The 144,179-nt window shown below is 36.3% G+C and overlaps 1 long non-coding RNA gene across 9 annotated transcripts; it reads left to right on the forward strand.

The window, feature by feature from the left end:
* The first annotated feature begins 9,595 nt into the window (after window positions 1-9,595).
* Window positions 9,596-74,429, forward strand: LOC134536753 (uncharacterized). Of its 9 annotated transcripts, none has more exons than XR_010075863.1 (9): window positions 9,596-9,616; window positions 9,740-9,792; window positions 45,398-45,535; window positions 47,992-48,170; window positions 49,186-49,452; window positions 61,504-61,628; window positions 62,187-62,299; window positions 63,913-64,003; window positions 72,563-73,031. It is a non-coding gene; the product is annotated as an uncharacterized LOC134536753 (long non-coding RNA). The 9 variants fall into 9 exon arrangements; XR_010075866.1 differs by lacking the exons at window positions 9,596-9,616; window positions 9,740-9,792 and adding exons at window positions 42,312-42,712; window positions 74,243-74,429 and having other exon boundaries at window positions 72,563-73,302; XR_010075864.1 differs by lacking the exon at window positions 62,187-62,299.
* Window positions 74,430-144,179: the final 69,750 nt, after the last annotated feature.

Genomic DNA, 144,179 nt, shown 5'->3' on the forward strand with positions numbered 1-144,179 from the left:
TATCTGATGGACTTGAAGATTTAAGCTTTTGATAACGTATCAATAATTATAAAAATAATAAAACCGTTCTAGGAAAAAAATCTTTACACCGTTTCACATAATAAAAACAATTGGAAGTGGCTTTTAACATTAACTTACTACAATAAATGCTAATACCTCCATGAATTAAACATTATATTGTACATACAGATCATGATAATAAGTAAGTAGGTACTACTAACTTTGATCATTACATAACGTAACTTTACGAGGTCTCACTTCGGTGTAAACTGCTGGCACTGGTGAGAAGGGTTCTTTTGTAGCTCTCAGGCTTACAGAATGTCCAGAAAAGATTGTCCCAGTTAAACATATCAATATTTTCAACTGTAAACGTTGTAGAGTGTTTGTTCAAGGACACAACTAAAGAGTAATCAAACCGCTTTAGATAGGTGCATGCGCGAGTACTGATTTGTTGTTTTCTCGCGTGCAGCGTCACCTACGCAAAATGGTGACTCCTGAGCGTAAAGCGTTTTGTGATCTGCAATTTGCTATGAATGAAACGGTAATCTCCGTTCAAATTGCGCGTTTCGTTATAAGTCCAGACCGGTTACAGTTTACAGTTTCTAAATGCTTCAAAGCCAGATGATTGTTGAATTGATCGTAATGGTCGAGACGACAGACCTCTTTTCGCTAGCCTGCACGTTCACCTGACATAACGCCATGTGATTTGTTTTTTTTGGGGGCTTTATAAAAGATTGTGTCTACGTTCCGCTGCAACCTAATGATTTCCCAGAGTTGATACACAGAATTGAAGAGGTTATCGCTTCCATTACTCTGGACTTGTTAACCAAAGTGTGGGAATAATATTGGACTTCAGGTTGGATATGTGCCGTATAACTAAAGGAGTATGTACTGAACATTTGTGAGGGAAAAACAATGTTAGTTTACCTTCAAATGGATGTATGGTTTGTTGTTAATTGTCTAAATTTAACTGTTATAATACACCATTGAAACTGGGACACTCGAGTCAGATTAGTTTTGCGCCTGCCGCCCGTGCGGTGTAGGCTGTCCCGCGACACGGGCTTGTGTTGCGGGTCGGGCACGTAGCGGCAGGACAAGGGGCCAGGGAGGTGGGCTGGCGTAGGTCGTCAGTCGGCTGTGGATCGCCCGTTGAAGACGGAAAGGGGGGGGGGGGGGGGCGGTCGCAGGACTCGCCTATCGTCCTGCTGCACCAGTGCGCGGGCCGTGAACTGCAGCCAGGGACAGCTGTATTCCACAGGGATGTATCACTGCTTTCTAGCATTCAAGACACTGTTCACATTTATATTATCTTTGAAAGATTTGTGCAATGGGAGTGCATGACATTTGTTTCGTCTTTTCGATTTGCTGTGTTTTTGTCTCGTTTCAACTGTTGGCTGAATTTTTGGGTTCGGTATTTTTGTGCTGTCATCATTTGTGGGGGTTTTTTCGTTCTGTTAGTCCATTTTTCTTTGTTTTTCTTTGTTTGTTAACCATATTCCTGTTGTAGAGTATCGTGTGGTGTTTATATCCTGATATCAGCAATTTTTTGCTTAATTTGTGTTTTTTGTCATTTGTGTTTTTTTGTAGTTTTCTTCTACAGACATACATGTGCTTAGCAATGGCGTATGTCCAAAAGCTTACATCAAAACTGTTCACATTTGCAACGCCTCACTCTTCTTTGTCTACCATTAGGCATGGTGATATCGCAAAAATAGATTCAAACCACAATTGTTTTCATTTTGCTGTAACTTTTTTTTCATTTTTTAAAGGATTTTTTTTTAATTTGCGTTGGTATTTTCAGACCAGTCACCGGCTCTCCATCGCATCAGCTATGTCTTTACTTGGCCAAGTAACGTGTTTCATTTGTCATTCAGCGCCAGTGACGAAAACAATATTTAGGTTACGACGAAAGCGTTTTAAAAACTAGCAAACATTATAATTATTATAGTGATATCACTATCCATAGCAATTATCAGAGCAGTTATATTTTGCAAGAAAGTTTGACTGGACTACATGTTTATAACTTTTTTAACGATATTTTATTCGTTAGCTATAATCAGCTACAGTTTCATTAGTAGGGAAACTTAAAAAAAAAAACTATGTTCAAATTTGTAACATTGATTTATTTGTGACTGCAACCGGATAAAAAAGCATATGCAATACTTTATAGGGCCAATAACAATGCATTTACTGTACTAATAAAAGTCTATGATTGGCCGTGTTAAACACTATTCTAACATACATTAGGAGCAAGAAGAGGATACAATATTGGCGAAATATTTTGACAGTAAATTTTTTTTTTCCTCGTAGCACGACTGATTCGTAAGATGGCAATACTTTTAAGAATTCTCACAGTAAATTTACGAAAGGCACTCATCGAGGAAGTTTAATACATTTATCGATTGCTAAGAAGATTTAACCAGTTCAAGGTTTACTTACTCTAATAAAAGTTCACAAAAAAATCTTAAAGTAAACCAACAAATATTTGTAAATAATACCCACATGAAACACAATCTTCTAACTTCCAAGTTCGAGGTTTCTTTGTTCACCAAGGAATACCGAAATGTAAAGTTGGAATCAGGTATTTTTTCTAGGAAACTCTAATTATATGAGATTATACAATTTTTCATTTATTTTAGGTGAATTCTCTGTTGAAAGTTCCAAAAAAAAACCTTATTTCTAAACAAACGTTTCGCAACCTGTAATTGACAAAATGTGATAGTTTCATATAATCGCTGGACCATACTAAGTATGATTTTTCTTTCATTATTATTCAAGTTTTTTACCGGTTTTTTTTTCTCAAAAAGGCGTGATAACTCCATATTGAACCATTTTTACTGTTTTAAATTTTTGTTACAAAAATAATAATACGGGAACAACTATAAATACACTCCATTTGTGAACATAAGTTTCTTTAAGATTTAGATTCTCTTTAATTAAACCTATGTGACTTACTTTTTTCAGGAAAACTATGCATACGAACATATAGGGCAACTTAATATGATTTTATCTTAACAGTTATTTCTTGGTGTTATAGGTTATGAATGAACTTTTCGTTTCATTAATAGATATCCATCGAAATCATCTTAACGTCCAGTGCATGGCCCTAGGAGTTGCTGCAGTACTGGGATGTACAAAGTATCGGGGGGGGGGAAGGTTACAGAAGTTCGTTACGTTGATGGACGAGGAACAGCTAGGGTTCCTTGAGAAGGGGGAGGGGTCTCGTCCCCAGTTGCATGTCCCAGTGCAGTTTATCACAGCATCGTGTGGCACGAAGAGGTGGGGGGGGGGGGTACTCCGTGGGTAAGGGGGGGGGGGAAGCCATCACCACGGAGTAGCAGGGCGCGTTTCCTCGGCAGCTAATGGCCGAACGCCGAGAGAAAGGTCCGCCCACTGCTGCCTCGAGGGATGTTTATGACGTAATGAATATAAATGTACGTAATTGACTATTAAGGTAAGGAACGGCTTTTAAAAAAAAATCAATATTTATTAGGTACATTTTACAGAAAAATTGCGTCAACCACAGTACACTTTCAAGCAGTTTTGGTATTCTTGATATCGTTGAACATAAATATTTCGGTTTGGCGAGGGGAAATACTTAAGTATGGAAACATTTGAATTAAGCTTTTTTAAGGTACTTTTAATAGGCCCGCCTAACCATCAGTGTAATTTGTTAATGTGGCAGAATGATAAGTGCTACGCTCGCTTCTTGCTCTGTATCTGCTCTAAGCTCAAGGCTCTAAACTGGCGCGGAGTATTCTCGTCCGCGCATAGGACAACTATGAAATTTGGGCAGTAACCATAACATTATATGGCGGATAAATGAAAATAAAGGCGTAATGAAAGGCACTTGGGTGCTTTCAATAATCTGTACCAGGCGTTTCATGTCTAAAAATTATTCTGAAAACCCGCGAGTAGTATGTTTTGGTATGCCCTGCGCCAAGCTTCAGGCTGTGGTGCTGTGGTGCCTGTCTGCCATCTTGGAATATGACGTCACGGCGGCCATCTTGGTGACGAAATTGAGGTGAAGTGTTCAGTCTTCTTATTGTTAAATAATTTAATATTGCCCCCTTTTTTGCTATCTCACTCTTAGTTTTCTCAGTCGAAGACTTGTTTATTTTAAATTGGTTCCTTTATTTTAAAAAAAAAATACATAACTTCTTTTATTAACTGGCGGTGCCTTTTGAGGTTCACCATCTTTAAACTTTGTATATTAACCAGTTTAGTGTGTTACTTACTTTCTGATATGTACCATACTTTTCTCGGTGTCAACGTGGATTTAAGGAAGTTAAGGCGCGTCTGGTGATTTGTTCCTGGGCCGCGGAGCGGCGCTGGCGTCGCGCACGAAGGCGTGGAGGACCCGAGCACCGCGGCAGTCTGCCGAGAAGGACGACGAAGAATGAGGGCCAACTGCAGGGGGTGATCTACCATGCAGCTGAGCCACCCTCGCTGCGGCCGTGCTAGGCGTCCATCAGCCTGCCCTGCCCCTGACCGCCTCAGCCGGGAGAACCACCGAGGGCAACTGCAGGGGGTGATCTACCATGCAGCTGAGCCACCCTCGCTGCGGCCGTGCTAGGCGTCCATCAGCCTGCCCTGCCCCTGACCGCCTCAGCCGGGAGAACTACCGAGGGCAACTGCAGGGGGTGATCTACCATGCAGCTGAGCCACCCTCGCTGCGGCCGTGCTAGGCGTCCATCAGCCTGCCCTGCCCCTGACCGCCTCAGCCGGGAGAACTACCGAGGGCAACTGCAGGGGGTGATCTACCATGCAGCTGAGCCACCCTCGCTGCGGCCGTGCTAGGCGTCCATCAGCCTGCCCTGCCCCTGACCGCCTCAGCCGGGAGAACTACCGAGGGCAACTGCAGGGGGTGATCTACCATGCAGCTGAGCCACCCTCGCTGCGGCCGTGCTAGGCGTCCATCAGCCTGCCCTGCCCCTGACCGCCTCAGCCGGGAGAACCACCGAGGGCAACTGCAGGGGGTGATCTACCATGCAGCTGAGCCACCCTCGCTGCGGCCGTGCTAGGCGTCCATCAGCCTGCCCTGCCCCTGACCGCCTCAGCCGGGAGAACTACCGAGGGCAACTGCAGGGGGTGATCTACCATGCAGCTGAGCCACCCTCGCTGCGGCCGTGCTAGGCGTCCATCAGCCTGCCCTGCCCCTGACCGCCTCAGCCGGGAGAACCTACGTCCTCAGCCTGTGGCCGAGGAAGGCGTTGGCGTTTCTCCCCTTTTGCAAGTAACCCGGCGTGTTTAGTTTTCCCACTAAAACGTGACTTCGTTTTCTTTAGTGTCTCTCTTTTATGAAGTTATAATGTTTTAGGTGTGTTATGAAAACATGATGCGAGTGAATTAATAAGATGCGCGCGTACCATGCGACGAAATATTCACAGAATGAAGAAAAGGCTAAATGCAGAAAAATATTAAATATGTGCTTTCAAACTTTAAACTTCAGTGATTGGTTTTGAATACTGGTCCATATGATTTAAAACATGTAATTATTGTAAATATTAATTATATAAATAATGTTCATAAACTTTTTCAAATATAATATGGGTAAGTTTATGTTTCACATATGTATAATTTATTTGCATTATAAATTATCACATTATTATTTCATAAATATTAATTAGTAATTAATATCCATCTAGATTATTTTATTAAGAAATATTATATTTTATACGCATGTTTATATTAATACCTAGCCGACCAGTTGTCCACAGACTGCTATTCGTTATTCACAGTCACACCAGTACGGTCGCTACTCTCGTTGGGACCCCGTATCTGCCACCCGCGGGACGCGGTCGGCACTGCTACGTCGCTCTCGGGTTAACTGTGGGGGCTTTATTCTGGCATTCGGCGGTGAATGGCAGCCCGGATAAAGATCAGCACGCAGCAGGAAGCAGTTTTATCAGCTAAGACACCGCAGGGGGTCTTGATAGGCCCTGTATGCAAAGTGTAGCTAACTGCAGGCTGGAACTTGCGGAACTGCGGAATGCTGCGCGCGCAAAGAAACTGAACAGCATCGGAAACTCTGAAGGAAGACAGCTAGAGCCTTCGGCCAGGGCCACTGTATGGCTGGTGGGGTAGTCCCGAGCGACGAGAAATTCAACCATCTCGGGGATTTTGGGGACTCGAGACAGTCGCGATGCTCTCCCACCCTGGCATGAAAGGTATATAGTTGTTGACTCCGAAAAAGAAAGATGTCACTGTAGCATCACTGGCCTGCCTGGAACCTCGTGCACCCGGTCGAGTCAGTTTATGGGCTCATCTGCAAAACATCGAGAGCACTTGTGCTCTCGGCTATCGGAGCCAGGCACTTGTGCCGGCGAATCAGTGGGTTTACCCACTTGCAGGGTTTACCTTGCCACTTTCCACCACTGTATATATTGCCCGAATCGAGATTATCTCATAGGCCTAGCAGCAGGTTTGGCAATAGAGTAGCACATTAGTTTTGTTACAGGCAGCTGACAGGTAGCTGGGCGGGTTTACCACAGTATTCGTCTGTCCCTAGGGGCACATGCACCCTGTTTTTAAACCCAGAACTGTGCAACAAAATTTAAATGCTCAAATTTTTAACCTCGCATGGTTGAATCTTCCTACCCCGCCAAACTCTTCTTATCTGAACCTTTTCACCCGTGTCCTGTACTAACCTGCTCTCTTTAATACATATAATTGATTCCTGCAATGACCCGGCCCAGGACTTTCCCTATGTCAATACAGATTTTACCTGGGCCACATTTGCTAGCTTTAAGCTAGGATGTAGGCCATGGCAACAATCGCTGCCATGGTTGGCCAATAAACCTTAGTAAGCACAATTTTCACGTGGAATTTTCCCAAATGGTTTAAATCCAGCATGTTTAAGGTGTTAAAGCTTTTAGCCTGAAATACGCCAAGGTCCTCACCTGACCTGGACACTCCCGCACACTTTTAGATTTTCTTTAGATAGGAAATAAAACTACAAGTAAAGATGAATAAATATTGACATAGTTGCTAAATGCATGTGCGTGAAGGCTAAGCTCTCTGCCCTCTATTCCATTCTGAACTCGTAGAACTCCGTGACCTGCAAAACAGTCTCTTACATTATCAACAACATAAGATCTGCCCTATAATGTCTAATGTTGGGCGTAACTGGTCCCAAGCTGCTATGACACAAATGCAGCATCTGCAAATAATCCAAAACAAATGTCTGAGGATTGCATCTGATGCGCCCAGGTACTGTTCCACTGTCAATCTGCATGCAAAACCATATTTCGAAATGCTCTCGGAGTATATTGTAGATGAGTCTAGCGGCAGCAATGCTACCTTCCTGCAACTGGCTGCAAATGCCGCACCGTTCACGCTCGTTCCGGGGCCGGCTGCCGCACCGCTCAGGCTCGTTCCGGGGCCGGCGGCATGATCCCGCAACGGGAAGCCTGAAGCGAAGCCTTTTCACTGACGAGAGAGCAAAACGTCCGATCGTGCATTTTCGTTTTTTTTTTACGTGACAACGTCTAATAAATCGATGAACGCCGGTTGCACGCACGAAAAAGTTCATATATATCATCTGAAACTTCTAATTATCAAATATGGCCTCGTGGCTGAACGCTCAGCGGCACTATCATCTTATTGTTAGGTTAATGGTTCGAATCCCAGCAGGTGCGAATTTTTTTTTGTACTTGTAAAAATAAATACGAGCACGTAACATTTCAAAAGTAATAAATATATTTGAATAATGAATGCAAATAAAAGTAAATTTTTTAATTAAATTGTAATTTTCAGGTAAGGGCATGATAACTAGAGACCGGAAAAATTCGCGAATTCATTTCGCGATAGGCTAAAATACAAATAGTTATACTTCGGTGCTGCCTATGCTATTGGCTCACAACTCACCTGGATGAGTCTGGGCCAATGAGAAACGCCCGACCAAAGCTTTATCGAATCACAAGCTGCTACGTTTGGACGCCTCACATACGTTGGGACGCCTCACAAGACAGCAGCCAATGAGTGGGTGACATTTGACCTAGTGTATGTAGAACTATGGAGTTCATCCTGCAGGTCATTGAACCCGCGAATTTTTTCGGTCCCTAATGATAACTAATGGTCAATTAGGTTAGGTTAGCTACATTATAAATACTTTAAAACTTTGTGGACGGTTGATTTGGTTGGGATAGTTACATTAAAGATACTTGGAAATCATATGTAAATGGTTTCCTAGCGCTGGATAGCTACATATTAAAAAATGATTTGCTAAGCAACCATAAAATGATTTTACAGTATTTTTAATGTAGCTGTACTTATTTAATATAACCAACCATCCACTAAACAGTCTATGTGGCATTTTTATACTGGAGTGAAAAAACGCGCGCATAAAAATAAAAAACATCCAGGGGGTAGGCGCTCCCGATCGGCCAACTTCGGAGAGGATCGGCATTTGCAGCCAGTTGCAGGAAGGTAGCATTGCTGCCGCTAGATTCTTGTTATATTGTAAGTTTAGCTGACAAATTCTACACAAAATGTGCAACGCATAGAAATACCAAATCATCTCGCCTAAGCAGTTACGATCCGGATGAAGAACAAAAGGCCAAACATATCATATACCTATAGTATGTGTTAGACTGGTTGCCAATTCCAACTAATCTGGTTACCGAGTCACATCGGAGTATAAGAAAATGAACATGCAGACAAACTTGCTAAAATTGTTACAGTTTCTGGTGAATCTTTTGGAAATTTAACTCAGGCCAATATTATTAATAATCTTCAGATGTAAATTTTAAAGCAGTGAACAAAGGATTGGGATGCTTCCAAGACAGGTCAGTCATACAGATTGATTCAACCACAACTACACACTGAAGTATGGTATCGTAAGATGGCCGAAAAATAGGATTTATTACAACCATGATTCGCTTCCGCCTCAATTACGGCCATTTCAAGCAACATTTGCGTAAAATAAACCTTTCTGATACTCCATCTTGTGACTGTGGCTGTGACAGGCAGGATATAAATCACATAATTCTTTCAATGCCATCTCCTGCAAGCTCGAGATATATCATGTACCGCAAGCAGTGGCGTAGCCAGGATTTGCGTATGGGGGGTGTTAAGAAGCATGCCCCCCCGTATTAAGCGGGGGGTCCGGGGTTTCTCCCCCGGGAAAATTTGGATTTTAAGGTGTAAAATAGTGATATTTTAGCAGTTTTCAGTATTTAAATTTAAATATTGTAATGGCAAAAATTTTATTAATTTTAATATGAAATTTGTTTCAGTGATGAACAAGAAATTAATTAAAAATTTGTCGCTAACAGGCAGGGGGGGGGGGGGTTGAACCCCTAAACCCCCCCCCCCCCCTCTTGGTTTCACCACTGACCGCAAGTGGTATACATCCTTCCTATAACATGGAAAGTGTACTGTTATCTTTGAACATCCCGGCTTACGAAGCTATGTATGAATTTCTAAGTTTCAATAATATCGTATTGTAATTTTTCTTTTCTCTTATGGCCATGTTATATCTATTTTGCGTTTAATCTGCTCGTCCGCTATGGAATACGAAGTACTAGACTTGCTTATGGCTGTACAGAAAAATGTAGGCCAGAATTCGTTGTAACTTTGAAGAAGTAAATGCAAACAAACAAAGATTTGCCAGGTATTTGTTAATTTGTGTATTTTAGTGTTTCAGGATTATATGTGTAATTATACTCGTTATTGATAAGTTTGATTGGTATAGTTATTTAAGATACATGCTTAAATGTACTTGCTTTCATTTCAGGATTTCATGAATTTCCAGGCAAGGAAAATTCTCAAGCGACATGGTTCAGCTCGGTAAAGTTCTATATTGTATATACCAACACCAACACCGGAAACAAGATGGCGCAGGGTGATGGGCAGAGAAAAATACTACCGCAACCAAAAACATCACAGCAAAATGATAAAAAAAAATAAAAAAACAATGGCAAATCATTTAATAAACACGTAGTATTATTACTAAAACACGCAACCATTTTTTATTAAAATAATTAAGAGATAATGGTCAACCTAAATAAAAAATCTTGCAAATGAAATCTTATAAATATATTAATTCATGGGAATAAAATTACCTAAGGATTATCCGAACATAACACATGATTCCAATGTTAGCTAAAGGTATCCTTTACAATTTGTACCATCCACAATTTTAAGCTGGGCCGTGAGATCTTCTGTATATACTTTTACCAACAAAAAAGTGCGCCGAATGACTGAACTAACCTGCGCGAAATGTGCTCGAATTAAAGATTTTTTTCCTTAATTCTCAATCTAAAAAAAAAAAGTTTCAAATAAGCATATGAAAGTGAAGGTTCTACCCAGCAATAAACCAGAAAATATTTAAGTTTGAAAAATAAGTACTTAAAAAACTCTAGCTAAACATGGACCATTGCATTCCAAATATTTATTATAAATTTTAATTCATAGGGATCAAACTAAGGATTGTCCGAACATAACACATGATTCCAATGTTAGCTAAAGGTATCCTTTACAATTTGTACCATCCACAATTTTAAGCTGGGCCGTGAGATCTTCTGTATATACTTTTACAAACAAAAAAGTGCGCCGAATGTAGAAGTAGCCTGCACGAAATGTGCACGAATTAAATATTTTTTTCCTTCATTTTCAATCTAAAAAAAAAAATTTCAAATAAGCATACGAAAGTGAAGGTTCTACTCAGCAATAAACCAGAAAATATTTATGTTTGAAAAATAAGTTCTTAAAAAAACACTAGCTAAACATGGACCACGACAGCCAAATATTTATGATAAATTTTAATTCATAGGGATCAAACTAAGGATTGTCCGAACATAACACATGATTCCAATGTTAGCTAAATGTATCCTTTACAATTTGTACCATCCACAATTTTAAGCTGGGCCGTGAGATATTCTGTATATACTTTTACCAACAAAAAAGTGCGCCGAATGACTGAAGTAGCCTGCGCGAAATGTGTTCCAAAACAATATTTTTTTTTCTTCATTCTCAACCGAGAAAGAAATGTTTTACAATACGTTTACCAATTTGAAAGTTCTACTCAACAATAAACAAGATAATATTTTAGTTTTAAAAATAACTACTTAAAAAAAAAACAGTTTTTGAACATGGACCACTGCAGCGAGATTTTTATTATAAATTTTAATTCATAGGGATCAAACTAAGGATTGTCCGAACATAACACATGATTCCAATGTTAGCTAAAGGTATCCTTTACAATTTGTACTATCCACAATTTTAAGCTGGGCCGTGAGATCTTCTGTATATACTTTTACCAACAAAAAAGTGCGCCGAATGACTGAAGTAGACTGCGCGAAATGTGCTCGAATTAAAGATTTTTTTCCTTCATTCTCAATCTAAAAAAAAAAAAATATTTCAATTAAGCATACGAAAGTGAAGGTTCTACTCAGCAATAAACCAGAAAATATTTAAGTTCGAAAAATAAGTACTTAAAAAAACTCTAGCTAAACATCGACCATTGCATTCCAAATTTTTATGATAAATTTTAATTCATAGGGATCAAACTAAGGATTGTCCGAACATAACACAATATTCCAATGTAAGCTAAAGGTATCCTTTACAATTTGTACCATCCACAATTTTAAGCTGGGCCGTGAGATCTTCTGTATATACTTTTACCAACAAAAAAGTGCGCCGAATGACTGAAGTAGCCTGCGCGAAATGTGTTCCAAAAAAATATTTTTTTTTTCTTCATTCTCAACCGAGAAAGAAATGTTTTACAATACGTTTACTAATTTGAAAGTTCTACTCAACAATAAACAAGATAATATTTTAGTTTTAAGAATAACTACTTTAAAAAAAACACTTTTTGAACATGGACCACTGCAGCGAGATTTTTATTATAAATTTTAATTCATAGGGATCAAACTAAGGATTGTCCGAACATAACACATAATTCCAATGTTAGCTAAAGGTATCCTTTATAATTTGTACCATCCACAATTTTAAGCTGGGCCGTGAGATCTTCTGTATATACTTTTACCAACAAAAAAGTGTGCCGAATGTAGAAGTAGCCTGCGCGAAAAATGCTCGAATTAAATATTTTTTTCCTTCATTTTCAATCTAAAAAAAAAATTTCAAATAAGCATACGAAAGTGAAGGTTCTACTCAGCAATAAACCAGAAAATATTTATGTTTGAAAAATAAGTTCTTAAAAAAACACTAGCTAAACATGGACCACGACAGCCAAATATTTATGATAAATTTTAATTCATAGGGATCAATCTAAGGATTGTCCGAACATAACACATGATTCCAATGTTAGCTAAATGTATCCTTTACAATTTGTACCATCCACAATTTTAAGCTGGGCCGTGAGATATTCTGTATATACTTTTACCAACAAAAAAGTGCGCCGAATGTAGAAGTAGCCTGCGCGAAAAATGCTCGAATTAAATATTTTTTTCCTTCATTTTCAATCTAAAAAAAAATTTCAAATAAGCATACGAAAGTGAAGGTTCTACTCAGCAATAAACCAGAAAATATTTATGTTTGAAAAATAAGTTCTTAAAAAAACACTAGCTAAACATGGACCACGACAGCCAAATATTTATGATAAATTTTAATTCATAGGGATCAAACTAAGGATTGTCCGAACATAACACATGATTCCAATGTTAGCTAAATGTATCCTTTACAATTTGTACCATCCACAATTTTAAGCTGGGCCGTGAGATATTCTGTATATACTTTTACCAACAAAAAAGTGCGCCGAATGATTGAAGTAGCCTGCGCGAAATGTGTTCCAAAAAAATATTTTTTTTTCTTTATTCTCAACCGAGAAAGAAATGTTTTACAATACGTTTACCAATTTGAAAGTTCTACTCAACAATAAACAAGATAATATTTTTTTTTGTTTTAAGAATAACTACTTAAAAAAAACACTTTTTGAACATGGACCACTGCAGCGAGATTTTTATTATAAATTTTAATTCATAGGGATCAAACTAAGGATTGTCCGAACATAACACATGATTCCAATGTTAGCTAAAGGTATCCTTTACAATTTGTACCATCCACAATTTTAAGCTGGGCCGTGAGATCTTCTGTATATACTTTTACCAACAAAAAATTGCGCCGAATGACTGAAGTAGCCTGCGCGAAATGTGTTCGAAAAAAAAATTTTTTTTCTTCATTTTCAACCGATAAAGAAATGTTTTACAATACGTTTACCAATTTGAAAGTTCTACTCAACAATAAACAAGATAATATTTTAGTTTTAAGAATAACTACTTAAAAAAAAAAAAAACACTTTTTGAACATGGACCACTGCAGCGAGATTTTTATTATAAATTTTAATTCATAGGGATCAAACTAAGGATTGTCCGAACATAACACATAATTCCAATGTTAGCTAAAGGTATCCTTTACAATTTTTACCATCCACAATTTTAAGCTGGGCCGTGAGATCTTCTGTATATACTTTTACCAACAAAAAAGTGCGCCGAATGTAGAAGTAGCCTGCGCGAAATGTGCTCGAATTAAATATTTTTTTCCTTCATTTTCAATCTAAAAAAAAAATTTCAAATAAGCATATGAAAGTGAAGGTTCTACTCAGCAATAAACCAGAAAATATTTATGTTTGAAAAATAAGTTCTTAAATAAACACTAGCTAAACATGGACCACGACAGCCAAATATTTATGATAAATTTTAATTCATAGGGATCAAACTAAGGATTGTCCGAACATAACACATGATTCCAATGTTAGCTAAAGGTATTCTTTACAATTTATACCATCCACAAATATTAGCTAGGCCGTGAGATCTTTTGTATATACTTTTACCAACAAAAAAGTGCGCCAAATGACTGAAGTAGCCTGCGCGAAATGGGCTTGAATAAAATAAATTTTTTCTTCATTCTCAATCGAGAAAGAAATGTTTTACAATAAGTATACAATATTGAAGGTTCTACTCAGCAATTAACCAGAAACTATTTAAGTTTGAAAAATAAGTACTTAAAAAAACGCTAACTAAACATGGACCACTGCAGCCAGATTTGTATTATACATTTTAATTCACAGGGATCAAACTAAGGATTGGCCACACATAACTTCTTATTCCAGCATTAGCCCAATGTTTTCTTTACAATTTGTACCATCCACATTTTTAATCTGGGCCGTGAGATATTCTGAATAAATAACTACAGCTGTTCTTTAGTATATTTCGTCACATTATAAGCAACGACATTTGTAAGACACAAAGTGTAATATTGAAAATCATTATAGTGTTGGACTTATATGTAACTATTTTTAGGAAACAACCGAAGTCATTAATGCAAGTTAATGATTCTAAATAAATAATTGCTTTCATAATAAGTCTCTTTTTAAGCGAGTGGTTTTGAGAGTAAACTATTGTGCACAACCACTGAAAATAAACTGTAAAATAAACAGTGAATTTAACCTATTATTGTGCTATTAAATATTTTTTTTATAACTTACGTCTTCTTTCAGACCTGTAAGATGTGAACTACGGTCACATCATTACCATGGACAGTTACTTGCCGTCGGAGTGATTCACTCAGTTTCTAGTGTGAGGCTAAGTTACATTGCACGAGCGTCGGTGGGTCTGGCTACGTGAGGCTTGTCATGTGACACCTAACGGCCGTGTTATAGCGACTGAGAAGACTGAGCGAGTATTGGAGATTGGAACCAGGTCTGCCAACTATCCACCTGCCTAGTGAGTCCCTACTCGCCTGAGGACCAAGGCGAGTACCACAACTTAAAGCGTCGTTTGCTGATCAGCAGTGGGTACCCTACACCCGGAGTCCAGGGAGAGGTTTGGAATTGGTACCGGGTCACCAGCGAGTAGCAGAGCCGCGAGCGAGTCGCAGTCCAGGCCGCTGGTTGTGGCTGATCCTGGGGTTGCGCCCAGGACCCAGATGAGGAGAGAGGACCAGGCACAAGCTCAGGCATTCCTGGACGAGATGAACAATCGCCTGGAGATGCGGCCATATCGCTGAGCCGCGAACCGAGAGGCAGTAGTACTGAGACGTGCAAAATACCCATTGCCCGCCCGAGTACCTATATTGGCGTCGACTGACTGGTCTCTTCGTGAACTAGCGAACTTAAAAAGGACTGAGGCTGCCTGTATTATTAGGACTGTTAGTGTTCAGAGGGCAGCCTGTCGTAATAATATATTAGTTATAAATGTAATTTTCATGTGGTTTATGTATTTTAATACTAGCTACACATTAGGTTTAATTAATAGCTCATCAAGGATGATTGCTCTTTAAGACCTGTTGTGTTTATCTTATGGCCAAGTTATGAGAGAGATTTGTCGTGGACTGGGAGCAGTGTATGGTTTTTGCCTACTCGTGCCTGAACTGAGTTTATTTTGTTACCAGAGTAGTGGCCAACGAGTCACCAGCAAACACGAGAGAAAGGGAATGCAGGCCATGTTGGAAATTATGTTTAAATTGTTTGTATTGTCATGGTTGAAATAATAACTAGCTCGAGTCCATTCTGTTGTGAGTGGCCGAAGCGCTGGCACTTGCTGCACTGCGTGTGGCACCGGACGCCTGTAGTCGTCCACTCTTATGAGCCGCCTGCGAGCTCGCGTAGGGTGCGGATGCGCTCAGGATCGCAGGCCTGAGGCGCCCTCGCTCTTCTGCCTGGTCCCGCGGTTTGCCAGAAACCACAATTTATAGACAGACAGTCGTAGGGCTGTGAATTCCTCCTGGAGGAAGTCGGTCGGGGTTTGTGCAGCACGAATCCCTCTGAAGGGGGCCCGAGTGTTGGGCGCCTTGACCGCGCGGTGATACTCGGCGATGGAGCCGTGACGGCCGCGGTTTTGGCACGTGTGCTTCTTTGAGCGCATGAAATCCCCGTGGGTACTGGTGCCCCTCGTCACTAGGGAGGGAGGGGGGCTGTCGGTCGTAGAGACCTCCCGACCATGGTAACCGGCTGCTTGCTCGTGCTCAGCCCTGAAGGGGCCTGGCAGTCCGTCATTGTAGTCGCGTCACTCATTGTTCGTGCGACGGTCGCCTATTCACTCAGGGCCACCACTGACCTTCCCCCGGGGCTAGTTAACTGCTAGTTAGACTAGGCTACAGGAAAGCTATATCCCTGGAAACAAAAGTTTGTGAAAACTTTGCCCAAAGATGAATTTTTGCACAGTGGTAGAGTCAACTATGCTAAATATATACCGAATGTTTACCGCTGTAGTCATTTAGAGTATCACCGAAAACGTGCAGTTACGTCCTAGATGACAGCGACTCACAACAGTCCATTAAAATGTTTCTTATTTACGCAGTTTTTAACATAGCCTCTCCATAAATGCATCAAAATAATCTAGAAGCACTATTTCACACATTTATATTAAAACATGTGCCAAATATTAGTATAAAAGGTATGATAGAAATCGATAAAGTAATAAAAAAAGTGTTTTTTTCTTTATCTCAGTCAATGACATAAAAATATGAATCACATTAAAATAAAGGGTCCGATGTAATAATTACCTTGAAAAATGTTCGTGCATATTTCGTAAGCTAAAATGTGACATATATCTGAAGAGGCTTGAGTAATTGATTAAATCGCTAGAACGATCCGAGTGTAGCAGTGTTGAGTACCTACGTATTGCGACAGTGCTACAGCTGCAAAGGCTGGGGTGACTTTCGCTCCCATGAAATCGAGGTTTTGTAACCTATGAAATATTCACCCCAAACTGAGATTTGGTACCGTTGTAATATCATCTTTTTCTAGTTACATGTTAAATTAACCTCCGCAAACCTTGTGCTTTACACCAAAAACGTAAAGTGAAACTTTGAATAATAGCTTCTTGAGTGCTCCACAATATTGCATTCCGTAAACGTTATTACTGTAGTGAACCAAACAAAATTTATCTAAATATATTATTCAACGTGATATAATTGAAAAATGTTTCATATTATGAAATATAATTATCAAATGAATGAAAATACAGATAACATAAACCTGAATGGACCGACTTAAAAGACGTTAGAAAAGATTGTTGCATGATTCTTAAGCATTAAAATGGTATATTGCTCTGACTCAATTGATCTGACCAGTGAAAGGTTCCGAGCGACGTAGTGTGTATTGTACTGCGGGAACCTAAAGTTGCTCGGGTTGGGGCAAATTTCGGTCTTAGGAAACTAAGGTTTTTAATGTAAGAAAAAATATATATATATAAAAGCTGTCTTTTTCAACAGTGGTAGAATCAACATTTTTTTGTAACATATCAAAAGTTTTCTGCTGCAAACCTTGTGCATCACACAGAAAACGTGCAGTTATGTCGTGCTTAGATGTTGCGAAGGCCCTGCGTCGCATTAAAAGTGATGCGGTTTGTAATGACAAAATATCCATTAAAATGCTGGATATAATGTCACCATTTGTTGTATCTGTTATGGAGCACATTTTTAATGCAACACTTACTACAGGTCAATATCCGACTATATGTAAGTACTCGTTTATAAAACCAATTCCAAAAATTAAATCTCCAGAAGAATCCAAAGACTTCCACCCTATAAGCATCCTACCTGCTGTTTCCAAAGCTCTTGAACACCTGGTGCATCAGCAAACTGCACATACCTATGAAAAGGAAATCTTTTAGATACTTTCCAGTCAGGTTTCAGACCTGGTCACAGTACCACTACTGCCCTAATTAATGCTATGGATAATATACGTCGTGTTATTGATAAGCGGGTACTAACGATTTTAACGCTGCTTGACCTCAGTAAAGCTTTTGATTCGGAAGACCATGCCCTATTACTAAGTAAAATTTCAGTTCTCTACAACTTCTCTCATAGAGTTTGGCTTGGTTCGAATCCCATCTTAACGTTCGTTGCCGATGTGTCGTCCTTGATAGTGAATTGTCCTGCTGGCTCCTTGTAAAAGCGGGAGTTCCTCAGGGTTCGATTCTTGGTCCACTTTTATTTGCAATTTTTATTAATGACTTACCTAAATGCCTCATTACTTGCCAATATCACATGTACACAGATGATGTTTAGATGTTCAGATTTATCTTCATACCAAAGCAACTGATATTAATCAGTCGATTAGTTTTGTATATTATGATATTGCTTCTATTTTTGAGATGGGTAAGTGCCAATAAACTCATGTTGAATATTGACAAAACACAGGCCATAATAATCGACTCTGCTCTCATGATATCCAAAGTAACTTCTTTAAACGTAATAACTTGACGCTTGGAGGAATACATATTCAGTTCTCTAAGGTTGTGAGAAACCTGGGAGTTATGATAAATTCAACTTTAACCTGGAAGGATCAGGTAATGCAAATTAGCAAGAAAATCGAGATCTCCGTGCATTGCTTATGATGCTTATAAATTTTTTCTCCCCCCCCCCCCCTCCCAGCATTAAAACCATCCTTATTCAATTCTTAATTATGTCGCACTTTGATTACTGCGATGTTTTGTTTCCTGATTTGACTGATAAATTAGCAAAACGACTTCAGAATCTCCAGAACTCCTGTGTAAGATTAATTTTTGACGTGAAAACGTCTAATAAATCGATGAACGCCGGTTGCACGCACGAAAAAGTGTCCCGTAACGCACATTGTCCCACTACTATGTGTCCCGTTACGCTCATTGTACGCTTGCGCCGCATCTCTCTTCCACTCGATTGAAACAACCATCGATTTGACTTTTCAATCATGTTTTCGTCGTTTGAATTATTATTATTATGTAATTTAACGATCGTCCACCGATTTTCAGCACAATTGGTACGGTTATTTAAAAGTAATATTGAATTTTCAAATACGTTTTTGTACGAATAATGGTGTTTTACAGTTACACATAATAATTCAAATCACACCCGGGATCTTTTGCACAAGGTTTAAAAAATATTGTAACACATTATAAATAAGTTTGGTGTATTTGGGATGCGTATTTGTTATAAAATCGTATTATAAAAAAGAAATTAAATTATTCCCCTACGGTGCTGTCATCTACGGTGACGGACGCGAACAGAACGAATCGCGCTATCTATCCTCTTTTGTACGAACAATGGTGTTTTACAGTTAAACATAATAATTCAAACTAAACCCGGGATATTTTGCACAATGTTTTAAAAAATATTGTGATACATTATAAATACGTTTGGTGTATTTGGGATGCGTATTTGTTATAAAATCGTATTATAAAAACGAAATAATATTATTCCCCTACGGTGCTGTCATCTACGGTGACGGACGCGAACCGAACTAATCGTGCTATCTGCCCGCTTCCGCGGTAACCAGGCACTCGTTAATACATATTTTCCTTTGTTTATCGCGAGGAGCGTTATTATTAATGAATTATAAATAAAATTTCATGCCCGGGGCCACAATTGCATATCATTTTGAGCAATGGAAGACATAAAAACGTAAAATATTCTCGACGAATTTTAATTTCGGCCCCAGCGCTCCACGAGTGTCTGGGTTGGAGATTAAAGCCGAAATTCTTTCTTAAATTTACTAATACTTATTTTATTAACTGCTAGGGCATTTTTATTAAATTCTACCTTTAATTTCACGACGAACAAACTTCGTCGTTAAATGTGTAATTGCGAAAAAGCGTAAAACATTCTAGACGATCTTGAAGTTAAATAGCAAACATGTATAAAAGTTATAGTTAAAATAATCTATTCGGTAAAGTAATAAACATATTTGAATTAATGAGTGCAAATAAAAGTAAATTTATCAATTAAATTGTAGATTTCATTTCACTCCTTCTTTGTATCCATACCAAAAAGTGATAATTCAATAAAAATTATTCAATTTTATTCATAAAAGTATGCAATAATTTCATCAATGTTTTTTTATGACGTTGTCACGTTAAACTATCGTCCGTAAACCGACTTTACTAACAACCAATTTTTTTAACCTAAAATCACGAGACCATATAACTCAGTACTATAAGAAGTTGAAATAGTTTAGACTCACACAGGGGCGTGATATGCACATGCTGATTCTTGCTTAAAATACACTGCGGCTGGGATACCCTCAATATCTGTCGGCCAATTTAAATTATCTCCACAGCTACCATAACCGTGAGACACGATCCCGTACATTCAACCAAATGTTTATCAGGATCTTAAATTTTTGTCGTTCAATTCTCTAAAGTTTGTTTTCGATCTGTATCAAGCCTTCATTATAAACATCAAAATCTTGACCTTGTTGTTGGGCTATGTGTCTGATATCTTGACACAAATCGTCTTTAAAAGTGTCCCATAAGTTGAGAGGTTCCGAGGGGAAACAAAATAAAAATATCACCACAAACAATTCTCTCAGCTTTAACGGACATTGAGAAATCGAAGCTTCTCTCAAAGTTATTTCCCATTGGTTATCATTTTCTAGCAAACATCTATCTTGGCAAGCGGCTTTGTAAGTTTCTTTTACAATTCCATCAACTGTTTTTAAGTCCTTAAACGATGTTGGGCTGAGATAAAAACATTCTGACTGTGAAGGATGAATGCTGTACACTCTTCCCAATGCCGCATCTTTTTTTTATGCCGGGGTGTCCAACTACGTCTTGGCCACGTTTCCTTCTAGAAAATTTATTGTTAGCCCATGTATAGTAATGAGGGACTTCGTGATAGAGTAGTGTTTTAGCAAATCCGTCATTACTGCACAGGTCAAAAAACGCAGAGAGTGTCGTTTTTGGTGGATTTTACACTATATTTTGCATGTTTTCAATGCGGCAGTCCTTTTTTTTTTTTTTTTGCCACTCTACAGTAAGCATATAACATTTGACCGACCCAAAAATCGCGTCTTTTGTGATTATTTTTATGAGGTTTTTTTTTTTTTTTTTTTCATTTTTAAGTGAAACACTTGAGCGATGATGTCATGCCGTTCGAAAGATCGCTGACCGGAAAAAAGTTCATAATTGCGCACATATATGTCATAGCATCTTGCGTCTTTTCGTGGAGATACCTCGGAGACCCAGTAAATGATGACGGTAAGATGACATGCTGACCTATATTGGCGGCATTTACGCTTGCGTCTTGGTTCAAAGCATCCCTCAAATGAATATGGTCATCTGCTCTAAGCTTTTGTTGGTTTCGGCAAATAAAATTTAACCTTTCTGAAATCATCTTCGCCATCATATCCACACAATACTGATTAAACAAATCTTTGTAATAATGCAGTGTGCTAAAACAGTTGGTCCTAATCATTAAACGATAGGCATAATATTGAATACATGACACCGTCTTATTTTGTAAGGCATTCTGCTGAGGAATAGTCACATAATATATGTCGTCTCCTGATTCAAATATTAGTGGATATTGTAACGGATCGTAAGCGCGGTCCAATTCCGACACTCGTTTCAGTTGTCCGTCTCTACCATGCAGTACAATATCCCTGGGTCCTTTATCTTCGTCGACCAATAGAACGGCCACTTCATTTATGGAAGGAGCGTTATATCTGCCCTGGTATTCTGCCAGAGGTGTGCGATCAGAGTGAATGATTAATTTTAAACTTTCAGGGTTGTTAAATTCGATACTATGTTTATAACTTCGTATGTACATGTTGTGGCTATTTAATACGGTCTGCAGTTCGTTAATCAAATCTATTTTTAGCATAGGGGCCATGTTTTATCGCAATGATAGTTGGTCAGCTTCTGAAATAAAATATATTTGCAGAAATTGAGGGCTTTGTCCTGCTGGTGGTAAGAGGCTACCTATAAGATGATAGACTTGCCCTTCTACCTTAAAGGTGGGCATAAAATTTCCCTCTCTAATTTCTTTCGCCCCAAACGAAGTCATCTGAAAAAGGCTATTGTATCTACGTGCATTATTTAAAAAAATGCGCGGAATATGTGTGATTATTAGTCAAAAGGCTTTTTATTGGTTCTGGTGGCTCTTTAATATTAGAAAGAATAACTTTCCCAGACGCGCAGCATATACCGCTCGCTTAATCATTCCATTTTTTAGCAAAACATTTAGGACAAACCTTATTCATTGCTCCGATTTGGATGCTGTTCTGAGAGCATAATCAATATGTGGATCGTAACTGAATGCTGATATATTAGTATGAGCTAAAATTATATTACGCATTCTAGTTGTTAACGATTGTTGTCTTTCTCACTGTGCAATAAGTCGCTGCGAGTGTTCGGCACTCGATTGTCGTTCGTATAGTTGGAACGATCTGGCATTTTGTGCTGTAAGACGAAGCGAACGTTCGGTGCTAGATTCCCTCGCGCGTGCTTGTGACATTCTGTCACTATTTTGAGCAAGGCGTTGCGAACTTTCGGCGCTAGATTCCCTTGTACGTGCTTGTGACATTCTGTCACTATTTTGAACAAGGCGTAGCGAACGTTTGGCGCTAGATTCTGTGGCCCGCGATTGCGAAGCATACGCTCTCTGATTTGCGAGACGATCTGAATTTTCAGAAGATGATTCTCCAATACGTCTTATTTTTGCTAATCTCGTTTGGGAGCAACTTTTAGATAGTTAAGACTTTTTTTTCCTAGGCATTACGTTGAATTTTTTTAATCAGATAAAATAAGAATATAACTTTTGATAAATACTTACTATTGAAAAAGTGAGAGAATACTATATAAAATAAACAATAAAGCGTGAATAAACTATTTATAATTAGTTCTGAGAAAAACTTTTTAACTTGGAAAAAAATTTGCAATTAAAATAGTTAAAAAGTGTTGAATGTCGGTTACGTCCGCTGCGTAGCGAGCCGACCGCGCGACTGAGCCGCGCGGCTACCTATTTCATAGATGTGCCCGCCCCTCTCCCGCACCCCTGCGGTGCCTGGCTAGCCGCGCCTTTTCTGTATCTGTGACTTTTTAAATTCGTAATATATTTTGAATGGAATACACGATTTGAATAATTCAAAAAGTAATCTACAGGTATTGAAACAATTTTGAATACAAAATAATTTATTTGGATAAGGAATAATAAATAGGTATCAATAACATGCACAGTGCGACAGCGTTTATTTTTTCTATTTCTATGATTTATTAATTTCGCAACATCTATTGATTGGAATAGCCGATTTTAACAATTAAAAAAGTAATTTACAGGAATTGAAACAGTCTTGAAAACAATATGATTTATTTGGATAAGGAATTTAACAGAAGTATGAATAACATGGTCTAATTTTGGTCGGCATTTATATCAACTTTTAAAATGTAATAAGTGGTTATTGTGTCATAACTATAATAGTTGGACATATAGTATCGCAAAGTTTTTTTGTGGTTATTGATATGTTCTTTAATATTGTATAGGACATACTTTTGTTCTATCATCAATAGTTTCCGCAGCGCATGCGATATAAGATGTTTTATGGCATTTTTTTTACACATTGGATTACGTTACTAAAGTTTTAGTAAAGATTCCTTCCTTATCTTTTCTAGCAATAAATATAGCCTATGTTACTCAGGGTGATTGTAGCTTTCTAATAGTGAAAAAATTTTAGAAATCGGCACAGTAGTTTTTGAGTTTATTCATTACAAACCTACACACACAAAAAAATACAAATCTTTCCTGTTTATAATATTAGTGTAGATATGTAATGATGATGTAGAGAAATGTAAATGTTTAGGCGTATTCCCTTAACTTTGCCATCAACAAAGTCGATAAATAAAATAAATAAATAGCAGCTCCTTGCAGTGCTCCACAAACATGAATCCTACAAACTTGTTTTTGTTGTATCATTTAAGTTAACAAATAAAAAAATTTCACAACACATTTTCTACATGTGATAGTATAGAAGTAATATATATATATATATATATATATATACTATGAAAAATAAGCAAGATGAAACAACACAAATTTCGAAATAATGTTTTTACCGAATTTCTGGAATAAAATAAAAATTATATAAACTACAGAAACTTAAAAGACCATAGGTAAAAGTCTTTTAAATTTAGTTTCTGCATATTGATTAATCTTTTTAATTGTATATATTTAGGAGTCTACAGTAATCGATTTGATAGCTAGAGCATTCGGAGTGTCGCAATGTGTACTGCTCTGGGATCCATGGCAAGTCGTTTGGGTAGGAGCATTTTAATCACAGGTAACAAAGATATAAATAATCAGGTCAAATTCGCTAGTAAAAAGCTTTAATTAACTAATGTAAGTACATAGATGCAAAAGTTTAGTTTATTTTATAATATTACCTCAGAATAAAAATATTTACTTATAAGAAATACAAACCTTAATTGGCGCTCTGAAAACTATTGTATTTGTTTCTAATAGAACAAGTAGCCTGGATAAAATATAAATAGAATACTTTTTAAAGTGATAGAATAAGTCAAGAAATATAATATACTTATTTGTTGATTAGTATTGGTATTAATAATAATTTAGGTAGCTAATTTTTCTAAATCAGTTTTTTTGTCTTCACAGTGGTTATTTTTTTCTTAAAAATTTACATGCTAAAAACATGATCTCATATGATATCCTGCCTCATCTGCACTGTGACGTCATATGTCCGGTCCCTAGAGTTATGACTTTAAAGCTCATTAGTGATTCCACTTTCCCATTCCAAATTACAAGTAAAATCTCAAATCGTTATTTATGAGAAGGAAAGCCTACCCAATTTGTTTTAGGTAGTTATAAACATAGTTTTTAAACTTTGTATTTTTGGGTTTTCCTGTTGACAAGTTCCAAAAAATAATTTTATTGTAATTTTATGGAGCCATTTCACAGGGGAAAAGCGATAAAATTATTTTCTTATTTGCGTTAATTTAACTCAAATGTGTTAAATCAAATAAACGTAACATATCTGCAGCAATCCCTAAACAAAATCTTCGGAACTTTGAAACTTGGCCATCAAGGTCGCGTGCAACGCTCGTCGCGCCGGCTTGCTGCGACCGGAGCACCGCCGCAGGACGGCACACACGCCGACACTTAGGCTATTCTAGCGATTCAACTAATTGCGCTAGACTCTTTATAGTTAAATCGCCTTAAAGCTTAATGAATAAGCAAGAACTTTTATACAGATGATTTTGACGTTGTTCCCTTGTTCTGTATGTAAATCATAATTTTATTTAAATGACTGGTTTAAAAAATCATTAACGTTCTCTATTTTGTTTTATCTTTAGTATTCAACATAGAAGTATTTGTTCACGTGGGTGTTTCGAATAGCGTTTCTAGATTATTGTGATGCCTATATGGAGAGTACGTTAAAAACTGTGTAAATGGAAAGCATGTTGATGGACTGCTGTAAGTCGCTGTCATCTAGGAATTAACTGCACGTTTTTGGTGATACACACTAGGTCTACAGCGGTCAACTTTCGGTATGTTATTAAGCACAAGCTGAAGTACCCGGCGTTACCCGGGCTAAAGCACCCTTGAGAGTTGAATTTATGAAAACTTCATTCTCACATGATTGTGTAATATAAGGATCATAATTTCCGAGTTTCAAGTCTGTGGGATATATACTTGATAAACATAAATTTTAAATCTATTAACACAACCGTAATATGATATAGTAATTTATGAAACTTTCAACACTCACACATTTTCTCGTGGGAGACGTGATACATAGGTTTCCAACGTGGGAATGGCTACCTTGCCCCCAGAGCGACACACTGCGATGCTACCAAATACCTACGGGTAATTTTTTTTATCCCACGAACCTTTTTATAGCTCAAACATTTTTTTATTTCTCTCTGGACCCAATTATGAAGTCCACGCAGACGAAGTCGCGGGCAGAAGCTGGTATCTTAATAATTTTAAAATTATTATTATTTTTTAGTTTGTTTTGTTGTTAAAGCGTGTTTTTTTAGTTTTTTTTAATTATAATTTAGTTCTGTAACTAAAGATATAAAATAAAAAACTGGAAAGGATACCTAACAAAAATATTTAAACAAAACAAACTTTTCCTTAAAGGTTAAAAAAAGAATGAAAATAATTATGAAGAAATATGAAAAGTGAAAAAGTAGAATAAGAAGTAAAATATCTAATCTTAAAAATAATAAAAGACAAACTATCGCTTATCATCAGGATAAAACAAAAAAAAAACTAATTTTACCGGTTAAACATACACTATCCGTAGAATAAGGTACCTTTATATTGTCCTTTATCGATATAAAAATAAAAAAATTATAGATGTCGATAGGATGCTGTTTTTAGAGTATCTTTTTCAAATTTTTTTATCTAATTAAAATATTACAATCTAACGCTTCTAATTTTTAGTTATACTAAAAAATTTGAACATAAATTATATTTTAAATAACTGAAACACGCTTTAACAGCAAACCAAACTGAAAACTCGTAACTATTTTTAAATGATTAAGATATTGTAAATAAGTGTGAGGTACTTTTTACTTTAATTTACACTAACTCTATTTTTACAAGTAGTTACCAATGAAATATGCACAACAATTTATATCAAGCACAATTTATATAATATCGCTAAGCGGACGAGTCTCGTCAAGAAGTAGCCTATAGGAAGTTGCCAGATCTATGGCGGCCATAGAGAAATGACACAAACCCACCGATAAATCAACCAGACGGCTAGTTTTGTTTTCTGTTATAGTGTTTATATATATATATATATATATATATATAATATACGCATTTATAATATTAGTTAGAGCAAATTATAAAACGGTAAATAAAAAAACTAACAGGGCCATATACTGTTGTGTTGGTGTACTAAGATGTGATGGTCTTGCAACTGAATGTAAACAATCGAAAACGTCTCTAAGCGTTATTAAAAATCAACTTATATTTAAAAAAATTAAGAGAACCGATTTTGATGTAATGAAGTTTATGTTTTGCCCCAGATTACCCTCAAGTTAACTTTGAAAACCACATTGATGATAAAATACAAAATGGGTAATGACAATTGTAAAGTACAAAATGGGTAGTTACAATTGAACCACACCTGTCGACGACAAACGGTCAATAAATAGCTTTAAGTATTCTTACTCTCTACCTAGTTCCTTATAAAGCGATAATTCAAAACAGTGCCATCTACTGGTGTATTGGTGTACTACGATGCAGAGCTTTAATTTTTCTTACTCTCTACTCAGTTCCTTGCAATAGAAAAACGTAATGGCTTCACGGCTATTGCTCGGCGGACATAGAGGAATGACACTAACAGTTTGTATATCTATGACACACATGACATAAAATTAAGATATATTTTTTTCACCCACTTCAAAATTATTTTTTGAGACAAAAGATAGCCTGTGTCCTTCCTTGCCAAATTTCATTACGATCCGTTAAGCCGTTTAGCCTGGAAAAGGTAACAAACAAACAAACAGGCAGAGTTACTTTTGCATTTATATTATTAGTAAGGATAGTTGACTCTACCACTCTACGAAAATTCAGCTTTGGAAAATTTTTCGACAGGTTCGTGTCTCGTCTGGTCTTCGTTTCCTGGACTACTAGCTCACCGGGTGTTGCCGAGCTCGTCTGACGTCACTAATGTACCGTTATTTGCGCGTGGCACACGTCATGGAAGTAACGAACATAAATAGACGGTCTAAAAGACTACCGCTGTGTCCAAGGGGCAAGGCCATTCAAAAACAAGTCTTCCACCCTGCGCGCCGGGTAAGCTGTCCCCTATAGTACCACAACAGTCCCTTCTGGGTAGGTTTTTTTTTTTTTTTCCCCATCCTCAGACTGCCCTTCAAGAGAGATAGAGAGCCAACACCTGCACGGGAAACAAAGGTTTCAACTTGTGAAAAATTTGTCAATGCTGAATTTTTGCACAGTTATAGAGTCAACTGTGCTAAATAACCAATTTACTTCTGCAGATCTTGTACGTATCACCAAAAACATGCAGTTAGGTCCTACATGACAGCGACTTACAGCAGTCCATCAAAATGCTTTCCATAAATGCATTTTTTAACGTACGTAGATTCTCCATAAATGCATCGCAGTAATCTAGAAACGGTATTACACACATTATTATTATTCAAAAATGCCCATAAAAATTGGAGACGAAGGTCTGATAATGTAGCCGGTAGGTGGATAGTGTAACTCTTCAACTTTTATTTTATTTCTTGGAACATGATTTTAATATTTGGCATTCCGCGTGTTTAAATGCATAAAAAATCAATGCATTTGTTATTCCAATTTTTGTGAGTAACACCAAGCTACATACGAGTTAATTACATATTAGGTTAGAAGAAAATTAGTAAAATCATTCTTAAATGCGCAGAGAATAAATAGATTTTTTAAAAGGTTTGTAAATAAGATTTTAACCTCCGACACAAATATAGGAGTGTTAGAAGTTTGAAGCATGTCTGAGTTGGCATAAGGCATGATTTGAGGACTTGCGCGTGATTTCTCACCGGGCTTCCGAGGACCAGATGTGGATCCGAGGACCTGACCCAGGTCCTCGGATTGAAAAAAACCTTATTTTCTCGTATATCCTGTCCTTTAATGCCTTCCTGCAAATTTTCAACGAAATCTGGCCGAGTCCTCGGTTACACCGTAGAGCGACAAATTCATAGTTCAGCGTTTTACCGGTAGGAAGTACTGTAGTCGAAATTATTAATACACCGAGTGTCCGTTTATACGATAGTAGACACAATTCGAGGACCTGGTTACACACTTCTCTGAACACACAGTTTGCCTACAGCCGCTGTAACCGAGGACGTAAATATTTCTGCATACCTTCAGCTTCTAAAACACTTTAGTATTAATCCTGCAAACCTACGACCTTGAATTTTTTAACTGTAAGCGAGGACTTGTTTGTTTAATGTGTTACCATGATATTAATACATCCATATGAACTGCGGAAATGGAATGTCCGATTATTTTTGTCTTATAGGAATATAATAACGAGTATTAAAGCCCACAGAACATATTTGCTGTGCGTTAAATAAGCTCTTCTTTGTGATTTTTTTTCCTTCAAATTGTTTCTAATTACTTATATTTTGGTGTGAAAATTTCCAATTTTTCGACTGTTCCTGAGATTAAATTCGTAAAATCGATGTTACGTAAAATGCGGGGTTCGCTAATCGGGGTTCTAGTGCAATTAGAACTGCGCAAACCTGCGAAACCTTTGCCGCACGCCACAAGCTGTTACAAGTGTATTTTTTGACCAATAATCTGCTTGTATTTGTGTTCCAGATAGTGTGAGAGAATGCTTATGTGAACTGGACAATTTGCATGATGCATCAGTCAGAAAATGTGTTGAAACAAACAACTCTGACCCAGTATTTTTCAAAAAAAGTAAACGTTACTTTTTTTTATAGTGTTTTTTTATTATTGTGCTTATTTAATTAAATTCAGTTTACATAGTTTAGTTTACTATTCTTTTTATATATACATTTATATATTTCCGGCTGTGTGTATGTGAATAAACTCCTCCTAAATGGCTGGACAGATTTCGATGAAATTTTTTGCGTGTGTTTAAGTGGGTCTCTGGATGTTTTGGATTCACAATTGGACCCGGTAGGTAACGCTGTGATCGAGTTCCAGAAAGAAAACTCTTTATTTTCGGATTTTTTATACTTATTTTTTTTATTTTTTGCATATGAGAACCAAAATTTCACATCTCCACCACCACCCAATATTTCTTAACTACAAAATATGATAATATAAAGAATAATTGATCGTAAAAACTTCTGTAAAGTATTATACATAGTTTTATTTCTGTCACTTGCGTCGTAGCTTGGCGTTGTTTAGACATTTCAATTTCTGTTATCTTTGTTTCCATGTTCCATGTATCACAATTGTGTGCATATTGAGTGTATTATTCATGGACAAAACACATTAAAATTACATTTTAAATCATACATGAAGTGTACTTTAAAGCGGAACCTTAAACATTTGCACAATGTATGTTTTTAAGTGAATATCTTACATGATATTCCAAGAATTTAAATTTTATACAATTGTGCATTTAATGACAATCAATCAAACATGCAACCTTTTATTTTCAGTGCTTAATTGTGTCGATGATTCTATAAAATTTACGGAGTGTTAAACAGCGCATTGAAAATAAACATTTGAGTTAGCTCAACAAATTATAACATCCAAAAAAATTCAAATATAAGAACCTTATATTTATATGTTGTGTGTTTATTAAGCAACTGATCTGAGCCACTTCACCGCCTTGCGTTCGAATATGTGCCGGAAATAGGCTATTCGTCACATGCCCTAATTGTCATCGACAATATAGAAAAATAATGCCAACACTGTAATGCATTTAAATACAAAGGTGAATCGGCCAGTCGTTGCTGCGCATCACCATTCGCCACCAGAACCATCGATAACTTTATTGGCTGGAGCCACATCTCAATGAAAATTGTTTTCGCGTAAAATTCGTTAATTCAATTCTTGCTTCCAAATGACATCATTTAGAGCAACATAAATCGTTCAGAATGAGGATGGTCGTAATTTTGAATCGACATTTAAGATTAAGGACTAAGTGTATCAAAAAATTGGTTATTTGTTCTCAATGCCTGATGGCCATCCAAAGGTTTCGCAAATCTACTTCAGGGCGATGAGGAGGAACAAATAAACACACGCTGTCAATACAACCACATCGAGCAGATGGACGAGCGAGAAATAGTGGCGAATTTGGAAATGTTGCGTGTTCAAGGGTTGGCAACCATCAGGTTTGTTCGTTCCTCAGAGATATACTAAAAATATTGTTCATCAAATCGCATTAAGATACAAAAAACTTTATTCCTGTTAATATTATGACTTTAACACAAATTTAAATTTTTTTGGTCATTAACAAAAAAAATAAATGCCATAAAATTTATTTGAGTTTTTCTATCTTGCTATTATTTAAGACAGATTTAAGTTTGTTCTCAACTAGGGGCGTAGCCAGGGGGGTGGGGTTAAGGGGTTATAACCCCCCCCCCCTTAGCCCCAATTATTTTTTTCTTAACTGAAAGCAGGTTAGCTAAAAGCCTGGGTGTCTTACTGCTATCACCGGCCACTGCACTGGAGGGGAAGAGTAAGCGAGCCCTACCGATTCTCCTTCCCTTCCCATACCCCTGTCACGAGCAGAAGCTATAAGGTTGTGACGCCGTGACGGGTCCCAAGTGTTCAAATATCTTACACCTACTGTATTTAACCAGCGTGGTAATTATAAGCAGGTGTTGACTGGGCTTCTAAAAGTGTAAGGATCGCTGTGTGTGTATAGAATTGAGACGACGACATGGTGTCATGTAACTCTTCAAGCTAAAGCTAATTGTTTCCAGGAATAGATCAGTTCTGCCGAAACCCAATCCTTTTGACGTGACGTCTAATAAATCGATGAACGCCGGCTGCACGCACGAAAGTGTCCCGTTACACTGTGTCCCGTTACGCTCATTGTACGCTTGCGCCGCATCTATCTCTCTTCCACTCGATTGGAACAACCATCGATTTGACTTTTTCGAGGCACATTTAACTTGAAACACTCTCATTCGTTTCTTACTTTTCCTATCATCGTCCTATCATTAACAGAATAACACAGATTGGAAGAAGTTAAATAGCAAATATGTATAAAAATAGTTAAAATAATCTCTTCGTTAAAGTAATAAACATATTTGAATTAATGAGTGCAAATAAAAGTACATTTATCAATTAAATTGTAGATTTAATTTCACTCCTTCTTTGTATCCATACAAAATAGTGATAATTCAATAAAAATGATTCAATTTTATTCATAAAAGTATGCAATCATTTCATCAATGTTTTGTTATGACGTTGTCACGTTAATTTATCGTCCGTAAACCGACATTACAGACAACCAATTTTTTTATTCACTTTTTTTTTGTACTGTTGAGCTTCGAGCATGATTTATGATTTTAAGTAGACGTAAACAAGACACTGGGATTGATAAAAAATATCTTTAATTAATTTCTTACTTCATCACTAAAAAAATTTTTTATAAAAAAATTAATAATATTTTTACTATTTCAATATTTTATGTTAAGTACCGAAAACTGCTAAAATAGCACTATTTTACACCTTAAAATCCACATTTTTTCCGGGGGTGGGTGGACCCCCGGACTCCCTCGTTTTAATAGGGGGGGGGGGGGACCATGCTTCTCAACCCCCCCCCCCCCAAACACAAATCCTGGCTACGCCACTGTACTCAACACATTTATGTTTATAGTATACACGTAATTGATAGGTCAAGTTGCAATATCTGTACGCGTGGTGGTGTCAGGTATTACATTTGTGTTTACATTTTTTTCCACTAAAATACTACAAAACGATTTGTTTGTGTGTGTGTGCGCGTGTTTGTGTGTGTGTGTATATATATATATATATATACACACACACTACTATTGCTTTGAGGCGCAGGTTGGTTACGGGAACAGAAGGATGGTTCAGGAAGAAGAGTTGGACAGAGTAGAAAAGCTCTTCTAAGCAAAGGTGAGGAGCTTGGACTCTTTGGTCCGCATTTATTTTGGATGGCACTGATTTTTAGGGGGCGGTTTGCGCCGTTTCCCGCCATGCTGCCAGCCAGCACACATACTTAAACTAGAAATATCAGTAAGAATTGTAAATGTGTAGGAGATTATTCTTGGGCGCTTCGCCAGTTAGGGTCTCGGGACCCCAAAAAGGGAAAAAAATCAGACTATAATTAGAGCCCCGCTGGGCCAAAGCACGACAGTATTTTTAGATGGCTGCGTCGGTGTTGGGCATTGTATGAGTCACTTAAAACTACGATTATACTTAATTAAACTTAATAGTATGAACTGCCAGCATACAACTGCAAGGACTGTGTTTTTGCGCTCCGCGTGCACGCGTGCGACTAGGCGGCTGGTGGGCAAGGAACGATTTCGGTCGCTTGTGTTTTTGTCACTCTACCATTCGGGTAATAAAACATGCGGGGAAGGTCGCAACAGTGTTGTTGGAAGGTTTGTCAGCAGGGGGCGGGGAAAGGACAAGCAAACCCGCTACTTCCGGGCAGCTGTCAAGGCAACTGACGGGCGGGTTAGATTTATTGCTCTAGGAGCAAAGAGGCTCTTGCCATAAAATCACTGTAAATTAAGAACGGCCAGTTAACAATTTTGAGCACCATAAACTTACTTCCCAAATCTTTCTCCCATTTACAAAAGAACAGCTTTTCTGCTGCTTTTGTCCTTGTAGCAGCCTGACGTGACGCCATGTCAAAAGCAGGCCAGTTTGTAAAGAAATGTTTAAACGAAAAGGTTTATTTTTACCAATAGGCCATATCTGAAAAATTGCCGATCATTATGATAACCGATAACGGGCCATCATTAGTTAGTATTTGGTGGAAATTCTATCAGAGAGGTCCTTACCAAAGTAAAGTCTTTGATGGCGATGTATTTTATTTTGTTTGTCGACTTTGTTGGTGGCGAATTTTCGGCGATGCGTCTTTTCTTACACATTAAACAACACTTAACCACATAGATGGCTACCAATAATAGCTCGTATCCATTAGGGTTCGAATCTTGTCAAACTGTTATTTTCTTTATTAATTAATGATTTATATTAATTCCAATACTACAATCAAGCTGATGTACATGTATATTTTAATACTTAATCAATTCATATTGATTACTCAATTAGTAATGTTAAAGTCTTGCTTCCATTTCTAAACGAACAAATGAAAAAAAAACTTATGCTGTAAACAGAGAAACCCTAGGCTATATGAATTGGTTCCGCTTATATGATAAACAAAGGCTATCGCTTGAATGAGTTAAAATTAATTTCTCTACAGCGTTGAGAAAAACATTAAGTTCTGATAAAAACAGTCTTCACCTGGAAGGAGCAGATATTGCAAATTAGCATAATTACATTTCTCCCTTTATGGAAATGCAGCCCGGATCACCTTATTGTGTGTCGACAATATAAATTACCTACACAGTTATCATAGTAATTTCACACGAGCCACGAGTAACTCTATGCTAGCAATCCCCGTGTATTCTTCCAAACATATTGCAGCGACGAGAATCAGGCTCTGGTCCAGACTTCAATGCATTCGGAAAACTTAGCTATTCGCCTTAAATATATATTGTATGTATTTGTTCCCGGAAATCATATCACAAGTGCCGTCCGAACATGAAACGAAGTATGCAAAAAATGTATTATTATTTTGTGGGCTGCTTACAACGTGAATCTGTGTATGAATGTGCGTGTGATAACTAACTCTTATTAGCTTATTTAGGCAACGAGTGATTTCATACCCTTTGTTACATTTCAGTAGGTGTATGCATAACTATGATTTATTTTTTGATACATGTAAATTTGCTTCTTTAGTTAGATTTGTACATTGTCATCCATTCCATTTAAGACCGTATCCAAATTCAAGTGGGCAGTGGTGTAATTGTGTCCTCGCGTACAAAATTTGCCCATATGGAGTACTTGAATGATAAGGAAGGGATTAATTTTAAGCCTCTACACTACTAGCCAGCTACAAAGGAAATAAATTTCTATATTTTCAAAACTTAATTTTTTATGTTAGCACATATATGTGTAAAGATGGTAAAGTGGTACACTCAATTGCAAACACATGAATGTATAAGAAAATTCTAAGTTTCTACAATCATTTCAAAAATTACATTTTAGGCCATGCATAAAATAGTTTTCACTCAATAATATATATGATAAATTAATCATTAAGAACTTTATGCTTGTTGAAAAAAGAAGCTGCTAGTGATTAAACGTATATTATATTGCCTTAAATCTACAGTCAGATATCGTCGTCTAGGAGCGTATGACTGCGACACATGAAATATCAATATAAATTGAGACCGTGTCAGTCATTCGGCGTACATTATTGTTGGTAAAAGTATATATAGAAGATCTCACGGCCTAGCTAAAAATTAATGATGGTACAAATTGTAAAGATAGCCTTGGGATAGCGATAGAATAAAGAGTTATGTGTGGAAAATACTTCGTTTGATCCATACAAATTAAAATTTAAAATAAAAATTTCGCTGCAGAGGTCCTTGTTAAGATAGTGTTTATTTTTTGTACTTATATTTGAAAACCAAATATTTTCTGGTTAAATGCTGAGTATAACCTTCACTTTTGTATGCTTATTGAAAAACAATTTTTTTCTCGATTGAGAATGAAGAAAAAATTATTCAATTGAAGCACTTTTCGCATCAGCTACTTCAGTCATTTGGCGCACTTTTTTGTTGGTAAAAGTATATACAGAAGATCTCACGACCCAGCTTAAAATTGTGGATGGTACAAAATGGAAAGAAAGCCTTGCGCTAACGCTGTAATAATAAGTAATGTGTGGACAATCCTTAGTTTGATCCCTATGAAATAAAATATATAATAAAAATCTGACTGCTGTGGTTGATGTTTACTTAGTTTTTTTATAAAGTACTTATTTTTCAAACTTAAATAATCTCTAGTTTTTTGCTGTGTAGAACATTCACTTTTGTATGCTTAATGAAAATAAACTGTTTACTTGATTGACAATAAAGAAAAAAAAAATTAAATTCAAGCATATTTTGTGCAGGCTACTTCAGTCATTCGGCGCACTTTTTTGTTGGTAAAAGTATATACAGAAGATCTCACGGCCCAGCTTAAAATTGTGGATGGAACAAATTGTAAAGGATACCATTAACTAACATTGGAATCATGTGTTATGTTCGGACAATCCTTAGTTTGATCCCTATGAATTAAAATTTATAATAAAAATCTCGCTGCAATGGTCCATGTTCAATAAGTGTTTTTTTAAGTACTTATTTTTAAAACTAAAATTTTATCTTGTTTATTGTTGAGTAGAACTTTCAAATTTGTATACGTATTGTAAAACATTTCTTTCTCGGTTGAGAATGAAGAAAATAATTATTTTATTCAAACACAATTCGCGCAGGCTACTTCAGTCATTCGGCACACTTTTTTGTTGGTAAAAGTATATACAGAAGATCTCACGGCCCAGCTTAAAATTGTGGATGGTACAAATTGTAAAGGATACCTTTAGATTTCATTGGAATAATGTGTTATGTTCGGAAAATCCTTAGTTTGATCCCTATGAATTAAAATTATTAATAAAAATCTCGCTGCAATGGTCCATGTTCAATAAGTGTTTTTTTTAAGTACTTATTTTTAAAACTAAAATATTATCTTGTGTATTGTTGAGTAGAACTTTCAAATTTGTATACGTATTGTAAAACATTGCTTTCTCGGTTGAGAATGAAGTAAAAAAATTATTTTATTCAAACACTATTCGCGCAGGCTACTTCAGTCATTCGGCACACTTTTTTGTTGGTAAAATTATATACAGAATATCTCACGGCCCAGCTTAAAATTGTGGATGGTACAAATTGTAAAGGATACATTTAGCTAACATTGGAATATTGTGTTATGTTCGGACAATCCTTAGTTTGATCCCTATGAATTAAAATTTATCATAAAAATTTGGAATGCAATGGTCGAGGTTTAGCTAGAGTTTTTTTAAGTACTTAATTTACAAACTTAAATATTTTCTGGTTTGTTGCTGAGTAGAACCTTCACTTTCGTATGCTTATTAAAAATATATTTTTTTAGATTGAGAATGAATGGAAAAAATATTTAATCCGAGCACATTTCGCGCAGTCTACTTCAGTCATTCGGCGCACTTTTTTGTTGGTAAAAGTATATACAGAAGATCTCACGGCCCAGCTTAAAATTGTGTTTGGTACAAATTGTAAATAATAGCTTTAGCTAACATTGGAATCATGTGTTATGTTCGGACAATCCTTAGTTTCATCCCTATGAATTAAAATTTATCATAAATATTTGGCTGTCGTGGTCCATGTTCAGCTAGTGTTTTTTTAAGAACTTATTTTTCAAAAAATAATATTTTCCGGTTTATTGCTGAGTAGAACTTTCAATTTCGTATATTTATTGTAAAACATTTCTTTCTCTATTGAGAATGAAGAAAAAAATTATTTTATTCAAACCCATTTCGCGCAGGTTACTTCAGTTTTTCGGCACACTTTTTTGTTGGTAAAAGTATATACAGAAGATCTCACGGCCCAGCTTAAAATTGTGGATGGTAAAAATTGTAAAGAATACCTTTAGCTAACATTGGAATTATGTGTTATGTTCGGACAATCCTTAGTTTCATCCCTATGAATTAAAATTTATCATAAATATTTGGCTGTCGTGGTCCATGTTCAGCTAGTGTTTTTTTAAGAACTTATTTTTCAAACATAAATATTTTCTGGTTTATTGCTGAGTAGAACCTATACTTTCGTATGCTTATTTGAAATATTTTTTTTTATATTGAGAATGAAGGAAAAAAATATTTAATTCGAGCACATTTCGCGCAGGCTACTTCTGTCATTCGGCGCACTTTTTTGTTGGTAAAAGTATATACAGAAGATCTCACGGCCCAGCTTAAAATTGTGGATGGTACAAATTGTAAAGGATACCTTTAGCTAACATTTGAATCATGTGTTATGTTCGGACAATCCTTAGTTTGATCCCTATGAATTAAAATTTATAATAAAAATCTCGCTGCAGTGGTCCATGTTCAAAAAGTGTTTTTTTTAAGTACTTATTTTTAAAACTGAAATATTATCTTGTTTATTGTTGAGTAGAACTTTCAAATTGGTAAACGTATTGTAAAACATTTCTTTCTCGGTTGAGAATGAAGAAAAAAAAATATTTTTTTGGAACACATTTCGCGCAGGCTACTTGTCATTCGGCACACTTTTTTGTTGGTAAAAGTATATACAGAATATCTCACGGCCCAGCTTAAAATTGTGGATGGTAAAAATTGTAAAGGATACCTTTAGCTAACATTGGAATCATGTGTTATGTTCGGACAATCCTTAGTTTGATCCCTATGAATTAAAATTTTAATAAAAAACTCGCTGCAATGGTCCATGTTCAATAAGTGTTTTTTTAAGTACTTATTTTTAAAACTAAAATATTATCTTGTTAATTGTTGAGTAGAACTTTTAAATTTTTATACGTATTGTAAAACATTTCTTTCTCGGTTGAGAATGAAGAAAAAAATTATTTTATTCAAACACAATTCGCGCAGGCTACTTCAGTCATTCGGCACACTTTTTTGTTGGTAAAAGTATATACAGAATATCTCACGGCCCAGCTTAAAATTGTGGATGGTACAAATTGTAAAGGATACATTTAGCTAACATTGGAATAATGTGTTATGTTCGGACAATCCTTAGTTTGATCCCTATGAATTAAAATTTATCATAAAAATTTGGAATGCAATGGTCGTTGTTTAGCTAGAGTTTTTTTAAGTACTTATTTTTCAAACTTAAATATTTTCTGGTTTATTGCTGAGTAGAACCTTCACTTTCGTATGCTTAATTGAAATATTTTTTTTTTTAGATTGAGAATGAAGGAAAAAAATCTTTAATTCGAGCACATTTCGCGCAGTCTACTTCAGTCATTCGGCGCACTTTTTTGTTGGTAAAAGTATATACAGAAGATCTCACGGCCCAGCTTAAAATTGTGGATGCTACAAATTGTAAAGGATACCTTTAGCTTTCATTGGAATAATGTGTTATGTTCGGACAATCCTTAGTTTGATCCCTATGAATTAAAATTTTAATAAAAAAACTCGCTGCAATGGTCCATGTTCAATAAGTGTTTTTTTTAAGTACTTATTTTTAAAACTAAAATATTATCTTGTTTATTGTTGAGTAGAACTTTTAAATTTTTATACGTATTGTAAAACATTTCTTTCTCGGTTGAGAATGAAGAAAAAAATTATTTTATTCAAACACAATTCGCGCAGGCTACTTCAGTCATTCGGCACACTTTTTTGTTGGTAAAAGTATATACAGAATATCTCACGGCCCAGCTTAAAATTGTGGATGGTACAAATTGTAAAGGATACATTTAGCTAACATTGGAATAATGTGTTATGTTCGGATAATCCTTAGTTTGATCCCTATGAATTAAAATTTATCAAAAAAATTTGGAATGCAATGGTCGATGTTTAGCTAGAGTTTTTTTAAGTACTTATTTTTCAAACAGAAATATTTTCTGGTTTATTGCTGAGTAGAACCTTCACTTTCGTATGCTTAATTGAAATATTTTTTTTTTTAGATTGAGAATGAAGGAAAAAAATCTTTAATTCGAGCACATTTCGCGCAGTCTACTTCAGTCATTCGGCGCACTTTTTTGTTGGTAAAAGTATATACAGAAGATCTCACGGCCCAGCTTAAAATTGTGGATGGTACAAATTGTAAAGGATACCTTTAGCTAACATTTGAATCATGTGTTATGTTCGGACAATCCTTAGTTTGATCCCTATGAATTAAAATTTATAATAAAAATCTCGCTGCAGTGGTCCATGTTCAAAAAGTGTTTTTTTTAAGTACTTATTTTTAAAACTGAAATATTATCTTGTTTATTGTTGAGTAGAACTTTCAAATTGGTAAACGTATTGTAAAACATTTCTTTCTCGGTTGAGAATGAAGAAAAAAAAATATTTTTTTGGAACACATTTCGCGCAGGCTACTTGTCATTCGGCACACTTTTTTGTTGGTAAAAGTATATACAGAATATCTCACGGCCCAGCTTAAAATTGTGGATGGTAAAAATTGTAAAGGATACCTTTAGCTAACATTGGAATCATGTGTTATGTTCGGACAATCCTTAGTTTGATCCCTATGAATTAAAATTTTAATAAAAAACTCGCTGCAATGGTCCATGTTCAATAAGTGTTTTTTTAAGTACTTATTTTTAAAACTAAAATATTATCTTGTTAATTGTTGAGTAGAACTTTTAAATTTTTATACGTATTGTAAAACATTTCTTTCTCGGTTGAGAATGAAGAAAAAAATTATTTTATTCAAACACAATTCGCGCAGGCTACTTCAGTCATTCGGCACACTTTTTTGTTGGTAAAAGTATATACAGAATATCTCACGGCCCAGCTTAAAATTGTGGATGGTACAAATTGTAAAGGATACATTTAGCTAACATTGGAATAATGTGTTATGTTCGGACAATCCTTAGTTTGATCCCTATGAATTAAAATTTATCATAAAAATTTGGAATGCAATGGTCGTTGTTTAGCTAGAGTTTTTTTAAGTACTTATTTTTCAAACTTAAATATTTTCTGGTTTATTGCTGAGTAGAACCTTCACTTTCGTATGCTTAATTGAAATATTTTTTTTTTTAGATTGAGAATGAAGGAAAAAAATCTTTAATTCGAGCACATTTCGCGCAGTCTACTTCAGTCATTCGGCGCACTTTTTTGTTGGTAAAAGTATATACAGAAGATCTCACGGCCCAGCTTAAAATTGTGGATGCTACAAATTGTAAAGGATACCTTTAGCTTTCATTGGAATAATGTGTTATGTTCGGACAATCCTTAGTTTGATCCCTATGAATTAAAATTTTAATAAAAAAACTCGCTGCAATGGTCCATGTTCAATAAGTGTTTTTTTTAAGTACTTATTTTTAAAACTAAAATATTATCTTGTTTATTGTTGAGTAGAACTTTTAAATTTTTATACGTATTGTAAAACATTTCTTTCTCGGTTGAGAATGAAGAAAAAAATTATTTTATTCAAACACAATTCGCGCAGGCTACTTCAGTCATTCGGCACACTTTTTTGTTGGTAAAAGTATATACAGAATATCTCACGGCCCAGCTTAAAATTGTGGATGGTACAAATTGTAAAGGATACATTTAGCTAACATTGGAATAATGTGTTATGTTCGGATAATCCTTAGTTTGATCCCTATGAATTAAAATTTATCATAAAAATTTGGAATGCAATGGTCGATGTTTAGCTAGAGTTTTTTTAAGTACTTATTTTTCAAACAGAAATATTTTCTGGTTTATTGCTGAGTAGAACCTTCACTTTCGTATGCTTAATTGAAATATTTTTTTTTTTAGATTGAGAATGAAGGAAAAAAATCTTTAATTCGAGCACATTTCGCGCAGTCTACTTCAGTCATTCGGCGCACTTTTTTGTTGGTAAAAGTATATACAGAAGATCTCACGGCCCAGCTTAAAATTGTGGATGGTACAAATTGTAAAGGATACCTTTAGCTTTCATTGGAATAATGTGTTATGTTCGTACAATCCTTAGTTTGATCCCTATGAATTAAAATTTTAATAAAAAACTCGCTGCAATGGTCCATGTTCAATAAGTGTTTTTTTTAAGTACTTATTTTTAAAACTAAAATATTATCTTGTTTATTGTTGTGTAGAACTTTTAAATTTTTATACGTATTGTAAAACATTTCTTTCTCGGTTGAGAATGAAGAAAAAAATTATTTTATTCAAACACAATTCGCGCAGACTACTTCAGTCATTCGGCACACTTTTTTGTTGGTAAAAGTATATACAGAATATCTCACGGCCCAGCTTAAAACTGTGGATGGTACAAATTGTAAAGGATACATTTAGCTAACATTGGAATAATGTATTATGTTCGGACAATCCTTAGTTTGATCCCTATGAATTAAAATTTATCATAAAAATTTGGAATGCAATGGTCGATGTTTAGCTATAGTTTTTTTAAGTACTTATTTTTCAAACTTAAATATTTTCTGGTTTATTGCTGAGTAGAACCTTCACTTTCGTATGCTTAATTGAAATATTTTTTTTTTAGATTGAGAATGAAGGAAAAAAATCTTTAATTCGAGCACATTTCGCGCAGTCTACTTCAGTCATTCGGCGCACTTTTTTGTTGGTAAAAGTATATACAGAAGATCTCACGGCCCAGCTTAAAATTGTGGATGGTACAAATTGTAAAGGATACCTTTAGCTTTCATTGGAATAATGTGTTATGTTCGGACAATCCTTAGTTTGATCCCTAGGAATTAAAATTTTTAATAAAAATCTCGCTGCAATGGTCCATGTTCAATAAGTGTTTTTTTTAAGTACTTATTTTTAAAACTTAAATTTTTCTTGTTTATTGCTGAGTAGAACTTCACTTTTAAATGCTTATTGTAAAACATTTTTTTTCTTGATTGAGAATGAAGATAAAATTATTCAATTCAAGCATTTTTTGCGTCAGCTACTTCAGTCATTCGGCGCACTTTTTTGTTGGTTAAAGTATATACATAAGATCTTACGGCCTAGCTAAAAAATTATGGATTGTACTTATTGTAAATAAAACAATTAGTTAACGCTGGAATTATTTTTTAATTTCGGAAAATCCTCTTTTTTATTCCTATGAAATAATAAATACTTATTGTTTTTGTGAGGTTAATATTTAGTATATTTTTCAAGTTCGTTTATTTAAAACAAAATTATTTTCCGGTTAAACAATTTTTTGAACTTTTTTTTTTACATATTTAAGTTATTTTTATTCATTTCTGATTTTTTTAATTAAAAAAAGTGTGTCTATTATCTTGGGTTGATGTTTTTAAGTAGAGGTTTTTAGTGTAAAACCATCATGGAATCCTACAGTATGTATTTTGTTGGTGTTGGTCATATACATATGGAACTTGACCAAGGTCATGGTTCTATGAGGCTAATGTCAGGGGTAAGTGTGAAATTAGAAACAGTCTACCTTCAGGCGGCACAGCTCAATAGGAGGTTCATGCTGCCTCTTAATATCTTAGATGGCCCTTGTACTCATGCCTAATGGTATTTACATAGAGAGGAAAATTGTAATTGGCAAAGTAGGTGCCTCTCTTAAAGGACCAACTGTATGATAAAACGATGCACCGAATTATATACACTGCTGCATGGTAATTTTTGAATACTGTAGTTTCAAGATTCAGTATAGCTGCATGTTTACAGCATAATTCTTGAAATTGGAGCATAGCTGTCATATAGGCCCTAACATCGGAGCTATGGTGGTTAAGTTTTCAGCGTAATTGTGCAGAGTAGTGGCTTCTGGGAGAAAAAGGCAGATAATAATTAAGGTTGTGTCCGAATCCACCTTAGGTAAGTACCTAATGCTAACACACTTAAAGTTGATCATTATTTTGAAAATGTTTTGTAGGTTATGTTTGATGTAACATTTAAGAAATTTAAAATCTCTTAAAAAATATGTGTTTATTTGTTTTTTATTGGTATCAGTAAATTGAAAGTATTCAAACATGTTTTTAAGGAAGTTACAGCAATAGATTAATACACATACCAAAGGTAGAATCATGAAGTAAATTAATGTATATTTGTGTGTCAGCAATGAAGTTGTAAACATTACTAACTTTTAGTTAATATTTGTTTTTCTTTTAAAATTTATTTGTTAAAAAATTACAATGAAGATAACTTGATTGGCTGGCTAACACCATGAGAAATGGTCAAACATTGATTTATTGTTACACTTGCGTTTGGGCTTCCGCCTGGTGTCAATGAGTCCCCTCCCCCATACTCTCCCAATTTCTCTCAAGCCCTTTTCTCTTCTCACATCCAGTAACTTTCCTTCAATGCCATTTCACTCCCACCCTGTTCTCACCAGGAATACTTGCCTCACTCTTTCTGTACTTCTCCACTCACTCTGAATCTTCCACCCATGATCCCTCCTCCCTCTATACACCCCTTTGTTCAACCTGTCCCAGCATTACCCAGCCCTCCTTGCCCCTTGTCACCCTAAGAAAACTTCACCTATCTCTCTACTTATCTCCTTCTGTGTAGTGTGTCCCACCCCAGCTCCATCATTGCAGATGGCCTATGCATCTCACCCATCACCCTTTCCCCCTCCTCCACATACCCATCACCCATCTAGCCGCTCTACGTTACACCCTTTCCAGTTCCTTAATTTTATCCCTAGGTATGAGTCCCAAATTGCCACTGCATATTCAAGCATAAGCCTCGCCAACATTGAATAGATACGCCTTCTCTTTTACCCTCCATCCTGTCCCATTCAGCGTCCTAACAATCAGCTCCAGCCCTCTCCTCCCCTTCTTTACCACCCGCTGCACTGCTTTCCCCAACCAGGGTCACTGTAGGGTTACTTCCAGGTACTTCTATTCCCCTACCTCCTGACTGTCTTGCCCCTTCCAACTATATATTTGCCTTACAATCTTTCTTCTCCTTGTGAATCTGATCTCCTTCGTTTTGTTGTTATTCATCCCTGTTCCATTTGCCCTCGACCTAACATTGAACCCATCCGGATTTGTCAAGGGAAAGTGAAGTACGCAAGCTCGCAAGTACACAACTGCATACTTGAATTTAGGGCACTGCCTTAAAGGAAAGTTTTGTTAGGTTAGATCAGCTACATTAGTTTGTAGCGTACTTAATATATATTAATAATGTAGCAGACCTGACCTAATCTAACCAAATTATTATTTGCCTTTTTTTAACCCAGAAGCTGCTACTCTGCAGTAATACCAAGTTGGAACTGGGTAGATAATCCTGTGAGGCGGTGGGTTTCTCTGGGTAATCAAGTTTCCCCATGTCAGTCTTTACTCCCTCCATTCTTATCCCATTAGCCTCTGATAATCTCTAACAACTCCGATGTTGTTGAAACCCCTGAAATTTTTTTTCTATATGTCATAAAGAGTTCAGTCCATAGGCGTGCGCACGGTAGGTGCCACAGGTGCCTTGGCACCACCATTACGGTTAACGTTATTTTGTTTTTTTACAAGCAGAAGTAATACATACTTACAAAAATCCGAATTATTTCCAAAAAAAAAATTTTTTTTCCAATCGTGTCGAGTTACAGATATGTGCTCAAAACACTATCAGTATATCAATTATCAATCGAACCAACTATACACACGGAAACAAGCCAGTTGCAATTACTTGTGTTGTACACGCAGGCCGCGGCTACGAAACTTCTGAAATGTAAATACTTCTCATAGTTCTCCTCGAATTACATAGAATGCGCGTTCGGTGTCCACTGTTCATTCCGCTCGGCAGGCGCACGGAATAGTAGCCGCCGTCCGCCAGGGTTTATTTAAAAAAAAGAAAAAAAAAGAGAGTTTAGTTAGTTTAAAGGATAGGCTTACTCGATGACTTATATGCAGTCGCCGACAAAACATTTTTGTTGTATTCCAAAAGTTAAAATTTTTGCCCACTCTTATTTGTGTATTTTTATTATTTTAATATTTTACATATTTTAGGTATGTTACAAAAACTCCCTTCATTTGTTGATTTTAAAACTTTGTTTTTTCTAGCATTTATTTGGCATCTTCAGAAAACATATAAGTATGGTTTTTCAAAGCCACCAGCATGAATTCCGTGCAAACAATTTCTGCAATTTACTTTATGGCTCAACAAAGCTTAAAACTGTAAATAGTTTAGTAGTTTTCCTGGTGATTATAACGTTCAAAGCCATAATTTGCCATAAAAAATGTTAACATTTTTACATCTGTGTATTTAATGTTTTTGTTCGGAAACACCTTAAATAGCACCATTTTGCGCTTTCAAATCCAAATTTTTACGGGGGAGGACCCCCGGACCCCCCGCTTTAGGCTCGGGGTCCGTGAATGACAGGGCTGTTGTGTAATCTGGCACCACCACTACTGAAGTCCTGCGCACGCCTATGGTTCAGTCACCATTATGATTTGAGCGTGTAAAAATTATAAAAAGAAATGTTTTTTCCTAAAATTAGTGCAGCTTGTGTTTAGCTGCCTGTGCTCTTCAATATATGTATAGAACCAAAGAACAGTACATTTGTTTTAGGCCCATCTTTTACTTTGGAGCCTCAAACCTGTGGAGTTTGTTGTCATGGATGTAGACAAACATTCAGAAACAGTACCAGCCAAACAAAGTGGGAAACAATTATTATGGGTATACTTCCTGTGAAGTCTTTGAAGAAAAGTAAGTTTTACTTATTTTAATTATATTTGCTGGCTGATGCATGCTGTGTATTTGATATCTGATGTACAAATGTTCACAGTTATTTGTCTGTTGGGATCTTTATCTCAAATTTAAAAAAAAAAAAATTTTTTTCATTCCTTGGCATTACGGTGGGTTTTTAGATATACATAGCCTACATATTTTTACAATATTTTAGTTAACCAACCATTCCACAATGGCAAAAATAAATTAAGTATTTTCTATTGCTAATAGCAATAGGACTTAAATTTATTTAATTCTTACATAGTAATCCACAAAACACACTTGTTCAGGTGGCGAAGGAATTGGACATAGGCATTTTTACTTCAAACGCTTTTATCGCAAATTGTGAGACAATTTTTCAGAAATAAGGCAGTGTGTCTGAAAAGACAAGAAAAATAGTTGCTGGATGCACATCGGAGTTGAAGGAAAAATTGTTGGCTTGTGTTTAAACAAATTCAAGCTTACCCATCAGTGGTTTTAATATGAAATTGGTTTACATAGCTTGATGAGTCAATCAATAAAAAATTCAAAAACTGATTTGATTGTTGTTATGATATTTCCTGCTTATACTAATGTTTTTTTTTGCCCCCATGAGAAATGTTATAACAGGGTATAACGGTTCATTATATAAAAAAATTTAAAAAAAGATAAGCACCAATTGTAGTTTTTGTTTTATTTTTCAAAATAGAATGCACAGATGAATCCAATCACTTTCAAAACTTTTCTCACTCATTCAACTCGCAGCTCGGGCGATGAGAATTAACAAAAAATAACGTAGGTTAAGTCCTTCAGTAACATCTTACTGTAAGTACACAAAATCAGTGCGGTCTCAAACGTGGCCGCACCCAGCGAAAATGAATTTCGCCGTGAGCCAGACACCGACGTAGGTAGCCGCAATTTCTAATTAAAAATGTCCAAAAAGTTCCAAAAACAAATGATTAAATTACTATCTTCGGCATGGCTCTAGCTACTGACGTTAACAGAACGCGCCGTCCTGGTGCAGCGATCGACAGACGACCGGTGAAATCATGGCACTCGTTCTTCCACGCAGGGAGGGCAGTCACATGCCCTCACTGACGAATCACATACCCTCTTTCTTCACACCAACAATTACAAGCCAATCAGAACACAGAACATATACACTGAAAACCATTACCACACATAGAAACAGGGGATTCACTTTCTCCTTCTCTCTCCAACACTGTGGAAGAGTAGTTCTCCTCCAGTTCCCACGCAGTGACGAGATATCGTTTCTGTCTCTCTCTTGGTGGGGAATCACCGTTTCTATCTCACTCACACTCATAGGTCTCATATACCTGCCTCTTTCTAATACATCCCACACCAAGTCCATTGTTCTAGAACATTAGGTAACAACAATCATAATACAAATTACTTGACAAAATTAAACTTATTTAGAAAAACCTGAAAAAGTAGGCCAAAACAGGCAAAAATCCAGTACGACTTATTTGTGAACAATTACATAAAAAATAGTAATGATTGAAAATGTCTTTTAAATTACAAAGTAAATTCTTAAAACACACAGCAAGTGCAAATATTAACCCTAAAATACATAAAAACGGTAAAAATGTTCTTAGCAAGACTTTTTAAGAAATGTTTACATGCATGAAAACAGTTTAAAAGAAAAATATTTACCTAGGAGGGCAGGGGTCTTGCAACATTACAAGGGTTCTACTGTAATAAAGTTCAACTTTTGTCAGGGAAACTTCTTAGGGGGGAGTGGTACCATCAATTTAGTTTAGAGGAAGGTCACATGTATTCCTATACTACAGTGTTGTCATCATCTTCATCATAATTATCTCAACCATCATCTTTCTCAGTCCTCATGATCAATCATCATCAATCAACTGCTTCTAGCCTGTAGCCGGGTCAGCAAATTAAAATGCCTCCATCTTCCTCTGTCACTCCACCATCCCACATCTTTCACTCTATTCAGTCTTATATTCGCTCCTGCACTCCTTTCTTTATCTATTTGCTTTTCCCACCTCCGTGGTCTTTTTTGGGGCCTTCTTCCTATGTACTTCAACTCCATCATTTTCATAGGCAGTCTGTCTTTTCCCATTCTCTTCCATATCATTCCTGATCCTGTTTCGCCTCATAACTGCCAACATACTCCTTAAAAACTGCATACGTATTGCTCTTATCTTTCCAGCATCTCTCTTGTCTACAATACAAGTCTCTGATCTGTAAGTGACTGGATACATAGTAGGTTTTGCACAACACAAGTTTGCAATTTAATAGTCTTATTTTCCTCTTCCATACCAAATCTCTCACACTCCTGTACATTGCCTATTTTTCTTGTTCTCGCTGTACAATTTCCTCCTTAATTGTGCCCCCTCCCTGCAATACTCTTTCTAGATACTATAATTTATAACCTTTTTGGCAAATTTTTAATTCTTTTCCGATTGTGGTTGCAGAATGGCACGAAAAACCAGAAGCTGGAGGGTCATTTGAAGGTGAAGTTGTACCTGACAAAAAAAATACCCAACACTCTTGATGGTTCCCTCATTGCGGAAGCTTTGGGAAGACCAGGGGAAGAAACGGCGGCTCCGTTTCTGAAATGGACACCTCCGCATGGCCAAATTCTTTAAGAGTGGTAAGTATTAACTACACTAATTTACGTAATTTATTGTGTGATAGGTGGCTTGTGTTAGTTTAAATTAGGATTAGGCTTATAGTCTTCCCTGAAAATTATTTATATCCACGCACATCAAAATTGGTTCAGTAGTTTTTGCGTCAACCTTGGACAAAACAAGCAGACAAACTACAGTGTGGAGGAAATATTGAAATGGTATAATGGAAGTAGTATGTATAAATAAATTTAATAAAATGTTATATTTCCTCAAACCCTTGTAAAATGGGAAATTGTGCATGTGTTGTTATGTTTGGCTAAGAGGCTGGCGGAAAGTATATTTATTATGTATGCTCAATAATTTGTAGTTATTTAGTAGCCAATGAAAGTGTTTATTACAAAATATACATTTATAAAATGTTGTAATATATTCAAAATTAAGTTTGATGCATATTTAGCAACAAGCATAATTATTAAATTATGTGTTAAGGTTAATAAACAGCTGTTTAAATGTAATTAAACTTTTGTATTTCAAGTGTAATTTTTTATTTATGAAGATGATTCAAATCAGTGTCAGAGATGCTGATTGGTCAGTTAATCATGTAATTCAATACTGCTTTGCTTGTATTTTGTTAGTGAAATTCGTCAATAGCCACATTCATAGTGGAAATGTTCAACTGGAATGAGGAGTCTAGTTATAGACATGACAGGAATAAGAGTTTTGATTTTGAGTTCCAGATATATTTTATACATCAAGGTGTGAATACTTAACGAAATAGTCTACTTCGTTAATTAAAGACTACTACAAAACATTGATATATGGTTTTTGAAATATGGCTACGAAGAAATAATATTTTTTTTTTAAATTTCAATTTTTGATGATTGTCTGAAGCATCAAAGTCATCAAGAACGATTCTTCTCATTGTTGATAAAATAGGTATATAATTGAAGAATAAAATTCTTCAGCGTATACTCCATCCAGATTACGCAGAAGAAGTAATTCATATAAAATGATTCTTAAGTGGTATGTCTGTTGCAGAATAAGTGAAGACCAATTGATACTGAACTAATCCGAAAGGTATTTCAAGAAGAGGCCCAAAGCCAACTTCTCAGGAAGTTCACAAACACGAGATCCCAGCTGATTCCGGAAGATCCAGGAGCAGGAGACTACATGCAAGCGATGCTGGTGATCGAAGCGACAATGCAAGTGGAGGTTCCAGATTCCTAGACGAGCCAGCATAGAGCAGTTACAGTTGCAGTTGAACAAGGATCAAGGAGCTGTATTGGTGCACAAGCCAATGTAATGGTATAACTATTCATCGTATGAACTTGGCATTTTGTACAAGGTGAAATTATGATTGCCCTGCGAAACTTGCAGTTAGCAATCATACAGTATTGAATCATCAATTTTTGTTTTAAAATGGTTTTGCAATATCGATACATAAGAATCAATCGGTGGTGAACTCTTAACTTCGCACACTAATACGAGATTAAAGTTATTTGCTTGTTTTAAATATAATTATTACTTGTTGTTTAAACTAGGGTTCCAGCTCACCACACACTGAATTTTAGCTTGGTTATAATTCAATTAGATTTTACCATCTACTGTTATTTAAATGCAGATAATAATATTGAATTTGAATTCAAAATATTACTTTCAGAGAAATCTAGATTACTATTAATGCTTTACTATTTATTGACCTATTTGGTGGCAGAGCTGAATCAAACACCCACTGATCGCAGAGCTGAATCAAACACCCACTAATTGACTCTAAACCAAGCATTGTCTATACACAATGATGTGTGAAATGTTTTGACAATTGCATATGTGTAAAAAAAATTTATGTACAATGTTTAGACAGTGCTGAGGACAATTTAGATTGAGAAGTAAAGAATTGTCATCATAGTATCGGAGGTAGTTAATTCATTTTTCAGTCTGTGAAAGTTATTGGCGCCCATATAAGTACCGAATAATTACATGTTTTCAGATACACCAACCCTTCACTTAGTGCGTCTTCAGATTGCGTGAATTCATTTAGCGCGCTGGTATTTTACGGCCCAGTCTCGAATAGCACATCTGTAAATTACAGTTAGTACGAAATCGCCATAGGCTATAAAATGTCGGGCATGACACCACAAAGTCTGTTTCAACTATGTAAATAACAGATGTACCATGGCATACAATTAGCCATACGAGGGAGGAAGAAATGTGTGGCAGGTCTGATTATGCTATTAGCTGTTATACAAACATCAGCTATGGCAAGTTCAATTGCGGCTATGAAGGGAAAGGACCAAATGTTTTTTGTCCACATGTATGCTGCCGTGCCGTAGGTGACACACGTTGTGGCTCTGCTTCCAAGTTTGTAACAATATTTAGGATCTAAATAAACTTTAATTTATCAAATACTAATAATAAAACAAATGTAAACATATCCAATGCTTACAACAGTTTTATAATAGTTTAGATGTCAAAATATACTAAGTGGCATATTTATTTTCTTTGTACACTGAAAAAGTGTGCATTATCCACAGTACCACCCTTGACAAATTTGGCGTCTCGCTCATCCTTCTCATGGCTTAGCGAAGTAATGGTGGCCAAAATGTTATGAAATGCTTTTTAAAATTACTAGTTTTCAATTTTGAATCTGTACTATAACATAAATCATAAAAATCTATATATATATTTTTTTTTTTTTTTACAAATCTCTCAGTGAAAAAAAGTCCTGTGTCCATTGAGGATTTATAAAAAAAAACACATTTCAGGTTCTCTATACCGAATGTACTGTATAGATGTACTAAACTGTTCCTAAATGTAACACATCATGGAGGGGTCTGAAAAAAGTATATCATTGTTCTATCAATTTCTACTTCCTTGTATGTTCTCCAAAACTTGGATGTTTAAAAAATTCCTTTTTTGATTTTAGTTATCAGTCTGTATTTTACTATTATTACCTCTATGAATAAATTTTGTAATATATTATTTAGGCTTTGTTTTTAATTTGTTTTTGTCTTGCTTAGCAGTGTAATTATTATTTGATCCCTATGTTATATTAACTGTATAGGTATTTTGTGTTTATTTTTGTATCTTTTATGTTTCTTGTGTATTTGTTGTATATGCTTGGAATTGTCGTGTGTGTTTCGGTTGTTGCAAGTGTATGGATCACTCCATAGGCGTACCCAGGAATTTTTTTTGGGGGGTGTTCTTCCAGATTTTAAAGAAAAACTGCATAAACACCAAAAATTAATTATTTCTTGAGTAAATAAATAGAATAGTCTCAAATTTCATTTTTTAACCTGGGCTATTGTTGATATGTAATTTGTACGTAATTTTTCTTTCAATTAACTTAAGTAAGTTCACATTACAATATTAAAATACCTACAAAACCCCCCAAAAAGATATATAAATATAAAAAATATATAAATAATTAGTTAACTTAACGAATTTACGTACGCACTTTACAAACTTATTCCTAATAAGTTGACGGCATGACAATATAATAATTGCTGTATAATTTGATTGTAAGGGTGTTAGCAACTAAGGCCGGAATTACAATAGCCCGTCCATCCGTCATCCGCCTGTCAATTACGTGACCTGCACCCAATAAGATGGACTGAAAAATGTCATCCACTCGTCCGTCTAAAGCTTGGTAACTTTATACTTTTGACGGGTGAACGGATGTGGCTATAACCTCCTAATGTCTTCTAGGTGTTTGCATATAAAATATTATATTAAAATGTATTAAAGTTTTTTAATTGTTTAGCTGATTCCAAAATCATTTCTTAGCTCACGTTTAGACACATTTCGAAAGCTCATTTTTGAAACAAAAATGGTCTAAGTCACGGAAGTATTATAATTACGTATGGTAACTCTGGAAATGTGAAAATACATACGTTAGGTACCGAAAAAAAAACACTCTGAGTTTAATGAGTTTTAAGTAGCCTACTTACTTTACATAATCGTTTAAGTAATATAATTACATATGATAATTTTTTCCCCCAAATTGTTAAGTTTTCTCAACAGTTGTCAGCATTGACATGGAGAAATATTATGACGGACGAGCGGAGTGTTGTAAATCGCCAGCCGACCTCCGTAGCGTAGTCGGATGCACACCGGCTTATGGTGGGAGAGGTTCTGGGTTCGAGTCCCGGGTAAGGCATGGGAGTAAAATTAAGACTTATTCCAAAATATACACTTGCGATAAAAGATGATGAAAAAGAATAATGAAATTGATATTTCTGGCTAAACGGATACAGCTCAAGGCCAAAATTCAAGCAGTGAAGTGAAGTGAAGTGAAGTTGTATATCGCTTGGCAGCTGACGGACGAACGGATGACGGACGGATGCGACGGGCTGTTGTAATTCAGGCTTTACAATTCAAGTGTAGCAAAACAGAATTAAATCTTTATATATAAAAATCTCGTGTCACGATGTTTGACTGAGCTAATTTCCGAAACTACTGCCTTGATTTTAATGAAATTTCGCACAAATATTTGTAACTTTGTCCAACTTTATATATAGGCTACATTTTATTTTGATTAATGACAGCGTTTTACGAAAATCAGCTCCCAAGGGTGGTTAAGCACTGGCAACAGTGGGTACTCCAGCTCCATGACAACGGGATTTTGCAATGTTTATGCCTTCTGCGTCTTCATGGCAACGGGCATCGCTTAGATCGATTTTTTTTTTCAATTCGAGGCATATTTCTGTATAGATTTAATTATTATTTTATGTAAAATTATTTGAATTAAAAAATATATTTGTGCGAAATACCACTGACTGACTCATTACGATTGACTTGAAATCTTTCAACCGATTGAAACTTAGCATAGTTAGCTACTCATTTTGTGATGTATGTAGACGCTCACTAAGATATGATTTTCCGAAAATCAGCTTCCAAAGGGAGTTTTGGGGGTGTAAAATATCCAAATTTCAGTTTTTGGTAGAAAATCACCATGGTAACGGCTGTTGCTTTGTTGATGCTTCATTCGTCTCTATGGCAACAACTAATTCACTGTTAGTGCAGTCCTCATCACCGATGAAATTTTACGGGTACTTTAAATATCAAAAATTGCCCTTTTTTAATTTTATATAGACGAACTTGACAGTAATGTTCCTCATGTTATGCAGGATGACATTTTCCGAAAATCAACTCCCAATGGTGGTTAAGCCCGGGGAACAGTGGGACAGCGGGATTTTGCATTGTTTATTCCTTCTGCGTCTCCATGGCAACGAGCATTGCTTTGATTTTTTTTCCATTCGAGGTGCGGCAGTGGCGTACCCACAAGGAGGGATGAGTTGAGGCCATTATGCTACTGACTCAAACACAACTTCACACCACGTTGCACTCAACGAGGTCCCTTTCATCTGAGGCGAGATATTTACATTTCAGCTTTTCAATGTTTGTAACAGTCGTTTAAAATTACGCACCTTGCGATAATCAAACTTTTTTCTTCGTGTTATACGTACAGATGTACATTATTTAAATGAAAGTACCTGACTTGACAAAACGACCAAAAAACGTCCCCCGCCCCCACGTTTTATTATTTATTTATTTATTTATTTATTTATTAAAATTTGTGACATGCACACCAACAGCCGAAGCTTTAGAGGTGTGCACAGAACAAGTAATACAAACACGACACATACAAGCGAATAAATACAACATAAACAGGATAATAAAAGACGACACATACAAGCGAATAAATACAACCTACACAGGAAAATAAAGGACGACACAATAACAAACAAAACAAAACAAAACAGCAACTGAGATAATTTTAACTAATTGATCTAAAATTGGAAGAATAAACAGGATTATAAAATTACTCAGAATATTAGGGTAATCATAAAAATTAAAATTTGAAGTTTTTAATAAAATTTTCATATTTATTGAAATTTGAGATAAGTCTGTAAATTAAATCATTATTATTGTGTAAGGAACATAATAGGGATTGAAGGCGGCTTTTGAACTGCGGGACTCGAATACCAGAGTTATCAAGTAAGTATAAGCAATTAATTTTTGAACTATAGCACTTAAACACAAACAGGGCATCCAGATGGATGCGACGATTTGAAAGAGATTCTAATTTGGGTAATTGATGGTGTCTAGAACTAATTATTTTGAAAAATTTATTTTGTATGGATTCAATTTTGTCACTGTCGGTGGTGTTAATACTGTTCCAGATAACTGAGCAATATTCGAGTTTACTTCTAACTAAGGACAAATAAAGAGTAAGAATGGATTCAATATTAGATGCATAGTAAGTTATATAATTTATTAAATATAAGGTTCTACGGGAAAAGGATACTAAAGAATTAACATGTTGATGAAAGAATAGTTTGGAATCAAGAATAACACCAAGATCTTTTATACTAAGAGATTTGGAAATTTTTGAGTTGTCAAGAAAATAATCATATTTAACTGGATGAATTTTCCTTGTGAAAGAAATAATTTTTGTTTTATCTTTGTTAAGTGAAACTAAATTCATTTTGCACCAATTATCAATTTCAGTAATATCAGATTGAAGAAGCAGACAGTCATTTAAGGAGGAAATTTCTCTGGATATTTTAAGATCATCAGCAAACAGAAAACCAGTAGTATGATGAAGAACTTTAAAAATATCATTGATATAAATATTGAATAATAAGGGAGATAAAGTACCCCCTTGAGGCACACCAGAAGTAGCATGATATAAAGTAGAAGTTTTTTTATTAAGTGAAACAAAGAAACATCTATCTTTAAGGTAACTAGTAAACCAGGTTATATAATTATTACAGAGACCGAAGTTAGAAAGTTTAGCTAGTAAAATGGAGTGATTGACAGTATCAAAGGCTTTAGCCAGATCAAAATAACATGCATCAACCTGCCCCCTTGTTGTAACTTTATTGTATATAGGATTAATAAATGAGAGAAGATTAGTAGAAGTTGTCATACTATTTCTAAAGCCATGCTGATTAGGAGCTAATCTGTTGTTTATTGGAAAGTTAATATGTTTAAATATTATTTTTTCAAAGATTTTAGTAAAGCCATTTAATAATGATATAGGCCTATAATTAAATACACTGAGTTTACTACCCTTTTTATGTATGGGAATAACCTTAGCTATTTTCCATTTAGTGGGAAATACTTGTGATTTTAGACTTGTATTAAATAGATGCAACAATAGAGGCATTAGAATAAAAGAGCAGCCTTTAATAATGAAATTTGGTATACCGTCAGGACCAGTAGACATAGTTGGTTTTAATGATTTAATTCCCCATAAGACCTGGCTTTCTGATAAGAATGATACAGGAATTGAATCGTGAATAATATCGGGATCAATGATACGAGGGTGGTTGGTGGATGGTACATATACACTAGCAAAGTACTTAGCAAAGACATTAGAAAGAATACCAGGATCATTACAGATATCACCATTGACATTAAGAGAATGGGATTCACTATAACCATTTTTCATAACATTGACATATCTCCAGAATTTTTTAGGGTTATTCTTAACCTTATTATTGATACTACGATTCCAATTAGTTTTATCACGCTTAATAAGATTTTTAACTATTGCTCTATATTTAGAGAAAAGAAGGTAATACTGAGTATTATTGTTTCTTTTATAGAGTTTATGAAAGTGTTTTTTAGATTTTAAGGCATGAATTAATTCACCAGAGAACCAATAAGGATGTTTAGAGGCCTTACGTGTGGATAATGGAATGTGAGTATTGATTTTATCACAGATACAAGATGTAAGTTGATCTACAAGAGCATCTACATCAGTGGTGTTATAATATTCATCCCAATTGTGGGTTTTTAGAGAGTTATAAAGGCTTAAGTAATCACCAGCTTTGTAGTTTCTGAAAATAGAATCTGGAGTAAAATTGTGTGAGGTCGCCTCAATAAGTAGTTTAATAAGTAGGGTAGGATGATAGATATCCTCTTTGACCAGAGATTCAACAGCTTTTTCAACCACACAATGGGATAGATTAGAAATACAAAGATCTAGAAGATTATTGGAAGATTGTATTAGGTTGTGCTGAAATAAATCCAAATTAGATATGAAATCAAGCAGGCACTGAGCCTTGGATCTGACATGTGCACGGGCAATATTGAAATAGTGATTTCCTTTCCAATCTATCCCAGGTACATTGAAGTCACCTAAGATAATCATATTATCATGAGAATTAACGAGTTTTTGTTCAAGAGCTTCAAAATACAATGTGAATAGATTAGGTGATGTAGTTGGAGGAAGATAAATATTACCCAATGTTAAGTACTTATTAAAGGCAATTTTAATATTAATCCATACGGCTTCTACTCCACGATAGTCATATAATTGAATTAGCTGAACAGAAGGGAATTTATGTTTATTCACTGCGATCAACACTCCGCCACCACGTTCCATTGATGAGAGTAGCGGATCCCTATCAGTTCTAAAAATAGAATAATTATCGGTGAAATAATGAGCATTGATACATCTTTCGTTGAACCAAGTTTCTGTTAGACAGATTATGTCATACTGAGTATTAATAAGATTATCAAAGAATTCAACTGATTTTGTTCTAAGTCCTCTAACATTCTGATATGCAATTTCCCATTCATTAAGATTGGGCATTCACTGGGAAGTGAGTAGGAAGCACTCCTCCAGGCCCTGGCATAGAAGTTGCTGGCATAAAAGGTGACGATGTACTGCAGGAACTTGGAGGTAATTGGGTAGAATTACCGAGAGCTTCAGGAGATGAATTAGTACTAACAATTTGGTCTTGATGCAGTTTTCCAAAGAAAGGACTGATTAAACAGCCACTGGGCCAAAAAACAATATTATTAATTCTACTAAAATCTTCTTCCAGAACAGATACATGGAAGGAGGCGTAATAATTATGCTTTGTCCGGAGCTTGGCCACTTTGACTTGCTTGAGATTTAGTTCGTTGGAAATATAATCTACGACTTCTTGTTCCGTGACAGACGGCTCAAAACGCGTGACAAAGAGAGCTTTTGTTTTTTTGTAAATAGGTTTAGCAATTGTTTTTAATGTGGAAACATTCCTGATGCCAATTTGCAAGGGATTTTTCTTACGATCCGTGTTAGATAATTTTCTATCGGAGTTTTCATTATTCGTGGACTTGCGTGAATGTTGTACTACGGTGAAGCCGTCTTCGTCGACGAGCTGTTTACCGTTTTTCCTGATGACGTCGTTGGAGACACGCTGAGTTGTAAGTGGGTCACTGGTGCGCGCACTGTTGCCAGATACACCGGATGACTCGACACAAGCAGGTTTCTTGTTTGAGGAGACTTTTTTAACTACTTGACTGTATGAATTAACAGAATCAGTCTTAGAAGATAAGATCTGTTTAATCTGTTGCAGTTCATTTTTTATCTCTGCAGTTTCACTACGAGAGTCGATAAGAAGGGTTTTTAACACCATATTCTCGCTTTTTAACTCGTCAAATTTCATACTGAGGGATTTCACGGCCGAGATTAAGTCTTCCATGGTGGGATCCAGAAGTTTTACCGTCCAAGCTTCACTAGAAGATTTTTGCTTCGATGAACTTTCACTTGCTTTTTCAGAAATTCCCGGCGAATTAGAAATCACTTTTTTAGTAGGCGATCTGAACATTTTATTAACCGTGTCTGGAACTAATTCAATGATCGAATCATTATTATCGGGTAATGAAAACCCATGAAAGTCGGAAAGATTAAGCAGCGATGAATCAATTATGAGTCGAACTTAACGATAGTGAAGAAATAATAGCACATTAAAGCCGGGGAGCGCGCGCGCACGTCCGTCGGCTATGAACGCTCAGCCGTTTTATAGAGTTTTGTATTAAATTAGGTCGCAATCACCACTGTTACTCAATACCCAATTCTACTAAGCAAATGTAAAACATAATCAAAGCAGAGTTGAACTGATTATTCCATAGACCAATCACCGCGATTTGAGAGTTTAGACTGACCTATCATGAACCAACCACTGCAATTCAAATTTGTTTACATTTACTTACCAATTGGGCTGCTTGGTGACGTTTATTCTCTCGTTGCTCTGTGTTTAGAAATTGAGCTCGAATGACATGAGTGTTCATAATTTTCTTGCCTATTTCGGGGGGGGGGGGGTTTGAACCCCCAAAACACCCCCCCTGGGTACGCCTATGGATCACTCACCTTACGTGTGTTGGCCAATTATTGTGGGTGTACCTACCTGCTGTAGATTCTTCCTTCAGGTTGTGTTTGCCAGCATTTGAAGCCAGCGGAGGGGAGTGTTCTGTTTACTTGCAGCTACCATTTTAGTCATTTTTGTCTTTTTGTAATTTTTTGTTGTTTTCTATCTTTGTCACCTTGACGACCTTTTAGTCTTGGTCTTTGTCTTGTAAAAATAAAGATGTGTCGTGCCCACCGCAAAAGCCCTAGGCTGTTGGTGAGCATGTGACAAATTTAAAATAAATAAATAAATAAAAATAATTCAAAAGTAAATAGAAATATTTTAAAATAACATAATTTCTGATTGAAAACCATTTTAGATGTTGAAAAATTATCGGAGGAAATATCTTGGGGAGTGGTCGTAGAAATTTTATTTCTCAAAATGAAACCCAATGTCCAATACATTGTAAAGACCAGTGGCATGGTATTCATTACTGCCTTGGGGTTTTTTTTTTTTTAATGAAATAGACGAGGTAATTATTGTTCACTTCCACTCATGATTGCAGAAATGGCTAAAAACAAACAAAGGAAAACCAGCAAAGGAAGATATGATCTTCTTAATGAATAGGACAACATTGCTCCTGGTCGCTGTACTCCCATTTTCGGAGGTTGTGGACCATCTCAACCATGGAAGGGAAGGCACTGTGGTGGAACAATCACCTACACAATGTGAGGAAGTACTGCAAGAGCTGTATGTAATACCTGCTATAACACAGGCCAACAATAAAAAAAAATGTCTTTTGTCGCCTAGGATTTTGGAATTTATTTAAGCTACATATGGGGTGCTGTATCTAAATGTGAAATTGTTTTATTTCAATCAGCTCTACTTTTCGTGATAAGTGTGACAAAATAAGTAAAACTGCCTGCTTGACTCGAGCCACTTCGTCACTGGGGTACCCTGGGATGGGAATCCCATCCTTCATTTAAACGCTTAACTAAATTTGAATTTTAGCCGTGCAGGATAGATTGAAGTTGATAAAAAATGAGTGCCAGTAGAAGAAGTTGTGTAAATCATCTTGATGTGTTTTCCTACATATGCGGAGAATACACGTTAAAAGATAACAGAAAGACTGTTAGTGACCTTGTAAGGAGAGCTTATCATGGATACTTTGGTTTTAAGCTCTGTGATCAGGAGCAATCCTGGGCACGCATCAGGTTTGTCAAACTTGTACAGAATATTTATGCCAATGGACTAGCGGGAAAAGTAAAAGTTTGAAGTTCAGCGTACCGATGGTTTGGAGAGCACCCAAAAACCACATTGATGACTGTTATTTTGGTGTAGTAAATATTACTGGAATTAATTGAAACAACCGTAGCAAGTGAACGTATTCTGATTCAGTCTCTGCAGGATGCCTGATCCCTCACTCAGAGGAAGTACAGAGTAAGATAAAAATTAAAGCAGGAATATTTAATGACCCAGAAATAAGAAAATTCATTAAGGACCAAGCCTTCATAAATTCCATGAATGAGGCCAAACGAAAATCCTGGACTTAATTTGTTACTGTTGTCGGAAATTTTCTGGGCCAATGAAAAGCAGAAAATCTTGAACTGGTAAAAGATATGCTTAAAAACTTAAAATCCCTTGGATGCAACATGAGTATTAGAGTGCACTATTTACACAGTCGCCTGCACCATTTTCCTGAAACTTTAGGAGACAGCAGTGAGGAGCAAGATGAAAGATTTCGTCAAGATATTAAAATTATGGAGGACTGCTATCAAGAAAGATGGGATACACACATGATGGGAGATTATTGCTGGAGTTTAAAAAGGGACTGTTCCAAGACATATTCAAGAAGTTCACAAAAGAGAATCTTCCGGAGTGTTGAGTGACTAGTTGGTTCCATCAATGACTTGGTACTATATCTTAATATATATAAATCTCGTGTCACAATGTTTGTCCTCAATGGACTCCTAAACCACTTAACCGATTTCGATGAAAATTGGCATTTATGTGTAATTTTTTCCAACTTGAGAGATAGGATAGTTTTTATTTCGATTAATGGTCTTAATCTGATAATTTTAGAGTTTTCTAATGTGATGTATGTATGAGTTGGCAGAAAATCACCACGGCAACGGCTGTAGCATTGTTGATGCTTCATTCGTCTCCATGGCAACGACTATTTCATTGTTAGTGTAGTCCTCATCACTCATTAAATACAGACCACCAATTTTTAGATATATACAGGTAAATAACTATACACTGGTAGAACAAAGTCGGTCGGGATTTGAAAGTGATATAAATTATTCAAATTAAGAAGACAATTACTAACTACATCTGATTTCTAAAAAGGTCCAGTGAACTCTTTACCAAGTCAACCGATTTCGATGAAAATTGGCATTTACGTGTAATTGTTTCCAACTTGAGAGATAGGGTAGTTTTTATTTCGATTAATAGTCTTAATAATTTATAATTAATAATAAACTGATTATCAATGTTGATTGGTGTTTAAGCCCGGGAAACAGTGGGTACTTCGTCTCCATGACAACGTTGCGTGCTTGAGAGTCGGGAAACCATCGGTGCTATTCGTTTTTTCTTCGGTACATTACAAAGCATTGTATTAAGTTTTTGTCAAAATTAATTAATTTTCATTTTATTTCATTTATTATAACTGTAAATAGGAGATTTGGTCTCATTTTCCCCCCCATAAATACAACTGTGCGAAACCGGGTCGGGCAGCTAGTTTGTATATATAATATTAGTATATACTAATAATGTTTGCATAATATAATAATATATGTATAATATAATATTTGTGTAATTTAATAATAAGAATTTCATGTTTAATTTTTAGATTTGATTCATGGATTTAACCTAGAATATCGTAAAACAAACATTTCACTAAAATGTTTTATCTTAGAAATTTGACCTCCTAGGCAAAACAAAAAAATAATGCCATATTTGAATTCAGGGCACCAAATTCACATGCAATCAGTTCCAAATACCCCGGCACCAAAACTGTTGTTGGCCTGTGAAATTTGGTGGTGTTTACCAGGTGATAATTGAGTCATGCAGACAATGACTGGCAGTTTTCCTGAATAACTCCTTAGAATATTTCTTAAATTGTGCATCTTAAAGGATTTCAGGCATTATTGTTGACCTTCTGAATAGTTGTGAGGATTCTTACAGAGTCCCAGGTGCAGTGTGTACGCACGCACGCATGCTGTTGCAGGCTCCACAACACCGGCGCCCACCTCAGCTGTCTTCTCGTGCCGTCGTAACCATTGCAGGCACCATTGCAAGTATCACAACGCAGCAGCCCACTATCTGCAGTTCCTCCCCACAATTATTCATCAGGTCAGTGTCCAGTGTGTGTGTTACATGAAATGTTGACATGCATAACGGCCTCAGAAAATTATTTTATCAATAATGACTGTTTTTTATGCTATGTGTTTTGTGCATGGCTTGAGTATTTATGGTATATTAGAAGGCTGGTTACCACTAAATTTTACATTACTGTAAAATATTTGTTGGAGAAAGAATATAGGAAATAAGGTACATATTTATTAGAGGAGTTTGAGTTTTCCCTCAATCACTTTCCCACAATTGACGCTTTTCCTTTTAGCCCCTTGAAAAGTGTAATAATGGGTTTTGCTCTAATATATTTGTCCCCTAAAAGCTATTAATCCCAAAATACATTAAAAAATGTCTTTGTCAATTCATTGGTGATAGCCCAGACCTCATCGTGATTGGACTTCTATCCTTTTACATTAGAACCCCTTTGTTACAAACTCTCATAGTTCTGGAAATAGGCTTGTAACAAACATTTGCGGTTTATGGACCCATCCCTGACCCTGATGTGCAGTTTTGCTGTGCTTGGGTGAAATGGACAATCAATTTTTATTTTTTACCCAGGTGAAGAAGATAATTGCCCTAGCTGTCAAGACAAGATAAACATCCCCAGCGGCATCCATTGGACAGTGGATAGTCGCTGGGTGTATCTACTTTGACAAACATGCAGCATGACGGTATAAATTGGTCATTTGTAACGTTTATAGTTTATAGTGTTACCACTCACCACCTCCGGCTAGCTCAAAATTAGGTGATGAGTGGAACATACAGGTTAGTAGCAGATCACGAAAAAATTCTTACTCAATGTTCGATTTATTACCTGTTTTTTTATTCATGTAAAAATCAAAATATATTCAGAACAGATAAAAAAAAATTAAACTGTTTATTCAAAAAGGAGAAAAACACGGAGCCATCGCCCGGCCATGGCCTGCTTGGCCCGGCAATCAAACAATGACCGCCTGGCCCGGTGCTCGGACAATGACTGATTTTACAGCCTTCCTTCCCTTTGTGCGGGCAGTGTCCTGGGCTCGCTGACGTAATTCTCAGCAAATCACGACGCATGCTAACAAAAACTTCCACAAAATGCTTACATACTTCTGTTCCCACGACGCAGCGATTTTTTTCTCTTTCTCACACTCCCGTGACCGTGACTCACACGCCTAGCGTGTGAGACAAAGCCTCGGTTTTGGAAATAACTAAGGAGAATCACGTCAGCATGCCTTCCCACACAAAGAAGCCAGCAAAAAAATACTAGAAAAATAAACCTATGAATTTTAAAAATAAAAACAACTAACTCGGAGAATTACGTTCACAATAACTTCTGAAAAGAAAAAAATTAACATCTAAGCTGAAATATGACAAAAAATTTATACCAAATGATTATTACTGGATTGCATGAGGAAGGCTGTAATTTGGGTTGTTACAAAAGCTGCATGTTTTCTAGCAGATCCACACAAGTTTCCTATGCCACATTTTAAATGAAACTAACCACTGAGTGGGCACAGCATTGTGAAGTGTTTTTAGAGAGGTAAAGGCTGATTAGTTTGCTTACAGTTCTATATGTTTTAACTCTCTTCCCAGTAAAATTGAATAAGTCAATAATGCGGTTGTTAAGAGACTTGACGAACCATGATACATTGCCGTTTTTCTGCTATAGTTTTCTTTCATTGTTTTCTTTTTTTTACCTTACTAAATATAGTATAAAATAAAATCCCTGAACAACACTACCCCCTAAAAAAATCCAGAGAATGCAGAAAAAATTTTCCTAACCGACAGGAAAAAGTATTTTGTGATACTGAACAATTCCAAATTTTGGGATCCCACACAGCCTTACTTAAATACTCATTTTCCGCAAATCATAAATTTTTAGTTTTATTATAGACAAAACACTCATCGATAACAACTGTTCGCTAAATAAAACCTAAAATGTAACCAAATCTTATTCCTAATGAGTAGATTGCCCACAGTGGACCAAAAAATTCTGAAAGGTAACAATATGAACTTTATTATCTTTGAAAGATTTGTGCAATGGGAGTGCATGACTTGATGTAAGTTTTTGGACGTACACCATTGCTAAGAACTTTTTCTGTGAACTTTTCTTGATTTTTATCTATTTGTGTCAAACATTTTCACTTACGTGTTAACGTTAAGCAATTATTCCTAAGATGTTGTAGGTGGTGGCCTTGGTAGATGTAAACCAAAATTGGTCATTATCAACATTACATTATGTTGCTGAGATTACAGTGCTTATTGTAACCAAAGTTTTATCTTAAGCTCATTGTGTTTATAGGTTGCTTGGACCCTACCCAACTTGTTAAGAAACTCTGCAAGTCTTAGGCACCTGGATCTGTAGACATTCCTGAGGAAGCAGACATCTACACGTAATGTTCTCTCAAGTGTCTTCTAATTGCAGACACTAGTCCTGTGTGAATTTTCAAATACGAATAGTTTATTATTTGTATTAATTTTGACCAACCACACCAACACTTCAAATAATAACGAGTATTTGTTTGATTACGAATATTTGACATAGCACACATTGTGAGTGAGTTTAACTCATGTCTGCCATATAAATACCCTTTTTTTAATGGCTTAACGGGACTTCATAGCCAAAATCGTGTGAAAATAGGGTTTAAATATGTACATATGAACTAATTTAAATATTATTTGGGAACACAGCATTAAAAAAAAATATATTTTTTTGGGAAGTGGAGTGGATTTCATGTTATTTTGCAATAATGTGTCGAGTAGCAGGTTCTGTAAAATAAAGCGAATAGGAACACTGAAATGAAATGTTGGTTGGTTAGGTAGAATTAGTTAAGCTGCATGATTTAAAACAAAATGGTATGTATAATTGAAGAGTGGAAATGTCAAATGTTGTAAGTGCCATCTTAATAATTTTACAGGAGAAGCAAAAAATCTTCTGAGTCTGTTAATACTTAACATAGTACTGCCACAATATAAAGGAAGATTCTTCAGCATTACAAGTAGTAAGTTGTATAGTGCGCCATTACCAGAAAAGCAATGACATAGAGCAAAAAAAGCAATAAAATAAGAACGTTATATGTGCCAAATGAAGTGATCATCGGGTTTAAGTGCCATTATGATTGCCGTATATATTCAGGGTTGAATTCGATTATTAGTGTTAACACATATTTAAACGCAAAACTTCATTTGGAGAAACCAAACATTACTGGTCACCATTAGAAAAACATTTTACAGGCAGTAGAACAAACTACAATGGGATAATACACGAATGCTGTGTTGTCAGAGAAGGGTAGGCTGTAAAACATCACTTTATGGAACATAGGCTAATGTTACATGTAACCAGTGTAACAGAATACGTATTACATTTTTACACAGGTGTACCAACTAACTGTCTATAATAGTCCCTGTGTTCTTCAGGAAGAAATGGTATCATTGTTAACAGGTCTTTTTTTTTCTCAGCTGACACACTGGGTAGATCTTTCACAGTAAGCACAGCATTCTGTAAATCAACCACGGTTTTTCCTCGCTTTAAAACAGGGAAAGCTTGCCACTCTTCCAATTCAAAGTAAGTGTTTTTGATAGCTAGGCCTACCTGTATTTGAGTTGGATGGGTTTGAGCACCCTTAATCATTGTGGACTTAGAAATGTTACATTTACTCAATATCAGCAATGAGTTTGCAACATTCTTCAAATCAAAGAAGTCACATGAATCAATTGCAACTACATGAAAAGGATTTACAGCTTTCGCTGTCAACAACCTTATGTAAATCGTGGGTAACGAAGGCGTTGCTTACCTTCCTTCGTTTATAATAGCGAAGTCTCTATCACAACTCAAATAACTAAGACCACTTACCAAGAATTTGTGTACAATTTCTTCAAACCACCCTAGACTCACTAGGAACATCATTAAAAATACAATCGTGCTGTTTTTATTCTGGCCAGCGCAGTTGTCTGACCATATTATAAGTTTTTTACGTTTTAGATGTCCCAAGTTGAAAATTTTCTGTAAGCATGACGCAACCTCGAAGCTACCGCGTGAAGCAATGTTTTCGTCCCACATACACATGAAAGCATTATTGTGGTCACTAACATGAACCCCTAAATTGTAACAACTCAACTGCCTGCAGTAATACATATTGCTGTAAGTTAATGTCGGTACCGACAATACTTGCTGCATGTCAATGGACATTACTGTGCTATCGCAGGTGGGCAGTTAGGCATTAGCTGAGCCAATGGCCATCAATTCCATAGCACGTTTGTATTTTTTGTGATGTACCTACCTGCTGTAAAATTTTAGCTTTTGGCGAGCATTCATTACTAGCCTGAATCTGTAAATGTAACATGTCACACTGTTTGCATGTGTGCGAGGTTTATGAAACGACACGTGTGCAAACGATGTTTTAAACACTGACATGTAAAGTTTGTAAGATACGTGGCTGTCTGGATATAAAGATTTGTAGCATGCATAAAGACGTGATACATTCAAATCTGGGCTCAAATACTCTTTACATGACTTAGCGTGACCTTAGTGACTTTGGTCATGTGGGAAACTGTTTATGTGATCTTTAATGTTTTGTCTGTCTCAGTCACTCAATGTGTTATGACGGGGATTGTTACCGCGGTTGTCTATGTAGATGGATACCCCTTCTTTTTTTCTGGCTTGAAGTGTTTGTAAAAATCTGTGTCTAACCCCAAAAATGTCTTTGAATGTAGTTTTACAAACCTGTCTTGTGGTACCATTTGTGTCCGATATTAAATAGCACAACGTGCACTAATGACGACTGTTTGCTGGATCGTCATATTTACCATGTCTCCGTCTACCTATTTCAGTTACCTGCATTAGTCCTAACAAGTATGTTCCTTGTTCGTTTTCACTTGGTAATCCATGATAATCATTAAACAGTTTTAGCTTCCACTGCCAAGGTATATTACTGCATTGATAACTGCATTTACAGGTTGCCTAAAACAATATTACATTCACAATTAGAATGTTTCACGCAACATCATATGCTGTGTTACACATAACATTGCAACTTAACTGAAATGTAGTAGCCTTAGTGATGCATTAAAATTAAGCGCCAAATCATTATTCGTTCATCATTCTGAATGATTACTAACGATGGTTTCTTAGGAATTACAGTTTTTGTTTTCCTCCTCGCATAAGATTGTCCCGATATTCACCTTTTGTTTTGATCATCTCTCCAAGTGCATTTCTTCTTTCCCGTACTGCTATTACTTACTTCCATTACAAATTATTCAATTTGCATTCTTTCATGCACATATAGACACAACAAAATATGATAGATGTTTGTAACTGCGCATAACAACAGGACGGTAATGATACACTAACAATCCATGCTGCATGGCACTTAGAACACCGAACGGCAGCACCGCTTGGCACATAGGCCGGCACTATCTGTTGTAGAGTGTTTGAACTACTTCCAGGGTGTATTGGCACTTGTAACATTGCTGAGGATACGAAACTAAGCAAATAGAACAATACTGTGAGATAAAACTATTTTTTCAGAAATCGGCACTTAGAACGTTTAACATTTCCACTCTTCAATTATTGTAGCCGAATTAACCCAACCTACCTTTCACTTAAGTATTAGTTGTCTAATTATGCAGAAGATACTACACTTTTATTTTTTCATTTTCCTATGTATTTGTTACATGATGTAAAAAAAATTTTTAGTGGAATTTAATTTTAATTCTTTCTTTTAAAATTTGATATTCGTATTCAAGAATAATTTGTAATTCATATTGTTATTTGATTCTAAATTTAAAAAAAAATTATATTCACAGGAGCCTAACTGACACATTTCCTACACAAGGAATAAACAAAGACATCAAGACAGACATAATGTTAATGATTTTAATTTAATGCAGGCCTGCCGTTATTACGGATTTTATCCGTTTTCACGTATATTTGAAGCTTAAAACGGACTAACAGATAAACGGCGACATTCAGGGATATTTACGACGCTTCACTGATATTTTCATATTTGAATTTCGTTTGTGTAAATATTTACATTCAACTACCTTTTTGAAGTAGAGCTGTAGCAAACCGTATGTATTCGTTACTGAGTAACGGGTGCGCCGTCTATATACGAGTAACGAAACGTTACACACGGCTGCATTTCGTTACTCGCATGTTTCGTATGTTTCACGCATGCGCGCGCATATTCGATGAATTTACGTTACAAAGAACGATGTCTGTTTATTAAGTAAAGTATAATTTGGAAATTCGTCATCCAAGTTTTTTTTACTGTTTATTAAAGGTATTGTGTGTGTAGACAAAGTTTGAGATTGGAACAGAAACAACGTAAGAAAGTCTTTTTTACAAATTAGAAATATGTATGTTTTGTTTTTTATTATCGCGAATTTTCACGTTTTTTTTATTATCTTAAAAGAGATAATATAATAAGGCCGCTCTAATGAGATTTAATCGTTTCTTGGTTAACAAAAACTGTTAATTATCAAATATTGTTAATTGTATATATTCTATTTATTATTATTTACTCGACGTCATACTGTACGCGTATGCAATACGACTCGATTCGTTGCATGTTATGCGGTATCAGAAGTAACGAGTAACGATACGATAGTAACAAGTACTGATTGTTATAGTAACGAATACATACGGGTACTCTTTTTTTCGTTACTTTTACACCTCTAATTTGAAGTTGTCAAACCATACAAGGCACAAGCTTTCAACAGTAAAGCAAACACTCACATTAGGTGTAGCGCCATGGAACTTCCAATCGTTTAACCACAAACCAAAAACATATATTCCCACATATCGTTTCATAAAGTACAATATCTATGGTTTCGGGGGAAATGTTTTTTGTTTGTTGAGTTAAACGCTAAGAAGTGTCATGGCGTCAGTAAACACTGGTATTTTTTGCCGTTACAATGTTTTAGGTGCGGCATTTGTTTACAAACTTCTTACGTGATTTAAGTAGTAGTTTTGGTCTTAGCTGATTGTGATGGAGAAAAAACAAAAGGCTTCGCCGGACAGGTCACTTTATAAACAGCATTATCGTAAAGAATGGGAGCAAGAATTGAAATGGTTGAGGCGTGGCAAAACGGAATTTTCCTTTGTTGGTTCGACTTGCAACTCGGAACTGAACGTGACAAACAGGGGCGGATCCAGGGCCGGGCGACCCGGGCAATCGCCCAGGTCCCCGCGCCTAGTGGGGCCCCGCGTCTGTCCTCACCCTAGCACCTGCCATGTAAGGTGTACACCCCTAATGTTTATTAGAACCTCTTTTATAAGTATTACCCGCAACATGCAGGGGACGAGTGTCAGATAATCGGCGATGCTGATAAGTGTTTGCTCCAGGTTACAGTTATCACAGATACGGCGACAAGGCTTTGCTCTGAGTGTCATTTTCCTTTGATATATCTCTGGGGAAGAGCGGTGAAAAGTACACACAGTTGTGCTTTTTTTGTTTTATGTTTATATTACTGCTGCCAGTTATCAAAGGAATTGAAAGTATAGGTCGCTATATAAATTAACCCTAATTTACATGTGGCATATATTTGAGTATTTGTACAAAAAAATTAAAATTTATGTTAGTATTTTTATTTTTCTTCTTTGTATAATTTTATTTTATGTGAAAAAATATTGTATGTATGTAAATGAAAAAAATGAAATATTATTTTTTGTTTTTTCTTTTGATTTTTTATATATTTTTTTAATAATTTCACTTTTAAAAATAGTCACAGCTTTTATAAACTTATAAAATGACCAGATGTCACCAGAATTAAATTGTATGCATTAATAAAACTAACCCAATTACAATTTACTACGAAAGAAAATTTCTTTACCATCGTCGAAATTTAGGTTCCATGTAGGCTCGAAAGTTTAATTTTCTAATTTCCCGGTAGAGTGATCACAAATCCCCCTTTCCCTAGAGGTATTCCATACTCCAGTCTGATACGACACCCCCCCTTCTTCCGAGATACAAGGGCCCCGCTGAAATAATTTGTCCAGGGCCCCGCAGAGTCTAGGTCCGCCACTGGTGACAAAGGGCGGCTTGAAGACGCAAGTTCATGCGAAAAACCAACGAGCTGCTGATCAGAGTTGTTCTTTGATGAGTTTTGTAACCAAACCAAACAAAATAATTGATGCGGAACTGTTGTGGGCGAACTTCGTTTGTGAAAACAATTTATCTGTGAAACTCAGTATAATTTCACGAAACTTGTCCCGCAAATGTTTCCAATAGTGAAATCGCAAGAAACTTTCATTGTTCTCCCACTAAAACTAGCCAAATAATTATTCAATCTTTGGGTAAATCAGCTGCAGATTATGTTACCTATGCAATGAAGACACAATTTTTCACACTGATGATTGATGAATCAACTGACAGTCACTAGGCAGGTTGTAGTGTTAGCAAAGTTCTTTCCATCTGAGATTGTTGAAACTCATCTGTACAAAGTGTTGGCTTTGAATGGTGCTGTAACTGGAGAAAATCTGCTGTGGAAAGGGTTTTCAGCAATCTCAAGATGGTTAAAACTGTTCACAGATCATCAATGATCACCAATGTTAAATGCGCTGTTGCATTGCAGAATGAGAACATCTGCAGATCTGGCTTTCAAGCCCACTGACGAGATGTGGAAAAGAGCACAGAACATGAAAAAGTAGTTAGTTAATGATGTGAATGGCATAAAGTGTCACAGTATGAAATTATGGGAAAACATGTTTTCCACTGCTTTGTAAACTTGCAAAGGCAATGATTATTCTTCCACATAGCAATGCAGGGGTGGAAAGGATATTTAGTAAGCTCAACCTTATCAAGACAGCGCACAGGTCATGTCTTGAATCGCCAATGCTAAATGCTTTGTTGCATATATCTTCTAGGAAGATTATGGCAGAATTCCAGTCAACAGAAGAATTGAGGAATAGGGCAAAATATCTGAAAAAGTGATATTTAAATACTGCCAGTGGTGAAGTGTAGGCTACGTGTGTGTGTGTAAATACTTGTATAAAGTGTTAAAAATGGAATTGTTTTGATTGAAGTATAGTTATGTACATTATGATTGAGTAATTTTCATAAAAATTGCATAATTTTTTGTATTTTTTAATGTACAGGATTTTACAGGATATTTTATATTCAAAACAAGGTTATTACAGGATATTTCACATTTCAATCAAGGATATTGTTTTCAAAGTGGTGGCAGCCCTGATTTAATGATTCATTATTTGTAGACTTTAAATCTGCTATAATATTACAATATACAATACCTGTTTAAAAAAATTATCTTATATTTAATAACTAGAGACAGGTGTTTTCGGTGAAAAAATTTGCACAATTTCGTTACTTTTTACGAGATGATTTCTGTATATTTTTCGCTATTTTATCAGTAGTTTCGTCAAAAATTTCGTTGATTTTAAAACTGCAGTATGAGGTTTATAAATATAAGTTCTACATGAATGTGTTTAATATGTCATTTAAGAGTAGAACTACACAGTTTCATACATAACTTTACCAAATATTTGCACAGAACAGCAACAATTCAACAACTATGCAGAGCATTTCCGTATATTACTGGCAGACGGCAAGTTCCCAGCGACTTAAAAAAAAATAAAAAAAATAAATAAAATAGTGGTGGATAATTAAAATGTGTTATAAATTTTTTACTGTAACATAATTAAATATAACTCTCTCTTATACAAACCACAAAAATAAATACTTTTCTAGACATATGTACATATGCCTTTTAAACTCTGTAACCTGTAAGGCCTACCACAATTCCGAGTAGGATAATAATTCACAAGATATTATTGCACAATTTATACAAACTTTTTGTCTGCATTGTTCAGGTTTAAAATAAATGCATATATCTACTAGGCCTAAACATGTTACAAAGCTCAGTACTGGAAACTGTTTTAAAAAATTTACTGACAAAAAAAACTCAAGTCCTAACCTAAAAACAAATAAGTTACGTCTATATTTACCTGTGGTTAGGTTATATCAACTTTTTCCAAAATTGCTGTAAAAAACACGACGCGCAGCTATATGAATATTTCAAGAGTAGGTAGGCCTAACAAAATTTATTTTCGTAACGTTCTGTTTATCTGCTTAAGAATGCACAAAACTGTTAAAATATTGTACGTCCTACCTGCAATGTACTTGTGCATCCATTGACGAAGTTTCGGGTCATCCAGTTTTTAAATCGGGATTTTCGCTTCGATAAAAGCTCGAGTTGTTGACATAATAAACTCATTCGTGTCAAATTTTGCTTTTTTTGCCGTCAACACGGCTGATTCCAGCGAAACTGCCCTTTTGCACCGGATTGTTGACTTTCCTCGTTTTTGTTATGCGAGGCACTGTTTTTTAAGTGTTTCAAGCACGTGTCTTTCCGTTGCCACTCTATTCTAACGTTGCAGTACTTGCACATGAGAATTTTTTGCACTTTGTCAAAGACATAGAATCCTTCGCTCGCAAACTCTGCTGTCCTGTCAAATACTGTCACAACCATTTTATTTTAACAACAAAGTTTTACAAAAAGAAACCGAGCAAAAATGTTTGATTACATCCACGCCATTTTAAAACACTGTGGCCAGTGGCGACTCTGGCAAAGCGATAGCGCGACACGAATACGACTTCCTAGACTATCGAAAGGCGTTAACAATCGATTATAATCGACTACTGTTATCGAGTCATCAAAATACTGACGTTTAGCTATTTTCAGTGTTTTTTTCTTAATTTTTTTCGTGATTTCTCCAAGTAATTGATAATTTTGAGTTTTTAAGTTTATGTATATTAATTTCATTAATATTTTGCGATTTCGCGCATCACGAAAAACACCTGTCTCTATTAATAACAACTTGAAGGGATAAATTTCACAAGTCTTCTGTGTGATATTGTTAAATGTGCTTCTTGTTCTCTGTGACTAAATGAGTTACGGCTAACATGTGTTTTGTTCTGATTTATTTGTTCCAGGATCATGGTGCAACATACCAGAGCCAGAAATATTTTTGAAAATTTATTTGCTATAAGAATACATTCATTTGAATAACTTCACTCTTTTACATACAATATTTTATGCTTTACAACTATTATAACTCAGATTGGCCCAGCTAAAAGACTATGTACCTAAATTTCAACCTTCACAAAACATTTTAAAAATAAATAAAAACAATTCTGAAAATGTTTGCCTGATATTGCTAAAAGATGTATGTATATTTTTTAAATTTTCAATTTTAAATGTAAATTTAATTGGGCAATAATTCCTGAAAAAAGTAATAGTTAGAACTTTTACTTAGCTTTATTGATTAATTGATTTATTTATTTATTTTTTCTTGCTAGGGACCCTGAAAAACTGTAAATAAAATAGTTCAAAAGTGGTGTTAAAATATGGTAAAAGCAATGCAAAGAAGTCTTTACTAAAATATAAAAGCAGTGCAAAAGATTCGTGTAAAAATTTCAATGTTACTTTAAACACAGTATGAATGTTCATTTTTGCCTTTTATACCCTTAAAAATTAGAGGTATGCGAGTACTCGAAAATCGAGCTCGAGCCGAGTACTTACTTCAAGCTCGAGCTCGGCAAAAAAAAATTGTTAGACTCGATAATTTCGAGCTTCCAACAGCAGCAAGTTATTTGGCCGGAAAGCATTTTGACGGTGTTTTACTATTTACGGAAGAAAATACAGTAAAACTCGCTTACGACGGTCCCGCATGGTAAGTTTTTCTGTATAAAGCGTATGGTTTTAAGCAAGATAATCTAATAACTCCAAAATATATTAAACAAGGCTTGTTAAGGTTAATGGCGTGGGAAACTTTTGGTGCTATATTGGTCTGGCGTTTTAGGCGGGAAAATGTCTTGTGCCGTGTCGTCTGAAATGTGTTTTACTGTATAATATAAAATGCATTGTAGTTTCTCTTGTAAACAAAGCTAACGCTCCCGCTTTTAAACCAAGTAACGAAAAATATAATAAACAAGATGTATATCACCCTGTTGTAGGCACAGCTCAAAGAGCATTTGAAGAGTTCATAAATTATATCAATTGACAATGTGGTAAAAAAAAACATGCTCAAAATATCAAAATAACCTGTGTTGGTGATATTTTCCTGTTTGACAAATCTATGACGTTTCCCGAAATGGCCTCGATCATCTCATGAAAACAGCTGTATATAGCGCCAAACTTTGTGTTTCATAAAAGAAATGTCTAAATTTTGCAAAAAAAAAAACTTTAAAAATGTCATTTTTTTCTTCAAATTTTGCTGTTCACATAATTTTGGGGTCCCTAGTTCTTGCACAAAAGCAAAACACTGTCTGCTCTACACGATGCTCAAAACTGGTCCACACAGTTCTCATTAATTTTGCCTGCTCAAAAAATAAAACGTTCTCGATACTCATACACACTTTACACCTCACAAATAATTCCCGTGGTCACTTGGCATCGACAGTACTTGCCAAGGACAAATGTGTCCTTGGGATGGCGGCTAAAATTTACTTAAGCCCCATCGTAGGCTGAATGCTGATGACTGTGTTCATTAAAATTCTAAATAAATGTCGAAACGAGGTTGATAACCTGTGCAGACTGGACCACATCAGTAAAATTTATCACTTGGTTCATATTGTTTTGGCCTGAGCCACTGCCAAATGCAATCTTTTCAGTCCACGTCGAGCAGAGAACTGGCGAGATGACACCACTGCCTCCAGCCAAACAGGGAGGAGGGAGCAGCATGACTTCCCCGACCAATCACAACATAGCTCTCACAAAGGAACCAATCACAACATATTTCACCACCAAAAAAACTTCCAGAAGCTCTTGCATGTTTAATAAAATTACATTTTTTTCCTATTTTCTGTCTCTCTCTCGTAAGTTGATAAACCCTGTGGGAAATGCATGAATTCTGCTTTCCTAATATAAGACAGGGTGGCCACAGACCGGGAAAACCGGGAAAAGTCAGGGATTTTAGAAATGGTCAGGGAAAATCGGGAAAAGTCAGGGAATCGCCTGAGAGGTCAGGGAAAATTTTCTCTTCTACCGTGCATGATTAACTTTGAATATGTCATGTTATGTTAGGATGTGTACCATAAACCAGTTCTTACGTGCTGTTCTCGTTCAACAGTACGAAAACAATGGCTTGCGTGCAACATGAATAACTATCGTAGATCTATTTTTACATGCTAAATATTGCACACCAGTACCATAATAATTTGGTGTGTATGGTTTTTATGCTCGCGGTGTTCCCAACAAATGTAATGCGTACCGGTAAACCAGTTCTTACGTGCTGTTCTCGTTCGACAGTACGAAAACAATGGCTTGCGTGCAACATGAATAACTATCGTAGATCTCTTTTTACGTGCTAAATAATGCACACCAGTACCATAATAATTTGGTGTGTATGTTTTTTCTGCTCTCGGTTTTGCCAACAAATGTACTTGTTTTTGAGCACGTTCTAAGAAATCTACAAAATCAAATGGCTACTTTGTTTGGCAGCATATTTTCAGTTCTTATTTTCGCTTATATCATGCATATTAATTCGTAGGGATTTTTCTAAAATAAAAGGTTTAATAATTGACGTGTTAAAACATTGCAATGAAAATCAAAAGGAAATGAAAAGCCGGTGGTTGGGTTAATTTAAACATTATTTCTTTCGTTTTCGGCTGGGATCGCCATATTGGCTTATTTGCCTTTATGTACACTTGTAAAGTACCTATTGCTTGTGTTGCGGAAATTATAACGACAGAGTTGTAGGGGTAGTGTTCGTTAGACGCAGTGTTTGAAGTGATTATTACTGCAGTGAGCTACTTCTAGGAATCGTAAATGGGGATTATGAAACGTCTAACATGGCTGGCTAGATGTTCAGAGAGTTAGCTAACCTATTTTTATACAGACGTGACAGACGTTCGATTTATTTGTTTACACGTGAAAATATTGCGTAAAATTTTGTGTTTCAGTATTTAAAGCGTGACGAAATTTTCATAGTTTAGAAATGACAATTTAAGGAAAGTTTGTTAACAGTTTCATGGTAAGTTGCGAATAATTTGAGACCCTGAAACATGGTATTTCCAAGAAAGACTTCAAATTTCAAAGATGATTGGCTTCAAGATGAGAGATTTTGTTTGTTGTTGGAACAACCTAAAACCGGAAGTAATCATGATCGTTGTTCGCTGTGTCAAAAAACATTCTCCCTCAGCAACATGGAAAAACGTGCACTCACAAGTCACATGAATGGTGAAAAAAACAGACAAGCAGAAGAATATTCCAAACGAAGCAGTTGTAACTTGGGTATGTACTTTTCTTGTAAGCCAAAGCCTTCTAACTAGTGCCAGTGGTAATTCTGATTCACAGTCATCCTCCATGTTGTATACTACTACTATTGTTTCTGATGGTACTGTTCTTAATGACGAGTCGGGGGTTTTCAGTAAAATGCAACCCGAGAAATATTGTGAACAGTCAGTTGTGTAATCTACAGCTCTTTGCAAAATGCCACTGTCTGGGATAAACACGTTTGTTTTAAATGAGGAGGTGACTAGGGCTGAAGTTTTGTGGTGCATGCAAACAGTTTTATCACATAAATCTTTGCGTTGTGCAGCAAGTGATGTGACTGTGATGCAAATGATGTTCCCAGACTTCGAAGAACAAAAATTGGGTACATTATATTACATGGCATGGCCCCTTATTTCCATAATGAATTAGTGAAAGACATATTCCAGTGTACTGAAATAGTTGTGGGGTTTGATGAATCAGTAAATAAGACTTCCGAACTTGGACAAATGGATATAGTGGTGAGATTTTGGAGAGAACAGAGCTGCCAGGTTTCAACTAGGTACCTACTTCAACTCAGCATTTTTGAATCATGCCACAGCTGAAGATCTGCTGAAAGCATTTACTGAGACACTGCCAGAAATAGATTTGTGCAAAATTCTGCAAATATCTATGGATGGTCCCAGTGTCAACCTAAAGTTTCACCGTGATCTTTGTGCTTCTTTGGCAGGCCAAAATATTTGCATTGCTTGGTTATAACAATTTTTGCTTTTCAAATGTTTAGTAGTTTTAGATACTGCATGGTCTTATTAATTTTTTATTGTTTTTATTACTGTTGAAATTTTTATGCCAAAGAATCGTAACAAAACTGCTAACAACAGATATCCTATATTTCTCATTTTAAAATATATTTATAAAATCGCAATCACGGTCGTGTAAATTAAAAAAAATGTCAGGGAATTTTTTTGCACAGTTAGGGAAAACCTAGAAAAGTCAGGGAATTTCATTTCTACATTTCTGTGGCCACCCTGTAAGAATACATACAGAACTTGCCAGAAAGTCTCGGCAGCTGAAATAACTTCTAAAAAAATTGACACTGCCGTGGCATGCAACTTTCTCTTGTCTTTTCTCATCCCGACACAATGCACAATGTTCAAGAAATGTAATAAACACTTCCACATAAATACTAACCTAAAATATAAGCATAGAAACCATATTTAAAGTAAAGTGTAACCAGTAAAAATATAGTTTTACAGCTATTCTCAAGAAAACATTTTCATACAAAAATAAATTACAAGAATATTCTTGTTAATAAATTACAAATACCAAACTTGGTCACTAACCTTGAAATAAATAATCAGTTATTTCCTTTGAATGAATAAAACATCCTGTTAATTCCTCAAAAAAATTCTTATAAAAATTGGGGAGGGCAGGGTCTTGCAACGATACGAGCTTTAAAATGTTTTAAATTTGCATCAAAGATAACAGATTCATAAAAATATAATTCTTGCCAACCATTAGCCCTATTGCCCAAATCCTCCATCCATCTAAACTTCATGTGACCAAAATTCTAAAACATTTCAGTCTTAAGCAGCCAATTTTTCTCGCCCCACTTAACGTTTTTCTAAAGTATCTACCAATCATTATATGCCAAAACAAAAATTTTGCAATATCATATATTTATTCGGAACACTGTTAAATATATTTCAAGGAAATACTACCTATTGTAGTTGTTACCATGGTGCAACATTCAGAAAATTTTTATATAGGTTTTCGTTGGTCCATAGACCCCAAAACCATAGTCAACTCAAAATTTTATATATATACATATATTATATACATATATATAATCATAATTTTGTGGACATAACTGTCGCAATTTATGTATCGCTTCCAAACTGATACATAAAATCTAGTAATGGAAAATCTTGCTCAAGTTGTTTAATGGGCAATATCTGACCAAAGGGGTAGAAATGGGGAGAGGTTTTTTGAAAAACAGAAAAATCACTGTAACTCCCATAATATGGAAGATATCACATCCGTTTGAATGTGTTATTACTCGTAGGAGTAATGACAAAATCTTTTGTCTAAATAGGTTTTTGATACGACCAACCATAACTACAGGAAGTTGAAAAAATCATAACTCCCTTCATAGGCAAAACATTGAATTAGTACAATCTTATAATTGTATTAATCTTATAATTTTTTCTAAATCTTTGACTGAAAAAATTTTTGATAAGACAAACCATTGCTGCAAAGGGTTAAAAAAATATTAGTAGAATTAAAAGATATTCAAAACTCCCTTAGTAGGTACACTATCAAATCCATTCAAATTGTTTGTAATTCTTATAATTATTATCAAAAACTTTTGTCTGAAACAATTTTTTGATTCGACGAACCATTGTTGCAGGAGTTGAAAAAATTAAGGGATAGAATTTAAAAAAGAAATCGTAGTTGCTTACTATGTACTCTGTTAAATCTGTTATGTTTTAATGTAAAATCTTAAATTACTATATACAACTTTCGTCTGAAATAATTTTTTATATGAGGAGGCTGTGACCACGCACAGACGCCCCAGTGTCTGGTGCTGAGTGGTGAAACTCTTTATGGAGCGTCGTCGCAAGCCGCCGCGGCTCGCTCAGTGACCGACAGGACTCCCTGAGCGCCTCTACCGCTGTTGTACCTGCACCACAGACAAACAGAGGGAACATTACACTAAGAGCGACTGACTGCAAGGGGTCGACTAAACAACGGTTGGAGGACAAAAAACAAGCGTAACTTCCTTCGTAGACCCAACATCGAATTCATTTGGAAATGTTGTAAATCTTTATTTTTTCTAAAACGTTTGTCTGAAAAAAAATTTTTGATTAGACAAACCATAGCTGCAAGGGGTTGAAAACATGTTTTCAAAATATTTCCAGAATAAATAGTTACTTTGAAATCTCTTTAGGCCTGTAAACTGTGCAGAATGGGATTTTTTTTTGTTTCTGCAGTTTTAAATATTTCTGCACATTATTAACATGAATATTGGGAGGAGAAGAATAATCATCATTCAAATCACGTACTTATTAATTTGTTTGTATTGCATATGCTGAATTTTCAGTATTGCAGTGAGGGTTTTTAAATTGTGATAGCAAATTTTCCCATTTAATACAGTGTGAGATATCTCCTGCAATAATATAAGTGTAACAACCATGCTTAAAGCAATAAATTGTGTACTAAATGTGAAACGAACATTACTTAGGTAACTCAATATTTATCACAACTGCCAAAGATTATGCTGAGTAATTTTTTTGACGTGACGTCTAATAAATCGATGAACGCCGGCTGCACGCACGAAAAAGTGTCCCACTACGGATGTCCCACTACGGATGTATTCTTTTTGCTCATTGTACGCATGCTTGGCATCTCTCTTACACACGATTGGAACAACCATCGATTTGACTTTTCAATCATATTTTCGTCGTTTGAATTATTAATATTATGTAATTTAACGATCGTCCACCGATTTTCAGCACAATCAGTACCTACGGTTATGTAAAAGTAATGTTGAAAATTCAAATACGTGTTGAACCAACAATGGTGTTTTACAGTTACACATAATAATTCAAATTACACCTGGGATCTTTTGCACAATGTTCTAAAAAAATATTGTAACATTATAAATAAGTTTGGTGTATTTGGGATGCGTATTTGTTATAAAATCGTGTTAATATTATACCCCTACCATGAACAAAGTTTTTATAAATACATACATACACACATATATATATATATATATATATATATATATATATATATATATATATATATATATAAATATATATATAAACATTTGAAACTACATTACCATAGTATGGCCTTGTGGGCGTGTAGTTAGCGTACCTAACTCTTAAACTAAAGGTTGTTGTTTCGAATCCCGGCAGCTGCGAAGTTTTTTTTGTACTTGTAAAAATAAATACGTGCACGCAACATTTCAAAAGTAATAAATATAATTGAATTAATGAATGCAAATAAACGTAAATTTATTAATTAAATTATAGGATTTCATTTCACAACTTTGTATCCATACAAAATAGTGATAATTCAATAAAAATGATTCAATTTTATTCATAAAAGTATGCAGAGGTAGATTTTATCATACAAAAGATAGAGAAAATAAAAAAAATTCTTCCTCAATGAGTATAATATTTTTAATGCCTAAATGGTTTGGTTGCAAAAACCTATTACGGCTCAGTCTCAGGCCGAATATGACATTTCCTTTTCTTCTGGATCAATCATTTCATCAATGTTTTGTTATGACGTCACGTTAAACTATCGTCCGTAAACCGACTTTACAGACAACCAATTTTTTATCTGAATTTTTTTGCATTGTCCACGAATATAACCAAGGACAGGAATCAATCGAATCAAACAGTAAATTAATGAGATATTTTTTGCTGATTTTTGGAATTTTCCCCCAAGTTCTAGCTTTAAAGTTACGAATGTCCAAGATGGTAGTCAAAATGGTATCGGCAGATTAGTGGCTGCTGGTGGATGAGGAATTTAAGCAGATTTAGGATTTTTCGCGATATGTTTTTCAATAAATGATTTTTACAAAAAAAAACCTTTTTTGTATCATGCAAGGATCGAAGTACAAGAATCGATCGAATCAACTGGCGTCTGTGTTACCGGTTTCGGTAACTTTATTCATTGTTAACTTAGTTGTTGCCTACGTGAGTTTATTTTCTTTGAAGAAGTATTTATTTTTGTGTTTAATTAGAAAATATTCATTTTTATTGGTTTTTGCCATTTTGCTAACGTAATTTTGTTAGGATGCTAAAATGAAACTGAAAACGTTTGCTAAATGGATGCCAAGTGTTGATTTTTTTTTCCTAACCTAACTAAAACTAAGTGTATTTTGGAGGGGTCCGGGTTAGGGAGGGACTTAGGTGCGCCTCAGGCCGAAGCCTATACGCCTAGTCATGCTGGGATTAGCCATGCAGGGAGAGGGTCGCATGCATCATGTGCTAGGAGGGGATTGGCCAGCCATTGCAACGATTGGCGCCATGACTAACTCCCCTTACTCTTAAATCTAGACTATAACTAGAGATAGGTTGGGCCCAGGTAAAACCTTCATAGACACAGGGAAAACCCTGGGCATATTCATGCGGGATGCAATTTGGCATGCATTACGTGTAGGAATTTACAGGAGACAGAGGATGGTCTGGATGAAGTGTTGGTCAGAGTAGAAAAGAATCTACCATGCGGGGTTTGGGCACTTGGAAGTAGTATAGAAAAGGGGCTCCGGGCACTGGGTCCTGGGTGTGGATTGCGAGATTGTCGGTCCGTCATATTGGATTGTGACATCACGGCGGCCATCTTGGATGGTTGTGACCTTGACCCCGGCGGCCATTTTGGATCCGCCATTTTGTTTTCTCGAACATTCCGGCGTTGTGTTTTCCGCCATGTGAATAGGTTATCTTGTGATTCTCGTTAGGCCATGATGTTATTCACTAATTTTTTTAAATAAGGACGATGTTCTTCCTCTTGAGATCTAGGGAAGCACACCTTTTTCAACAGATCGTTAGTGAGCATCCCGCATCCAGCATAAAAGAAATTATTATTTACCAGCTAGCAACATGTGGAGTCATCTGTTGATGAAAAGTAGAACTACTTACAACCAGTACTTTTGTATGAGATAACTTAACTCTCGCTGGCGAAATAATTTTAAAAATTCTATTTAAGTAATGGTTTAATTTACAACTCTTAGTTTTCATCTGCCAAGAGTCGCAGAAGCTAACATGTACCCTGATTCGTTGCCTGTAGCTGTATCAAACCGACATCACTGTAGATACTGCAGCAAGGTGTTTACCTTGAGAAAGAATGCTAAATGTCATGAGAGAAGCGAGTGTAGTTTGGGTCATTGTCAAGAACCATTTAATTGCAGTCAGTGTCATAAATCCTTTGGTAGAAGATATTACTTGGGTAGACATTGCATGAACTGTACTACTAAGATTAATTAAGATAACGAAGACTGTGTTCCAAAATCGTGGAAGAGGAACGAAGGCAGAATATTAGATGACAATAATGATTATGAAGAATGTAAAAAAGCTAATGCTAAAAATATTGATATAGATCAAAACAATAATTTAAAATTAAAAACAAACGAAGAAAGTAGCAACCTCATTAGAAATGGAAATATATTTACACCAATATCTAGTCGTCTCCATTAAAATGTGAAAGATGAAGAACCACCTGAAGCTGACAAGACCGAAGACTGTGATGAAACATCTGAAGATGACATGATTGAAGATTGTGGTGACACATCTGAGGTTGACATGATCGCTGACTGTGCTGTCACAACTAAGGCTGACATGATTGAGTACTGTGCTGAAGCACCTAAAGCGGTCAAGATCGAAGACTGTGATGGCGGCCTAAGACCAAAACGGTGGAAACGTCGTTGCCGTCGTCCGGGGTCTCGGGCTCGAGTCCCGGTGTGGCTCCTAGTGGGAAAAGGCGGTTCTTGCTACGTGTTGTCCGGGTGGGCGCCAGACTAGCTCGGTTCTAGTCGTGAGTTTGGGGTCGTGGATGTATGTGCCCCTGCGTGGCCCACTAGAGCCGGCGGCGGTGTTGCGTGAGATGATTTTAAATAATAGGCGTGGAGTTGAGTTGGTGGTGTCGTACCTTTTATTCATAGGAACGAGTCGTACACAATACAACACTCTACAGAGGTCCCAGGGGGGGGGGGGGGGGGGTTTACTCGTTATTCCGTGGTGCCGTAAAGTTTGTGTTCCGCGTTACGTGGCCTCGGACGCTGTTACGTCTCATACGTCTCACTGGTTACACGGGTAACGTAATTTCGTAACACAAAGGCGGGACACAAAATACACTGAATTAAGGGGGTGCGCACAAGTTACGTGGCACTCGTTACTCGGGTAACGTAAGTTAGCAATACAAAGTACGGGACACAAAATACACTGAATTAAGGGGGCGCGCACAAATTACGTGGCACTCGTTACTCGGGTAACGTAAGTTAGCAATACAAAGTACGGGATACACAAATACACTGAATTAAGGGGGTGGACGATTGGAGACGGCCAATCCCGTATGCAAATGTCTCGGCGCGGGTGTTGTGTCCACTGTGGTGAAACACGCACCGCAATTAAGTTCGTCCAAGTTCCCTTGCGGGTTTGTGGTCAGCGGCGTGCGCGTGACCTTAAATAAAGTTTTGTAAGTTGCGGTAGGCGGCCCGTGCCGTATACTGAAGAGCAGCCCCGCTGACCAAGTGTGGTGCGGGGTGTCTTTAAATTGATGCGGCCGGATTAGGTCCTGGACCGAAAAAAGGGACCGGGTACTCACGGAGAGGTTAAGCAATAAAAGGGGTTCTGTTAATTAGTGACTATATTTACCGGACGTTACTTTCGATGAAGACAAAGGATGTTGCCTCTCCGTGGGACGTAGGTCCGCCCCGGTCCGTGAGCTGCGCTGAACTGCCGAACTGGCATGGCGTCCGAGGGAGGCTCGGCCTCTCTCGCGCCAGGCGTGACCTCATTACGCTAGACTCCAAACGGGTGTGTCTGGAAGAGATTTTATTGTCGCTAAAATCCTTATTTAATGTTTCAGGAGGAATGGGTACGGTTCTTTTCTTGTCTACTCAGGTTTCCGCGTCTTTGCCTTTAATTGCTGTTCGGGTCGCCTGACTCGGGTGGGCCATGGCCAGGGGTGTGTTCCGTTAGCGGGAGCGTATACTGGTGGGTGCAGGTCGGGCTCTGGGGTGGTCGTCGGCCAGACGACGTCATCGTAATAAAATAAATTATCCTGATTAAGCTTGTGATAATCACTGGCTCGATGCCGATAGTGACCTTGTGGTTGGTGTTGAAACGAAAAACACCAGAGATAATATTATTTATTATAAACATAATAGGAAGATGAACGTAGCAGAAGAGATTGATTATACCTCATGGGAAGATCCTAACATATTGGTTGACAGGCTAAGACTACTACATTGTTCGCTTTGTGCAAGAAACTATTCGAACATCAAAGAAATATCCTTCATACTTAAAGAACTGAAGGAAGCTGGCTACATAAAATAATGGTTTCAAATAAATGCATGTGTATAAACTTGAAGAAAAATTAATATTTTTTTTTCAAAATGGATTTTAACAATTTCTCGAAAAGCTCATTTCTAAATAAAACTTATAACATAAAGGTGTAAAAAAGTCACCACTGACATCCAAAAATGTATACTAATAAAGTCATGCATGTGAACATGTCATGTTCGAAAAAAAAAAAAAAGTAATTTAAATCAGTTGGAGCATTTGGAGCGATTGGACCATTTGGATAAATTGTAGCATTTGAAGCATTTGGAGCTGTTGGAGCTGTTGGAGCAGTTGTAGCATTTAGAGCTGTTGGAGCATTTGGAGCATTTGGAGCATTTGAAACATTTGGAGCTGTTGGAGCATTTGGAGCCTTTGGAGCATTTGGAGCTGTTGGAGCTATTGTAGCTGTTGGAGCATTATGAGCAGTTGGAGCTGATTGAGCTAAGAATTAGTCGTTTCACGTCTATGCAGGGCTAAATGTTTATAAGATTGCTGGCTTTCGCAAGTGACCATGTAGTAGGATAGAATTTATGTAATAAATATTATGTTTGTAAAAGAACTTGTGGTGTTTTATTTCTCGAACCTGACACTTTTCTGGTATTTAAATTAAATTTATTTTCAGCTTCGTCCATAGATCGAAGCTAGTTTCGGTTCAATATGTAAAATAATGTGTGATTTTTTCGGTGAATTTTGGAATTTTTCCCGAACTAATAAGTCAATAAATACAAATATCTAAGATGGTGCCGAAATTTCAATATGGCGGGCACCTCATGTTAAATGACCGAATGTAACATAAATACTATGTTGTTAATTGACTTCTTTTAGTTTTTGTGTACTGAGTGTAGCTGAGTAGACTGGTGGAAGTAAGTGAAGAGCTTAATGTAGAATGGACTTGTGTTGATGGAATTGTTGGTGTATAAATCGAATGCTGGTGGTCTGATAATATGTTGGGTTATTTACGAAGATATTTATCGATGTGTGCTATGACAAGCATATAAATATCTAGTAAACTTATAGAGTAGGTCTCTTGTTTCGGAGACTTTTGTCGTAAGGCTTAAGAAGGATCGACTCTGAAGGCTTTGAAGATGTATGGTACTGGGCATGTCTTGGCTGTAGCTATATCAACACTGAAGGTCCTCTGAACTGAAGATGAGAGGTACAAAAAAATTGACTTTGGACCTAGCCTGGTATGGGATAATATATTTTAGTCATGTGTTGTAGACATTTGGAGTCAGTTGGAGGTTTTGTGTAGCTGTACTTAATAAAATTTAAATTATGTTTGAGTTCTGAAACTTCCATTGTTCAAAGACTCTTGGTCCTTCTAGTAAGTCTAAATTAACCGTGTATGTAGGATGTGTGATTATTTTTTTGAATATATAATTTAAACTTATACTCTTAAATTCCTAATTTTTTTTAAAGTCATAACAATGGATGATGTATTGACTTGCGTATTATACAAGCGGACGCTGATATTTAAGCGAGTCTTAGACAGCAGGTCCCTCAGTCCACCTCTTGTAGTTGTGCAGTGCAGATCTGATGGATTGACTTGTCTGCATATAAGTACGATACATGAATATTCATGTGTATCCGAACTCAATGGTAGCAACGATGACATCGGTACAAATCCCAATGGTGGCGGGGTCAACGGCTGCAGAGATCTTGGCGGAGGGTCTCGCGTCTTCACCGGGGTCCCTGACGACGGAGGCGATGATGACGAAGCAGATCCCGATGACAACGATGAGGGCAGCTCCAGAGATCCCGATGATGGCTGTATCTACTGTCTCTTCACTCCAAGAGACTTCAATGTGTGCATTATCGAACGCAGAGGAGACTCCGATACCTGCAACTACACCGCATTTGGTAAATAAAACATTTTGTGAGCAATTCCCAGCTTCTGCATCAGTCGTGTAGGTATACATCAGATTCTTTGGCATCCAGTACAGATGATCTGTCAATGTTGACTGGGAAATCTCCAGCTCATGCAACATACGGGACTTCGTCGCCTACAACAGCAGTGTACATTGAAAGTAAGATACTTTCCGAGCCGTCGGTGACTCAAGGTCTAACGACGAGACATCTGTGTACGTACTGTGATAAGAGTTTTAAATACCGTCAAAATGCAAGAAGACATGAAAATCATGTCTGTAGAAGAAACGCTAATCGTGTGAAATTTCCGTGTGACCCGTGTGGTGTACATTTCACAAACAAAAGTAATTTGATTAGGCATTGTAAAATCAAAGTTCATTTGCAAGTTGTACAGCGGTGAAGCGATGGTAATTGCGATGAATATCTGTATCAGTGCTGCTACTGTGGTAAACGATTTGAACGACTACGAAGTACACGCATCCATGAAAAGCATGGCTGCAGAAGAAATCTTGACTGTGTAAAATTTCTGTGTGAGAAGTGCGGTGTACAGGTTACACGAAAATTATACTTGAAAAAACATTATAAATTTTGTAAAGGAATGTTTCTAGCATCAACATCTCTGGTCCTCTAAGGTGCTACACTCCTGAACTGATGTATCGTGATCTGTATGAATTATTTGTATTTTGTCACTCTAAAAACGAAATATAATAATTTATTTTAATAAAAATGAATGTCACATGAACTGAGAAATGTATACGATATACGTATATACAGTGTCAAATTTCTTTGTATATAAATGTAACCTTTTAAATAAATTATAGAATTAAAAATATTATTTGATTTATTTTTCTTAACCTACTTCATTCATCTTAATGTAATAAACTACATGTGACACGTAATTTTGGTAGGAGTTGTAATGCACGTTTTGACTTGTTTGTGTGTATTATTATTTTTACCAATAATGTTCAAGACAGTTTATTTTGCTAAAATTATTTTTGTCTGAGTATGTTATATGCATTATTAGGATTTTTTATGGGAGATGTTTTGGTAAAGTGCTGGTGTATGTAATACCGTAACGTTAGAGCAAATCTGATAGGAACTTGATTTATTATTTCTGAGAAATAATTTATTACTTCCCGAAATAAAACTAACAGACATGTGGGAAATTTATGGTCTTAAATCGTAACCTGTCATATATTGGTGTACACTACGGAGGTGATATTAAAAAAATTAAATAATGTTAATCAATTGATCATACTTCGGAGTACTCTGGTGCACTGTATGGGCTGTATCAGTAAGATTCTGGATACTTGGAAAGTGGTTCTTCGTCCAAGTTACTCGCTCCTTCGTTGCTGATTACTAACATGAATTTTTACAACATGGAAATAATGTATACTGGCCGGGGTCTTGATTAAAAATATTTTGCTGCTTATAATTATCAGAGTATCGGCTTTCACAGTATGGTATGTAGGGAACGACTACTCGTATATGTGCTACAAATTTTTTTTGTTGGTAGCACGTTATACATTCATAAGCTGATTTTCTGCTCTGGTACAGTGATGCATACTTTGAAGTGGTTCCAGCAATTACTTTACGTATGCTGGATTACGATTTCACTGGAGTTTTACGTGTAATGAGTGGGAAGACTAGCGACGTGATGTATGTATGACTCGAGCAGACATATGACTGCCGCAGCATTCTGCAAGTTTGCAACTCCTGCGCGAGGGGTCAATGTTCATTTGCAGGTGACGGTATGCGTGTCTCGATCGTGTAGTCTCTGCCTCTATCCTTGAAAATTTTTTTAATTTTCTTTGAGGTTAACGTGCTTGAATTTATGTACTTTTGACTAGTCGCACGTGAATAAGTTTAAATTCGTATGCATTGGAACATATTTTTGTACATGAGGTAAGAAAAATACATTGATGCTACAATGTCTGAGATAGGTATCGAACACCTGTTCCTTACCCTATGAGTGACTAGCACTTGTCGTTTGACCTATCTCCTCTACCCTCTTTTACTTTGTGATATAGACGTGACATGGTTGTTTTCTGAGATGATGGTTAAAATGTCTTGGGAATCGAGTTCTTTGTAGAAATTACTATGAGCGGTAATTATTTTAGTCGAAGTGATACTTTAATAATACGCGTAAAAATAACGTGAAGGTTTTTTTATGTGTAAACAAATCATTGATAGGATGGATTTGTATGTAGAAATGGTGGTAGGGCTTATACCACATCTCTTAAAGAACACTGCATGGTATATAATGAAAGACTCTTGGGCTCAAGAAACTAAACTATAGGTGGAAAGGATGATGCGGTTCCTAAAATTAAATGAAAGGTACTTTGTTGATTTTTTTTTTCTATATGCTAAGATGATTTAATTGAGTTTGGGATGATGGGTTGACGGATTAAATAATAAAACTGGACACATAGGCTTTTAAAGAAAATGAGAATGTAGCTAACCATGTCTAGAAAACAATAGAGAATATTGTAAAGCTCACAATATCATAGATTGTGGTACATCTCTGACAACAGAAATGTGGAAACGATATAATAAAATGAGTGATATTGATGCAGCTCCTGGTATTACAACTGATAGCTACGGTGATGATGCCTTTACGTCTGTGATAGTGACACGGACGCGAAATTTTTAAGACTAATAATAACATATATGTAAAGAAGATGGAAGCCGTAGCACGCGAGACCAAATTGAATATCGAGAGTCAATCCAAATGATTGGAGAATAGGCTAAAACTTCTACTTGGTTCGCAAAATGTTGAAAATGTATACATCCTCAAAGAAACATGAACTACGAAATGCAGGGTTTATAGAATAAAACCTACTTTTTTTGATCAGATGTATATTATTGGAAATAAATATACAATTTAATATGAGTTTTATTAAATATCATTCTTACACATGTACTTTCATTCTCTTGGCGTCTACAGTGTCCATAAAGTATATAAAATATTTACGTACCTGGTTCTTCAATTTAACAAGTACTTACATTTTGCATTTTTTAATTCGAATTTGTTAAAGAACAATGGCTGAAATGATGTGTGTTATAAACTATAAGTCCTTCTATAACTGGTGTGATTTATAAGACTGTGAAATTTTGAGGATAGTATGACCAATGGGATGTTAATATGATGTGACATTGGCTTGGTACTTCGCTTGAATGAAATTTAAATGTTAACTTTGTGATGCAAGCTGAAAGTGCGTGCACTGCGTGTTCATTTCATTTGATGAATTTGTTTCCAAATGCGTTACCTTATTTTGGTGTGCTTCTTTTTTAAATGATGTTTTGACTTGAGTATTATAGTAGTTGGGTCTTGATTTGACTAGAGTATTATTCCAACCGGTGCGTGTATATAAGCGAGTCCTAGACAGCAGGTTGCTCAGTTTGTTACTGACGTCGCCAGTGTAAGGATCACCTAGTTTGATTCTTCTAGTGCATAAGTCGTGTCAATTACCTGTTCTTGTAAACTCGATGGCATCTTTACCGTCTGAAACGACGAACTTGATGGATGTTGTACCATCATCTACGGGAACCCTGACGTCAGCGACGTCGAAGAAGGTGCAGATCCCGTCGGCAACGACGACATCACAAGAGGAGACTTCAACAGTCGCGATACCGTCAGCAGAAGAGACTTAAATGCCGGTGGTGCTGGCTACACGGGAAAACTCGACGAACTTCGTTTCGTCCTCGATGGAGACTTCAATGGATGGTGATTCGACAACGACTAACGAACATCGGTGCTGTTACTGCGACAAGATTTTCTCAAACAGCAGCAATGCTCGACGGCATGAGAAGAGAGAATGTACCAAGAACCATTATCGTAAAATGTTGGTTTGTGAGAAATTTCATAAGCAAATTGCCAGAAAAGATAATATGAAAACGCACATGAAGATATGCAAAGGTCCTGCTGTGCGGCAGAATGTAAAGGTTTCTATACAACAATGCTGCATTGATGTTCATAAGAGCATGCCTGGAGATGGTGCAACTGCGACAACATCAGTATCTGGATTGGGTCTGAAAGGCTCGTCTTCATCACCCCGGTATCCTTGCAGCTACTGTGATATGTCGTTCGCATTTGCTCATGATGTACGGAGACATGAACGGAGTAAATGCAGGAAGAATCCTTCTCGCATGAAGTTTCGCTGTGATGAGTGTTATGAATGGTTTACTCGAATTGATAATTTGCGTCGACATGCAAAAAAATGCAACGGTAAAGTCCGTGTGTCTACTGAAGAACTACCTGTAGAAATTTCGACTCCTCGCTTTAGATTGGAGACTCGTAAGAGAACAAGCAAGAAAACTGATGTGCAGCAACCGATTGCTATACCGTCTGGACATGAAAATAAACCTAAGACTGTGTTCGGCGCATTACAATTGAATGATAATGGGTTCTTCTTGGTGCAGTCTGCATTTCGTGGAACATTGAAAGACTACTATTATCTAAATACGTTAGGTGAGTCGAAAGACATTTGTAATTTTCTGGATGATATCAGAGAGGACATAATCAATCAGCTTACTGATGATGTAGCAACAAACGGACCATTAAAATAAGATAAGAGGGGCAAATAAGGCCCACTTACAAAATAATTGCTTGTAATTATTTTAATATTGGATATTTAAAAAAATATTTTTTATAAAAAATGTTCGCAGATTATATTGCTACATGAGGGTTGTACAAAATTGACTATAACATAGATAATGGAAATTATGTAAAAAGAAATGTAGATAAGTGTAACTGGGCCAAATTACCTGTAACAGCATATAATAAGGCCCGCATGTATAACATCAGAATGAAAACTTATAAAGTGCAGAAAATATTTGTAAATAGTAATATTGGTTTGACAAACAAAATGTTAACATGAGGATAAAAATAATAAATCTGGAATACTCAAATAAAACTCATAGCAGACAAAATGTGTATCTATGTGCGCATTATTGAATTTAATCTGATCTTAACATCTAACTTGGGAGTAAAGGATACTGAACTTAAAAAAAACCTTAAAAAATTAACAATCGACACCATAAGCTTAAACCATAATACAAACTGAGAAATAAAGACAACATGTAACACAGTTATGGTAAGTTAACAACACAAGCTAACATCAATAAATTCCATAAGTTACTCATTACAATCAAAACAAATGAAATCATCATCATCAATTGTGAGCCCAACACAGTCCTCGTGGACCCAAGTATTGCAGGAACGGCATGCTCGCATGTCTGCAATAAAATCTTCTTGGCAGACACCACACAGCCATTGCTCTTGGGCAGCCCCTTCATCAGCATCAGCATTTGAAGTGGACGGTTGAGCCATGGTTGTAGAATCATTTTGCTGCAACGATTGGGTGGAATGTTTTTCAAAAAGGTTTTTTTTTTTTTCAATTTTAGAGCTTTGTAGTTGACAGCCTTTTTTCGTGGGACTTTGCTACGTTTAGGTTTTATGTTATGTGTACCCATAAGTTCTTGAAATGGTGACTTGCTAAGCTTTTCCAATTTTGAGAAAGAGGCATGTCATCGTCTGATGCATCTTGGTGTGATACAAGACTGGGCGCAAAAGCTTCATCAGGTATCGCAGCACTGTTAAATGGCCAAATGCCTGTTGCTTTAAAACCACTGGCAATGTTTGTTAGTGTCATTCATTTACTCCAAACAGGAGTGAATACATGAGAAAAAGTGTCCTTAGTAAGCTTCCTATTTGGCTCCTCGGGATCTTCTTCCCAAAACAAAAGGAGCTGCTGGTCCCAGTAGTGTTCAAAAGACCGGAACACTGCCTTATCCAAAGGCTGAAGCTCGTGAGTCGTGTTGGACGGCAAGCAAAACAGAGTAATCTCATGTTCTTCAGCTTTATCGACAATTGAAATGTCAAGGTGACATTTTGCTCCATCAAGAATGAGCAGTGTAGGGCCGGGAGGTTTGAATTTACTAAAATGTTCTAACCATTTAACAAACACTTGGGTTGTCATACTGCCTTTTCCTGTCACTTCCACAGCTGAGCCGGGCGGCAATCCATACCTAAAACTTTGTTTGTACCTTACACCCTTCAACAAAATCATTGGCGGTATCACTTGGCCTAAAGCACTCACACATGCTACAACAGTAACGTTTTCCGCATGTTCTTGAGCTACAAGATGCACTCGCTTTGCTCCTTTTTGTGCCAATACTGACTGTTGATGATGTAACGTAAGTCTAACCCCTTTCTCGTCCATGTTAAAAATGTTTTGCGGCTGACTTTTTAAATCCAGAGTAACAATAGTGTCGGCAAGCTTAGTGAAATAATCGCCAACAATCACACGATTCAGTTTCTGTGCTCTAGCTGGATTTAATGATTGTGCTTTTCTGTTTGCAAGACGTGGATGACGGCGCATGAATGAACGGTACCATTATCTACCTGCTAGCTGCTCCTCTTTGTTGAATGGGTATGGAATACCGTGCTTTTCAACAAATTTGTAAACACACCTGCGTAGAATTACCGGTGTGAGTGGGAATCCAATTTCACATAAGCGTATTATTCTGTTCTCTAGGTCACATTCTTGATCAATTATTAGAATGCATCGTTTCCCCAGCTTACGCTCAGATGACCCTGATTTTATGTGATTCCTCAGGATTCTGCGTGGTACACCCAACTTATTTTCCACATACCTTTGCGATTTCCCCTGTGATAGTAACCTCAGAGCTTCTTGCATCGTAGATTGGTCCCACTTTGCTCTCAGTCCTCTGCATTTCTTGCCCATTGTTCAATAATCTGGAACAACAATTTTATTTTTGTTATATCAAACAATAAGTGTTGGTTATAAGTTATTTTCTATGCATGTTGTAGATAGAAAAATGTGTGGCCACTAACAAGAAACGAATTTCCTTGCAGCTAGTGATTAAGTATTTATTTGAAATTCATTTTAAAATAAAAATCGAAGCATGGCAGCAGTAACTGTCATATTTTCTTTAAATTCTAGATTTTTAAATATTAAAATTAATATTATATCTGGACAGAGATTAACATGTTTTGTTGAAATTATATTTTATTAAAAAGATTTCTTTAAAATTTACACTAATCACATTCATTAAAACTTTACTTAACAATAGTCAAAAGTTATTTTAGAATTGAAATTCATGTACATGAAGTGTAACATTTTTTAAAACCAATGGCAGGTAATAAGGCCCACCTCGATTAACACTGGGCTTTATTTCCTGTTAGCACGCCATTTTTGTTTTATTCAACACAAAAAAGAGGAATAGTCTTAACCTAAATTTTAATGCATGATTGCATTGTTAATAAAGTACACTAATACACTCTATCTTACCTTAACTTATTATTAATATATTGATTACAATGTAGAGCTTCTTTTCTGTAGAAATGTTATTAAATAAAGCAAACACTCACCTCCCGTTTCTTTGACGTGATGTATACTGAACACAACGAAGACTACGAAGTTGATGAGTTTGTCGTTAGATAGCACTACTAGTAGCTTCATGACGGCACTCTCAGCGTGCAAGATTTTTGGCGGGATATATTTTAAAAAACAACTGGGCCTTATTTCCTGGTGGGCCTTATAACCGCAACCTACCTTATAACTTGTGGTTGGACTGTATATATGGAAAGCCGTATCCATTCGAAGACGAAGTGAAGAAGTGTGCATTCAAGACATCGGCTGCAGTAATTTACATTTCTGACGATGTAAAGCAAACTGTTAAAAACGGTATCCAGAAACTCTGCCAAGAAGAGGAGGACTATGTCTGTAAAGGTTCTGGCTGGGCTCTTTCTAGTATAGACCGATTGGAGCTAAGAATTAGTCATTTCACGCCTATGCGGACCTAAATGATTATAAGATTGCCGGCTTTCGCAAGTGATCCTGTAGTAGGATAGAAATTGTGTAATAAATATTATGTTTGTAAAAGACTTTGTGGTGTTTTTTATTTCTCGAACCTTACGCTTTTCTGGTATTTAAATTACATTTATTTTAGCTTCGTCCAGGATCGTGCCAAGGACCTTAGTCGACCTAATTAATCAGTATATTGTTTGCAAATTTATTTAATGAGTTTTTAACTTTTTCGTGAATTTCTAGGTTAATTATTACGAATATTCCAAGATGTTGGTCTTGATGTCTGATAGGATGATGGTAGTAGAGGATTTAAAGTCTCTTTAAGAATGTTGAAAATGGTTTATTGAAATTAATATTTTTACATAAAATTAAACTATATTGAATCGATCAAGTATCGAACCAGGGACAGCAACTGACCGGATCAACCAGTATATTGCTTACAAATTTATTTAATCAATTTTGAATTTTTCCCGAATTTCTAGCTAAATAATTACACGATTCCAAGATGGCTGCCGTAACGAAACATGCAACAGTAATAGGATCCCATATGACAGTCGTAACATAAAGTGTAACGACGACATCGTCCTCAACCATGATGGTGGGCATTACGAAACATGGAACAATTTTATAAACCAATATGGTGACCATAACGATATGTGCAACAGTGGTTTTTAAGTAATATTTTATTTTATTTTTTTTATTTAATTCGATTAGTTAATTTTTTTAATGATTTTTAAAAATTTTCCCGAATCTCTAGCATAAAAATTACGGATTTTCAAGATGGCGGACATGACGTCATACTAGGTGAAGATATATATATAATTTGAAATAAGTGGTGGGGTCAGTCTGCCAGCAGCCACTGTGAGGGAAGGATCGGTCGCCATTTTTATTTTTTTGCACTCATCGGGTTCGAACCAAGGACTCCGAGCTCCGTGTCGTAAATGTTTGTTTTTTAAATATTTTTTATTAAATTTTTATTATTTGAATTTTTTTATAAATTTTAAATTTTTTTTCATTAAAATCGGATAATAAATAAATAAGTTAAAGATGGCGACCGTAACGAAAATTGCAACGGTGACATCATAATTCAAAATGGCGGAAAACACAACGCCAGAATGTTCGAGAAAACAAAATGACGTCATACAAAATGGCGGATCCAAGATGGCGGATCCAAAATGGCCGCCGGGGTCAAGGTCAAAGGTCAAGGTCACAACCATCCAAGATGGCCGCCGTGACATCACAATCCAATATGGCGGACCGACAATCTCGCAATCCACACAATCCAAACCCAGTGCCCGGAGCCCCTTTTCTATACTAGGTACTCTTGGACTCGTGGTCCGCTTTGCTTTTTATCCAGGAATGGATTTAGTGACCAGGGACGCAAGCGCCCCTGGTGGTGAGTGGTTACACTGACCACTCACTCCGCCGCCAGTCAGCACCTAAAAAACTAAGAAACTAAGACAGAAAAAAGATTAATGACTTACAAACTGGGCATTTCGTTACGAAATATGCAAAAACCCAACTCAGGGATGGACGTGCAGTGCTTAAGATAAAACTAAAATAATAACTATAAATATTTTATTTTTTTTTTTATTTTTTTTTTTTGCCTCATGGTCGTGCGGTCAGCATCTCTAACTTCCAAGCCAAGTGTTGAGTGGGTATTGGGTGTTCCGAGCAATCCCGAGGACGGTCGAAGGTGCACGACGATGACGTGGCGGAGTGACGCGCAGAGCGGTGGCGCGCGAGCTTGTTAGACGGGACTTGCGAGCCAGCGACGACGACAGCAACATGGGCCGGCGAGAGCTGGCGGCGACCGCGACCCGCGTGGACGACCAGCTGGGCCCAGTCAACGCGTATAAAGTAAGGAGTCGACGCACATACACCTTGTTGCCAGAATAGGCGAAGGGCGGGCCCGTGTCTTGCTAGTTTTTAAAGTGGACGTACTTTTTTTTGGATGCTTTTTACGAGAGGTGCGACATTACCCACTTAGGCCGTGATTGCTCGGGACAAACAGCAGGCAAACTAGTTCATGCATAATATCGTAAAAGTGCGCGCACAGGAACTATAGAGACTCAAGGACCTTTCATTTAATATTTTGTTTTGCCAATCAAATAAATTAAATGTAAATGTAAATATAGAGTTATAGTTTAATGTTCTTAGGAGTTAGTTTGAATCATGCTACTCAGTAACAGCCATGAGAGAATTAAAAATTTTTAATGCTGCTCTTATATTGTTTGGTTTTAAAGCCTCTCACACTTGCGGAATGAAAAGGGGAACTATATTTTGTACAGTCACGTGCGGTGGGATCGTGCCACCCGCGTGAAGTTTGACCCTCCTTGGGGAAAGAGTGTGAGGACAGATTGTTGACCGCGGTGTTGCTGGAGTAAAGCAACAGGGTGGTTACAGCTGGAAAATGAGGAATTGAAACCTCATTTAGGATTGTTTTACCATATTTTATTTTAAAAAAAATTTTAACTTGAAATTACAAATTTTGCATAGGTATATTATGGATCGAACCACGAACAGAAATCAATCGAATCCATAACTATTTTAATAAGATAATTTTTGGGTCATTTTTGGAAATTTTTCCGAGTTTCTAGCTAAATAATTACAGATTTTAAAAAATGTAAATTCAAAAATGGCAGATGTGGAGTCATCCAAGATGGCCGTCGAGGTCCCGATCATTGGCATCCAGCGACGGAAACGCCCGAAAATATTCGAATACTCATGATTGCCAAGCCAAGCCATCAAGGCATCAAGCCATAGTCCTATAAGAAATACATTGTGCCCGACTCGCCATAATTACACTACTAATATTAATTTTAAAATGTTTATAATATTAATTTTTAATTTAGTAAAATGATGAAAATCAATTAATATGACATGTTTAATTTAATTTTTTACTTTAATTATTAATTAAATAATAATGTTATCATTCATTATGCAAATAAATTATACATACAGGAACATAGCGTCACAAACACTCTCTTGAAAACGGCCAGGAGACTACTAAACCTTTCACAGACACTCCCTGCCAGCGACAATGGAAGCTTACAAGCAACCTGACATCATCATACATACGTGAACATAACCTTACTTACATAAATACTCTTGAAAGAGTTTATAAACACGATTCCTATCTCTTATAATCACAATAGATAAATGTTTGTACTATATAGACAAGTATTCAGTATCAATTACTAATGTTTATCATTTAAAGCACATAGATATACAGTTTTTATTTATATTTAGCCTATTTGCATTATGTCAATTTCTGTTGCATGCAACGCGCGCATTCACTCTTGGCATTTTTTTCATAATGCTCCTAAAGAAGTATAACTTCAAAAATTACTTTCTAAAACGTAGGCCTCTTTTTTTTTTTCTGTGTAAGGTCCAGGGGGAGCGAAAAAAAGAGGGAGAAGAGGGGAATATGATACGGATCTATCGTCAGATAAATTTGCATCAGCAAACAGGATTTGGAGTGATCAGAGCAAAATGGCTGTCGGACTGGTGGCCGGCCAGGCGGGTGGGTAGAATTGTGAAAAGGGTTAACGGGTTTTAGGGGGGGATGATTCGACGTGGGTGAGGCGTGGTGGAGTTGGGAGGAGAACCGAAGCCGCCACGTTGAACGCATACCAACATCGCCTGAACAAATTTTTTTTTTTAGAGTTGACCCTCGCTTCGACCTGCTCGTACTTCTTTGACAATCGCTTCGGTGGTCAACCGCGTTTGAAGCTCCTAAGATATAGTTGCTCAAACACAACATGAAGTATTTTTATTTCATTTATAATTGACACACGCTTAAATTAAAATTTCTTGATTGACCGCCTAAACGGTCCTTGGCTTCGGAAAAAAAATTTTATCTCCATGTTGGGTGGACAAAGGTTCAGTTTATCTAATGTAGTGTCTGCCTTCTAGATAACATAATTGAAATATTACAGATTATAAATCAATAATACTAGTTAAACTACAACACATTTATTATTTTCTTAACAAAATTTTTATTTAACTGCACTGAAATAAACTGATACAAAGCTCTCTTGGATTTACTTAAATAAGTTTAGAATAATTATTTCAAAAAATTAATTAAATCGCATTTAAGTAACTTTTATAAATTTAAAAATATTTTCATTAATATAGAATAATATTTACGGATTTTCAAGATATCAAACAAATTTCAAAATGTCAGTAGTACTTTTTATTAAAATTTTATCAATTTTAAAATTTTTCCTGTTAAAATAGGATATTATTTATGTATTTCTAATATGGCGGACAATTTTTAAAATGGCGGTAGTTTATTTTATTAAAATTGTATTAACTATCTTATATATAAAATTCTCGTGTCACAGTGTTAGTTATCATACTCCTCCGAAACGGCTTGACCGATTTTTATCAAATATTGTATGCATATTCAGTAGGTCTGAGAATCGGCTACTATCTATTTTTCATATCCCTAAGTGATAAGGGTTGTCCACCCCTAACATTTTTTGTTTAATTTTTGAAAAAAAAAATTTATTTTATTTTTTTTATAAATTGGCATTAATAAATACATTCAACCCTAAATTTTCACCCTTCTATCACCAACCCCTAATTTTTAATAGAATTTTATATTTTTCAACCCCGGTCGATAGCTGATCAAATAACACTTGATCAACCTTCCTCGCCTACAGCGAGCTCATTACCTGGATTAACACATAGACCACATATTAATATGAAATTCCATCCCTAAGAGAGTGAAAAAGTGATAATTTCATTTTATAACAGAAAAAATTATAGATCATAGACATACAAATAGTGAGTGAGTGTCATTTCTTTATGTCTGCCACACTATCATACACATAGTAAGGTCTGGCAAATTCATATTTTTCTCCTTGGTGAGACCAGCCCGCTTAGTAGAGCTCGCAGCGGCTAGCAAAATAAAGGCGCTCATAACAGTTTTGTTCTTAACTTCGTCAATAGATAGAGTTAGTTGCCTTTGAATTTTAAACGCACCATCGTTTGATGCGTTTGTCATGTCTTTAATTTTCGTTTGTTTGTGCCGTATGCGTTCCTATACCATTTATCCAATTTCTGAGACGGTATAACTATTTTGCAATAGTTGGAGCACAAATTGTTTCAAAAAATGTGTTTATTTCATATTATATAGCGGCACTTCGTCTGTTTTTGTTGTATAAGTGCGCACGCATGACACAATTTATTTAAATATAAGAGAGAGTCAGAGATAGAGTTATATAATATATCACTATATCTCTGACTCTCTTTTATATTTATCTTATCTCTCTGTCTCACTCTCTCTCTATCTCACTCTATATATTATATAGAGTGAGATAGAGAGAGACAGAGAGATAAGTTGAGATAGAGCGAGGTATAGAAAATGAAATGGGTTAGATAAAGAGATATATAGATGTATAGAGATATATAGATATTTATATATAGAAGAGATAGAGATAGTGTGAGGTATATATGTAAATATGTAGATATAAAGAGATAAATAGTGATAGAGAGATACATAGATGTATAAAGATGTAGATAGAGATAAATACATGTTTAGAGGGATGGATAGATGATTTGTATATGTGTAACTACTTCAAAAATATTACAAAACAAAACTGAATGAGGCATTGCAATGCATGCTGATCATTAGCTAGATAATGGAATCTTTTTAATATTAGTAATCTCTTATTTTTAAGCTTTTTTCTATAGTGCTTTATAGAGTCTAGACTACATACAGACCACCAATTTTATGATGTATACAGGTAAATAACTATACACTGGCAGAACGTCTGTCGGGATCTGAAAGTGATATAAATTATTTTGCACACTTGACATTCAAATTAAGAAGACAATTACTAACTACATCTTCACCCTGTGTTCAGCCCGGGAAACGCCGGGTACTGCAGCTAGAAATTCCCTAGAAATATTTATATGGCAAAACAACGTTTGCTGGGTCAGCTAGTTTTTCTATAATATTTAAAAATTTCCCGAATTTCTAGCATAAAAATGCGTATTTTAAGATGGCAACCGTAACGAAAATTGCAATTCTGACGGCCGAGGTCAATTTCAAGGTCAAATATTCCTTTCAGAGGCTTGGCTACAGGTAATTTAAGCTTCAAAAGGGAATTTTCAAGCCTCTGGCCTTTTTTCAGGACTAAAATGGGAAATTTTCCTTCGAAACGGGAATTTTCCCGTCTAAATAAGGAAATTTTTATTTCCCTGATATTTTGAGATTTTTTGGGGAATTTTTTCCTCTAAACACTGGAAATTCGGGCGAAGTTTGGTTAAGTTTGGGCAATATTTTGCCAAATTTGAGTAATCATTGGCAATTTTTAGCATATTTTGAAGGGCAATATTATAGGTCAAGGTGATCCAAGATGGCCACCGTTACGTCACAATCCAATATGGCGGTCGGCTCCTCGCGCTCTTCCAGTAGGAACCAGGCACAGAACCGACATTCATATACTACTTAAAATAATTTAAATTTTTGCTTTCTATAAACATAATACCAGTATCTTTAAATATTGTCAGAATATTTCACTTCATACATAGAAGGCGTGAACGTTAGCAGAAACTTAAGACGTTGAAAAATGAGCGGTTCTTGTGTAGCGTTTTTGCTTCTTGAGTAATTTTTAAACGGGTACTACACAACATGATCACATTTTGCGTGTTGCACTTCTTCCGTTTTTACGTTTCTCGCAAAGTTTGTCAACCCGGCCTGAATCCAAATCAGCGGTCTGATAAATTTAAATTGTTTTGATTGAAAAACCTACTAACTGGTTGTTAATGCATGGAAAATCAATGGGTTTTTACTCAGCGTCTAGGGAAATCCACTTACAAATAAATAAGCTTAGCATTAGTTACTGAAAAAACATTTAGAGTGATTTATTTATTTATTTTTTTAAACCAATTTTAAATTAAATTTAACTGATTTTGAGAGAAGTTTGGACCATTTAAAATAAGAGTGCAGATGGTTGTATTCCTGAGTCACGCTCAACATTTATTCAGGCATCATTTAGCTTTAAAGCACAACTTACACCACCAGTTGCTTTTAAAATAGCCAAAAAAAAGTAACAAATATCATCTATTATTGCATTTTTTTCCCCTCAGATTTTAAGAATGTCACTTATTTCGGAAGTCTACATCGCGGGGAAGCCAGTTCCGCAGTAGAAAGCGAAGCAAGTTTCCTTAAGCCAAAGAGACGTGATGGGCCACTGCTGTGTCATGTGTATGCAAATGCCCTCTTGTCAGTCCATTTATTTCCTTACCAAGTCCTCCATCCCCCCCCCCTCGAATTTCACTGTATAATCAAAGAATTCCTAAGCAGAAAGATAAAAGTTAAAGCTAAGAAGAAAAAAAAAATAAAAAAAAATCCCTTGCGTATATAAGGAAAGGGAAAAAACAATTTTACTTATTCCGTAGTTCATTCTTCGGATGCAGGCAGAGGTAGAAAATTGTGTTTTGGCGGATTTTTTTTTTCTTCTGCCGTCGGCAAATTTTCTCTCCGTTTAGCCAAAAAGTTTACGTGATCCGAAAGACAGATTATCTTCCGGAAACAAAATCGAAACTTGTAACAGCCATTTCTTCCACTCCCATTAAAATTCCAATTTCTGGCAAGGGAATTGAATAAGAAAACTAAGGAAAAATCTGGAGGGCAGGCAAAGTGTGTGTGTGTGTGTGCGTTTGCGTGTGTGTGTGCGTTTGCGTGTGTGTGTGCGTTTGCGTGTGTGTGTGTATATATATATATATATATATATATATATATATATATATATATATATACACACACACACATACATATATAAACTAAGATCGTATTTAGTGATCGAAATGACTGCAAGATAAAAACAAATACCGTATGTGCATTTAAAATCTTATTGGGAAATAAAGGTTCTTGGATCAGGTTCCTAACTTTGACGAGTAGAGCCTCTATATTTCGCATTAGGTATAATTATTTGATCACCCGGCTATAATCCAGGATATAATCTACCAACCTATTCATACTCGAGCGATTATAAACTCTTCATTGGTCATCGATTGTGTTAAAGACGCCATTTACGTATTTTACAGATACACTCAAGATTCGCACTACGTTGAACCAAGCGTCACATTAACGACGATCCAATCACGCAAAGTGCACATACGCAGATGTTGGTTTAGGGCAGCGTGAATGTAAAACATGTCACGATGGTCTCATGGTCCATGTTTATTTTTGACGTGACAACGTCTTATAAATCGATGAACGCCGGCTGCACGCACGAAAAAGTGTCCCACTACGGATGTCCCACTACGGATGTGTTCTGTTTGCTCATTGTACGCATGCGTGGCATCTCTCTTCATGCTCATTGTACGCATGCGTGGCATCTCTCTTCCACTCGATTGGAACAACCATCGATTTGACTTTTCAATCATATTTTCGTCGTTTGAATTATTAATATTATGTAATTTAACGATCGTCCACCGATTTTCAGCACAATCGGTACGGTTATTTAAAAGTAATGTTGAAAATTCAAATACGTTTTGAACCAACAATGGTGTTTTACAGAAACACATAATAATTCAAATTACACCCGGGATCTTTTGCAAAATGTTTTAAAAAATATTGTAACACATTATAAATAAGTTTGGTGTATTTGGGATACGTATTTGTTATAAAATCGTGTTAATATTATACCCCTACCGTGAACAAAGTTTTTATAAATATATATATACCATTTGAAACTACAATACTTTAGTATGGCGTCGTGGGCGTGTGGTTAGCGTACCAAACTTTTAATCTAAAGGTTGTCGGCTCGAAACACGGCAACTACGAAATTTTTTTTTGTACTTGTAAAAATAAATATGGCGCACGCAACATTTCAAAAGTAATAAATATAATTGAATTAATGAATGCAAATAATAGTAAATTTATTAATTCAATTGCACATTTCATTTCACTCATTTGTATCCATACAAAATAGTGATAATTCAATAAAAATGATTAAATTTTATTCATAAAAGTATGCAGAGGTAGATTTTATCATGCAAAAGATTGAAAAATTAAAAAAAATTCTTCCTCCAAGAATATAATATTTTTAATGCCTAAATGGTTTGGTTGCAAAAACCTATTACGGCTCAGTCTCAAGCCGAATATGATATTTCCTTTTCTTCTGGATCAATCATTTCATAAATGTTTTGTTATGACGTTGTCACGTTAAACTATCGTCCGTAAACCGACTTTACAGACAACCAATTTTTTTTTTTTTTAAAAACGTTACTGATTTCTGCTGTGGGTTTTTCTCGGCGTGCTGTTGTAGTCTCCGCTGTAATTGCATTAATTTACAAGTCCGTTACTACGGTTTTATTTCATGTTACATCGTCACACGCATCTCCGTTACCTTTTTTTATTGACAGGTTTTAATTAGCTTCACTTGTAACTATGTAATCAAATCTTGTAAGTCGTTTTTAACATACTTCTAATTGTCTTATCGATTTGAAACATTGCTAGTATATGTAATCCCGATGACATTATAACATTTTCATGACTTCTACCCAAAGAGAGAAAAGGGGAGTAGGGAAATAGGGGCAAAAAACCACTACTTTCGTGCTATGGGCAATAACTACGCTATATATAAATATATATTCATTAATGTGGGATATTGTGGGAATTTTGGCCGAATTAGACTGCCCCCCTTAAGTGGGGGAGAGGGATCAAAACTACAAAATTTCGAAAATTAAAAAAAAAAAAGTTTTTCTTTCAAATTGGAGTGTTTCTGAGACATTCAGGGCCCTCAACATCTACCCACCCCCCTCAAGAGAGAGGTCATTTACCCCCGATTTTTTGAAAATCGGGACAATTAAAATACGGTAATTTTGACGTGCTTCTTGGGCCTTCGAGAACCGTCATCCTTCCTGGGGGGAGGGGTCATATTTCCTCCGAAATTTTCGGGACTCTTAAAAATGATTTTGTGGTGAATTTCGAGGAGTACTGCGAAGTGGGAGGTCTCTCAGATGGATGAGTCATGGTCATTTTAAACAAAATGTTCTTTTTCTTAAAACGTATTGTTTACTGGGTCACTCTTTTAGAGAAAAATATCACAAAATTTATATTATATTATATTATCTTTCAGTATTATCATAGAGTAATACTGTTTTCCATGTAAAAATGATAAGTCTCTGAGTATCAGCATGCTACTTGTTTTATAGTTATATCCATGCTTCTGATAACACAAATTGATTCTGTGGTGCATTTTGAGGAATGTATAAAAAAATTAAAATAATTATGAAATAAAAAGAGAAAAAAAATTAAATAAATTATTTAAAAAACTTAAAAAAACATGTGTTACAAACTAAAAAATATTTTTTAGTTTAAGTAATTTGTTCAAAATGAAAGAATGTGTAACTCTGTGTAAGGTAAAAAATTTAATAAGCTTAAAATAAGAATCAAGTATTAAACAAAACAATTAATTTTAATAAAAAAGCGTGGGTGGCTTAGTACCAGTTTCTTAAATTTTCTAACACTAATGTCTATTCGTTAGGCTAGAGTCATTAAGAAAATAAAAGAAGAGAGCAGTGCACGCTTCAAATAAGATGTCTTAAATGTTCTACCACAAATGGCTATTCCTTAGGACAGAGACACTTTGAAGATGAAAGAAGGGAGCTACATTCGCATGCAGTAGGAGTCGATATTGAAATTTTACACATTATTCTTAAACTTTTTTACTCTACAGAAATAATATTTTCAAGGAAGTAGTTTAGTGTTTTTATTTAGATAAAACATTGGGATATAGTGTTGTTAGGTCTTCGTATAAAAAAAGTGCACTTCTGACATATTTGTACAAGTTCTCTCATACTAATACATAGAAAGAAACGTATTCATTATGCACATGGTACCAACTATATTTCATAAAAAAATTACAGGGATTTTTATCTTCAAGGTAGATGTATAGTATTATAGTCTTTTTTTATGGCAACGTAAATTGCGATACTAGCCGGTATCTATTTAAGTATTCTCAGTTACTTTGTGAATGTACTAGGTGATTTCATGAGCACCACTTTTAAGTTGGACCGAACCAGCATCTGAAAAAAATGAGCACGAACTTTCTCAACAGAACTGATTGATCCAGTTGTGTCTCATACCCGACCACTCCAACCAATAGATGTAGGGTCTTCGTATGCTACAGGAGCTCCCTAATCCACTTTAGCAATTGCTTGATGGACCTTCTTTCTTCATTCTGGGCACATAGCAGCGAGTCCACATTGTGTAACGTTGGTACTACCCAAGGTTCGGTTGTTTCACCCGGGGGGGGGGGGGGGGGGAGGAGTTTGTCATGGAATCTAAAAGTTTTTTTTTCTATTGTTACCCCCTTAGCAATGAAGATTCACTTCAGAAAGTCGTGTCACTAAAATTATATATTATTAATTACTTTTTAAATTTTAATCACAAATCCAAACTTTCATATCACCATTTGATGTGCACGTGGAATACAAAGTAGGACCGGTGTAAAAAAAAATTGGCTGTTTGTGAAGTCGTTTTAAGGACGAAAGTTTAACGTGACGTCACAACAAAACATTGATAAAATGATTGCATACTTTTATGAATAAAATTGAATCAGTTTTATTGAATTATCACTATTTTGTATGGATACAAAGAAAGAGTGAAATGAAATCTACAATTTAATTGATAAATTTACTTTTATTTGCACTTATTAATTCAAATATATTTATTACTTTAACGAAGAGATTATTTTAACTATAACTTTTATACATGTTTGCTATTTAACTTCTTCCAATCTGTGATATTCTGTTAAGGATAGGACGATGATAGGAAAAGTAGGAAACGAATGCGAGTGTTTCAAGTTTAATATGCCTCGAAAAAGTCAAATCGATGGTTGTTCCAATCGAGTGGAAGAGAGATAGATGCGCCGCAAGCGTACAATGAGCGTAACGGGACACTTTTTCGTGCGTACAGCCGGCGTTCATTGATTTATTAATCGTTGTCACGTCAAAAAATACCACCTGAAATGCGTGTTCATTCTTAATACTCAATCATTTGTGGTATGTACCGTAAACATCACCGGTAGTCGAAGTCAAAACGAAAAGTGTTGTTTTCGTGCTCACATAGCTATTTTTCCTACGATAATCTCCAAGACAGCATTTTTTTTTTACCGCGAAGTATATCGCTTAATGACTGTTCGATATCAGTCCGCAGCTGAATGTTCGGCGAAACGAGGTCTATACCAGACGGGTGGCAAGGGGCGAAATGGGGAAGGAAGGGGACGGGGGAATCGAGAGAACGTCATTGGAGCGAAGAGACGTAACTGAAGGAGACCCGCATATATTGGCTTCTTTTTTTCCCCCCTTTCCCTCGGCCTGCCATGGGCGCATTCGACTGCCAGCTCGCCCTGCAGTCAAGTGGCGCCCGTCTGAACCGATACGCGGAAGCAACTGCGCTGTGGCAAGCCGATTATGGGGAAGGAAAAAAAAAAACAACACTGTAAATTTTTTTTTAAATTGAAACTTCTTCGCCGAGGTAGCTACAATTTTCGAGCGTTACGAAAATTCCGATCGCATGAGGGGAAAAGTTAGGTACGTGTTGGGGGAACCGTAGAGGAGGAGAAGGGAGGGGAAAGGTATAAATGACACAGCATACTTGCACACTTGTGCACTTGCATACTTACACACTAGTGCACTTGCCAATGGAAAAATTATGTAATCAATGTAGCTTCTAGGGCAGCGAATTCTAGCGGTGTGTGCGGAAACTACGCGTAATTCGCGTCCAGAAATGTAGTTTAAAACGCCAGCATTATTTTAAAAAATGTTTGATTAAATTGTGTCTCCGAGTTTCGTATCATAAGTGTATTTGCCACTTGAGAATACGTGAATTTGCTCGTTTCCGAGGTTATATGTTAACACATCAATTGGCGAGTACTGAAATGCTCACTCACATTTTATTAAACACAGCAGAGTAGTATTCACGTACGGGAACCGGGTGTGATGGAAGAATAAAATTGTGGTTTAAGTAATTTATTTATTTATTGGCATTTTACAACATACATTATTAATATCACATGATTAAAGATAACATAAATTAATTACGAGCTCTTTACGATTACATAATAACACATTAAATTAAAACATAAAGATAGATATAAATGTTCATTCTTTAAAACAATACGTTTTACATGCTTTAAAAATGATTAACCCAAGTCTTGGATCGGAATGTGACCCAGAGTTCCCGTAAACAAGTTTTGATCATGCAGTCTTTCCGCCTCACTTGTTGGTGGGGTTGAACTGTGGATCCAGGTGTCCTAAACACGTTTAGAATGAACGCCAGCCCACACACAGCAGCAGACACGCCTGTCTTTGCTATCGTTTCCAAGTTCACGCACAGTTTTTATATTTGCGCCAACGCTCAATGTTTTTTTTTTGACGTGACAACGTCTAATAAATCGATGAACGCCGGCTGCACGCACGAAAAAGTGTCCCGTTTACGCACATTGTCCCGTTACGCTCATTGTACGCTTGCGCCGCATCTATCTCTCTTCCACTCGATTGGAACAACCATCGATTTGACTTTTTCGAGGCATATTAAACTTGAAACACTCCCATTCGTTTCCTACTTTTCCTATCATCGTCCTATCCTTAACAGAATAACACAGATTAGAAGAAGTTAAAAAGCAAACATATATAAACGCTATAGTTAAAATAATCTCTTCGTTCAAGTTATAAACATATTTGAATTAATGAGTGCAAATAAAAGTAAATTTATCAATTAAATTGTAGATTTAATTTCACTCTTCTTTGTGTCCATACAAAATAGTGATAATTCAATAAAAATGATTCAATTTTATTCATAAAAGTATGCAATCATTTCATCAATGTTTTGTTATGACGTTGTCAAGTTAAACTATCGTCCGTAAACCGATTTTACAGACAACCAATTTTTTTTTGTCTTGCGCTGTGCGGAGTGGGGAAGTTTTTGGGTGAGAGAATACTGTCTGGACGAGGAACACCAGCTTGATGTCTCGCGGTGCGCCTTACCACCGCCGCCTGGTGGTAAGGCGTTGTAGACGGGAACTGTCGGTAGCGCGACGCCCTTGGATGTCCCACGAGTCCTCGGAGGCATTACTTCTTGCACACCACGAAACACTCAAGGCGTTGCCTCCCACTTAAGGTCCTGAGTTCATGTTTACGTCATTATCAGATAAACTTACTATTTTTTTTCTCGTTGATTCAACTTTCAGAAAATGATTTAAAAAAAAACTGTTCATGGAAAACGTTTTGCGTAGTTAGTTGTCGTAGTTCATTTTGAACTTTTTTGGTGCGTACAAATAAGAAGGATTAATTTGTTTACAGAACTGGAACTTTTAAGGTATAACGGCAATGATACTGATATGGTTTGCGTTTATTTTACAAAAACATATTTAATTTTGGTTTGCAAAAAATAAACTCACATATTTCAGCTTTTTAAAGGTTCAATAAAATGAAATTAAATTTTATGAAAGAGACTTTAATAATTTCTTAAAGTAGCGAATGGTATTTCCATTAAAACTATAAAAAAAGTTTCAGTTCTGCAAAGCATTTATTTATTCTTATTTGCAGGCCTCGAAAAATGTTTAAAATATAACTTTGGAAATTAATTATAGAAGAAGCATGCAACGTATTTATATATTTATAATTTTTTTCAGTTCGTTAAAGTTAAACTATGTACATCATGTGTGCCAGTGTTCAACTTAAATATAAAATCATGACCTTAAATGGGACGCAACCCCTTAGGGGGGCGTGGCTTCCTCTAGCGTCGACTCGGCACTCGCTCTCATTACTCGCGAGCCCGTTCTGGAAAAGCACTCGCGACTTTGCTTACCGCCAAATGTCATCGCGACTGACCACTCGCCAACCCGCACATCTCCACATTCACACGTCGTATGTCCCCACTTCTCCTCCGAGTCCACTCGTGGCTTGACGTCACGTCTCTTGGGAAGCCTAAGATGTACATCAAGTTCTGTCCCTGCCCGAACACGCCCGAATGTTCACCTAAGGCCAACCTCGGGTTAATTTTTATATATATTTATATTTATCTGTTTATTTTAATGTGGCTATACTAACCTAACTAACCGTCCACGGTGTTTTAAAGTGTTTTAATGTAACTAACCTAACAGACCACTTTTAATATTTGAATTCATTTTTTCTGCGCAAAAATAAAACAAACTCCGAGGTTGGCCGAAGGTGAATATTCGGGCGTGTTCGGGCAGGGACAGAACTTGATGGACATCTTAGGCTTCTCACGTCTCTTCCCCTCTGAGACGTCAGCGCTCTCCTCTCTCGCCGCGGAGACCCGAGGAACTACTTCACAGCTCGCCATCACTAGGGTCGCTCCGACGGCTCACACAGTTCGGAGCAACGGATGTAAAAAGTCCGACCAGAGCGTATCGATGACTAATCTAAACATTATCACATGTTCATCGGGTGATAATAACTAGCACCAGAATAACTCGAATTCAATAACAATGCAAATTGCACAACACGTTCCTGTGGGATATAAAACCAAAGGCTCGTCTGGAGAAACAACTATTTGTACTCTCCCAAATAATGAAAAAAAAAGTAAGACTTAAATGTGTTAAAAACCGTGAAGGTAAGAAGTTAGATAGAGGGTGTGTGCAATTAGTGTCTTTTTTTAATAATTGAAGTCCTAATGGAATAAATACTACAACTCCCTGCCCCATCAAGGTGGCAAAACATTTGTGTGTTGTTCAAATTTTTTTTAGATATACTTACTTCACTATGGCATATTTACATTTATTTCCCTTGCAAGTTGCTTTTAAGATATTAAACCAACATCTATCACAAGGCCTTTAAACAGTTACCGTTTGTTTTGCTAACCAATAAGTTGCAAGGAAACAGCCACTTCCTAGACTGAAGAAACTCCGTGCTATAAACTGAAATATGTGAAATAAAATATTTTGGCCGAATGAGTTTCCAAAATAGTTTTACTGTAAAATGTATAAAAAGGGTTTTACAGTGTAAGGAAAAGGGGGAATTTCGGAACTTGTGGGTCTGCTGTGCTGTTTGGAAGCGAATACCTACCTCCTCCCCCCCTTCCACACCAGCGATGGCCCCACAAGAAATTCGGAACGAGGACGGAAGGTGAGTTACGAGCGCGCGTCTTCTATTCCGTACGTGGCATCTCTCATCTCCGACGACAGTCATGCTCGTATTTACAAGCCGCACGTAAGTCTCCTTCCTTCCGCACGAGATGCCCCATCTCGTTTTATTTTTATTTTCTTCCTTGCGGTCTCGTTCCGCAGTCAGGGCGGCGGGCATTATTGCGTGCGGTAAATGTAGTTTGGGACGTTCCACAAGGAATTTATTTCGAGACTTTTCAACGAAAATATTTTATTGGATTGTTAAGAGAAAAATATTGCGTACTTATAATACTTTCTTGTGTTACGTAAGAAGAAATGGTATTCTAAAATTCGATGTTTATCATAATTTTGGAAAGTATAATATTTTCTTTTTTTAGATAAACTTTTAGTTTAATATTTTACAATGAAATGTAGTCTACAAATTACACGGTTATGTTTGCACAATGAGACGAATCTTTGTAAACTTAGGTTTAATATTTTTTGTAATTTTTTTAAATTTTCTTTTGAAGCAAATATATTATATCAATTTTTCTATAGAGTTGTTAGTCTCAAAAAAAAAATGAAGTACTGGATAAGTGACCGGGTTCACAACACAGCAGGATAGAATATATACTCGTCTGTATACTCAGGTGGTTCATTGATTGCGATATTTTTGAACCTCAAATGGGCGGCCCACGATTCTCTACTTATTCACAGGCTTGACAAACAAGTCTCCGCATGTACTCTGGGCCAAACGAAGATTGAAAAAACAGGTTCAAAAACCTTAGAATGATGCGGAATGAATCCGCGAATATTTCTCATTTCCAGTCAGTGAGTGTCCAAGCATTCAGTGCCGGGAGGATGCTGCTTGAAGCTGCTTTTTGTCCTTAAGAATTAAAGTTACCTTTATTAAATACAGTCCTTCAAATCTGTTCATAAAATACAACCAACACTGCACTTTACCCAATGCTTTGCAGGTCCCGCTGATGGTCTGTACCATGTTTACGGGACATCCAAAACCTTGGGTGAAGTGTAGTGTTTGAAACACGTATTTCGTTAGTTCAAATGAAAAAGCTGTAGTTTTTAATTTTCCAAGTATATGCACGTCAAAAAAATAAAAACATTTACAAATACAGTGGCGTGCTAAAATTTACGAATAAGTAAAACTTTGAGAAGACCTTGTGTCCTTCACGATTAGTTGTTTCCTTTTTAAGGCGTTTTATTAAGATGAAAAGTTTTGAGCATCTTAAACTGTGGTCCAAATTGGACAAGTAGATAATTATACCATAAAATATACCATTTAAAATAAAAATAATATCATTCAAATCTAATTGCTAACCGTTTAGGTAAAATAGACCCCAGAAGAGACTCTTCGTCACGTAGAGTTGCAGTGCAAACGTATGGAAAATACATCTTATCATTTAGTGTCTTAATGCAATCAAATTTAAAATAGAAATAGTGTGCATTTCTGGAATGGCATAATATGTGTTTTAGTACATTGGAAAAAATTTAATTATAAATGGCTTACTTTCTGAAAAAAAAAATTAATATTTGATTGTAACATTTTTTAAATGGGTGCAGAAAATATTACTTTCCGAAAAATATTTTAATACTTTTTCATAAAATTTTTAAATGGGCGCAAGAAAATATATTTATGGTACCAACATATATTTATGGTATAATTTCTTGAAAACAGTGAAGGAGACTTCCTAATGTTTATCGGTGGGATCATTTACACGAAACATTCAACTGGGTTAAATTACTAGGTCTTAGCCAGAACGAAGCAATTAGGAGAGTGTGCCAGAACACAGATTAGGCTGCACCAGCATACTCCGCCACATCGTTTAAAACTCATCACAAGCAAATATGAGCACATAAAAGAACTCATGTATGATTTTTCGCCGATGCTTCAGCCAGCTCTCGCCCCCATAATCCCAATGGTATTGTTTTCCGGAGAAAATCATTTTCCGCCGCGAGAACCGATTAAACGATTACCGCGTGACGTAATTGCGAAGGTCATTACGGAAACACACGTCGCTGATAACACGGATTTAACTATTAACGTGGTTCGATTATAGCTCGTTTTACCCCCACTGCATGAGTAAACGTGATAATTATTCTGCGATAAAGCACTATTTCCGTTCAGAATTTAAAGGTACTGAAAATTGGAGTTTTGTCCCTCATACGAGAGGAGCAGATTACATTTTAAAGAGTTATTCCAAGGCTTATGTTGTCAAAAAAATATATTATTGGTCAAATGCAAAAATCCGTATTGTGTTATAATACAATCAGTTGACTATTGAGTTGGTTATAAAACACGATATTATTCTAAAACCATACATATCATTTATTAATAATAATTTTAAAATGCGATTAAAAATAGAATTAAAAATGTTGTCTGAGGTTATGTAAACGAATAGTCTTTAGATCTTTGTAATAACATCTAATTCAAAAAAAAAGGGGGGGGGGCATATAAAATCATGGTTCAATGAAAATTTATAATTATTACTAATAATATTAAGCGTATTTAGTTCTCTTCTCTTCAAAAATGTATTTGTTACATCAATAGAATCTACTTACAGATTGTTCCAACAGTTTACACCTTTTTCAACTTAAAGAAAATTATTAAATGGTTGTTCTGTTCTACTACAAATTCTTATAGATGATACAAGTTTTAATTTGCGGTACAAAGGTTTGAGCCGTATTTTTTAACAATGAAGTTAATTTTCCAGCGATAATGAAGGCTAGCATCTTTAAGTGTGCATTGAAGAACTTATATTTTTAATATTAATTATAATGTTTTTAGTAAAATTATTTTAATTGGAGCTATTCACCACAAAAAATAAACAAATTTCGAATTTAAAATGCACCTTTATAATGACAGTTTAATTCATTCACTTTAATGTCTTAAAAACTGACAGTGATGACAGCGTCTTAAAATTTTTATTCCAGTGTGAACAGTTTTTGCAGCTATAATAAAAGAAACTACAAATATACAACATTACAAAGTGAAAAATTCCATCACTATAATAAATATTGTGATAAGATTGTTCGTCATTCTGTCCGTACGAACAGGAAGCTAAGTTCGGTTACGCCTTACAATAAAAAAATCAACATTAGTTGGCATATTGGTATTGAAGTCTGGTAACTACTATTCTGTTGTTGGTATTGAAGTCTGGTAACTATCATTCTTTTTGTTGGTGCTGAAGACTGGTAAACATCATTCTGTTGTTAATATTACATTCTGGAAACTTGCATTCCGTTGTTGGTTTTGAAGTCTGGCGCCTGCTTACCTTGTAAACCTTTTACGGAACTGTTTTCTTATCCTTCTCCTGCTGGCTTAATCAGCGTAGATAAGCCATTTGACGGCCCCCCGGTCGTAAATCAATGGCGGCGAAGACAATGCGCGCGGTGCCCCTGTAATAAGCGCGCGGGTTATTAAATATTTCCCCGGAGGAAAGTTTCCTGTCGCCCGCAGTAAATCGCGGCGCGAGGCTGTGTGAGGAGTTGTGTTGAAGAGGAGGGGACGGGGGGAAAGGAAGATAAATCAAGGGAAGCCTTCTTTTCACAGACGAGAGAGATAAACTGCCTATCGTGCATCTTCGGTTTTTTTTTGTTCATTGTAAATAAATATGGCGGTGTTGATAAAAGGATACTAGTGGTCAATTAGGTCAGGATAGCTACATTATAAATACTTTAAAACATTGTGGACGGTTGATTTGGTTAGGATAGCTACTTTAAAGATACGGAAACAAAAAGCATGAACTTCGGGGAACTTCGGGTTTTGGCTGTCTCGTCTGTGAAAAGAAGGCTTCCCATAAGTCAAAAGACGACGACACCGGTGTCGCTCGCCGGCAGACGTCAGCCTCGCCACGGGCTCGGACGCGACCCTGAGGACGGATCTGCCCGACGACTCAGCCTGCAGGAAGTGCATTGCAGGGGGCGAAGCCCCAAAAAGCCTTGAGGCTCGGTGTCATATTACTCCATGTTGATATTTTTTTTTTCGTCATTAGAGTAGTACATAAATGGGTCTCCTGAGGCTAGGTTTCTGACTGAGTTGTAAGGTTCGTAAATTACCGACCACTTTGACGTCACGGCGGCCATCTTGGATTACCTTGACCCTGACCTTTGACTTTGACCTTAAAAATTTTCCTAATATATTACTCAAAACTTGACAAAATTTGCTAAAATTTCCAGTTTTAAGAATACATATTCCACCATAAAATAAAATTAATTTAAAAAAATCCCTATTCCGAGGAAAAAATTCCCGTTATGAGGGAAAGTTTCCCATTTTATTCCCGAAAAATGCTGACAGTTTTAAAATTCCTAAAAGCAGCTTAATACTATTACACGCAAGCCGCCCTAAGCCACTGATATCAGAACCTTGAAATTTAGCGTCATCGTTGCACGAAATAACTTGTTTAAATTAAATTTCAAAAACATTAAAAAAATATATATATTTTTTAATTTGTAGGTACTTAAAATGTAATCAAGGTGTCAAATTGCACAGAAGGTGTCATCTTTTAGACATCATGAGAGTCAATAGGTCACAATCCAAGCTTGGCAGCTTGAATTTTATATTTTAAAGGAGTCTTAAGCATCTTTTAAATCTTTTCAAGCCTTAGACTTTTTGTAGATTCAAACTGCATATTTTCTTTCAAAATGGGAAGTTTTACCTCTAAATAGGAAAATGTTCTGTCATTTTGAGGGTTTTTGAGTAGTTTTTGAGAAATTTTGTAGTAATTTTCCCTAAAAATCCAATATGGCGGTAGGTCATTTAGCTGCACCACTCAGCACAGCCTGAAGCCTGCCCCAGACACGCCATTTACCTAAAACTAAGGTATGTCTAAGATTAGCAAATAATTAAGTTTTTTTTCCACGATAAATTTCTGTCTTCTCTTATTATTATTTTTGGAATACATTGGTGAGTTGAATTCCTGAAAATCAGGGTGTTTTGAAATAACCAAGGCACGACGAGAACGTTTTCTGTGTCTAGAATTAGTCGGGAAGAGTGTTAAGCTTTAATTTTTCAGACTTTTATTTTTCTTCTGAAAGTATAATAATCGTGTCTCGTTGGTGACAGCAAAATGCTTGTACCTGTTCCTGTCAAACGACCTCACGATATGCTCTCCGAGTTGTTTTTTTGCCTCGGAATGAATCCACTAATTTCTCGAGCCCCTAGTTAGTCGAGGGAGGGAGGTTTCGCCATTCGGACCCCCGTGTCCCCGGCACTGCTAATTCGATGAAGGAGATCGGGGGAAGGGAAGGGGGGATACGTCCGACCGCGGCGCTCGCATAACCCAGGGGATAGGGGTGAGTTTCCGGGGAGAGGTGGACGTGGCCAGCCACGGGAAATCTACCGGCATTACACCCACACCACCCGCCGAACTCCTTCCTTATTTCCAGACGCGCCCTGTCCTAATTCGCCCTCCGCCCTCCCCGAAAACACCGCAAACTACCCCCCTGGCCCAACACTTCCTCTGGAATTCATCCGGGGCCCGCCCCGGGGGTAACGAGTTGCGAGGGAGCGGCCGTCGTCAGTCCCTTGCGGTGGCCGATTGCAACCCTCAGCCTCCCCCTCGGCGTGTGTGGGCTCGCGCCGTATCGCCCTCGGCCGAGCAGGCGGGGGTACAGTCCGTCCCAAGAGGCTCTGGCCCTGCCGCCGGTAATCCGCGCCACGGTCCGCCGGACTGGCGTGATCCGCCAGGACGGGCGGATGCTGGCGGAGACCCCGTGTCTCGGACGCGCGGGCGAAAGCGCATCCGTGCAAGCTTGTTTGCGGCAGAAAACCGTAGGTACCATTAGTTTGCTCCATATGTTAACTCTCGTAGAACAGTATTTTTTAATTTTTTTTTTATTTCGAATACGAAGTTGTACCAGCGAAAGGCCACGAACTTAACGCCGCTGTCACACCTAAGCGGTTTGAACCACCAAGAGGTTTGTCACTTTCTTCCTCGGTGATTTTTTCCTCATCAGTTGTTTACGTGTTTTTAGTTTGATAAATTTAATCAGTCCATTCTTGAGAGACCTTCATTCTGGACTTCTAAAGCGGACCTAAGAATATTGTGCCCCCCCTCCCCTTATGCCAGCAAAAAAATGTAGCCGCAGTGGCAGAAACTAATAGTGTATGTGACACCGGCCTTGGTGTATGTTCAGGACTGATCGGGGGTCAATGAATCTTACGCTCCCCGTTGGCGAGAAAGACATCTGTAGAGAACGGAAAAATTCGCGAGCTTTTGGAGACCTCATTACACACAAATTGTTAAAACATCCATGGAAAACTATATCACACTAACATACATTTTGATTTTTAGTAACTCATATCGTCTCCAATAAGTAACCTGAATTATTATTCACAGAAGCAATATTACGAGAGCAAATACAAACCTAACAATGTCTTGAATTTAGCCATACCCTGCGTTTACTTATAATATGTTAGGCGTATCTTCGCTCAATATAAGATTTCGTCGGGGGCTGAAATTAAAATTTTTAATAAAGGGAAACACCGTTGGAAAAAATTATGCTTTCTACTATCGTGCTTGAAAGTTAAAGTTATAGTATAACATGCCCCACATTATAATCATAAAATGGAAAACATTTAGTTCTGTAGCTGCCAAATCCTTCTTGGCTGACTAAATCAGTGAAGAGATGTCTAAATTAGGCCTTACACGCTTAGTAATATTGGCAATAACAGTGTTGACCGTGCAGCCATCAATTCCGCGCAACCACGATCAACATTATTGACAATTTTTTTGTTAAAAAACTTGCTCAGTATCACCCTTTCTGCCTAACGTTTGAGTGGTTTTACGATTCTATTCGATAATTTGTGTTTTTTCTTCAAAAACATAGGTAAAACTACATAAGTTTGCATAGCTATTATTTTCGCGTTTTGAATTACTCGTTGACTAAGACGCAAAACCTGACGAAGGAAAGGTTGAAGAAGAATGAAGAATATTTCATCCAGTACAGCACCTTCCTCGTACCAAAGGTCGAAATTATCAGTAATGTCACCTCCATTGAAGCATGATGAACTTAACTTAGTATTGATGGGAATATTGACACTCACCCCTGCAGGTTAATAATATTGATAATTCGCCCTTCTCTTTTCAGTATTGATACCCAAAAATTGGATAATCCATATTTCCTTCACTACATTTTCTGACAATATTGGCCGTCAGCCACATTTGTCATTCTACATGGTCAATGTTATTGTCAATGTAATGATGTTTATCAATATTATTGAGCTTGCAATGTCTGCATTAGGGTGAGGCAATCAATACACAGCTCATTAGTTGTTGGAAATTTTAGAAGCTGTTGAATGTAGCCTACTGGAATTATGTACAACATAACTAGAATGATTTCAGAACAAGCTAATTTTTTAACACTTACATGTCTACCAAAACATATCATTAGACCACAGCTCAAATGACACACCTGGAAGAATCTTTAATACGTAGCATCAAAACTGCAATAAAGGAAGTACCAAATTAAACGCAACTCACTAACGATTTTTCTTACAAATCAACAACTAACAAACATATATCATCAACTCGAACTTGCATTAGAGTTAAGCTTCCAAGTCATTGAACCAGCAAATTTGTTGTACTATAGTAATAAGTTAATTTTTTTGTTTCTCATTAAAAATACGATACATTACTGGTTTTATTGAAGAGGGCCCAAAATGTATGTAATTTTCAATGGGATAAAATCCTGATAAATCACCTGGGTTTATTCGGGGTACTTTAGCTTCCTCTCAACAAACGCATTTCATTGTTGCTTTACTTCCGCCTCACCCCATCTCCAGGCTGGAAAGATAAGTGTGCGTGTCCCATGTGTAGTACCTACAGCTGAATACTCTTGTTTTATCCTAGTGTAAATGTTCAAGGAAAAGATAAGATCTTAAAGATACTATATTGGTGTGAACAGTTTTATCCTATAAACATGTTTGAATGTAAAATATCGGAAAATTTATATAGTTAAAGCAAATGTAGTTTTTCAATAGATTTTCAAAGACCATAAAGTAGTGTCCATCAACAGTATTATAGTCATTCCCAAAAAATAATTATTTAATAACATTTTTATCAGTCACTATATTTTCAAGCATCTTACTCAATTACATAGCTCCGATGATTTAACAAAGCCAAATTATAAAATTTTAACATTTTTAAAATACCAATTTTTAAAATAAAGTTGGAAGTATTTCTGTTTCAGTTTCTTCATCTTATCATTTCATTTTAGCTTATGAACTAAACTAACGTTTAACACAAGAAGCCTGCATTATACAGGACTATAACATTTCTTTCCTTATTTCATTCGATATTAGAAACTCGCAGAAAGAATAAATGTGCTAAAATGCTAATATTTTTTTCTAACAATAGACCTAATAAAAGTTTATTTCGATAATATTTTGCTCATGAACCAATGTGTAATCATTATAATATAAAAATCACGCTATTCACATCATTCTGAGACCACTTCCAGGCTACTCGCTAAGCATCGTTCCGCCGCGTGTCGACAATTCTTGTGGGCTTTCGTGAGACGGTGACTGCCGAACATAAAAACAGTCTTCGATGAGTAAGCTACTAACCCCAATACCCTTAGTTCCAGGAGTTGGATTTCCTGTGTCCAGTTTGTGATGCTGGAACTTCTTCTCCTTTAAATCACACTTTACAATGAAACCCATTGTGGAAAATCAGAACAGTTTCCAGGCTACATAGTGCGCACTAAACAAAGCCAGTTGGTGCAGAGGTAAGTTTTTGGATTCGCATTCAGGAATTCTAGCCCATCCATTTTTGCTTTCGATTCCCCATGGCTGCATAGAAGAACTCCCATAATATGCTGCGATAGTTCCTCGTTGTAAAGGCAAATTGGTTCCTTCCCCAATCCTCACTATTTGTGTCCGACTCTATTGACTTAGAGACACGGAGTTATGAATTGTCAGGAGCTGACATGCTGTGAGGTATTTGATCACTTTCAAACTTGCCGTCGCCAAATTGAAACATCCAAAACAATTGTGGAAATAATGCTTGACCATGAATATACATGTATATACCCACGATTACATGTTTTGGAGTTTCTTATCATGGTCTATAAAAACAACAACATTTTTAAACAATTCGAACATGATTTTGTTTTAACACTGCAGTTGACATTAACGTTTGAAGTATCTTAGATGTATTTCCATGGAAAAATTTAAGTGAGCCATATATTACTAATATGTGACTCCCATTTTATTTGGCGGAGTTAAAGACACAGAGTTCTTAAAAAAAAACATTTTTTAAAAGATTCTAGATGAAGAATTTACGAAACATTTATATCTGTATGTGAATTTGCTTGTAATCGACACAACATTGGCCTAAAACAATTCTTTTAAACATTTTATGTAAATAAAAATTAATAAAAAATAAAACGCTTTGAGTAACGTCGTTGCATCCTATAGATCAAACTCTTTCGCCTGCTCCAAGACAAACTTGTTCTTAAAATGCTTAACACATCCTGAATATTTTTTTTGCAGAACTAAAGATATTCAACTAAAACATGTCCGTTTTGGTCTTATTCTTATACCTACAATACGAGTAGATATTAAGTTCACATCGTCGTTATAATTTATTTAAAAAAAAGAATTCTAAAGAAGCAACCCGGAGGTAATTAGAGAAAGGACTTAAATTTGGCAGTGAGCAACTACAGCACTTATAAAGTTGTTATTTACCTACATTTTATGGCGTAAAATAAGTCCAAGCCTCACTTATAATATTGAGCATAGTTTTTTCCTTCCTAAAATTGTTCTTATAAATATCCCTTTTTTTTATCAATGTTCTGATCGAAAAAATATATATTGATATTTTCAGAAATACAATAACTATTCTTACCTTAACAAATTCTTACAGTAAGTGCTTTCCGAATTTGGACGCCACTAAGAATTCTCGTTCAGTTTATAAACCGCATGTGTTCCTTTGAAACTAAGCACATTGGCTAGAGACTCGGGTAGTCGTAGTATCTTTGAAGTGGGCACACTTTAAAAGTTCCCTTGCTACTTGTTCCAAACCAGCTCCCAAAAAAAATTGTTTCATCCGCCAGAAAATAGATGAATGCCTCGACAGTAGTATATAATAGGGGCGCCGGGCGCACGGCTTCTGGCTGTGGTGCCGGTGCCGGTGTCCGCCATCTTGGATTGTGACGTCACGGCGGCAAAAATTCCTCAAAATTCCTCAAAAATGACTCAAAATGACTCAAAAATTCCCGTTTTAAGAAAAAATTTCCCGTTTCCGAGGGAAAAATTCCCGTTTCGAGGGAAAATTTCCCGTTTTATTCCTCAAAAATCCCAACGGCTAGAAATGTCCTGATAGAGGCTTAAGCATCCTTAACTCAAGCCTCAGTTAAGCCTCTATCAGGATGTGACCTTGACCTTTGACCTTGACCCCGGCGGCCATCTTGGATCCGCCATTTTGGATGACGTCATTTCGTTTTCTAGAAAATTCCGGCATTGTGTTATCCGCCATATTGGACGATGACGTCACCGTTGCAATTTTCGTTACGGCCGCCATCTTTAACTTTTTATTTATTATCCGATTTCAATGAAAAAAATTTTAAAATTTATTAAAAAATCCATTTAATAAAATTTTAATAAAAAATATTTAAAAAATATACTTTTACGACACGGAGTTCGGAGTCCTCGGTTCGAACCCGGTGAGGCCAAAAAAAATTAAAAATGGCGACCGATCCTCCTCCCGTGGTGACTTTTGGCAGACTGACTCCCACCACTTTTCTTAAAGCATATATATCGTCACCTAGTATGACGTCATGTCCGCCATCTTGTCTTCGATGCTGGAAGCCATCATCATTGTATCGTCGACGAGAGTGCGCTGACACCATGTTAGTTTAGTTCGTATCCGCTAGAGTGCAGTAATCATTTATTATTACTGTGACACCCGCAATCTTGAAATATGGCCGCCATCTTGAAAATCCGTAATTATTTAGCTAGAAATTCGGGAAAAATTCCAAAATTCATTAAATAAATCACTCATTAACTTACATATTGATTCGATCCGCTCCAGTCCTTGGTTCGATCCCTGAATGATGCAAAACATTTAATTTTATATAAAAAATAATAATTTCAATAAACCATGTTCAAAATTCTTAAAGAGACTTTAAATCCTCTACTACCATCATCCTATCAGACACCAAGACCACCATATTGGAAATTCGTAATTGTAATGCTAGAGATTCGGGAAAAAGTTCAAAATTCATTAAATAAATTTGTAATCTATATACTGATTGATTAGATCGACTAAGGTCCTTGACACGATCCCTGGCCGATACAAAACAACTTTAATTTTAAAAAAGTACCAGAAAAGTGTAAGGTTCGAGAAATAAAACACCTCAAAGTCTTTTACAAACATAATATTTATTACACAATTTCTATCCTACTACAGAATCACTTGCGAAAGCCAACAACAATCTTATAAACATTTAGCCCTGCATAGACGTGCAACGACTACTTCTTAGCTCCAAATGGCTCCCAAAGCTCCAACAGCCTCCAAATGCTTAACACAGCTCCAAATGGCTCCAAATGCTCCAAACGGCTCCAAATGCTCCAAATGTCTCCAGCAGCTCCAAATGCTTGACAGCTCCAAATGCTTCAAAAGGCTCCAAATGCTCCAACAGCTCCAAAAAAAGGCTCCAAATTCTCCAATAGCCTCCAAATGCTTAACACAGCTCCAAATGGCTCCAAATGCTCCAAACGGCCTCCAAATGCTTGACAGCCTCCAAATGCTTAACACAGCTCTAAATGGCTCCAAATGCTTGACAGCTCCAAATGCATAACACAGCTCCAAATGGCTCCAAATGCTCCAAACGGCCTCCAAATGCTTGACAGCTCCAAATGTTTCCAGCAGCTCCAAATGCTCCAACAGCTCTAAAAAAAGGCTCCAAAAGCTCCAACAGCCTCCAAATGCTTAACACAGTTCCAAATGGCTCCAAATGCTCCAAACGGCCTCCAAATGCTTGACAGCTCCAAATGTTTCCAGCTGCACCAAATGCTCCAAATGCTTGACAGCTCCAAATGCTTCAAAAGGCTCCAAATGCTCCAAACGGCCTCCAAATGGCTCCAACAGCTCCAACAGCCTCCAAATGCTTGACAGCTCCAAATGCTCCAAATGGCTCCAACAGCCTCCAAATGCTTAACACAGCTCTAAATGGCTCCAACAGCTCCAAAAGACTCCAAATGCTTCAAAAGGCTCCAATTGCTCCAAGAGCTCCATCTTCAATTGGTTCCAACTGATTCCTATTAATTTTATCGAACTTGGCATGATTACTAACATGTCTTTATCAGTATACATTTTGACTGGCAGTGGTAACGTTTTTTTACACCTTTAAGTTATAAGTTTTATTTAGAAATCAGATTTCGATAAATGATAGCTTCCATCTGGAAAGAAAATATATTAATTTATCTTCAAGTTTATACACATACATTTAATTTAATCCATTATTGTATGTAGCCAGCTTCCCTCAGTTCTTTGAGTATGAAGGATATTTCTTTAATGTTCGAATAGTTTCCTGCACAAAGCGATCCATGTAGTAGTGTAGCCTGTTAACCAATATGTTAGGATCTTCCCATGAGGTATAATCAATCTCTTCTGCTGCCTTCATCATCCTTGCATGTTTATAATAAATATTATCTCTGGTGTTTATCGTTTTAACACCAACCACAAGGTCACTTTCGTCATCTTGCCAGTGATTATCACAAGCTTGATCAGGATAATTTATTTTATTACGCCGTTTCCATCGTTTTGGTCTCAAACCACCATCACAGTCTTCGCTCTTGCATGCTTTTGGTGCTTCAGTACAGTACTCAATCATGTCAGCCTCAGATGTGTCACCACAATCTTCAATCATGCCAGCTTCTGATGTGTCACCACAGTCTTCAATCATGTCAGCACCACAAACTTGATCAGGATAATTTATTTTATTACGTCGTTTCCATCGTTTTGGTCTCAGACTGCCATCACAGTCTTCGATCTTGCCTGCTTTAGGTGTTTCAGTACAGTACTCAATCATGTCAGCCTCAGATGTGTCACCACAATCTTCAATCATGCCAGCCTCAGATGATTCATCAAAGTCTTCGACCTTGTAAGCTTCAGGTGGTTCTCCATCTTTCACATTTTCATGGAGACGACTAGATATTGGAGTAAATATATTTTCATTTCTAATGTGGTTACAACTTCCTTCGTTTGTTTTAAATTTTAAATTATTATCTTGATCTAGATCAGTAATTTTAGCATTAGCTTTTTCGCCTTCGTTCCTCTTCCGCGATGTTGCAGCCCAGTCTTCGTTATCTTTATTCATCTTAATTGTACAGGTCTTGTAATGTCTATCCAAGTAATATCTTCTACCAAAGGATTTCTGACACTGACTGCAATGAAATGGTTTTTGACAATGACCCAAATTACACTCGCTTCTCTCATGTCGTTTAGCATTCTTTCTCAAGGTAAACACCTTGCTACAGTATCTACAGTGATGACGTTTTGATACAGCAACAAATCCCGTTTCAGGATTCATATTAGTTATTGAGACTAATGCCAGATGCAAACTAAGAGTTTTAAATTAGATATATTACTTAAATAGAATTTTTTAATTATTTAATCAGCGAGAATTAATTTATCTCATTCAAAGGTACTTGTTGCAAGTAGTTCTGCTTTTCAACAACAGATGTCGCCACATGTTACTTGCAGGTAAATAATATTTAGTTCTTTTATGCGGGATGCGGGATGCTCACTAACGATCGCAAAAGAAGGATGGCTTCGCTAGACTCCAAGGAGAAGGAAGTTCGTCCATCCTGTTAGTGCTTCTTAGATTTCTCAGAGATTATTTGACTGAGTAATGATATTTTTTTTAAATTTCCACCTGATAAAAATATTACAAGTGCTGATTTATTGGCAGAATTTCAATAATTAAATGCGACCTTGAATAAAAAATGACATGACTCATTAAGTAAAAAATTCTTCATGCAGAGATCAATTCCTCATCAGTAACCAGAAGCACTCGGAGAAAACCATCAGATGTCTAGTCAGGAATAATCAGAAGCACCCAGAGAAAACCATCAAAATATTGTCAAGAATAATCAGGAGCACACGGAGAAAACTACCATAATATTGTCAAGAATAAACGGGAGCACACGGAGAAATCCACCATAATATTGACAAGAATAATCAGGAGCACACGGAGAAAACCACAGCAAGTTTTCTTTGATATCATAAAATTTCAGGAAAAAAATAATACTAAAAATAAAAAAAAATTAATAAAAAATTTAAAAAAAATAAAATAAAAAAAATACATAAAATTCTGGCTTGTACTAGAACTCTATCTTTGTTCAACAATGAGAAGTTTACAAGCTAGCAGAATATATTTATGTATTTTTTTTATTTTATTTTTTTAATTTTTTATTAATTTATTTTTATTTTTAGTATTAATTTTTTCCTGAAATTTTATGATATCAAAGAAAACTTGCGGTGGTTTTCTCCGTGTGCTCCTGATTATTCTTGTCAATATTATGGTGGATTTCTCCGTGTGCTCCCGTTTATTCTTGACAATATTATGGTAGTTTTCTCCGTGTGCTCCTGATTATTCTTGACAATATTTTGATGGTTTTCTCTGGGTGCTTCTGATTATTCCTGACTAGACATCTGATGGTTTTCTCCGAGTGCTTCTGGTTACTGATGAGGAATTGATCTCTGCATGAAGAATTTTTTACTTAATGAGTCATGTCATTTTTTATTCAAGGTCGCATTTAATTATTGAAATTCTGCCAATAAATCAGCACTTGTAATATTTTTATCAGGTGGAAATTTAAAAAAAATATCATTACTCAGTCAAATAATCTCTGAGAAATCTAAGAAGCACTAACAGGATGGACGAACTTCCTTCTCCTTGGAGTCTAGCGAAGCCATCCTTCTTTTGCGATCGTTAGTGAGCATCCCGCATCCCGCATAAAAGAACTAAATATTATTTACCTGCAAGTAACATGTGGCGACATCTGTTGTTGAAAAGCAGAACTACTTGCAACAAGTACCTTTGAATGAGATAAATTAATTCTCGCTGATGAAATAATTAAAAAATTCTATTTAAGTAATATATCTAATTTAAAACTCTTAGTTTGCATCTGGCATTAGTCTCAATAACTAATATGAATCCTGAAACGGGATTTGTTGCTGTATCAAAACGTCATCACTGTAGATACTGTAGCAAGGTGTTTACCTTGAGAAAGAATGCTAAACGACATGAGAGAAGCGAGTGTAATTTGGGTCCTTGTCAAAAACCATTTCATTGCAGTCAGTGTCAGAAATCCTTTGGTAGAAGATATTACTTGGATAGACATTACAAGACCTGTACAATTAAGATGAATAAAGATAACGAAGACTGGGCTGCAACATCGCGGAAGAGGAACGAAGGCGAAAAAGCTAATGCTAAAATTACTGATCTAGATCAAGATAATAATTTAAAATTTAAAACAAACGAAGGAAGTTGTAACCACATTAGAAATGAAAATATATTTACTCCAATATCTAGTCGTCTCCATGAAAATGTGAAAGATGGAGAACCACCTGAAGCTTACAAGGTCGAAGACTTTGATGAATCATCTGAGGCTGGCATGATTGAAGATTGTGGTGACACATCTGAGGCTGACATGATTGAGTACTGTACTGAAACACCTAAAGCAGGCAAGATCGAAGACTGTGATGGCAGTCTGAGACCAAAACGATGGAAACGACGTAATAAAATAAATTATCCTGATCAAGTTTGTGGTGCTGACATGATTGAAGACTGTGGTGACACATCAGAAGCTGGCATGATTGAAGATTGTGGTGACACATCTGAGGCTGACATGATTGAGTACTGTACTGAAGCACCAAAAGCATGCAAGAGCGAAGACTGTGATGGTGGTTTGAGACCAAAACGATGGAAACGGCGTAATAAAATAAATTATCCTGATCAAGCTTGTGATAATCACTGGCAAGATGACGAAAGTGACCTTGTGGTTGGTGTTAAAACGATAAACACCAGAGATAATATTTATTATAAACATGCAAGGATGATGAAGGCAGCAGAAGAGATTGATTATACCTCATGGGAAGATCCTAACATATTGGTTAACAGGCTACGACTACTACATGGATCGCTTTGTGCAGGAAACTATTCGAACATTAAAGAAATATCCTTCATACTCAAAGAACTGAGGGAAGCTGGCTACATACAATAATGGATTAAATTAAATGTATGTGTATAAACTTGAAGATAAATTAATATATTTTCTTTCCAGATGGAAGCTATCATTTATCGAAATCTTATTTCTAAATAAAACTTATAACTTAAAGGTGTAAAAAAACGTTACCACTGCCAGTCAAAATGTATACTGATAAAGACATGTTAGTAATCATGCCAAGTTCGATAAAAGTAATAGGAATCAGTTGGAACCAATTGAAGATGGAGCTCTTGGAGCAATTGGAGCCTTTTGAAGCATTTGGAGTCTTTTGGAGCTGTTGGAGCCATTTAGAGCTGTGTTAAGCATTTGGAGGCTGTTGGAGCCATTTGGAGCATTTGGAGCTGTCAAGCATTTGGAGGCTGTTGGAGCTGTTGGAGCCATTTGGAGGCCGTTTGGAGCATTTGGAGCCTTTTGAAGCATTTGGAGCTGTCAAGCATTTGGAGCATTTGGAGCTGCTGGAGACATTTGGAGCTGTCAAGCATTTGGAGGCCGTTTGGAGCATTTGGAGCCATTTGGAACTGTGTTATGCATTTGGAGCTGTCAAGCATTTGGAGCCATTTGGAGCTGTGTTAAGCATTTGGAGGCTGTTGGAGCATTTGGAGCCTTTTTTTGGAGCTGTTGGAGCATTTGAAGCTGCTGGAGACATTTGGAGCTGTCAAGCATTTGGAGGCCGTTTGGATCATTTGGAGCCATTTGGAGCTGTGTTAAGCATTTGGAGGCTATTGGAGCATTTGGAGCCTTTTTTTGGAGCTGTTGGAGCATTTGGAGCCTTTTGAAGCATTTGGAGCTGTCAAGCATTTGGAGCTGCTGGAGACATTTGGAGCATTTGGAGCCGTTTGGAGCATTTGGAGCCATTTGGAGCTGTGTTAAGCATTTGGAGGCTGTTGGAGCTTTGGGAGCCATTTGGAGCTAAGAAGTAGTCGTTGCACGTCTATGCAGGGCTAAATGTTTATAAGATTGTTGTTGGCTTTCGCAAGTGATATTGTAGTAGGATAGAAATTGTGTAATAAATATTATGTTTGTAAAAGACTTTGAGGTGTTTTATTTCTCGAACCTTACACTTTTCTGGTACTTTTTTAAAATTAAAGTTGTTTTGTATCGGCCAGGGATCGTGTCAAGGACCTTAGTCGATCTAATCAATCAGTATATAGATTACAAATTTATTTAATGAATTTTGAACTTTTTCCCGAATCTCTAGCATTACAATTACGAATTTCCAATATGGTGGTCTTGGTGTCTGATAGGATGATGGTAGTAGAGGATTTAAAGTCTCTTTAAGAATTTTGAACATGGTTTATTGAAATTATTATTTTTTATATAAAATTAAATGTTTTGCATCATTCAGGGATCGAACCAAGGACTGGAGCGGATCGAATCAATATGTAAGTTAATGAGTGATTTATTTAATGAATTTTGGAATTTTTCCCGAATTTCTAGCTAAATAATTACGGATTTTCAAGATGGCGGCCATATTTCAAGATTGCGGGTGTCACAGTAATAATAAATGATTACTGCACTCTAGCGGATACGAACTAAACTAACATGGTGTCAGCGCACTCTCGTCGACGATACAATGATGATGGCTTCCAGCATCGAAGACAAGATGGCGGACATGACGTCATACTAGGTGACGATATATATGCTTTAAGAAAAGTGGTGGGAGTCAGTCTGCCAAAAGTCACCACGGGAGGAGGATCGGTCGCCATTTTTAATTTTTTTTGGCCTCACCGGGTTCGAACCGAGGACTCCGAACTCCGTGTCGTAAAAGTATATTTTTTAAATATTTTTTATTAAAATTTTATTAAATGGATTTTTTAATAAATTTTAAAAATTTTTTCATTGAAATCGGATAATAAATAAAAAAGTTCAAGATGGCGGCCGTAACGAAAATTGCAATGGTGACGTCATCGTCCAATATGGCGGATAACACAATGCCGGAATTTTCTAGAAAACGAAATGACGTCATCCAAAATGGCGGATCCAAGATGGCCGCCGGGGTCAAGGTCAAAGGTCAAGGTCACATCCTGATAGAGGCTTAACTGAGGCTTGAGTTAAGGATGCTTAAGCCTCTATCAGGACATTTCTAGCCGTTGGGATTTTTGAGGAATAAAACGGGAAATTTTCCCTCGAAACGGGAATTTTTCCCTCGGAAACGGGAAATTTTTTCTTAAAACGGGAATTTTTGAGTCATTTTGAGTCATTTTTGAGGAATTTTGAGGAATTTTTGCCGCCGTGACGTCACAATCCAAGATGGCGGACACCGGCACCGGCACCACAGCCAGAAGCCGTGCGCCCGGCGCCCCTATTATATACTACTCTCGACTAATGGAACAGTTTTTCGTGCTTTCTCGTGGTTTTACGTGTCTCAAGGGTCATCCCATTGAGGCCAAATTTTATCTCAATGTACGTTGTTTGACAGCAAAAATGAGGAGTAATATGAAACGAAATATGGCTCTCAGTTTTTTTTACTGAAATAATTTTGAAGTGAGAACATTAAACACTTTTTAAGTCCTGTACCAATGTCCAAGTTTAAAATTAAAAATATTTAGGTAAATCTTTTCGATTATTTTTTTAAATTTAAAACAAGTGCTCGATGTAAAATTTTAACTTGTGATTTTTGTGCATTTTTAAACTTTGTGTAAAACTGTCATTTTAAACCATATTAAGATTTTTTGAGCTCTTTAAAATTAATTTAATAATTATTTACCTTCTACAGATCAAATAATTACTTTTCATATGACATTAAAATTTGCAATTATATTTTCGCCTATTTAATGTTATTCGTGTCCTACGCCATTTTAAATATTCGTTGGGACGGAAACGTGTGCCAATTCCTGATTTCTTGGAGCACGGCACTGATTGCTGATACGTAGTGTTGCTAACCAAATGGTTTAGTATAGCGAAAAAAAATAATTTTGTTTGAATTGATGAAGATTAAGCAAACACACGGTTTTGTTTGAGAAGAGTTATGATTTGTTTAGCTGAACTAAATATTCTTTTAAAGTGCTGACCCAACCAAATAATTGGTCGGTACAACAAAATGATTTTTAACAAATAATTTATTTATGCCAACACTTATCGTTTGTTTGGCGCTTCTAACGTTTAGTATGATCAATTAAATATTTGGTAGAATCAAACAAATATTGTTTGAATGAAACATCCAGTATGCAAATTTGGTTCCTAGAAACAACCCTTTTCCTCAGTGTGATCCCATTAAACATGTAACACATTGGATAGCCAGTCCTGCAAACAGAGGAGCACAAGTGATCCAACTCGTCAAACAAGCACGGCTGATCTCCTGTGCTGTCAGCGGCGAGGGAAAGTGCCAGTGACGGCGGCAGATGGCGTAGTTGTCGCAAGACCACGGGTTACCCAAGGAAATCCTTCGCGCAGGTAAACAACCTTAAAGTCAGATTATGCCTGCAGGAGGTAAGTTAATCGCCTTAAAACCGGCCGCATCAAGTTGGCGGGACCGTACCTGTATGCTGCATCTACTCACTTCAAACGGTTTTCTTTTTCAAAAACATTTGTCTAGGTAAGTTCAATATTCACATATATTATTTTCATATACAAATATAATTGAAATCGAAAGAAATCGGACATATTAGACTCGCATAGAGTTTCTATAAATTTTCGGTTATTGATTAATTAATTATTGTTTAATATTTTATTATTATTCTTTGTTAATAATTCTGTTTGAATTAGTATTTTTTTATTATTGGTTAATAAATTCAAGTAATTAATTGTTAATTTTTCAATAATTGTTTAGTAATGTGTTGTCAGTTTATTAAATTGAAGTACTAAATATTATTTAACAATTTTAATCAATTAACTATTAATTAATAATTGTTTAATAATTATTTGTTATTTATTAATAATTTTATATAACAAATATTTTATTATTTGGAAATTTGTAGTCAGTCTTCAACTGTTACTTAAATTTTGTTAATTATAACTCATTAGAGTAAGACGTTCATATAATTCACGTGAAAAAAATAAAGCAACATACATTTTGTTAAATTATTTTATTTTTTCTTACACAACATTCCCGTTCAGCGAGATGTAAATCCAAGAAACAACTCACTGGCGACTCTACTCAAAAGTACAGCCTAACTAGAATTTTTTTCTTCCCCGTGCTTGTATTTTTTAAAAGGGGAACAAAATTGACATTATAGTTTTATCAGATATTACACAAAAACTGTTTCCTAACGTTGAATCTTCATAACAAATAGTCGTTTAATCAATGTATAAAATTAAATGAAATGCCTAAAGTGATATGGTGGTTCGGTGTTGCAGATTTTTTCCCCTGTAATGTAACTAACGACTGGTATTTTTTAGTTAATGTATACAACTGTATTAATACTATAAAATACAGTGTGTTATAGGCATTGTAAATTTTGTAATGTGTGACCTTCACTTTAATATAGGCAAATTTTCTATATCGAAATAAAAAAATGTTATGGCCATAAAAATTTTTTGAAAAAAATATGGAGTAAAAACGATTGCAAAGCAGCATAACAATTTATCCAAGGGACTGTGATTTATATAGTCATCAAAAGTGCAGCTGGAGATTATGTGGAGAAAGTGAAAAGTTTATAAGCTCATGAAAAATATCAGCGCAGGTTTGTTGGCTGTTGTGATTCTTATTCAATGTTTTTTTTATTATTTTACAAATTAACTAGCCTTTGAAACTTAATGTATTGAACTTAGGTATTAAGGTGTCATATGTATATTTATATAAATATGTAGAGAAGTCTACGATAATGTTCCAAAATAATATCTTTTTTTTCAGCCTGATGTTGTATTTGACGTTGGGAATTTAATTTCACTGGTGTTTAACATTTTATTAAAATTTTCAAACTAAGTAATGCAGTTAATGACGCGTTGCGCGCATATTTAAAACGCCGCCACCAAAAACGCATTCTTATCTTATTGTAGCGTGTTGCGAGAACACCATCTGAATAGCAAGTAGCGGGCCTTTATCACACTAGTTAGAGCAACACTTCATGAATCGTAATTACCAAAGTTATACACAAGATACTAGTAGTATATATTGGTTCCTCCGAACGCAGGGTCCAAGGTGAGGTGCCTGAGGTGCCGGCCGCCATCTTGGATTAAGACGTAAGGCGGCCATCTTGGATGACCTTAACCTTTGACCTCAACCACAACGGCCATATTGTATTCCGCCATCTTGATTTCTAGAACAGGGTTTCCACCATTTTGAATTCTGAAACTTTTCTCCATCTTGGAATCAAATGGCCCATTCTCTAATGTTGCAATTTTTTTTATGGCCACCATCTTAAAATTTTGTAATATTCATAAAAATTTTATGTGAAATTGTTAAATTCATTAAAAATTTTATTCAATAAATTAATTAAAAAACTTTCGTTTTGAAAATCGTTCACTCTAATGAAATTCCATAATAATTATCAAATTTTAATGTAAAAAATCTTAAAAGACGTACTTAAATAATTATTAATAATAAATTTTATAAAAAATACTGTGTTAAAACCCAGTGAGATCAATCGATTAAAAATGGCGACAGATTCTTACTCCAAGGAAACCACTGGCAGACTGACATACCGCTACTGATGCCAAGGCAGATATTACATCAGTCAGTATGACGTCATGGTGGCCATCTTGTTTTCGTCTGCTAGCGGCCGCTGCCGACTGAGGCGTGTGCCCCGCCTCACGTGAGTTTAACTGTTATTTTTTTATTAATGTTATTTATATTCTTATAATTTTTATATTCTTATTTATTCTTATTTATGTTATTTATATTATTTTGGGCACATAATTAATTTGCACAGAGACGTGGAGCAAATATTTATTTCTCTCGTACCACGCGTTAGAGACTTTGGCTGGGTTGCAGTACCTGAGTGAGCACAAGTGACAGTTGGCAATGGTCAGTACTTTTTTGGAAGAGTTGGCAGCAAGTGTCGTGTGACGCGTAGCGCGAGTGCGCTGCTGGCGGCTGTGACGTGAATGACTGACAGCGAGACGAGTGTGTGGGCCGACGCGCAGCAGTTAAGACTTGCGCACGATCCGCGACGGGAGTGAATGCCCGGGAGCACGGGAGCGAGTTACCGGACAGCGAGTGTGGTCGCTGAAGCAGTCGTGTGCGAGGCGCACGCGACCCAGACGGCTGCGAGCACACCCAACGGGGCCTGAGCTGGGGCCTTTAGACAACTGCAAACTACGAGACATTCAAGTAAGGTCGTCGCCATCTGCCCACCCCTCGACTCGTCTTTAACGCACTCCCATGCAATATTACTAGTCGCTGAGATTTTTGAATAAACTTTTTCTTTACTCGTCGGTGCTGATTGAGCGCCGCCTCTGAAAGATTCGGTCCCCGAACTTTGATCGTTTAAATGATTGAGTTATATTTCTACATTGACTTAAACGTTTGCGGAGTAACGTAATTAAGAGAACTCATAATGCTAAATACTGGAAGTTTTGTTTAAATCATTTAATTTCTCCACTTCAGCGTTTTTCGTTAATAACGAGCTCAACCCATTTAACACCGGTTGCTGTGCACGCTTCGTGACGTCACTACGTTTAACCTGCGCACCTTTCCAACTGCGAAACGCTGTGGAGAAATCCCTACGCTATGTCATCCAACTAGTAAACTTGCAATAGACAATCAAAGGCCTTTCAGACTTTGCATTTCTGTAAAAAAATCTTGGTACGAGTGCAACCCACGGACTTGGACTATCTTTGAACGTACTGTTATATCTTTTTTTTTTGTTATTGTTGTAAATTATTTTGTATTCAGACGTGTAAGATCAGGCGTGTAAAACCACTGCTTTTTATGAAGTCAAGCTTTGTTTGAAAATAAATGTATCTCATTCGGAATCCAAGAACAAGTCATTGTGAGTTGTTCGTACACACTGTAGGACCTACCGTTGCGCGAATTATTCTCATAATATTCTCCGCTAATGTTTGTTTTACTCTGCTTGTTTGCGTGGGTGTAGACAGCGCGTTTGATTGGTCGATGTTTTGTGAGATTACTGCTGGTCTACACCCAATATTTAAGTTGAGGCCCACCCTGTGGTGTGGTTTAAAGCCTCACAACCAATATGGCGGAATGTTCTAGAAAAAAAGACGGCGGAATCCAAGATAGCAGCTAGGGTTCATGTCAAGGTCAAAGGTAAAGGTCTAAGTTCAAAGTCATGGTCATCCAAAATGGCCGCCTTGACTTCAAATCCAAGATGGTGGTCGGTGCCTCAAGCACCTCACCTTCGCTCGAAGGTACCAATACATACTACTGACGCTAGTTTCAGAATTTCATATAATTAAAATGAACCGTACTATTTTCAAGACGTAAGCTTCACGTTAAGGTTCAAACGACACGCTACAGAAATTAATTCTTCGTGAAGGGTTAGGTATTGGGATAGCGAATTTATTCGCATGAGCCTCCCAGTAATTATACATAAATTTCTTAACCTAATAGGAGTTCGCTTATTAAGTAGAATATTTTAGTACATCTTGCACAAATATTCTTTGCAAACCAGTTGCAAAAAAAATTACCTTTAAAATAAATGTCGGAAATGTGCAAAATTATTTTTTGACTTACTAATTAAACAAAAATACATAGAGTTAAATCATTTCATTGATTGACATTGACTAGTTTCGATATTCTACAAAAATATACTCTGCAAATATACACTATTAAAATTTTCAAATAATGGTTTCTAATAATTCACACAATTTTTGACAATCCACGAGACACTTTTCCTTTAAAAGACAAGCATTTAGTTGTTGTGCATCATAGGCTGGAGTAAGATGACTTTCGATGCCTTAACGTAGAAACGGAATAGAAGTCATTGGCAGGTTATATAGACCCAAAATTTACGCTGATTAGCATTTCACTCCCGGGCCATACTTTCCACTGTACTCGTTTTATTTTCCACCGAAGTGGAGACTGTACAGGTCTTGCCTTGGAACACCTATTTTAGCGGAGGTCTTTACTCCAGGCCATAATTTTGTATCCCTAGGCTGCCCTTTACCCCTCCTCCGGCAATCCCCCCCCCCCCCCCTTTCGGAGGGAGAGCAGCCCATCCAATACCCCTCCGATGCGCACGGGCCTAATTGAATTGCTTGTGCTAATAGAGTTCGAAAGCCGTGACGAAAGGAGGTGCGAAGAGTGGATCTTGCAACGTGGAAGATGCTTCGATGCTCTTGCAGCTCAACTTGATGCATAATGTAAGCATTATTTATAAAACCGTACCGCAACGAGGTTTGGAGCAGTATAGAAATATTCCTAGCGTGCCTTCAGTAACTCTTCCAATCAAAAATTTTTGGTCACAGTTCCATTTATTAAAAAAAATATCCGGCAAATACTTTTTATTTGTAATAACTAAATTTTAAAAGTTAATTAATGAAGGTCTACAAGCTTCCATTAAATAATTTGTTGTTAATTTACAGGAAATCTTAAGTTTTATGATAATTACTTCGTACAGTCTTTTCCTCTCCAAGGAGCGTCTAGACTCTAGAGACGAGGCATTTGCTATTAGTTGAAGACAAAATGGCGGTAAACCAAATTACTCACTTAGCTAGCATAGAATTTTTTTTACAGCATGATTAATCAAAGTTACCTGATTAAAAATTTTTGCGGCATTAGTCGCGCAAAGAAATTTTTTTCCCCATAAGTAGGCCTATAGTATATGTGCTTTTATTTTGAATTGTTGTCGGTCCTAGGGTTAATCATAGTTGAGTAACAAAAATTTGTAGTCACAGTATCACATTATATGGTGCAGGGTGGGAATTTTAAAAGTTAAAAAAAAATCTTAATAGCACAAAAACTAAGACACTCTTTTTAAAAAAAATTATTTAGATTAATAATAAGTATCAACTGTTCTTGGCTTGACGTTGAGTTCAGAGACTTCAGTGTATACACACACACAAAAGCACACACCTACACACACAAACACACACAGTCATACAAGTTCCAATTTCAATGACAATAAAGCAGATTCACATAAACGTCCAGTTACACTGATATTAAACATGGTGTAGTGAAACGAGATAAGGGCTGACAAAACAAACAGAGAAACAATACAGCAGGCAAACACAATTTGGCCTGAAAAACCACGACACTGAATTAATAAGGCCCAACTAATAACAAAGTAAGGGCTCTAGGAAGACTTTCCGGGAGGGGCTATCGTACAAAGAAATGTTGCATCACACGAAGGCCATTGCTAACACTCTGAAGTAACAGGAATACACACGAAACTGGTCACATCTAGTGGCCGGGGGTCGCTTACACACGGGTTAGTTTCTCGTTTATTTTAATATATTAAATAAATTATTTTATATATGTGTTTATATGTATTAATATTGACTTTTGAATATTTATAAAGATTTTTATATTTATTTGTATTTTTATTTTTATATTTTTTTGTATTTATAATTTATTTTCAGTCCTTTTATTAATTTATTTCTATTAATTATTTTCATCCTAAATAAAAGTTTTTTTATTACTTCAAGTAAGCATAATATATAAAGCGCATACATAAAAACACGCACCCATTTTTTTTTATTTACTTTCCCTGTTTTTCTGCTGTTCTGTTAAAAATCTGGTAATAAATGGGAAAGAAAAAATAAAACATTTATCACGTGCAACTTTTAAAGCGCTGATAAACACCTATTTCAATTCATAATTTTGTATTAAGAGAACTTAATATTTTATTGCCTCATATAACGACTCGACTTTACCAGAAATTGTTCGTAAGAATTAAAAAAAAATTATATATACACCCACACACACAATTTTTTAAATATACTATAACCAAACCATTGTTTAGATTGAAGTTCCAGATATGCTTAAAAATGTTGTTTGAAAGAAATTATTTTTGAGAATTTCCAAGGGAGAGTCTAGGGGCTATTTTATACTAGCTAACCCCCTCCCCTTTCCTTCCCTTCCTTCAAAAACAGCTATCCCCATCTACAAAATACAGGTTATTCATAAAATAATGTCCCAGCTTCAATGGTATATTATATCCGTTTAATCTAGACACATTACAAAAAATTTATACTAATATTATAAAGCTGAAGAGTTTGTTTCTTTGTTTGTTTGTTTGTTTGAACGCGCCAATCTCAGGAACCACTGGTCCGATTTGAAAACTTCTTTCAGTGTTGGATAGTACATTTATCGAGGAAGGCTATAGGCTATATTATATTATCAATATCATTAGGGATCCTTACTAAAAGTCCAATTTAGAATCAAATGCGTTGGGGGGGGGGGGGGGGGGTTAGTTACAACATGCAGTACACGTACGAAGTATGTGTTGACAATGCCGCAGGCGCTAGAAGTTTATTTCCTATTGCCTATTAACATTGTTGCCACGCACTAGATGCCTTATCATTCTTAATTTTCCCATACAAGTAAAAAACACCCGCGTGATATTAACAACGAAGCAATCAGTACCCTCATAAGAGTTCAATTAGTATTTAAATACTTTTTATCACTTTAAATCGCAAACCCAAACTATTGTTTTTTTTTCTCTCTCTGTGGTTAATTTGTTTTTTCATTGCCCTTTTTTCAAGTATATATATATTTTACAGGCTTGAAACTTCACAGTAATGTTCCCTATGTTATGCAGGATGACATTTTCCGAAAATTAGATCCCATGGGTGTTTAAAACCAGGCAACAATGGGTACTTTGTCTGCATGAGAACAGGATTTTGCATTGTTCATGCCTTCTGCGTCTCCATGGCAACGGGCATCGCGCAGCAGTGGCGTACCTACAAGGAGGGGCATGTATAATGAGCGGCGCAAGAGTGATCTGCCTGTATACTGCCGTAGCGAAGTACGGGTACATCAGTTGTACGTTGCGTGCACGAGTCGGGAAACCATCGGTGCTATTCATTTTCTCTCCGGTACATTATACAGCATTGTAATAAATTTTCACTGAATTTTTTTACTAACAATTACTGTAAAATGGGAGATTTGGCTTAATTTTTTTTACATTAGTATAGCCGTCCGAAGCCGGGTCAGGCAGCTAGTCATACATAAAACTGTGGGTAAACTAATATAGTTTTCCTAACAAATGTTTAATAGGCGCACCTATAGTTATACGGCACACATCCAACATAAAGTCCGATTATTTCCACACTTTTGCTAACAATTCCGGAGTAATGGAAACAATACCCTCTTCAGTCTTAACTTCGGTAAATCATTAGGTAGTGGCGGAAAGTAGACACGATCTTTAATAAAGTCCCAAAGGGGAAAATAATCTAATGGCGTTATGTGAGGTGAACGTGGAGGCCACCGAAAAAAGAGCTTTCTGTCGTCTCGACCGTTATGACCAATCCAACGGTCAGGGACTTCGACGTTCAACCACTCGCGTACAAACGAAATGCATTCTGAACTGAAATCACAGATTCAATTTTTTTTTTGCAAATTGCAGAACACAAAATGCTGTACGCTCAGGAGTCGTCATTTTGCACAGGTGGCGCTGCAAGTGGGGAAAAAAACAAAGCAGTGCTCGTGCATGATGCGCTTATCTAAAATAGTTTGGGTTGCTCTTTAATCGTGACCTTTAACCAAAACCTCTAGAACGCTCACAGTCGATACTGTTAAGATTTATAACTGGGACATTGTTTTACGGACATGCTGTGTCAATGTCCCATAAGAATATATGGCCCAGGGCCACGCAGAGTCTGGGGCCGCCGTTGGTTTACCCTGCCGTCGAGTGCGCGATATCTACCACTCGATCTGAGTGGCTCTCCACGCACACCTGACCCACCACATGTCGCTTTCTTTTAGCTATGTATTAATGTATCCATTGTATATAAATTCGGTTCTTTGTTGGGTTTTTTCCCTCCAATTTTCCCCATGTTGTTCTGTATGTTTTACAGTGTATTTATTTCATGTATATCATTTTATCCTTTTGTGTTTATTCGTAACCAATTTCGCAGGAGGAGACTTTTACGTTTGGAATTGCGACTCTTGTGTTACAAGGTTTGCGTGTATTATCATTATTGTATATATTATTTGGCCTCGTTGCCTCTGTACTCACTTTACTCAGTGAATGAACAGGATTTTTTTTGATAACCGAAACCAAACCACGAGGAAACACGAGGAGGGACTTACAGGCTGCAGACGACCCGACGGCCAGATATGTTCTCCTCTGGCACCTCGCAGCCCCGATAACTACCTCCAGGTTGTCTCGCCGACACCGGCAGTGGGAGCAGTCAGCTTCCCAACGGCAACAGCACCGCAGTCGGGGTGTCGTCTGCACTACCACCACATTCTCCCGAGGAGCATGGAATGTCTCACACACTTCCCCTCCTCACAATAGAGCACGAGACATCGCCCACCCGTCTTTCGGGCAAGGATGAAAACAGACTTTTGACTTTTTGCTGAGTGTCCATGTGACACACGGTTGGTTGCCTGATTTCTCAAACACTTCCGATTGCATTGGAATTCACAATGATCGATTATTTTTTTTTATCAGCGAGGTCATTAAAGACATAACACTCAACTAAACGGAACAGGGGATGTTGGCGTGGATTTAATTCGGGGAAACGATTTCGAGCAGAGATTGGGTGGCCAGGACCCGAATTCAGAAATCTGGTTCCTCTGAAGTCTGCGTCACCTCGCTACAATTCTTGGTTTGATGGTCTTCGTCAAATTACTGAGAAGATCTTCGGAAAACAGCTGCAATGGCTTGTTAGAAAAATCAACACACATAGACTCATAATAAAATATATAACTGTCTTTACTGTTTTCAGTTAATGGTATATGTTTTAGGGTTGTTAGCTAACTGAAGTAGGCTACTATAGCCTTTCATTCTACATGCTTTCGAAAAAATCTCTTCTCATTTGAATTACCTCCGTGTACTTTTTCTAAAAATAATTTAATAACATATCACAGTATATCACATTTTTTCAGTGTTTAAACGTTCGTATAATATTCATAGGAGTTAACCTTTTTTTATGCGAGTTATTATTAGTATTTCTTAAATAACAAATAAAATTTATCATATGTATTTTACCCAAATAAAGATTTAAATACTTTTTGAAGCAAAAAATGTGAATAAATCTTCAAAATATTAAATACATAAGTAAATTGTATGTGATAGTTCAAGACTTTGTTTTATAAATAGTTGTGTATAGCGTATTATTTAACGCCACCCAAGATAAGTGTGAGTTCTTTCATGAGAAGGTTTAAAGAAGAGCTGGTAGTGAGTTTTTCTTCGTATTTATGTCGCAGGAACTCTTCCTAAGAAAGCTGAGTTTAAAAATAAATCTACGTGACTAATGCGATTTTCTGAGCTCGGGGAAAGATTTTTTGCATATGGAAGTTCGTGTTTCTTCTTCCTCGCCACCTTTTCTATTTTCTCTTTCTCTTTTTTTTCTCTTTGTCCATCTCTTTGCTGTTTCTTTTATTACCTTGACAATCCTATTATTTGCGAGGCAGAAACGCCACATTATTTACTCGGGAATTCAAGGCTTTTAAAATTCTTTTACAGGCACCGCAAGATTCTCTTATTCTAAGGGACCACTTAAAGCCGGTGTTCATTGAAAACAGTGAATGTTGTGATATCCTTCAGGACTTGTAGAGTGCAGAAGTGTTTCTGGCGTTGGGCTGAACCACTAAAATCACACTAAAGCCTTTTTGAAACCAATTTTAAATCTAACTTATTTTATGTTCGTTTTATAAATATTTCCACAGATATGATTATTAAGGGGGGATAGGCATCTCCTTCTTGCAATTTCCAATAGGGAAAAATTAAGAAAAAAATAAGAATCATATAAAAGTTAAGAATAGTTTTTATTTTATTTTAACAGATTTCAAACTAAAGAGGGTGAAAAGGGGGTAAATTTGTATTATCTTAAAAAAAATCATTTCTTCATAGCAAATAAAGCTGTATACAAGAAACTGAGTATGAATAACTCAAATATCTTATTATTATTTTTTAGGGAAATTTACAAATGTTAGAAATCTGTTTTAAAGGCAGTGAAACGGACAAAAGTTAGTATTAATAGTAATAAATCATTTATCCAAAGAAAAAAAAAGAAATTCAGCTGGATCCTTTTTATTCGACATACGATCATAATTCATTATTATATGGCAATATTATTTTTGAGTACAGGAATTTCCGACGTACTGAATTCAAACAGCAAGCATCATGTACCACAGGATCAAGCCATCAGGATCATGACATCAAGATCTTTCGACGTACTGAACTAAAACAGCAAGCATCATGTAACACATGATCAAGCCATCAGGATCGTGCCATCAGGTTTAAGCATTCAGAATCCAGAGATAAACTTCAATATATGAAACGTAAAAATTAGCGTATTTTTAATTCTCCATAGTTGGCCACAGTTGTGCTAAACAAAGAGACACGATCACGGGTAACAATGATTGGCGGCGGCAGTGAGAAAACACAGGTACCTATTGTAATGTAAGATTTAAAATGTTATTTTTCACGAACCAGTAGAAACTAAGAAACCATATATTTAGGGTAGATTAAGGGACGTGTGTAGTGTGTGAAAACAATGTTTTCGGATTTTTTTCAGTATTAAAAAGCCCTCATATTCAAGTATTACGATAGTTATAGTATTTCAAGTTAATAACATTCATTTTGAGAATATTGTAGATGTTCTGAAATTATATAAAATGTTCTAGAAAGTTGTAGAATGTTTAAAAATATTTAAGAATACGTTCCAGTTTAGAATAGTATATAAATGCTATAGTAAGACGTTTCCTTAAGTATTTTTTTTTTAGACTATATCACAGCTAATCAAAATAAGTTAGTGATAGTAAGTAAAATACATTTTAGTGAACATTTTCAAATGTAATATACGTAAGTACATTTCTTAACGAAGTTAACAGTTTTTTAATTAAAATTTGAGTATGTAAAATAATAGTCAATTTGAGTATGGCAAATTTTTGTGATCATTTTAAAATGTAATATAAGGAAGTAAATTCATTAACGATGTTAACAGTTTTTTGAATTAAAATTTGATTAAGTAAAATAATATTCAAACTATAGATGCTCTGAAATATTATTTCAGAATGATATTTATATTTTTTAAGATTGTTCTTGACCATCGAAAAAGATTTCTGTATCAAAAGGATCCAGAGCATTTAGTAAAATTTCGCTACGTAAAAGAGGAGTAAATTTTGCCAGTGATGAATTGAAAAAGAAGAAACGGGGAAAGATCGAAGGAATTAAACAGATGATAGAGAGAAGTACGTTTAGCTTTACATAGGAGGAGAATGAATAAGTAGATGTATTTGGTTCGTTCTGGGACAGGGGAGGGGGGAGGGGGATTCGGGGATTATGTCACTTCCTTCGACCATGCACGCACGAAAAAGTATCCCGTTACGTTCATCACCCATGTTGGATTACGTCACTTCCGCCGGCCATACACGCACGAAAAAGTGTCCCGTTATGTTCATCAGCCATGCACGCACGAAAAAGTGTCCCGTTACGTTCATCAGCCATGCACGCACGAAAAAGTATCCCGTTACGTTCATCACCCATGTTGGATTACGTCACTTCCGCCGGCCATACACGCACGAAAAAGTGTCCCGTTATGTTCATCAGCCATGTACGCACGAAAAAATGTCCCGTTACGTAACGAACGAACAGAGGAGGACGGACAGACCAGCTCGCCAGGACGTCTCGCTCTGAAAAGTATTAGGCGGTAATAAACAGCCAGGAGGTAACGAATATAAGCCTACTTCTACACGTGTTATGAACGCCGGATACATACGGCCAGGCAACCATGTGTTTTGGCGTGCTCTACTTCCACGACGCGCAACGGCACCGGCAAGTTTTTATTACTACCTCCTCTCAAGTTCTGATCTCCTAATACTTCACAGCAGAGAAGCGCTGTTGGTCGGAGCCTGTAGGTACTTCCTTCGCACACCTAACCTAACCTAACCTAACCTAACCTAAACTAACCTCACCTAACCTAATCCATATGCTAATCTATGCTAACCTAACCTAACCTAACCTAACCTAAACTAAACTAAACTAAACTAACCTCACCTAACCTAATCCATATGCTAATCTATGCTAACCTAGCCTAACCTAACCTAACCTAACCTAACCTAACCTAAACTAACCTAACCTAACCTAATCCATATGCTAATCTATGCTATGCTAACCTAACCTAACCTAACCTAACCTAAACTAAACTAAAATAAACTAAACTAAACTAAACCTAACCTAACCTAACCTAACCTAACCTAACCTAACCTAATCCATATGCTAATCTATGCTAACCTAACCTAACCTAACCTAATCCATATGCTAATCTATGCTAACCTAACCTAAACTAAACTAAACTAAACTAAACTAACCTAACCTAATCCATATGCTAATCTATGCTAACCTAACCTAACCTAAACTAAACTAAACTAAACTAAACTAAACCTAACCTAACCTAACCTAACCTAACCTACCCAAACCTAACCTAACCTAACCTAACCTAACCTAATCCATATGCTAATCTATGCTAACCTAACCTAACCTAACCTAACCTAATCCATATGCTAATCTATGCTAACCTAACCTAACCTAACCTAACCTAATCCATATGCTAATCTATGCTAACCTAACCTAACCTAACCTAACCTAATCCATATGCTAATCTATGCTAACCTAACCTAATCCATGCCAATCTATGCTAATCCATGTCAATCTATGCCAATCCGTATGCCAATCTATGCTAATTCGTATACCAATCTATGCTAACCTGTATGCCAATCTATGCTAATCCGTATGCCAATCTATGCTAATTTATATGTTAATCCATGCTAATCCATTTGCCATTTTGTATTTCTAGTAATTTCCACCAACTTCGAATCGTGACGTCACCGTTGCACTTTTCGTCACGGCCGCCATCTTGGATTCGAATTTTTTTTCGAACTTCAACTTTTCGAAATTTGATGTAAACATCAGCCGCCATCTTTTGCCTTCCTTAATACATACCTAAGACGTCACATTTGAAATTAAAATTATTATACAGCCACCATCTTTAATTCCAGCACAGACTACCAGATGGCGCTAAATTCAAAAATTAGTTGCCATAGGCGAAGCCATCTTGGTCCTCAAGTTGGTCGGTAGATGTCGCTAGTATCGCGCGCCAAATTCAAAAATTAGTTGCCAGAGGCGCCGCCATCTTTAATTCTTAAAGTTACTGCCGGAGCGCGCCACCGTCGCCATCTTTAATTCTTAAATTTACTGCCGGATGTCGCCAAGTCGGTAGCCTGTATTCACCAAGTTCTCTGTTGCCGCCATCTTTAATTCATAAAGTCGCTACCAGATGGCGCCACTGTCGGCCATCTTTAGTTCAAGGCATTGTCGCCGGATGATGACAAGTTTGAATTTAAAAAACCTACAAGTGTTATGCAATGTGTAACCAGTCGAGACAAGTCGAGATAAGTTTGGAACATGAAGCCATATTCTAAACTACGTTTAATATATATATGTATGCATTTATATGTTTAGGTTTGATAGAGTAATGCAAGGGAATGGCTTTTCATTTATATTTGCGACAAACAAACCATCCATCCGATTACATTATTCCAAGTAACCATATTGGATGATGACATCACCGTTGCAATTTCCGTTACGGCCGACATCTTTAAATATATTATCCGAGATTAATGAAAAAAATTTTTTAAATTTATAAAAAAAAAAAACTTTTACGACACTGAGCTCGGAGTCCTCGGTTCGAATCTGGTGAGGGCAAAAAAAATGGCGACCGATCCTTCCCTCGTGGTGGCTGCAGGCAGACTGACTCCCACCACTTTTTTTTCAAAGTATATATAATGTCATCTAGTATGATGCCATGTCCGCCATCTTGTCTTCGATGCTGGAAGCCATCATCATTGTATCGTCAGCGAGAGTACGCTGGCGCCATGTTAGTTTAGTTCTTATCCACTAGAGTGCAGTAATCATTTATTACTGTGACACCAGACATCTTGAAATTTGGCCGCCATCTAGAAAAACCGTAATTATTTAGTTAGGAATTCAGGAAAAAATCCAAAATTCATCAAAATAATCACTCATTAACTTACATATTGATTCGATCCGCTCCAGTCCTTGGTTCGATACTATATCGATGCAATAAAGTTTAATTTTATGAAAAAAATAATAATAATTTCAAGAAACCATGTTCAACATTCTTAAAGAGAAATAAATCCTCTACTACCATCATCCTATCAGACA

Source organism: Bacillus rossius, chromosome 11 (genome assembly GCF_032445375.1).
Source record: "Bacillus rossius redtenbacheri isolate Brsri chromosome 11, Brsri_v3, whole genome shotgun sequence".
In the NCBI taxonomy this organism is placed as follows: Eukaryota; Metazoa; Arthropoda; class Insecta; order Phasmatodea; family Bacillidae; genus Bacillus; species Bacillus rossius.